Source organism: Dermacentor andersoni, chromosome 4, assembly GCF_023375885.2.
Source record: "Dermacentor andersoni chromosome 4, qqDerAnde1_hic_scaffold, whole genome shotgun sequence".
Taxonomy (NCBI): Eukaryota; Metazoa; Arthropoda; class Arachnida; order Ixodida; family Ixodidae; genus Dermacentor; species Dermacentor andersoni.
Genome location: NC_092817.1, coordinates 149143518 through 149265126, shown reverse-complemented (window position 1 = coordinate 149265126; position 121609 = coordinate 149143518). Strand labels below are relative to the sequence as shown.

General features: G+C 47.5%; 2 protein-coding genes across 3 annotated transcripts; both read left to right on the top strand.

Annotated features, from left to right (window-relative positions):
- The first annotated feature begins 1992 nt into the window (after positions 1-1992).
- On the top strand, positions 1993-21677 carry LOC126537908 (uncharacterized). The gene is made up of 4 exons (XM_050185016.2): positions 1993-2478; positions 18966-19040; positions 19120-19316; positions 21391-21677. Exons 1-4 carry the CDS (start codon positions 2239-2241, stop codon positions 21596-21598), a joined length of 720 nt encoding a protein of 239 aa, XP_050040973.1. The 5' UTR covers positions 1993-2238; the 3' UTR covers positions 21599-21677.
- Positions 21678-43069: 21392 nt separating this feature from the next.
- LOC126537905 (sodium-dependent noradrenaline transporter-like) lies at positions 43070-112452 on the top strand. 2 transcript variants are annotated; one of them, XM_050185009.3, is made up of 14 exons: positions 43072-44224; positions 49812-49943; positions 52318-52487; positions 57638-57828; positions 59499-59631; positions 61598-61732; positions 67655-67758; positions 67840-67964; positions 70720-70832; positions 73621-73749; positions 84266-84365; positions 107001-107101; positions 107611-107763; positions 111645-111940. In XM_050185009.3, the coding sequence occupies exons 1-14, from the start codon at positions 44101-44103 to the stop codon at positions 111855-111857; spliced, it is 1923 nt and encodes a 640-aa protein (XP_050040966.1). In that variant the 5' UTR covers positions 43072-44100; the 3' UTR covers positions 111858-111940. The 2 variants fall into 2 exon arrangements, with proteins under 2 accessions (XP_050040965.1, XP_050040966.1); XM_050185008.3 differs by lacking the exon at positions 107001-107101 and having other exon boundaries at positions 43070-44224; positions 111645-112452.
- Positions 112453-121609: the final 9157 nt, after the last annotated feature.

The following is a 121609-nucleotide window of genomic DNA, read 5'->3' as shown; positions in this document are numbered from 1 at the left end:
TGGTGATCTCCTTCAACGTGCCAGCAGGCTAAATGAGGTAGAAACACATAGCCTAATCGAATAGTATTTGCTATTCAGATCGTATTCCACTTCAGAATTCTCTATAAAAAATTATCGAATAGCCGTTTCCGTTCGAATGTAACGCATAACAGCACTGTTCAAGTTTCTAAGGTGAGGGGCCGATGCAAGTGAGGACTCCTATTCCGAATGATTGTGCTGCTGGAGAGGCGTATCAGTTCCTGAGAGAATTAAAGCACGGGTGCTAATCACTTCTGCTGAACAAGTTCGTAGCTGTCATTCAATATAAACGCCCCGTTTTGTGACAGCCTATAAATCTGCTAACTTGGTTCAGGCAAGGAAAACATTTTTTCGACAGTCTCACCATACCTGCAACCCAATAAAACTGGGTGCCCAATCTGGTACGTACCACACTTATCTTTTTCAACGAACACACCAGATCTACAAATATTTCTACGTGTATGTGAGGTGTGCCGTTCCTTTAATTGCTTCACTGTTGTGTTTATAATAGTGCATCGGATAACAGAAAGCAGCCGCTTTTAATGCAGAAGCTGCTTAGTTGCGCGGACGTATAGTTCGGAAAGGCATTACATTTAGGCATGAAATATAAGATAAGCGTAACATGTTTTTCTCAGAAATCAGGCTCCAGATTAATTGCATACACGTCATATGCAATTACAAACACCGTTTCAGTGGTCTGAACGCATACAGCAGCACGCGAAGTAGTACGAATGACCCTCCCGAGAAGTATCGCCAGCAGTTTCCAACGGCGCGACCTTGATGCGGCCCAATTCACTTCGATCGCAGCGCCGCCACAGTATTTTTCGTCATCGCACGCTTCACCGCACAGCATGCGCCAATCCAACCGCTCGTCCCACTCAACCGTATTCTAGTACAATATGGTGCGTGTGGCTACTGGTTTGTGCAACATAACCAAGGTGGCGCCACCGGCCCACCGACGCACGCGCGCGCGCTTTGGAAATCGGGGGCGCGAAAGCGTAAGTACCATTGCTCCGTAGCGAAAGCGTAACCAGTGGCGTCTGACACACGCCGTTTGCTAAAGCATGTGTGCACAGTGTGGAAATTGAGAAGAAAAACTTGTGCTGTAGTCGTGTGCAAGAACTATGATGGAGACATTAAGCAGTGGAACACGTCGGTGCGTGAAATGCACGCGCCGCTGCTGCATCAAGACTGCCCGTGCGCGAGGCCGTTTTCCATGCACCGACTTCCTCAAGGAGAGAAAAGCAAGCTCACCCGACAGCGCTGGATAGCGAATCTACAGAGAAATAACTTCAATCCAGGCACATTGGTAAGAGCAAGTTGCAGAACACAAACATTTACGATATCGTATTGCTGGCGCGAACAGTCATGTTCCTGCTATCAGTCATGTTTAGCGTCAAGCGAAAGTATACACGCACGTGCGTGATATAAGCTCCGGGTTCGATACTAAGTCGTACTAGTTGTCGCGGTGAGAAATCCTGCAGAGAAAATTTCAAAAGTGCTATCTGAATCGCATTTTTAAATCGTGAAGCTTGAATTCCTGCCGCAGCATGATTTATACATATGTTGGTTTCGCTATTGTATCGGAACCACGGTGTGATCAGAACGAAGGCCTGGTGTTGTGGCCTGCAACAAGTGCGCGAAAGCTGTGCTGACGTTGTAGGACAAAACTATAGTTTCAAACAAGAGAAGCGTTGGTTGTCTGTTATCGCTACACATATATTCCGCATGAGCTTTTGCGGAACCCTAAGTGACTCAAGGCAGAGGTATAAGCAGCTGATTTGTAGTTACGGCTACTTTAAAATGCAGCTAATGAAATAATGTCAAACTAGTGAGTTTGAAATTATTTACTTTTCTTTTTCATGGCCTCTTTTGTCACCATCCAAAATTTGACATTATTTTCGGGAACACTCCTTTACTGCTGCGTTCTCAGGTGGTCTAGTCAATCACCGCTGGAGGACGCCAGCGGTGATTGACTAGACCACCTGAGAACGCAGCAGGCCATAGAGAAAGAAATGAGCAAGCATTGGTCAGTGGGCTGTGTGCCGTAGGAGGGGCTACGGCTGCCTAGAAAAATGCGGGCAAAAGTCTGCGTGTACAGCTTGCACACGAAGTACACACCATTTGGTCCTCAGCTGCGTACATAAATGGAAACCGCGGCCACAGTCCACCCTTCTGTTTGTCATTTGTGGCTCCAGTAGGACGTGTTCCCACTGCGCGATGTCGACGTATGTAGGGAAAAGATGCGCTGTCGTCTGCTGCAGAAATTGTGACGGGGACATCAAGGTTTGGAAACAGTCTGTCTGCAAACTTCACCCGCCTCTGCTGCATGAGGATTGCCCGTGCTTGAGACCATTTTCTATGCACTCGTTCCCGCAAGGGGAACGCAACAAGTCGATCCGGAAGTGCTGGATTGAGAACCTTCAGAGAAAGAACTTCGATCCTCGCACATCGTCAAGGGTACGTTCTGGGGTAGCCTAACCAAGGGCGCGTGGCCAGAGCATGCCGTGCGCACATTTTCAGTACAGCAGTGGTTTATACGGACTTTCGATTTTGTGAGCGTGTCCTGTGGTGATTCGAGGCCATTGATAATTCATGTTTTTAACATAAAGCGATCGAGTGCTATTTCACATCAACTTTTATGGGTCAAGTATCTAACATCAAATACGTGGGGTATAGGAAAACTTAATGACTTCAGAAAAAGTAACGATCATTTAGACAGAATTACATATACCTGCTTCAAACTTGTATTGTTTATTTCACTGATGCTTTCAAATACTGTATGATAAAATCACTGAATAAAAGCCTCAGTATCTGACATAACGTGCCTTCGAAGATGTGTATACTCTGGCCAGGTAGTAGTTATTGATGCCGGTCATGCTTCCACAGTAGCTGCCTTTGGCGAGTCTAGTATTGTGCGGTTGTTTGCTAGTCTTCCTTTGAAAATGACGCTGCATGACCCTTCACAGTAGTTTCACACAGAGTTGCTTTGAAAACAGTATCATTGATTTCTCAGAGTCATCACTCACGAAGGCCTCCACCTGCTGGAGAAACTCAACCATCTCAATAACGTCTGATCACTATAAAAGCACTTTGCCTTATTTGACAAAGATGACACTTTCTCGTAAGGAGCCGTGAGTTCTCTTCTTACTGTGAAATCAGGAGGCTTCACGGCTGCATTCAGAAAGTCACTGTGGTTGGCACCTAAAGTGACCACAGTACTGCAAGCATTTCCATTTCCTCTGTGAGACTGTAAGCTGCTACCCTTGCATATATGTGACACAGGGGCTGACCAAGATGAATTGCATGCATAAGGAAATAGAATGAAAATGTTATCATCTGCAGCGATCCGAGCTGCGCTGTCAAATACCTTGCACACCCAGTATGTGTATGTATGTAATTCAATGTAAGAAATATATTTCAGAGACACCATGAAGCTATGAAAGCATACACAATGCAGCCTGTAGCATACACAAAAGCAAATTTTCTGAGATTACACTTTCATGGAAGATGTCATATGGAGGTGTCATCACTTACATTGCTGATCACTTTGATATGTTCATGTTAGCATGAAATGAGTGCTGTACATAAGAAAAACTAAAGAAAAATTTTGTTCCAAGTGGTGATACCAACACAACTTGAGCATTTCCACAGCTCCATCAAGCAGTAGACTTATGAATGAAGTGACTGTGATGTGGTGTATAACAATTTTATAGATACTTTTAATAAATTATATCAAAGTAATTTTCATTAAAAAAGGTATGGAAGCTGCACAAGGGCATGCAGCAAATCATGGGTGAATTGTGAAATGTTACAAATGATAATAAGGTGCAAGAATGAATTGTGTGCACATTTTGTGAAAACAAAAGATCTCAAGGTTCTTAGCAAATGGAAAGCATACCATAATAAACCGACATCTAAGCTGAAGGTGGCAAAACACAAATATATTTACATAAACATCTTGGGGTGAGGGTCTGCATAGGTCAGAGATGGTCTGGAAGAAAATCAAACAGCTCTTGAATTTCAAGTGTGCCAATTGCTCTGGTCCCCATGAAGCACCGCCAAAAGACTGCCCGAGACACAAGACAGAGCTGAAAGTCCTAAAACAAACGGTGAGGGACAACTCAACGCACAGAGAGGCCGCTGCCAAAGTGCGACGGTGTTGTGCCCACTACAGACGATCTTCGTCTACTAAATCTACTAGAATCTGCTAGATCTACTAGAACTGCTCCCAAGGTGCTCACCCACACTAACAACACGGTGTCTGGTGACGCAGTGAATACGTCTACTGCAAACGCCTGGCTTGCACTTCCTACATTAAGTCCTCCAGCAGAAAAAAGATCGATGGGGGACTACCGACGCACAATGGCGGCACAGATTGCGTGCGAGGTCAAAACAAGCAAGTAATCGCTACAATCAAGTTTCTAATGACAGTCATTTGCATGCTGATAAATGACATGCAAACACCATCTGTTCAGGGTGCACTGCATGTGCTGAACGGTCTGGATCCAGCTCTTGCAAGCCTCGAGTAACAAGCACAATGGCTCTACCGCGTCAGCCGTTCTTCAGACAAGTCAAGGAAGCGTCTATTATGCAATGGAATGCCCGTGTACTGAAATCCCGTATTGGTAATTTTTGCCATTAAGGTTTTGCCAATCGATTCCCCATTATTGTCGTCTGTGAACCGAACCTACAGAAACCCGTCCGGATCTCGGGCTATGAACCTTATGCGTCATTGACTTGTAATGACATTAGCAAGGTGATCATCTACATACGGTGTGAACTGACTTACGTTGTTTATCCTTTGCAGCCACATGACAGTGATCAGTATATCTGTTTGACCGTGAAAAACAAAAACTTGCATTTACTATAGTGAATGCTTACCTTTCTCCATCAAGTCGTTTCGACAGGCAGAGACTGAGTGGCATTGTAGATGCAACTCCTGGTCCATGAATTGTTGTTGGTGACTTTAATGTACATTATTCACTTTGGGGAAGCATCAAGGTAAATTCCAAAGGAAGAAACCTCATTCCCTGTGGCTGCAACCATGAACTTTGCTGTTGAAACGATGGCAGTCCCACATTTCTGTGCGGCCGGACGTACAGTAGTTGTTTAGACTTAGGTTTTGTTTCACCTACTCGCTGCATCCATTGGTTTGCAGATATAGAAACCCACGGAAGCGACCACATTCCTACCTACCTGAAGAAAAAAGGTCTAACCAAATCCGTTCTATCAAATTCTAAACAAACAATAGATCGGCCCGGGTTGAATCACTGATAGAAGACTCATGCCACGAAGGCTTTTTGTCCACACTAGAAATTCATATCGCCAAGGCTATGCAGCATGCTATGCATTCGTTTCGGCCATTGGAAAAATACACAGAATTTTATACAGGAATACAGAGCCTCCGTGCAATCTGCCGGCGAGCGGAGCGACGGTACATACGAACTAAATTGGTTTATGGCCTTAGAGAGGCCAGACGCATTCAAAAGAAAATTCAGCGTCACCTTGCTGTACTGCAACATCAGCGCTGGAAATCATTTTGTGAGTCTCTCGATCTATGTAAAGCTCTGTCAGTTGTCTGGAAAACAGTCCACAGACTTTGAACAGCTCCTCAACAGCGCCGTCCATTTAAATCTCTAGCCCTCCATCCAGGACGCCGAGAAGTCGACGTAGCCGAAGACTACTGCGCAAGGATCGCGTTTTCGGCGTTCACCTACTCACCTTGTGCACCTATTCCTATTGTCCCCCCTTGCTCCATCGAAGTACTGGAGGCCGCACTTGCTGGGTGCAGGTGATCTTCCTCACTAGCACTCGATGGCATCACATGCTCTGTGCTGTGCTTGTAAACCTTGATCAAGAGGCCGGAGATGCACTTCTTGACCTGTAAAACGCACCATGGTGTGGTGGCTTGGTCCCTACCACGTGGAAATCCAGTCACCTTGTTCCACTCCTCAAGCCTGGCAAATCTCCATTGGAATTGTCATCTTACCGTCCAATAGCACTGGCCAGCTGTGTCGGCAAAGTAATGGAGAGAATGATCCTTACACGGTTAGAATGGTGCTTGCAAGTTTATGTCTATCCAGAGGTAATGGCTGGTTTTCGACGCGGACGCTCATCAATAGATAGCGTTATTAACCTTGTAACATATGTACAGCACCAGAAACATCTGGAACGAATCACTGCAGCCTTATTCCTTGATGTTAAAGGTGCGTACGACAATGTAGACCACCATGGAATTCTGGACACCTTAGAAGCTGTAGGGATTGGTGGCCACACCTTTCACTGGATACGCAGCTATTTGAATGGAAGATCTTTCTTTATTTTGACTGAAGATGGACCAATGCCATCTAGCTATACCAGTCGTGGTCCACCACAAGGTGGAGTACTCAGCCCTACCCTGTTTAACTTGGTGCTCGTTGGTCTTGCCGATTCATTACCGCAAACCATTCAGCTCTCCATATTTGCAGACGACATCTGCATAAGGGCTTCAGGAGTGACACGTGTACAAGTCTGCACACAACTTCAGAAGTCTTCAACAGCCGTGTCAACATACCTAAGAAGGCAAGGCCTGGGGCTTTCACCCAAGAAATATGCACTCGTTGCTTTTACTTGCAAAGCGATGGCCCTGTATGCTTTGTGGATTGATGACCAAACTGTATGATACAGAAGAACGCACTGATTTCTTGGCATCGTCATTGATAGAGACTTGTCTTGGAGCCCTCACGTCTCGTACATGACAAAGCATTAGGCCGCCGTTGTGGACCTTCTTACGTTTCTCGGCAGGAAGTCCTGGGGCACAACAGTACATCAACATTGCAACTATATAAAGCACTGTTTTTGGGCTTCCTGCGGTACAGCTTACCTGTACTAGGAAATACTTGCACTGCAAATATACGCAAACTTCAGAGTGTGCAAGCACACGCACTCAGAACTTGTCTCGGTTTCCCCAAAACTACGTTATCAATTGCGACAGGGGCCATTGCCGGAGACACTCCTTTGACAGTCTATATAGATACAGATGTCCTGAGAGCACACACCCGACACCTGACTTGGATTCCCTCACACCATCTTGCTTGCTTGCCAGCAAAGAGGCCACATTCAACTTTTGCCAAAAGTGTTGTAAGACATCAGTCCTACTTGCCATCAAAATTTACGCCTGCTGCAAGATTATCGTACCCATTGCGATGTCTGCACCAGTCGCAAGTGCAATTGACAATTCCAGGAATCAGAAAGAAAGCTGGAGCGCCGCTGCAAGCTTTGAAACAAGCAACTGTGGAACAAATTCACAACGTACACAGATTCCGGCAACTTGTCTACACAGATAGTTCAGTAAAACTCAACAACTCTGCTGCTGCAGTCATCATCCCGGAAAAATATGAAGAAATTAGGGTAATGACTTCATTTACCAACTCGACAGGTGCAGAACTTGCGGCACTCTGTGCTGCACTTGATTTTATTAATCAGGAACCACTGCAACAATGGATAGTCTTTAGTGACTCCAAGGCCTTCAGTGACTTCAGTGTATACAGAGCCCAATGCACCACGGGCCCAATGAACAACCGGCCTCAGAAATTTGACACATATATCATTGCAGCCATGACAAGGAACAGAACCTAATCTTTCAATGGCTTCCAGGACATTGCAGCTTCAGCGGGAATGATCACGCCGACGAAGCTGCCCGATCTGCACATGAAAGTGGCCAACGTGTCTTGATTCCGGTTTCGGGAACAGACGCTGCGGCTTGGCTGCAATTGTTGCCCCATGAATGTACTTTGCCCCTGTGGCTCTCGAATGTTTTCACCATGTGTCGTTTGCATTCATTGTCTCCGGACATATGGATGCACCTACTGCTTGAGTTACGATGACATGAACAGACCATGCTGTACCGTCTGTGGCTAGGCATTGCATTTACAAACTCATATGCTTTCCTTATTGGAATGGCCAACATGCCCACGTGCGACACATACAAGAGCGATGAGACGCTTGCACATATTATCTGTGTCTGCCCGCAATATAGTGCCCAGAGACAAGTGATGTGCCTAGTACTGGACCAGTTGGACAATCATCCACTATCAGAACTCAAAGCTTTAGGTCAGTGCTCCCAAAGAACATCCGTGCTGAAGGCCTTACTCACGTTATTAAATTTCCTGCCGTCTATGATAGACCTTAAGAACGCCCCCCCCCCCCCACCGCTCTATAGTGTACGTGGTTTGTTCATGCTCGTCCCTCTATCTCCCCCTTCCACTCTCTTTCTCTTTTTATCCCCCTTTACCCTCCCCCGAGCTGGGTAGCCAACCAGAACTACCTCTGGTTAACCTCCCTGCCTTTTTATGCATCCTTTTCTCTCTCCCTCTCTTAGGCAAGCACTACTTATAAAAAATTGGCCAGCTAAAACAAAAAAAAAAAAACTAGAGAAAAACCAAGGCAGGGACAGCACGTAACAGAGATAGGCTGGCTGAAACAGACACAAGAAAGAGATACAATATGAACATAAATGGTAAATAAAAGTCCAAAAGCACTAATGCAAAGTTCACATAAACTTCAAATTGACGCATGGTATGTCACAGCATGGGATTTGCACAGCAGGTAATGTTGTTTAAGAATATAGAACAGTCACTTGTATATCATTTGTATTTCGAGAGAGCACACCCTACCACACAATGTATGGGGTGATCATATTTCAGTTTTACAGAAGTTTTAGAAATCGCCTGTGGCCGATACATAATTCTTGTCCTTGAGCTGGATTATTTGTTGAGGCAGACATAATTAGCACGAGAAATTGGAACACATATTCAGCTAAATAACTAAAATTAACTGATTAACTTATCAATTTGAGATTGCAAGATGTATCCACTTGAAATGAATCTCCAGGATGACACCAGTTTCGAGATATTGTTCCCCAAAGTGCGGAAGGAAATACATGGGAATTCCAGTTACTCTTGTACTACAGTGCATAAAAGTAAAAATGCAGAAAGTAAGTAGAACAACAGTGCATTTTTATGGCGAGCTTGATGGTGCATATCTCCAAAGTGGTGTCATTCTGGAAAATCATTCCAGGTGGATACACCTTGCAGACTCATTGGCTACAATTTATAAATTGGCATATGTGCTGTAAACAAATGAATTAAGTTGATTAGTGAATACTGTAATTAGATGAATATGTATTTTGATTTCTCATGCAGGTAATGTCTGCTTCTCTGAATAACCCACCTAGAGGGCTAGAATTTTATCTGCAGCAGGCAATTTTTAAAATTTTCGTAAAGCCTAAATATGATCAACCTCTACTATACGAGCTAATAAGGGGCACATTGCAAAAACATTAAACTGCAGGGCATAGCCACAGAACATAATTACTATGCTCTAGTAAATATCTATAATTCTTGTCACTTACGAAAAAATTGTTTAAGGTGCTAACTGCATGCTCTTGCAGTTCAATTGTTTGATATAGCCCCCAAATTTTTCCCTGTGAGAGTGGCAGCATTTCTTTCTATTCTGAGCATGAATACTGAAGTGCTACAAGAGGTGCCCGTTAGCTGCTTCTGAGTTTGAGCAAGCACACACTGCACTTTTGGTTCGTCTCATATTTTGTAAAAAACACTTTGTTTAGCTGCGTAATCTGCATATTACTGTTCCGAGAGAATGTGTAATTGTTACTCCAATAGTAGGTCAATCGGAAATAAAACGAAGTTTCGACCACAGTTTTCATACCAGCTAGACTGAAAATTCAAGTAAATTGTTGTGTGCATCGCTATGTGAGAGAGGTATCAGATGAGATGGGCTGCCACAGTGACTAGGAATCCACTTAAACAAAATTTCGTGTTGCACGTCTATTGCCTTTGTACATATCTTTCATACTTCATATACAAGAGCATGACCATTTTTGTTCATGCTTGTGGAATTAGTGCTCAGTCAAGACGCTTGAAAGTCGCTCAACATGACCCATTTGAGTGGGTGTTGTTGTGAGCATATGGAAGTCAGTGTGTTCATTGCTCTGACTGCTTCAGTGCAGTCACCTTTTTGGGGTAGAACGGGTATCCCTAATATGGCTTAGGTGCATCTGTTTCAAAAAAGGCCATGCAATGTATAGCTAATGTACATTGTAATGAACCCTCTAGTCAGTTGTTTATGCAGCATAATATTTATCCTGGCAACAGTTATATAATAACAGAATATTACTGTGCTGTGGATCATCTATCAAGCAGAATGACACAGCTAGTCATAACACAACTCCCCAAACTGCATATAAATGAAAGTATAACACTTACCAGGAATAAAGAGTTATGGAAAGTACCAACTCCGTGAGCTAACTACTTCAGTTTTTATTCTATACCTTTCTACAATTAATAAGTAGCTTGCATAAAGAATCATTTGACCTCTTTCATTTCTCTAACAGTGAAATTCAGTTGTATTTATCGCTTCTGTTTAAGTGATTTATATGTTTCCCCTGTATTTGTGCTATCTCATATGAGGCAATCTCTGAATTTATATAAGTATTTGCAATGTAATTGGAAAGTGCCAGTATTTTGGTTATGTTTATCACGGGTAGTCTATTACAACTAAATGTATAGAACATAAGTTGTGCACTATGCCATCTGCTATGCATGCCAAAACAAAAGGGGCAGGGACCTTTGTCAAGCCATTCTCATCACTTTTAGTCTCACCTTCTCCTATTGAAAAGGAAATAAAAATAATATAATCATTAATTCGTTCTTTAACCAAGCTGCTGCTCTTGCAGTGATGACTAAAACTTTAAATATGCTGTGTATTGATACGTTCTGGCAGAACAGCTGTGTGCTTTTCGTCACTGAGATAAGAACAATGCTATATAATCTATGCAATTTTCTGCCAAAATTTCAAATAGAGTTGTGTGAGTGTGATTCAAGCCATGTTGAATGAATGAATGAATGTTTATTTCATCTTGAGTAAAATTTCACGAAAGGCTGCAGCAGTGGCCGCATTTTCTGCATAGGCTCAGTGAAATTTTAATTTTCTGTGATTCATTCCCAAAGAATGCCAGGACTGTGTTGTTGGCAAGTAAACAAACTATTTTGCAACATTGCAATGATGTCTTTCGAAAAACAATGCAGTATTTCAGAGAAAATTTATATTTGCTCAAAATTGTGTGCTGTTTGTTTCATTGTTGTTAGTGTGTGTGTGTGTGAAAACATTTATTGTAATGAGGTCCGGAGGCTTGACGTCTTAAGCCAAGGCGGGCCACTCCCACGTTGGCACTGTCAGGCCAAGCCTTTCAGCGACATCATGGGCCCTCTGGACGGCCCTTAGTTGGTCCTGAAACAATGGGCTTTGAATCCTTTTCTCCCACTGTGTCCATTCTTCAACGAGGTTGGGGAGAGTGGCAGGACACCCCGCCAGCATATGTCTGATTCCAATGATGCCATTACAGTCGTTGTAGTCCATCTTAATCTCCCTCTCTGGATATATTTTATTAATGGTGTACGGTGTGGGATATGTACCTGTTTGCAATAAGCGCAGTGAGACTGCCTGAGCCCTGTTCAGTTTTGAATGTGGCAATGGGAATTGCCTGCGTCCTAAATAGTAGTGTTTGGTAATGTCATTGTATGTTATTAAATGATCTCTAGATTCCCTGGCTTGATGGTGAACGGCTCGGTTGTGCCTGTCACAGTTAGCAAGTCCTCGTGCCAAGTCATGAGCAACCTCATTGAGGTTTATCCGAGTCTCTTCCACTTTCCCCATATGTGCAGGAAACCATCGGATTTCAGTTTTCATAATCCCAATGTTTTCAAAAAGTTTAGCTGCAACACCAGCTACGTAGCCTTTATCAAAATACTTTATAGCGGATTTCGAATCACTGTAAGTGCAGGCCCACTTATTACTCCTGATGGCTAGAGCAATTGCCACTTGTTCCGCCACCATGGGGTCCTTGGTAAAAATAGTGATAGCATCTTGAACCTTCCCTTGATAATTTGAGACAATGGCCGTATATGCTTCTTTACCTTTCACCCAGGCTGCATCAACTATAGCTGCCAATTGGTTCTGCTGTTCTATTTCCTGCAAGAGGGCTTTAGCTCTTGCCTTTCTCCTTTCGACATCATATTCTGGATGCATGTTTCTGGGGAGAGGGTTGGTTCTGATCTTGTTCCTAACGTCAGTCCTTAATTCTACTTCAGCCTCTATAAGGCTCCTTGATGTATTCAGTTCTGCACCTATTGCCTGTAATATGTTCCTGCCAGCTCGTGATTTTGTCAATCTTTCGTGTTGCGCTAGCTGTTGGGCCTCTGTGATTTCTTCCATTGTGTTGTGCACCTCTAGACTAATGAGTTTGTCAGTTGCAGTGTTACTGGGTATCCCTAGGGCTACTTTAACGAGCTTCCTGAGCATCACATCAAGTTTGTTAAGTTCTGCCTGCTTCGATTTGAATAATCCAGCCACATAAGTGAAGTGAAGTCTATGTGATACCCAAGAACCTTGATTGTTTCAACTAGCCTGTCTGCGGATCCTTCATGAGTGTATAAGCGCACTCTTGGCTCATCTTCCGGAATGTAACCTCTTGGTTTGCGACCTTTTCTGCGATGTTTAATGACCAAGAGTTCTGATTTGGCTGCCGAGCATTTCAACCCCATGTCTTTCAGTGTGTTCTCTACAACATATAAACTTTCCTGTAATCTGGTCTCTGTCTGTCCTACATTACCCTTGGCACTCCATATGGTTATGCCGTCGGCATATACCACATAATGTATACCCTCAATTTTCTCGAGATTTCTTGCAACCTTGGACATTGCTAAATTAAACAGCATGGGTGAGAGCACAGCCCCTTGTAGAGTGCCTCTATTTCTAAGAAAGTCCTTAATCATGTTAAAAAGTCTTTTACCTAACCCCATCTCCGAGAGGATGCCAAGTATTGCCTTATGCTTTATACGATCAAAAGCTTTTTCCACATCCAATCCCAAAAGAGCTTTCGTATGCGCTGGGCTGGCCTGTATAAGTTGGTGTTTGATCAGCAGCATAGCATCCTGAGTTGACAGCCCGGGACGAAAGCCGATTAAGTTGAATGGGAGGATGTCGTTCTGCTCAACATATTTAGTGAGTCGATTTAGGATGACATGTTCCATAGCTTTGCCTAGACAAGACATTAAGGAAATGGGACGGAGGTTGTCCAGAGTGAGTTGTTTTCCTGGCTTTGGTATGAGGACAGTATTGGCCACCCTCCATTCCTCTGAGTATACCCCTTTTCTCCAACATTCATTGAAATGTTCAGTTAGATAAGAAATTGATTCATCATCCAGATTTCTTAATATCTTGTGAGTTATTCCGTCAGGTCCAGCCACCGATCTACTATTAAGACTGTGAAGAGCCGCCCTCACTTCACTCTCAGTGAAGTCCCAGTCAAGTTCTTCACATATGCCTCCCGTATATTCTGGGCTCTCGTCTTCTTCGTTTGGTTGTTTAAGTGGGAGATATTTGGCTGTGAGACTATCCATGATATCCTCCTGTGTTTTATGTTGGCTTTCCTGATGAACCAACTTAGATATAACTGTTCTCTTGCTTGTCGTTGTTTCATTCTCGTTGAGCAAGTGCTTGAGGAGGTTCCAGCTACCTCCATGTTTGAGTCTACCATCAGCCGAGTTACAGATCTCATCCCACTGTTGCTTCACGAGGGTCTTCGAGTGATCATCAATTTCTCTGTTTAATTGCGCTATTTTTTTCCTTAGCCTTCTGTTAAGTCTCTGCGTTTTCCATTTCTGTAATATAGACTGTTTGGCCTCATTCAGATGCGCCAGCCTGCTGTCCATAGCCTCAATATTTTCCTCTGTCCTGATTTCTTTAGTGGCCTCTTTGACGTCCTCTCTGAGCTGGATGACCCATGTCTGAAGGGGATCCTGCTCAGCATCTAAAGGCCCCACTTTCCTTCTGTTCGGCCTGATTTTTCTGAACTGATCCCAATCAGTGAATTTGAAGATTCTAGTTTCCTGTCTCGGTATGCGTATGGTTATGTGTATGATATAATGATCGCTCCCGAGATCCGTGTTTGAATTTTCCCAATTAGCTCCTCTTGAGTTGTTTACAAAAGTAAGATATGGTGCAGAATCCCTGCTTGTGGACGTGCCACAATTGGTGGGATACGCCGGATCAGTAATCAAGCATAACCCCAGATCCATGGCAAGACTCCATAGCTCCTCTCCCTTCTTTGTGTTCCAAGTGTATCCCCATGTGTGATAGGGAGCATTAAAGTCCCCTCCAATAATGAGCGGGGAGTTTTTGGCAACCGAAAGCACCTTGCGGAAGAGTGCTCTAAACCTCTGTCTCATGTCGTTAAGACTGCTGTAAATATTCAAACAGAAAATGCTTTGCGTCTTACCTCTGTTCCTTTTAAGTATTATCTCAACTAGAATAAATTCAAACCTGGAAAGTCTAAGATGAATATCATGCTCAATGTATGGCAACTTTTTGTCAATGAGGGTCGCCAACCCCCTGCCCGTTTTTTTGTCTCTACATATAACTTTGTACCCAGTAAGCCTAATTTCGTCCGCTAAGGTTTCCTGCAGCATAATTACTTTTGGCCTGGCCTCAGATGACCTGATCACCTGTTGCAGTGCTGCTTTTTTGTGTTGGAGCTCGCGACAATTCCATTGCCACACGTTAGATCCATGATTACTGTCCATTGTTATTAGATGAGGCTGCCTTTCTATTACCCACTACTTTCCTCTTTGTGATGGCCCCCGACAATCCAGGAATGGATTTTATACTATCCGCCTCCGATGGCAGATACTCATCGTCGTCATCTCCTCGCGTCTCAATTTTCCTAAGTCTTTTCTCCGCCGTTAGCCTCCATTTCCACAATTTGTCCACTTTAAAGTTGGTCGTTTCTACTGTCTCTCTTATCGCTTTAATTGCATCTTTTATTTCACTGAGGGCTGAGAAGACTGACTCATCCTCGGAACTCACCGCCCTACTTATTATTCATATTTATAAATATATATATATATATTGTAATATTTATAATTATAATTATTAATATTATTATTTAATACAGCGACCCTCAGCAATGCCTCCTTTACTAGATGCCTGCCGCGTCGCTAGTCTTCCCATTGGAGCGGAGGTTCCCGTAGTTCAGGGTAGTCGCGGAGACGACGACGCTCGCAGCCGACTCACTTCCTTTTGTGGAGGAAGTGACGAATCTATACTCCCAATCTTCTCAAAAGCTTTTGAGAAAGTTCTATATACTAGGTTGTTGAATTTTATAAGTAAGCATGACCTTCTGTCACCGAATCAATTTGGGTTTTGTAAAAATAAATCTGCCGAATTAGCGCTACTTGAACAAAAGGAATACATCTTAACACAGTTTGAAAAGAAAGCCTTCGTTATTGGTGTCTTCGTGGACTTCTCGAAGGCATTCGACTTAGTGAACCACACCATACTGCTAAATAACTTAGAGTGTTATGGTTTTCGGGGACAGGCTCAAACGCTTCTTAAATCAAATTTATCCCATAGAAAACAGGCTGTCTGCATAGACAATATGAAATCTGAATTAAAATCTGTTACTTCTGGCGTCCCATAGGGCAGTATATTGGGACCGTTACTATTTAATATGTACCTTAATGATATCTCCAACATTAACTCCACTGCTAAATTTGTTATCTACGCTGACGACACTAGCATCTTTCTTGCTGGAAATGATTTAGATCTTCTTGTTCGAGAATGCAATGACACTATGAACGAATTACAAAAATGGTCTGAATCCAAGTGCATGCGTATAAATGAAAAGAAGACGCAAGCTGTCATATTCCGCCCTAAAAATAAGCCATTTCCCTCGCCCCTCGAGATTAGGCTGAATTCACGACGTATAAATGTGGTTGAGCAATTTAAATGTCTCGGAGTAGTTTTCTCCTCCTGTATGTCTTGGGAAAATCACGTGGACCATATCACAACAAAACTGGCTCAAATAACTGGGATCGTAGGCCGGCTCAGATACGCTCTTCCAAGGCAAGTAAAATTACTCCTCTACAATTCACTTTTTTACTCCTATTTAAACTATTGCCATTTAGTATGGGGCACAGCCACAATTAGCTGTCTTCAGCACATCTACATTTTGCAGAAGAAGTTCCTTCGTCATGTTCACAATGTCCCCTGGGGCTCACCGAGCGCAGATCTCTTTCTGCAAAGTAGTGTGCTGAAGATCCACAACTTGTACAAATACCGCTTAAGTGTTCGGTTTAAACTGGAAACACGGAGAAATGTAAATCACATACGTTACCTTGCTGATTTACGTACCCGAGAAGTGACCTACAAGACAAGACATACGGAAAATTGGGTAGTGCCAACCCCTCGAATAAATTCCGGTAGAGAACGCCTACAATTCACTCTTCCTTCCCTCTTAAATACTTATGTACATAATAATTTTGATCTTTTTAGTGCGTCAAACAGTGCTTTGCGTACTATGTATGTTACCATGTAGCTTCTGTTCTTCTTTGTGGTGAATATTGTCTAAATATTGTATAATTTTGTTATGTTTTCTTTTGTATTTGTTCATTATGTATAAGTGTTATTAGACTGCAATTACCTTTGTTTTAAAAGCCTTGCTGTGAAGCCACTGCCAAGCGAAGGGGGGCTGCGGCTTTGTCAAGCTGTTTCTGACAGCTTTTTCTGCACCTCCGCTGTCTGTATTTGTACAAGGCAGAAATAAAGAATTTGAATTTGAATTTGAATTTACTAGGCTGGCGCGCGCTCGACCAATGGCTTGACGAGAGACCGTGGGTCCTGACTCCGGGATCGCAACATACGCCGCTAAAATCTCAGAAGCAGGGCTACGAGATTTAGGTTTGCAACGGCCACCGCAGCTAGCGCTCGTAGCCGACCCGGGTTAACTCGGGTGGGGAAGAGTACAGAGGAGAGGGGTAGGAACCAGCTTCTCGGCTCACGCTGCAGGCATATAGTAAAGGAGACATTGCCCTCAGCTTCAATCACCAACTCAGTGCGGCTTAAAAATTGCTGCATGCTGGGATTATATTGTCCTTGACGATGTTGGCCATTGCTTCCAAAATAGCATCCTTCAAAGAGACTTCAATATTTTGCTGTTGTTTGTCAATGGCCCTCTCAGTAATGCTGAGATGCCATAAGTCAGGGTAGTGACTTGTTTATAAGCAGCAGCCAGCAACTCTTGGGGGATTGAAGGGCAAGTGGACAGAAGCAAAGCCATCATGAACTTATACTTAACTTGTGCACAGCCTGACTATTGACTGTACCACCTGGAGCTTCTTGGTAGTGGCACTCAAAACTTTCTTGGTTGCAATAGGTAATGGTCTGCATGGTCTGCTGTGCAAATGCAGCCTTGCTATGTCAGATAAGTGGCAGTGCTTCCTTCTCTTTGCCAAGGATGACACATCATCGTTAGAAGCTGTGACATCTTTTCTTATTTCCAAAGCAAAGGACTGCAACTTGCCACATTTAGGGCAGTGGTGATCTGAAGTCACTGTGATGGATCAGTTTTACCATGACTACATTCTTTTTCACCTCCTCTCTCAGATTGAATGCTGCCATCTTGAAACATGTGAAAGAGGTGATATTTAAATCATTGGTGTTCATCAAGTTAACCTGCCATAGAAAGACATCAGAATATTTCTTATGTCTAAGGGTAACTATGCTGTCAAATTGCGCACCCAGCCTTTGATCATCACCTGTCTGTAGTGATGAGCACAGCTTTCGCTATGTTACATGATGTGCAAAGTTGATTCTTGTCGTCATCGAGAAATGCGTATCGCATCAGCTAGATGATGTGCGCCAAGCAATGAGGAGCTGTTGCACCGAATGCACTCTGGTATGCTGAAATTTGCCGCTCTGCCTGTGGTATCCTGTCCTCTTCATTGTCCGTGTTCCTTTGCGCTACAATGGCCAACATATTAACCAACTTGCCCAAGAAGTTTTATTAGTTTCTTCTCTTGGTAAACTGCAGAGCACCACCGCCATTGGAGTGACACTTGTGTGCGAATGTATTTTTACAGTGAAGCTGTGTATGTCTAGCCGATTCATCCGTCCATCTATCACCTGTACTCCGAAAACTCCTCTGCTGCAACCACATGCACATGCACGAAAAAATAAAAGAAAAAGAGCTGCAGGATTGGCTGCGCCAAGGGTGATGGTGCTCTCTGTCGCAGCTGAGCACGCACACAGCAGTTTCTTTCCCGCTCCAAAATGGGTAGGCCATGCATCATATGTACTTCTAAGGAGCAGGCAGCTTTCGATCAGCAACGCCGCAAGCAGAACTGGGAACGAGCTCGTCTACGCCGTGCCATCGCTGCAGCCCAGGCACAACAACAGGCTCATGCAGTCGAGCGCAAGCGGCAACTCTATACCAAGGATCTGGCAGCCTACCAAGCCGTTGTTTAATGAACCGTTGGGAATAACCCAGTGATAAACACCAGGGCCGCACATTTCAACTTCGCTAGTTAACCATCTGTACGGAGTGGTTGGGCGGTGATATTTTTTTAGAACGATGCTGGTTAGTGTAAATATTGGTCAAACAAGAAATGTTTCGGGCTTGAGCCATCGTTTCGACAGAGTCTTGTCTGTGTCAAAGCAGTAACTGCTCAACAACTGCCTTTAAGAACTTGTTGCTGGGAAAGTTGGTGTGGTTCCTATACATCTTTTTATCAGTGCAAAAACATACACCACACAGAGAAAACGACACATATATGCTCCATTACCTCCTGTTTAAAGAAAGGAAGGTTTCATAAGAATGAATATTCTTTTTTTATGCATACGCGATACATCCAAAGTCAATACATCACTGTGATTTGTTTTTCTTTGCTATGCTCATCAAGACAACATGCCATGATATTTGCACTTTAGGTTTATTATGTACAGTATATGCAGTCAAGTGCTTATTCATGCCTATTCCCTAGTTGTGTCTGTTTCTTTGTGCTGTTCTTTATGAAGTGTAGTTCATATGTACTGCTTTTCTTTTTCAGGTGTGCTCAATTCACTTCGTTGATGGACGTCCCACCGAAGACAACCCATACCCAACACTTCATCTCGGAACACCGGTAAGTTTTGTACAGCTTTGCCCTCTGCTGTTGCCAATGTGCATAATTCCTCTTTGGTGTCCTCTGATTTTTCTGCCAGTATGTCCGTCACAAGGGAAGACGAAAAATCAAGAAACATGTGACTGTGCCAGCAAAGCCAAAGACCAGCACAAACCAGACTAGCTCATCTTCTGCTGTCAACAACCCACAGAAGCCTGGGGAAAGCAAGCCGGATGAGGACCAATCTGAAGTTAGCAGCATGTTCCGTAATATTAGAACGTACCAGCGACCACACAGGTACAGTATTCATTGCCTCTGTTGATTAGTCTTGGCATGCAGTGCTTTTATGCAGAAAACAAAAACATGTAGGTGTTGCATGTGTAAGCACTCATATTCTTTGGAAGTGTGACCAGCACGCGACCTTGTTGATGTCATAATCACAGTACCAGGCATCTTGCATTACCTCACTGAAGCTTTCAGGCTAGAAATCCACTGTAAGCTTTGCAAGATGTGAGAAATAGCACCGATAGCCTATAGATATTGTGACTACTATCAGTGGAAGTGCTACTTCAATAGCCTTAATAATCATGACAGTGGATTATGTGATTACAGAATGGTGAACTTGTACTGAGAGCGACTCACTTTCAGCTGTCACAGGCATGTCTTCTTCAATGACTCCATTTTTGACAGCTTTTTTGCAGGTTTAACCTGACGTAATTGTCCAGATACTAAAGGGTTGGGCAACGAGCGAAAAGCTGAGCCAATTAGTTCTGGTGGAGGTTACGGTAAACAAACTTTGATGTAATTGCACTATTCAGCTATACTTCTGCAGAAATGCGCTGCCACAGTTGCACAGTTTACATTCAAAGCAATGCAGCTTTATTAAAATGCCCATCTCTACAGTGCATCTCTGCAGTGCACTGATCGTTCAGAAAAGTGAATGCTACAGTAGTGTGATTATGTTGGCTGGTTACTGTACTGTTTCGCTGTGCAACTTTTCTGTGGTACTTGTTTCTCTTCACTACAATATCTCATTTACTGAAGGTTAAAGCACTGGTTTTTAGCATTCATTTTATTACTTGCCTTGCTCATTGATATCATATAATGAGCACATTATCGTTTCTCACATCTCTTGTTCGCTGCTGTGATGTCAGCATCAACTGAAGGGCCTGGAAGCGTTAGCTTCTTTCTTTGGATCTGATGGCTTCAGTCATACTGCAGGTCTTTTGGGTTCTCTTCCTCAGTCTAAGAAGCTGCTTCATGTATTCATTTTTGACATAATGCATGTTAATGTTGTGTAATAGAATGTATAATTGGTACCTGGGGAAAGATGATTTGCCTTATTAATTTTACCCCTGACCACATAGTTACTTGCTGTATCTACATTAAGTTCTTTGTACTGTAATTGTTTGAACTGCTTAGTCTAAATGTGGGGAACTAGTATAACAAAGCAATAGCCACCTTGGCGCAAATGTTAAAAAAAATTTGTTAGACCGTTCGAAGACGGTTGTCGAAGTAAGCGAATAGCTTACGAGAACCGAAGAACTCAAATGGACACAGAGCAATACTTCAAATGTATACTGCTGCTGTTGATAATGGTGGCTGATGATGGCGGCACAAATTATCATCAACATGTTTTGGTAGATGGCATGACAGCATTACGACGTTGTGATGGGGATGGTGATGCTGACAGCGTGATGATAACAGCGGCATGACAACAGCATGACAATAGCTTGGCAAATGTGCTTACTTTTCTGCTCGTTTACCCCACAATGACCATTAGCAATAAATCATGCACATCCCTTGTGGAGTGGGAGTTGGTCTAAGCAAAGCTGTGGGGAGCCAGCAAACTGAAAAGGCACAGCTCAACAGACATGCAACAGACTTCAGCCTCGTTGGCGGCAAACATTCCCCACGACCATCAGCACAGGCAATAAAGAAATGCAACACAGCACCACCACTGACCACAGCTCCTAAGCCTTCAGATGCCACAAAGGTTCTCGCCTGTCTAAAGGAGCTGGTTGACTTTCGGTGACATAGGCCCCCGCAACTAGTTTAGATAGCTGTCGTGCGGGAGCACATGCTTTTTCCCTTAAGAAACATACCTGGCAGCACCCAGCCACAGAATGATAGCAAAAGAAAGATATTTGCTTTGAAGTAACTGCTGCTAATGATCCGCACATAGTATAGGGTTTTTATCAATGTCTTTGGTATTGATGTTCAGTTCACACATCTCAGAATAGTCTGCAGTGTCCAATTCAGAGATGTAAATACTGATGCGATGGTTGAGGTGCTCTAGATGTTACTATAAACAGTAGTCTTTCCCTGCTCTGTTCCCCCCCCCCCCCCCCCCCACTTTTTTTTTTCACAGGTCATATAATGAAGTCCTGCCAAACTGCCCAACATGTGGCTGTGAACGTCATGTCACCAAAAAAGTAGACAAGTGTATCCAGGTTCAGCTAGAACAAAACCAGTACCGGCCAGACATGCAAGGTCCTGAACATTCCTCGAATTTGCAGCTTACTGTCAACAATGTCAGCCAGATTGTAGTCAAAACTGAGCCTTTAATTGAAAACTGAGCCCTTGCAGTATGATAATACTACTGTTTGCTTTCTTTACCAGTGTATGTGAAAATGGGATAAACAATATTTTTTTTTTTCTTTGTGGTGAATGGCCAATTATTCACAATGGCAGTTGAAGATCAATGTTGACGAGACTGTAGTTGGGCACTTATGCTTCTTGATCTCAGAAGTGTAGGGGTGTCATTACAGCAACTGTCAGCATAGTCGTTTGCCTATGGTGTCGAAATTAGCACAGTTCGATTGGAAGTACCTCGAGTTCAAGTAAGAGAAAATGAGGGTAGCCGATATTCTAGCTGACATTAGCAGGAAGAAAGGCATGCATAGGTCACATAACCAGTGGTCTATCAGCGTTACAGAATGAGTGTCAAGAGAAGGGAAGTGCAGTCGAGGACAGCAGAAAACCAGGTGCTGTGGTAAAGAAATTTTCGGGCACTAGATAGGTCAGCTGGCACAAGACAAGAGTAATTGGAGATCACTGGGACAAACGGTCATGCTGCAGTAGACATTGACTGGTAATGATGACCTTCGGCATTTAGCTTTCAAAGGCACAACACAGCCAATCTTTCCTGCCACTTCCCAAGAATTTTCTTCGACCTGATGGTTTGAGCTGCTTATTGAAAGATCAGCTGCCTCTTGCTAGGTAATGGGGCACAAAGTCGATACACGCCTCACAACACTACAATGACGTGCATGTTGTAGGACCAAGTGTTTTTGTAGCAATGGTGCAGGCACAAGGGGATGGGGGTATTGGAGTAACATTTGCTGCCATATGTATGTTATCAGTTGCTCACTCTTTTTACATAATAGAAAGTGCACAATATATGTTTTGACTCAGGGCCAGTGGCTAGCTGGGGGTATAGATACGCAGAACTGGTATTGTAGGGCTAGTAAGAGCAGTGTATTTCACGTGAAGGCAAACTGACACAGAAACTCTATTTGAATGAATGGATAACTAACAAAGTCAGAGTGAACATATATTTTAGCAGTAAATAAAACTGCAAAAGAAAAATACATGTGAGCAAAATTTAGCCCACAAGAGGTGTAAAATGCATACATGCCAACCTGTGGATGTGGAAATTCAGGGGCTTCACCTAGCTAGGGGGTGAACAACAACAGAAGAAAAAGAATTTGCTCTTTTCTTTCTGGGCCACAGCAACGTAGCTCTAGTTGGCTGCCAGTACAGTTATTAAAAATTTTGGTGCCTGCACTGTGACCATACTGTGTGTATAATTACAGAACACGTACTGGGCCCCATCATAGTCTCATATATGGGGCACGCAAGGTGGGCGAAAGAAGGGCTCTAATTCTCACAGCCACGTCAGAAACAGCTGACTGGTTGCCAGTACAGATATAAGAAATCTCTGCATTCATACTGTAACTGGAAACGGCAGGTGTATTGACTTTTTTCATGGCGATCTCATGGGCGCTGCTATGATCACGTGACCCGTCCATTGCCTGCCTCAGCTGCCTCCGTTGCCTCTGTAATTACAATGGATGTACATGACGCCGGAGCTGCACTGAAACCCTCTGTTTCAGCAGATATCGTACACTGTGACTAGGTGGACGACATGCGAAGCTTTAGCTACAGCTTCAAAGGACATGTAAGTGCTTTCGGAGCTCATTACAGTTTTGTCCAAATGGGGCGAGCAGCATTTACAGTGCTTGTAATAAAAGCGGGGCTAAAAATGTATTCTAAGCTATACCATATCTTTCCGCTTATTAATTGAATCAGTGTCACTGTGTTTAGCTCTTGGTTACTTATTTAGCAAATACTTTTAAGCAGCGGCTTGTCACGTTTCTTACTCAGTAAGGTTCCCGGGGCGGTCACTGTCTGTTTGTTTATTTCATGCCTGATCGCTCGTGGGTGTGCTCAGTTGTGATAGATTTGTTCTTGCTGGGCACAAGGCTTGTAACATAATGTTCTGCACGTTGTAATAGCTTGTAGCAAATGCTTATTATCTCTAGTCACTCTCTTACTGTGTGGACCATTACGAAACATTCAGCTTCAAACATTAGTGTGCTGTCAGTGTAGTTACCATCAACCATGCTTCGGCGCATTGATTCAAGTGTGTGGCCATTCGCTTACTTGATACGTTGGCGATAGAATGTGCATAAGTTTGTGTCTGAGCTGGGGTGGATGTGTGTAGATAACGTGTGAGAAATTTGCTATATGGCAAGAAGCAGCGCTACTCCCTTTGTCACCATATTATGAGCGGTACTCACTCGCGCTGACGTTCCAGGGTTGAAGTCCTTTCCTGGGAGGTTAGCGCTACAGCGCTGGCATATGAGTGAATTTTTTAAACCTCTAGGGAAGCCGTGCATTACGAAGAGCTGACAGCACAGTCAGTCCTTATGTAGCAGCGGTCCCTGGACGTGGGCGTGCAGATTCATTCCGTTCCTTAATATGCCAGTCACAATTTTTCAGCAAACTGTTGCACACTTCCTCACTCCACCACTCCATATTTTGCAGCATGAATGGTGCACAGTGCGTCAGCAAAAATCCAGTTGTATCTTCAACAGCTGGTCACACAGGAGCAGGGCAAAAGAGGAAATGGTTTCGTATTCGTGTGCTTTCGCTGAGGCAACGTGCAGTGCATTGCCGAAAGCGCCAGCTTGTTTCTCTAGAGCAAACTGCTTCGCAAAAAGGGGTCAATAGTAAAGAAAAGCATACTCTGTCCTGTAACAATAGCCTTTTCTACTAGTAATACACTTCACCGCATAACATTGCTATGTTGCCAGAAAGCTGACTTTAGAGAACCGGCCATTATGCAATGCATATTAGACCTCTACCTCACGCGCATACCTCAACGCATGTTTTGATCTGAAGAGAACCGAGTTAGGGCTCCACTAACACAAAAATGGCTTGGGTTTAAATCTGACCTCTGCTAGCTACCTAGCGCCTAATGGCAATTACTATGCAGCTGTGCTGCTTGACGCTTTTTTTAAATGCGTTGGCATACTTTGGGTACTTCATGCATTTTACAGAGGATTTCATTGTATATATGATTGTATCAAATTGTTTTCCTGTGGTTAGTGCATAGAGCTGCTGTGCTGAGGTAGCAGGGTACGAAACCAATCATTGGAACAACTTGGATTACTGCAAGGAGGTCGTATACTTAGGGTCACTGAGTATGCAATGTGCACATATGTGCTGCTCTCCAACGAACCTCTGTCACACTGAGGTGCGGGACTAGGTAGATATCACAGTTCAAAGGAACTCTGACACTGACTTGGAGTACTTGGTAGGTGCCTTCTAACATTGGTCTTCTAACAAGCACAATGTGCTTAGATTGACCAGCAAACATGATCTGTCAAAATGTATTTGAAATAAACTCTGATTTGATTTGATTTGCCACTTGGCCTGTGCTGGTCTCCATTAACCTATCTTTTATGCCAACTTGTGTCACTGGGTATGTGCCAGTAGGTGTGTGCCACTCGTCACTGAATGTCATTGATGCCAACCTGGGTAATTAGTTACGTGCCACTGGGATTGTACCACTCTATAATGTGTACAGACGTGACACTCTTCAACAAACCTCTTTCAGGCCGACATGGGTCACTGATGCTGACTTGGAGCACTGGGTAGGTGCTACTCAGTTTGTGCTGAGTGAACTTAAGCCACTAGGTATTTGTAAGAAGGTGTGTGTCGCTTTTCAATGAACGTCTTTGACACCAACTTGAGTAACAGGCTGTATTACGCTCCACAATGACAAAAAAATATCCTTTAAATTCCCCTGATGCCGAGTGGAATCAAGCCCACATCTAAGGATTCGTCACGGACAGCAACGCGATCCATTAACAGGCTGCGCCACGAATACAGTGGGTGTGTGTCACCTTTCACTGAACGCTTTTCCACCTGCTTGATTCGGTATGAATGGTAATGAATGCTCCAGTAACCAGCAGCCCGAGGTCGTGTACCCTATGTACCAGATGTGTTGTGCCGCTGAATTGTCGGTTGCAGCTTTACCAACATCCTAATTAACACTTGCATGAATCTGTGGGCAAAAAAATTTAATTTGCTAAGTGGTCGTTAAATTACTTGTCTTAGCGGAAAATTTCATGTGCTCGTGTGGTGCGCTTATCTCCGATCATGGTTTGTGTTTTGTCAGTATATAAAGAGTGTCCCAGCTAACTTTAGCCAGAGTTTAAAAACGGACAAGGTAATGTTGGACAGAACCAAGGTAATGTTGTAACGTTCGTAACGGTAAGGTAATGTTGTAAGGTAACGCAAAGTGCATCAAGCGGCCAGTCACGCGGCAATTTTGTGTGTATTCATGGGCTTCTTTCATGCTCAGAAAGACACTTTTATGCAGCACGTATTGAGCAACAGAAAGCTATATCACTAGTTTTTCATGTTGCTCTACAATTTTCTCATTGACACTTTTAAACTAATAATATTTGAGAAGTTGATTAGTTAATCAAGACCAATTATCTGATTAGACAGAATGAAAAAAATTATTTGAGTATCTCCAAGCAATGGCAAATGTTACTTTGGTTCTGTCCAACTATGCGGCATTTGCATATTTTTAAACTCTGACTAAAGTTAGCCGGGACACCTTTTATACACTGTTCCATTTATCAGTTTTGTATCGTTTGACTTCATGTCAGAAATACAGTGTCTTGCTCTAGCTGCACAGAATTTTACAAAAAAGTGAATTTTGTGAGGATATTTCCCTATATTCTATTAGGTTATGCGTGTTTGTGACTACTAGGAACTCTGCATCGTGCAAAATATGGCAGGTAATTAGTTAGGGTATGGAGGGGGGAGGCGTATGTTCTACGGCAGCAGCTCAGTATTGCACGGCTGCGCGCGCCCCATCTTGAAAGCGATCTGCATCGGGGGCGACTGTAGGTGCGACGGGGGCTCATACGTTTGAGCGTGCTGCATTCTCGCCACTGAGTTTGCGTTCAAGCGATACACGGCACGAACGTCACTTCGCTCACTGCTGCTGCCGCACTTCCTCATGCCATCATTTTGACAGTGAGTGTCCGTGGTCATCAAGTGTGATGTGTTCATGTTTGCCTGTACACGCTGACACCATGCTTGGTAATTTAGATAGTAAGCGAATGTTTGCAAGTTTATACAGCGGCTATTACTACTATCCATACTTCATATAGCTTTTTACGCATCTGTTACTGCAATCGATGGTTCGCCTTCCGGGCCTTACTGCGACTTTCTTATATATATTAAATATGTTGCTCCCGTTTCAAATCGCGGAGTGTACTTTGTTTACGCAGGTGCTTTAATAAATTAGTTATGTACGCTTAAACTTTATTTGGTTACTTTAGTTTTCTGCCCCATCATTAGTGTTACTAATGCCTTGAGCAGCAGGAATATTCTCGCTAATGTACGTTTGTTCGCCGGCAACGGTAGCAGGAACGATGACAGCGCGGAAGGTCTGAAGTTGATCATCACACTTGTTATGCCGCGAGGCGACATGAGATGCTGTTTTCTCATTTACTGCAGTGAGTTATCAGTTTATTCGCCTGCAATAAATTTAGAAGCAACTGCAAAGAAGCACTCGTTCCAGCTCTGGTGTATTCGGCCTGGCCACATCGCCGCCAGCTTGCTTTCCGACACTGTGCACATAGCCAAATTCTATTACAACTAGTTCGATTCATTTCCAGGTTATTCGTTCACGCTAATACAAGGGGCATTGCTCAAAAGAAAACCCTTGATAAAGTTCGGAAACCTATGACAAGAAACGCAGCTTGGTCTGATTGGTTATTTACTTCCACGTTTCACCGGCGTTTGAGAATTTCCAAGGGCCGTAGCTGTCTACTGTGTTCCCAAGGCTGAACTCGAGCTCGAACACTGCCTACTGCGAGCACGAACAAGTGCCAGTTATCAGACGCAGACCACCTTATCGCACGTATCTGCTAACTATAAAGAGGAAGGTGCACCCCAACTCGCAAAGGGAACTCTCATTTGTTTTTATCACAACACACACTGCCCAGTCATTCTCAATGAATGACTTCCAGTTATTTAATAAGAATGGATCATTGCCTATACAGAAGTTAAATAACTTCTGTATTGATGACTCCATGCAACAACCATGACTTTCCTGTTGCAAAATCACTAGGAGCAGTCCTCACCTGTATATTGTCTCTCTCTGTGGGTAAATATTGAAATCTGTCCCGTGATAAGTGTTGTTATCACTCATATTCCAACAGAAATGAATATTCAACTACTTGGAATAGTGAATTCTCGAATCGAATGACAAGAGACTGTTCAATTCGTATTAGAAGTTTTAAATATTTGAATACCCCATGCTATAAAACTTTTCTAACTGCTCCGCAGTTTTTCTTCGTGCTTCCTTTTACTTGCATGGATGGATGAAAAACTTTATTAGGGTCCTTTAGGGCGCGCACTAGCGCGCAGCGGGCCGCTCCCACGTCGGGACAGAGAGGCCGAGTCTCTCCGCCGCGTCGCGGGCCCGTTGGACAGCCCATAACTGTTCTTCGAGGTTGGGGCTGTGTAGGACCGCATCCCAACGTGAAGAAGTGTTGTTTTCATCGCTGTGTAACGCGGGACATCGCCAGAGCATGTGAGGTAAATTCGCTAAATCATTGCATAGTGCACATGCATTTGTTGTCTGAATTTCGGGGTACACCTGGTGAAGAAGTAGGGGGTTTGGGTAAGCCCCCGTCTGTAGAAGCCTTAGTGTCAAAGCCTGAGGTCTATTGAGTTTGCAATGTGGGAGGGGGTAGATCCTCCGAGCCAAGTAAAAGTGCTTAGTAATTTCGGTGTACGTGGAAGGAGAGTCCCGATTGTCAGTACCCCCAGCGTCACGCTGCCCGGTAGCTACGCGGTTGATGATCCCTCGCGCAGCTCCGTGTGCCGACTCGTTGAGGTTGGGCGGGGCACTCTCGATCTGTCCCATGTGTGCTGGAAACCAGATCAATGTGTGTGGCTTGATCTCCTTGCTTCCTAGTATCCTTAGGGCCAGCTCGGATATGGTTCCTTTGGCAAATGCCCTAACAGCTGATATGGAGTCACTGTAGATTGATGTCCTCTTGTTGTCCAATAAGGCCATCGCTATTGCAGCCTGCTCTGCAATCTCAGAGGACGTCGTCCGAATCGAGATTGCGTTCGTTATCTGCCTTTCATGATCTACGCTAACTACAGCGAAGGCCTGTCCGTCGGCGTAGCGCGCTGCGTCTACGAAACTGTTCTCCGAAGCCCGTTCACGAGCCTTGTCCAGGAGAGCCTTCGCGCGCGCCCGACGTCTTCCCACGTTGTGCTCTGGATGGACGTTTCGTGGGATCGGGGCGACAATGATGCGGTCCCGCTGCTCTCGAGGGATGCTACAGAACTTTGTTTTGATTACTGTTGGGGGAACGCCCAGCTCCTGTAAAATGTGTCTTCCAGCTTGTGTGGTAGATAGCCTGACGAACTGGGCCCTCTCCTGTGCTTCCGCTATTTCCTCTAGCGTGTTATGCATGCCAAGCTGAAGTAAGCGTTCCGTGTGAGTGTATATGGGGAGGCCGAGAGCTCTCTTGATTGCCTTCCTGATTAATGCGTTGAGCTTATCCCGCTCCGATCTTTGCCAGTTGTGCATAGCCGCGACGTAAGTGAAATGACACATTACGAACGCATGTACCAATCTCACGAGGTTATCTTCTCTGAGGCCTTGCTGCCGGTTGGCCACTCTTCTGATTAGTCTGATGGCATTGTCCGTCTTCTTAGTGAGTCGCAGCACTGTCTGGTTGTTTGAACCATTCGACTCCACTATCATGCCGAGAATCCGGATAGCATCCACCCTCGGAATATATCCTCCGTCGTTTGTGCGCAGTTTTATGTCGCATTCGGCGAGTGGTTTCCACCCCTTTGGTTTCGGGCCTCTGCGCTTAGGTCGATAAAGTAGCAGTTCCGACTTGTGCGGTGAGCACCGAAGGCCCGTGGACGCAAGGTATCTCTCGGTAGCATCAATCGCCTCTTGCAGGGCCGTCTCTACCTGTCCGTCACTACCTCCCGTACACCAGATGGTAACGTCATCTGCGTATATGGTATGACTGATACCGTCGATGGCAGAGAGTGTCCTGGATAGTCCAATCATGACGAGGTTAAAGAGGGTTGGGGATATGACTGCCCCTTGTGGCGTGCCCTTAGACCCCAGCTTGATCATGTCTGAAGTCAGGTCCCCGATCTTAAGGGTGGCTTCTCTGTTTGACAGGAAAGATCTCGTGTATGAATGAAAGTGCTTCCCCAGGTTGAGACTCGAGATGGTGTTCAAAACGAACGAGTGAAGAACGTTATCGAAGGCCTTTTCCAGATCTAGACCTAGTATGGCTCTCGTATCCCGCGTATTACAGTCAATGATGTGATGCTTGATGAGCTTCATCGCGTCCTGCGTCGAGAGTCCGACCCTGAAGCCGATCATATTGTGTGGGTAAATGTCGTGGTCCTCCAGGTAGCGTGAAAGCCTGTTTAGGATTGCGTGCTCAGCAACCTTCCCCACGCACGATGTGAGCGAAATTGGGCGGAGGTTATCGAGGCTGGGCGGCTTGCCTGGCTTGGGGATGAGAATGGTGTTGGCCGATTTCCACATTTCCGGGACTTTACCGCTGCTCCATGTTTGGTTAACGATGTCCGTTAGGTATTCGATGGACTTCTCGTCCAGGTTCCGTAGAGCTTTGTTTGTGATCTTGTCCGGACCCGGAGCCGATCTGCCGTTGAGGGCATGGAGCGCCTGCCTGATCTCCTCAATCCCGAATTCTGCGTCGAGCTCAGGGTTGTCGGAGCCTTCGTAGTCAGGGGAAGGTGGTGTAGGGCCCGATGCGACTGATAGGTACTTCTTCACTAGTATGGATAACATTTCATTGCTCGAATATTCTCGCTTTGCTGTGTGTAGAGTGCGCGCCAGTGTGTTGCGTTGGTTGGTCTTAGTGTTCGTCTCGTCGAGGAGATGCTTTAGGAGGTTCCAGGTGCCCCCGTTGCGCAGCTGCCCGTCGATCGAGTTACACACCTCATCCCACTGTTGTTTAGAGAGGGCTCTGCAGTGTTCCTCTATAGTTCTGTTGATTTCCGATATCTTTTTTCTTAGCCTGCGGTTGAGCCGTTGTCCTTTCCACCTGGCGAGGAGCGACTGCTTGGCCTCCAACAGGTGAGCCAGACGGCTGTCCATCTTTTCCACTGGAAGATCGGTACAAACCTCTTTGGTGGTAGCTTTGATATCTTGTCTAACCTGCACAACCCATTGTTCGAGGCTAGGCTTCTCCACACTCTCCGTTCGCTCTTCCCTAATTTTGCGAAATTTGTCCCAGTCTGTGTACTGGAACATACGCTGTCTCTTCTGCTCGACTTGGAGGTGCGTGGCCAAGATATAATGGTCGCTACCAAAGTCTACCCCGAGGTTCGTCCACTTGACGGCTGCATTGCTCCTGACAAAGGTGAGATCCGGTGTCGTGTCACGGCTCGACGATGTTCCGCATCTGGTGGGGAACGCTGGGTCCGTGACTAGCATCAAGTTTAGGTTTATAGCCTCACGCCAGAGCTCCTCCCCCTTGTTAGTGTTATATGGGTAGCCCCAGGTGTGGTACGGCGCGTTGAAATCACCAGCTATGATCAAAGGGGAGTCGCGCGCTAGTTGCGTGGCCTTGGTGATTAGGGCTTTGAAGCGTTGTCTTGGAGCTTTGGGACTGCTGTAGACATTCAGGATGAATATACTTTCGCGGTTAGTTGGGCTAGGAATTATCTCTATCATCAAGTATTCGACTTTACTTGCGGTCATGTTAAGGTCGTGAGTGATGTGGGTCAGCTTGTTGCTAATCAGTACGGCGATCCCCCGTCCTTCTTCGTGTTTGGCTACGGGCTTGTAGCCAGACAGCGTGACGTTAGATGTTAATGTTTCTTGTAAAACGATAACATTTGGCTTTTCTGCGTGTGAGCGAATATATTGTTGCAGGGGAGCCCTCTTGGGAAGGAAACCCCTGCAATTCCATTGCCACATTCTGAATGAGCTAGTTTGAGTGGCCATCGTATTGCTCTTGAGGTGCTGTGCTAACCTTTGTAGGGCCGATCGCCCCCGAGCTCTTACTAGTCGATGCTGTTGCTGGGAGTGTAGGAGGTTTAGGTGCCAGCACAGGTGCTACGACGTTTTCTAAGAAGGATTCAATTTTGCTGATCCGCTGATTAGTGCGCTCCTCCATGGACGTCATGTTGCTGTGGAAGAGCGAGAACTTTTCATTTATCTGCTTTATGCTGTCACTTAGAGCGGAGAGCAACTCGCGAATCTCCGATTTGGCCCTGCCTGGTGCTCTTTCTTGCTCGTTAGCGATTGCCCTCTTCTTAGCGGGCCTCTCTGTATCGATCATCTCAACCATGGGGACTTCCATTGGCTGGGGAGATGCCGGTTGCTTATCCGTATCGCTCTTCTCAACCATGGGGACTTCCATTGGCTGGGGAGTGGCTGGCTGCTTGTCAGCCATCACGGGTTGACTGCCCTTCTTAATTTCGGCAATTTCTGTCATCAGTCGAGCTATCGTGTTCTTCATCATCTCGTTTTCGCGCTCAAGTTGTGCTAGTCTGTTGTTACCTCTATCATGCCCTGGCGGTGAGCCCCGCGTTACCTTTTCCGGCGTTCCGCGAACTCGGTCGGCCCAGGTTGGGGAGCACTCGGGTCGGCGATCCCTGGAGCAGGACCTCGAGCAGGACCTGAACCGGACTTGACTGCCTCCGCGCCGGGATCCGGAGCGACCCCTGGAGCGTGATCTGGCCCTGGTTCTGGAACAAGAGCGCCCTCTGGATTGAGAGCGACTCCGTGGGCTCCCTCTGGAGCCAGAGCGTCCCCTGGATCGGGAGCGCCCCCTAGGCTCTTGCGGTGGAAGTTGCTCGAAGTGATTCTTGATCTCGCTGCTATGTGGTGTTGACGAAGCCCCACTTGTTGAAGCTTCCACCGTCGCACTCTCCCATCGTCTCCTTCTGACGATGTACGGGACCTGGAATCTCTCCTTGCACGTTTTGTCCGCCGTAGGGTGTGGGCCCCCGCACAACCCACACTTTGGCGTGCACTGGTGTTGATCGTCCGGGTTGACTGCCCCACATCCTCTGCAGGTGGACTCTTCGGGAGTCGGGCAAACGTCGGCCCGATGGCCGAGTTTGCCGCACGCGTAGCAAATATCAACTTGTTTGCGATAAAGAAAGCATTTCACAAGGACTGGGCCATAGCGTACGAAGTTCGGAACCTTGAGTCCGTCGAAAGCAATGATGATTGTGCCTGTGTTCTTAATTCTCTTGACCGCCAAGGCCAGCGGGTTTCTCTCGTTGACGATGTTACGTTCCAGGTCCGATGGACTGTCGTTGAGGTCGATGTGTCTGATTACCCCTTTACACGTGGTGTGGGGGGCGGCCTCGTATGCACTGACTTCAAACATTCTTCCAGCCACATGAATTGCCCTGATTCTTGTGTATTTTGAAGCGTTGTCTCGGTTGGGCGTGCTGGCCACCAGAATGTTTTGTAGTATGTTAGGACAAATGATGTCCGAGCTTATCTGCGTAGGGGTAAGACCCGCCGCTTCCACGATCGCCTTGCCGATCACGGTCGGTCCTGTCTTGGCAATATTCAGCCCTCCGCGGGGTCGTATGATAATTTTGGCATGTTCCTTGGGCATGGGAGGCATCCGTGACGCCCTGATGATTTTGCTCTTGAGCTTATCTCCATTTTCCTGAGTTCTGAATGAGGCGCCGGCGTTACGCCTATTCCACCATATGCCGCCGCTAGGCCGGTTGGCAGAGTCCGCCTTGGCGGACATACGCTTCGAAACTGCCGACTGCCATCCAAATTCTGCTGAAAATTCTTCAGGGGGAAGATCCACCTACCAGCTATGCTTTGGCTGGGTTATGTAAAGTAAAACCCAACGGGACCGTTGTTAATATAGACTTGTAATATTCTGATTGCTGGAGAGTTGTATATGTGCCAGATCTACACATGTATTAATCCAAACTGTATAAACTATATAAAACAATTTATGGAATAAGAATTTACTGATAAATAAGGTCTGCCCTTGCCCTCTAGGTGCGGCAACACTGGCTGCAAGGTAATGTCAAATGCGGGCTGATAACCCGCTTGACAGTAGCAAGTCGAACAGCATTGTAGTCCCATCTGTGAGGCTATCCTGATAGTCTGGCCCAGGCGACTGGGTCTTGTTGTAGCTAAATTGTCAAGGGACGCACAGAGCGTTGACTTCCAACAAAACTTTGCAGCTAAAGACATAAGTAGGGCAAACAGTAAATTGAAACAGGTTAACAACAAATCGATGATTGCTAAAGAAAGTAAGTCTTACGGGTACTTGTAAAAGCAGTGATAATACCGGGTGCCTCACGCTTTATTGAATTTTATTGTTAACCTGTTTCGTTTTTTCAGTTCGTGTAGTCTAGTATACTTACGTATTCTGTTGAAAAATAAAGTTTATTTGGAATTCAGTGATTTTCATGTGGCCTTCGATTCCCATTCTTGTGTTGCACTTTGTACTGCAATCATTAAGTGATATCGACCGTATCGACTCGCCCAAAGCTACACCTTACTTAACCAGGTCTTGTGGTTTGGTTGGTGACTTCAGCAAGAACAGTGTAGTTTGGTTCTGTATGTTTTGTCTCGGGCAGGTCCACAGTGGATGGTGTCACCACAGGTCGACATGCTCACACTCATGCCTTGGAATTGAGTGCGAGTAGGTGGATGTGAGTGGGAATATGAGTGAGTGCTAGTGAATGCGAGTAGACCACGCGGGTGAGTGCAAGTGAATGCATCACTATAAAAATTCACCGGCGATTACGATACTTCCCAATACGAAATTTGAGCGCAGTTTTATGCGTGTTTTCATTTCGCGTGTTAATGCTTTTTGTATTATGATTATATAGGTACACGGTTTACACTAGGAAGAGAACGCCGTGAGTAGCGTGACTGGCACGGACACTGTCTCGTGAGGCACGTTGCAAGCGGAGTAAAGTGTGGCACGACTGCCTCGCTAATCGGGAGACCACGAGAGGCAGCACGTGGGTAACGTGTGGGCGCGATTCACAGTAGCCGCCGCAGGCTGACCTCTGCTCATGTAGCTCTTTGTTTCCTATGTCTAGCGTGCGCTACTCTAGAGCCATCTTGCAGCCATCATCGCCGCAGAGCCTGGCTTGCGCGGCACTGCGCTTTTCTCATGCTTTTGCCATACTCTCCGCTTTCCGCCTCATGGTTCCACTGTACTCTTCTTCCCCGCTTTCCTCCTTGCGCTCTCTTCGCTATCGCCTTCTTTCATCACCCGCTGCACTCCTCGTGCGCTCTTTCATCCTTCGCTGTGCTCGTTAGCTCGGTTATGAATGACGCCGAAGCACGCCGACGCTCAACGCAAGAACGGGTGCTACAATTGTCTACAAATGCATAAGCACTCCTTGGCTCGGCTGTTAGCTTTCGCTTTTCTTTCCCAAATTTCATTTGACCCACCCCTGCTATAGGCTTTCCCATGCATTTTCTGTGGAGCCATATGTATATGGGTAAGGTGTCACGCTTTTCACGTTATGGACACTATATTGCTAGCAAAATTCTCTCTGGTCAATATGATTGTTTTAAATGGTTTCTTATCGCTTTAAATGTGCAAATCATCTACATTTACGCTATTACAACATATAGATGTCTTAACTTCGCAAATTATGCATTTTTGTGCAGATGCAAGGCATTACACTCTTCGCGTGACGACAGATTTTGGTGGGGTAATCGCCAAAGAATGCTTGCGCGTTAAAATACTGAGTGAGTGAATGAATGAGTGCTTACATTGCTAACCTGCGAGCGTAGCTTTCACTAAACATATTCCTACCGGTAAGTGCATTGAGCTGTACTTGAGACCCAACAGCTTGCTGGAACAGAAGTACTTGCCCACTGCTGAGTGGACCAGGAAGCAATTGGTAGTATAGTTTGGAGGTGCAGTGTCTCGCAAGTGTTTCAATCACTGCTTCCTATAGAGGGAGATGGTAGGGTAAATGATCCACATTTGGGTTCAGTGTTTTATCTGAAACATTACTGCATACTAACATGAAATTTTTCGTGCTGAATGGGGATGTCTGTTGGATTAGGGTTAAGTAGATTTTCTATTGTAGTACCTCGAATGGTTCTGTATTCATGTGCTCAACTTTATATAAAGTTTCAGATTGCACTTTCATTGCAATAGAAATTGTATGGACACCAGGCGCATTTCTGCCGTCGGCGTCGCCGTGAGGTTCCGTATCAAGTCCAAGGGCGATAAAACCGTCTCCGCGCGCTGTATGCTGTATGTGCCAGTGAAAGCGTGTGAGAGTGAGTCGACGCGGTTCAAGCTCGCGTGCGCGAGTGAGGAACGCGGCCCGGATGCGTGCCCTCTCCTGTCGTGCGTGAGACTGGAGGGGTCAGGAGAGGAAGGAGGGGCGTTCTTCTCCGGCGGCTGCTAGGATGCCTCGATGTCCTTGCCCGCCGTTTGGTACAGGGTGGAGACAACTACGGCGTCTACTACGGCGCTGACCACGCTAATCGCGGGCGCCGTAGTAGGCGCCTTTGGCGAACGCCGTAGGGACGTGTTGCCGGCGCTCGTGTGTCTTACTGGTAAGAGATTTGCGACGTGGAGAAAATGCGCGCCCGCGCGGGCCTCATCTTCAAAGCGATCTGCGATGTTTGCAGAGCGCGCGTGGTGCCGGTAGCTTCGTATGCGCTGTGCTTTCGGCGTTTCGTTCGCGTTGAAGCGAGAGATGCATGAAGGTCAATTCGCTTGCTGCTGCCACGATTCCTCACTCCTGAATTTTGACAGCGAGTTTGCGCGCTCATCGAGCGAGATGTGTTCATGTTTACCTGTGCGCGCGTGACACCGTGCTGGTTAATTTAGTTAAAACACGTTGGCGGGCTACTTGGTTTAAGAGGAAGCTTTAGCTCGGGTGCTCCTATCTAAATACATGTAAAAGGAGAATTCGTTTTTCTCGACAATCACTGCACCAAATCTGACGAGGTTTGTTGCATTGAGCTAAAGCTTCCTCTTAAATCCATGATATAATGTGTAAGCGCGACTGAACAGGGACGTAGAAAGAAGCAGACACACAGAGACAGCGCTGTCTCTGTGTGTCTGTTTCTTCCTACGTCCTCGTTCAGTCACGCTTACACATTCTATCATTGTTAATTTAGTTAGTAAGCGAATGTTTGCAAGTTTATGCGGCCGCTTAAACTGCTATACTTACTTCGTACAGCTATCCACTAATTTGCTGTCGCAATCGGTGCTTCGCGTGTCGGGCGAAACTGCGAATTTTTCGTCAGAAACTTCACAGGATGACTAACTTTGCCGGTAAATTCCATATATTGGCATCTTCTAACAAAGCCTATACTCGGTTCGTACTAGCATGCTCCAAGGGAAAAAATAAATTGCTGTGGCTTAGCTAAGGTTAAGCCCAGGATGCGAAGCATACTAGCCTTTATTTTAGTTGTTGAACCACTGTTTAGCCTGGTGAACTGCTGTTGCTTGGCTATATTTGGTTCGGCTAGACGAAGAAACAACTCATGCGTTACTCTGCCTATTCCTTTATTTTCAAACCAATAAATACGCTGTGGTGATCAGTAAAGGCCGTTTCCGTGGCTCTTTGTAACTTGCGCTTTGCGGTCTGACGAGCGGCCCTTTCCTTTCCCGCCATCGCGCTATACAACTGGCCTTGACGAGAGCGCGCTGCTCTTTTATACAGCTGTTATGACCCCAGTGCCCTAGCGGGAGGAACGGGAGTTAGGCCGCAGCACCGGCTGTGCGACCGCAGGCGAGCGCAAGAGTTGAGCCCGGCTTGCAGCTGTTGTGACGTCAGTGCCCTAGCGGGAGGAGCGGGAGTTAGGCCGCAGTACCATCTCTGCGACCGCAGGCGAGCGCACGAGCTGAGACCCGGCTATGTAGCTACGCGGCCGCAAGCGAGCGCACGAGTTGAGCCTCCGCTTTTGCAACTCTTATGACGTGATATGGTAGCTACGCGGCCGCGCTCGGCGCAGCAAGGAAGAGCGTGGTTGTGCGGCTAGTATATATGCTTCGCATAAAAAACACTGTTAATTCCTGTCGTAACTGATGCGAGGACACTTTCCAGCGTTGCATGCCATTTGTTGGGCGTGTTGGTAAACCGATATAGGCAGTCAGGATCCTCCGTTGTTGTTTACCAACGTGAAAAGTAAGCAATACGGTCATCTGTCAACTCACTGTCAGTAATGATGTGACTGTGCGCCGGTGTATGTGTCCTGCCGTGTTCTTACGAAGCACAAAGATAAAGATGTCCGAGAGATTATTGAGGCTCAGGCTATCTGTCGGAATAGTGATACGTGTGTTAGTGCCCCTTCAGTCGACTTGTTAGATAAGGAGACGGCTTTAGTGGATGGTTAAAATTTGGATGATGTGGCGCCACTGTGTGGGGGTTAAATTGGTGGTGGTCTCCTGAAAATAAAGTTGTTGAAGTCAGCGCATTGTGGTGTCGTCTCCCTTCGGTCCTTATTCGCTGGCGCTAAATTTGCTCAGAGATTTAATTCTTTCTTCAACTGTGATGTTTCAATATTTTAGGTTCAGACTGTTAGTCATAGAATCTACCATGAGCTGTAAGCGTTGCAATATAATATGATAAGCAGTTTTCTACAAAAATGCATACATTATTTTTTAAATGCAATTGAGAATGTAATCTTAAGAAAACGTCGTAGTTTCGCCCGACATGTGGAACATTGAATGATAGTGATAGCAAAGTATTTGACAATTACACGAAGTAACGCTCGTATATTTCTTTAGGCCGTATAAAATGCAGTACGCAGTCGCACGCTAACCGAACAGTTGTGGTGTCATGAGTACACAGACAAACGCGAATCGATCTCGCTCGAGTGCTCGTTGTTGGCAACGCTGGCATGATAAGGAGTGCCGGCTGCAGGAAGCGCACGTGCTTGTCCTAAAGCGTGCGTGTTGTGCTGCCGCTCGCTTCACCGTTTCAAATCTCCTGCGTCTCCGAAACTCGGATTACCGACCTCCAACATTTGGCATTCGGGAGGAGAGAAGCCACCATCCATCTATAGGCTGCCCTTGCTTGGCCTGCGGCTGATGCGCTCGGCCAGAGAACATCCTACGGTCGGACTGGACAAGGCTAAAGCCCCTTAGTGAAGGCGACCTGCCCTCTCTTCCTCTGGGAGAATGTGCCAGAGAGGCACATTCTCCCAGTCGTGGAGCAGCGTGGGCTCGATCACGTGACCTCCACCATTGGGCGCGCTGGAAGACGGCGCGCATCGAGCCACCAGCTTTTCCGGCGCGCGGGACGCTCATTCTCCTCTAACTTCGACTTTATTCTGGAAGGACAACATGCGACGGCGATAGTGCGTCTCGGGTTTCCATATAATTGCTATCGCAATATAACTTAGCTTTATTCTTCCCCTTTTACCGCAAGGGCTGAGGGATCTCCAGCAGAATGCACGCGGTTGTTTTTTTTTTCTGCGTCAGTCCTTTCCCTCTGAAGAGAAGCAGAAGTCTGTTTAGCCCAGTGGCGAGGTTACAAGGGGTGGAGGCGGGGGTAGGGGTGGGTGTGCACGCCAAGCACATTGTCCTGCGTGGTGCACTAGAAGGCTTCAAATCGTCTAATTTACGAGGCGAAAAGTGGTTAGGCACCCAGATTCCACGAACCCCAAAAGAATCTGAACTCGCCCAACAAGACCTTGTCTTGGAAAGGTTGCCAGTTTCGCCCGAAGGGTGAAGCACCGACAACGAATAGCAAGGTTTGGTGTTTCGGTTGAACTCCTCGGACCGCGCTCTAAATTATTGCCTAAATACACGCGGGTGCGACATGTTCGCGCGCCGCAGCACGCAAGGAAACTCGTGCTCGGCGGAAGGAACAGCGCCCTGGGAGCCGTCGGCCGTCTCGCACCGCTGGCGTGACGAGAAACACCGGCAGTGGCATTGAAGGCTTCATCCCGATGGTGCGCGAGATGAAACCTACGGCAAACTGTCGGAGATAGACCACGCTATGCAATAGCGTTCACGGTGCGTTCACTCTTTGCCCAAGGTACGAACCTCACCACCGCTCGCGGTGGCCATCTCCACGTGACGTAGTGATGACTTCGCTGCAGAGCGCTCAGGCATTCTCTTGTCTAGGTGGTGTTGGTTCACTTCGCTTCGTTGTTTCTTGCAGCCAAACGCACCCAGCCCCGCCTCTTTGGAGACTGATTAAACCACAGTGCTTGTAGCCTTCTGAGCGCAAGCCGCGCACACGCCGTCAGCGTGACAGCACGACAACGGCGGCGCCGGCGCGGACGGTATGAATGCGACTCGAGCGTCCGTATAGGCGTAGTGCGCGCCGATGGACGCGCTACTGGTGGCGGCCTTGCACAGAACACACGGGAGAGGAGCCAGCGCGCCGTAGCTTGTTGTGTCGTTGATAGTGCTTCTCTGTCTTATTCACGTTTTCAGAGCAAAATAGGCAACACCCTTCGCATGTGTAAGGTAGCCAAAGCTTCAAGGAATGTCGAAGAATAATTGTTGCACGGTGGCGGTGGGGGTGGAGGGCTCAAATACTGGCGATAACTTGCCGGCGAAACGGTCCTAATCATTCCCCGCAAAGCCTCATCAGCGGGAGCAACGGTAGTAATGGATCGTCGCTTCGGTGGGAAATTTCTTGTTCTCATCCTCTCGTTTGTCGCTTCGGTGTTTTTTTTCCACTCGATCGTAGTTAGACGTGTAAGCGACGAAGTTCGTCTGCAGTGCAGCATGCGGTTTATGGACATTTCGCTAATGTTCGGAATGCGTTTGCCGTTTATATTGCTTTCCGCTTCTTTACCGTGCTGGGCTAGCTAGGCTGCACGACTGCACGAGCGCATTGTGTTGTATGCTAAAGCTACAGAAGTTTGCAAGAACTGAAATTGTTAGCTTTATGTGGCCCGGTAAATCCTCGCACCAGCTGTCGCGCACTTCATGTTCTTACATCTATTTTATGCGTGGCTTCGCAGATGTTTAACTGTTGCTAGTTGTTTCATGCATAACTCTTATTGATTCTTTTGAGCTGCGAGGTTTTCACCCTGCCTAGTTTGTAAAGGGTATAAATCACGCTGTGTCTTATCGGAATGATACCAAGCAAGTGCTTCTTTAACAGCTTTATTCTTTTCTCCCGAGGGCATCTTAGATATTGTGTTTTTTGTGGGAAATGTGTTTAGAAAATAGGTAGTTCAGGGCGAGAATTGCTATTAGTTGCTGCATATGGTATGTTTGTTCCATTTTTCGCTGAAAAGTTCGCGTCACGTTTGGGAAGTCATCACACCTCGATGTTAAGTCTGAGCAGACTTAACATGCCGCGTGATCAGTTTGTTTCACAACGTAGTCGCTTCTTGCATGTGAATTTCGTAATCAACTGAATCTTTTTCTATTATGCTTATATCGCAGAGGACTAAACCCGGCCTTGCCGCCAGCGCTCATCTGCTTTGACTGGCGCTGCTCGGCCTTTAAATATATCATGTGGCCCCTCTATCTAGTAACATTAAACAAAAAGTACTGAAAAGTTAGTCAGACTTCAGCTTTGTACGTTTCCAAGCAGCTCCCTTGGGGAACTCGAACGGGTTTCCTACGTAGCTTCGTGCTACAGTCGCGCGGATGGCAATTTTCCTCCTTCATAAGAATCCTTAAGTGTAGCCAGATATGTATCGTTATTCTCTGTGCATACACCTGGCATCGCTATTATCACCTCTACAAGCAGCATTCATCGCTTTCGTCCGCGTAATATCGATGAGTGGACGTCTGACACCGTGCATATATAGCCGCCTGATTTACTGTTTGCATTTCAGCATGACTTGGGAGTGGTGTGCGTAAACATTAAAGAAGAAATCTATCACATTAAAGGGGCACCAAAGAGAAACAACAATTCAGTTTATACCGATAAGGTATTCATTGAAAACACTGTCATATTATTTCATTTCTAGATAATAGGTTCAATATGAGAAAAGAAAATCAAGTCGAAGTCTAACTTTTTTCTAATTTCGCGCCAAAACCTTATTGCAGGGCACGTCAGTGTGGTACGTTGCAGATTTCAAAGTATCCTTTCTTTTGTTTTATTTGGGCCGCGTTGGCCCATTAAATGTTTCCGAAATTTGTCATGGTCAAACTTGGTCTTCTTTAGAACAAAATGTAGTCCATTTTTACCTGTAACAAGTTAACTAAGCCCTAGCACGTGCCGTCAAAACTCGTGACGTCACCGCAAGCTGCTGCCGAAACTTCGAGGTGGCGTCGCCGCCGGTCTTCCCCGTTTTGCGCCTTTTCTCTATTACCACGTCTTTTCTCGCGATATGAGTGGTATTCTTGGTATTGTTACGATCGGCCTGCGGGGGCTGGCGATCTTCGGAGAAGCGACCTCCGAACCCTTCCTAGCCCGCTGCGACGACTGGCTTTGTAAAGACAACAATGCGCCTCCTCGACAGCCCAACGGCGCCGGCATGTCTAGCCACGTCCGGCGGACTGAATATTGTTAGTCGGTTCGCTGTCGCCTTCACGGTTTGCTTGCAGCAAGAGAACTCCTGGAACAGGGTGTTTTGCGGTGCTTTCTTGCGAGCCCCAGAAGTCGTAACAGTCAATGGACAGACGCGGCGGCTAGCTGCGGGGTCAGCTCTGGGATCAAGAGGCGCCTGCTTGGGTTAGGACCCCCGTCTACGAGAACCCTCTTACATCGATGTGTTCAGTGAAACCAAAGTGAGGAAGTGAATGGGTGAACTCTCCCCCTCAAAGGCGGGTCGACTACGATGTCTTTGGACGCTCCCATTGGTCGGGGGTTGAATGGCAGTTTTCCCTCACCTAGGGATGTCGGGTAGACAAACTGTCCTAAAGCAGCCGTTGTCGGCTGTTCGGTGTGCTTTCTTTTTCAGTCATGCTAGACTGATGAACTGTAACGTTCTCCACCCTTCATGTAGATCTTGTAAATAAATACCATATTCCTCGTTCTCGATGAGAACAAGTCCCTCCCTTTAACAACGTCCTTAGCGTGGATGAGTCGGACGACGGCATGGGCCAGCTACCACTTAATTCATGCCCGAGCTCAACTCTTACAGTATTGTATAGGGGTTGTTTACTAATACAGGCAATATATTATTTTTCTTTACTGTCGTAGGTTGCGAATTTCTTTGCGGATATAAACTTAAACATTGCATGAGATTACACATTGCTTATGATAATCGTAAACCCAATTGTGCGCTTCGCCATAATTTGTTTAGCATTTAATTAAGCGCTTCACTTCGCATGGATTCAAGCATGGGCGTTGGACTGCATTTTTTTTTTCGAGCCCAGGTACGCGCTTAGGTGAGACGGAAGGTCTCGATGAATCTGACTGAGAGCGTGGAATTACCGAAGGATAAAAATAAGTGGCACTGCGGTGCTGTTTGGAATGCTGTAAAGGAAGAGGGGGCCTCGAATTGGCATCTTTCTCGGACTTCCAAGACACATCGAAGACACGTCCGAAGACCTGTGGACCATAAGTAACTCTATATTACTCTGAACTTGCGTGCACAATATTGCTCTGTCTATACCAAAATCTGTTTTTAAAGCGTAAGCACTCGCGCTAGGGTGTGCGGCTATGTAGAATACAACCAGCTCCGCCCCTCCGGTCGCTAAGTTTTGAGGAAAGATGAGACGGGGTCTACTTTCATAGTGCGCAGGCTTTAATCGTTCTTCATTTGTTTATTTCTTCGTTCGCTTTTCATATTCGACGAGTCAGCAAGCACAAATGCAAGGTGCTTTAGGAGAAACCATGCAAGGCCAGTTCAGAATGTTCAATTCCGAGGGGATTTATTTGCGCACTCGTGAGCACGTTTGAGGCCAAGCCGCAGTCGAGACAAGCCGAACTTTCCATATGCAGGCGTCCTCGTGGTGTCGCAGCGCCCTCAAAAAAAAAAAAAAAAAATGCGTGGACGGTTGTTGCCACATGTCCTTCTAGTTGGAGAGAGAGAGAGGCAGACTTTGTTTTCGGGAGAGTCGTAGAGGTCAGCGCCAGCTGGTGGGCTCTAGTCCGCTACTCTGCACGGGGGAGAGGGAATTCATGAAACAAAAGTGCAGGGATGAACCTCTGCGTCCAAAATAATGGACGCAGCGACGCTGAGGGTAACTGTGCCTATGTTTTGCCCATCTTTTAGAACACTCTATTGCTATTATTAAAACTAGTCGCAGTAGCAATAGTACCAACTACCAATACTACTACTACTACTTCTACTACTACTACTTCAGTAAAGAGCTTTATACTAACGCTGCGCGTCCACTCCCGTACTTTGCAATAATTCAAGCAACACTCTTGTCTTCCGCCCGCCAGATTTAGTGCAGTCTGGGTAGTAAGTAGTGTAAGAAACGCTATTAAACGCTGACCACTTGGCACCAGAGAAATCGTAAGCGCAGAACGAAACAAAACAAAGCACAGGGATGTTGCGACGCGCGTGCTTGTGAAGAAGACGAAGGAGAAAGGGCCCGCGGTACAGGCGCTTGAGATTGCACGTGTCGAGGAATAAGCAGAAGAAGAGTACCCGCGGCTGCAGGCCATCATGACGTCGCCCCCCAGGCAGCAGTGGAAGAGCCCGAACGAATTCCTGTTCGGCTCCGTCGGCATGTGCGTCGGCCTGTCCAACTTGCTCAGGTTCCCGTACGTCGTGTACCACAACGGAGGCTGTAAGTACACTGCACGGCGACTTGGATAGAGGAGGCGGGCGCGCCATACGCGTCACCGAACGATACCACCGACGCTCGCAACCTGTCATTTTCTAACCGGGTTTCAAAGCATACCGTAGTGTTGTAGTCCTCGGCATGGGCTGCGCGAACGGCTCAGTAGAACATGGCAAGGGTGTCGCAGCGTTCGACGACACGGAGCAAGAGAAGCACACGAGCGAAGCACCTACTTCGAACTCCCGTTAATTTCTCCTGTGCGGAACCAGGTGGCGCCATCGGCGCCTTGACATTGCCGCCTGGGGTGTCGCAATCGACCCATTAAGCCTAAAGTGAACGTAATCTATATATCGTATAATACACCACCCATATACGAGGCTAGAATCTTTCTCTTACTATCTTCTGATGCATTTGGAATTTATCAGAGAGCGTTTCATTTGATGCAACAGAAGTTGATTTTGCACGAGCAGTAAGTCAGAATTGGCATTTTGTCGCGACTTTAGTAATCGTCGGACTTATTCTTGAACTTCAATGAATGTTTGTCACCGCGCCTCTCCTGCGTTCATGAGAGAAGCGTTCTTTCTATGCATGTGCCTCGGTCACGGTATAAGATGTACATATACTTTTTAGGTGGGGGATACTTCTCGGCTTGCTTGCGAGACGCGATCGGCCAGATAAAGACCGACAGCGCGCGTTCATCGGTCCTGTGACGGAAGCAGCTACCTATCGGCGGTACGACGCAACTTCAAGACAGAAAAGGTTCGTGATTGTATTGCGCTAAGTGTTACACTGACGGCACTAATGGACGAAAATAAGGAACAAGACGCGGAGGTACGTGGCGCATTACGTCCGCGTCTTCTTCCTTCGTTTATTAGTGCCGTCAGGGTAACACTAAGCGTACTACAATCATGAACGTCCACCAAGTATCCCCGTTCATTGCGTTACTAAACAGAAAAGGTTCTATCTCCCGTTGGTGCAGCAACAGATGCTTTGCGGGAAATCCGAAATGATTGAGTGACGCGCGAAAGTAGGTAACCGTGGTGAGGGAAGAGCATAGGAGAGAGGGCATTGCCTCAAGGAGCAGATACGGTGACGCGACGCCGCGTCAGACGCTGTTGTCTGGTTGCTTGTGTCATCCGCGCGTTTCTTGTACACGCAAGCTCTCACCTGGGGCCGTATTCTGAAACACTTTCGGCGATACTATCGCTTTGACCACGCCTTCACGATCGGCACGCGCTGATTGGCTGTTTTAGCAAAATCGGATGAGCTGATTGGCTGGTCGAGCACTACGTCACTCGATTTCGCTCTACCGGCCAGCCAATCAGCGTGCGCCTGACGGCGATACTATCGCCGCTGGGGACGTATTCCCCAGCCAATCAGCTCATCCGTTCCGCTAAAACAGCCAATTAGTGCCCCGATGGCTAACGCGATAGTATCGCCGAAAGTGATCGTTTCATTATACGGCCCCTTGCGTTCTAACCACGGTGTAAGATATAATGTATACCGTGGTTCTGACTGACCCGCTTTACCATCTAGCCCACCAAGCCATTCTTGTGAACTTCTAACGGAAGTTGCGTCGTCTCGCCGATAGGTATCCGCTGTCACCACAGGACCGACGGACGCGCGCCGTCGCTACTTTATCTGGTCCAACGCCCCCCGCGAGAGTCCTCACCAGGCACGTACCCAGGGCGGGGGTGGGGGGTGGGGCTGCCGCCCCCCTGCCCCCACGCCCATGCCACCACTCCTCACACACATTCCTAAAGCACCGCCAAATCAATGTTGAGTCTTGACAGCTATTCGGCGGTCAACATTTTGCGGCCGTTTTCACTCCTTTGGATGGCGGTAGTTATTGGCGTCTACTGGGGTGTGAAGGCCAATTTTCTCATCGATTCGGTGCCCGCGCGATTAACTCAAGATGCGTTAAGTTGTCACCATCTATTCAACGGTCACGCGCATCGCTGTTGCTTCGCATCGTACGTACTATTCTTACCAAAAATCACTACACACACAGTTCAACCTTCTTTGTTTAGACTCATGCAAGGGACCAGGAAAGTGGTTCGGTTCGCGGACAGCTGGTCTGTATGCTCGTGGAATGAGTTGCGGCCTGAGAAAATGCCAGTTGCGTTTAACTTTTCCTTTCGCTTCATTATTTGCTCGAGTGACGGCTGGCCGCGACGCTGGCAGATCTTCCGAACCATATACCCGCGATATGGGTTAGATAAGGTGGAAAATAAAATCACGCGAAACAGCGTCCATCATCAAACCCTGCAATAACCCTTAATCCATAAGCAATATGAGTATAACCCGTTACGTACCTCGCCTGGTTTTTCCCTAATTGTACAGCACTTTTCGTGCAGAATTGGCAACTGGAAACAAGAGTCGCAAGGAGTTGAGAAATTATGCGATGTACTAAGGGAGAGAGTCAAGGCAACAGCCAAACAGGCAAGAAAAGCGAAAATTAAAACATTTAACTGTTGTTCATGAAAATATTTATGGATCGACATAATCTTATTTAAGAAGGAAGTAGAGAAAACGCCACCGGAAGCGGAGAACAATTCCGTGTGTTTTGAATGACGCGTCTACAGTTACCAGTCGAGCCACCTGACGTAGCCACTTCTCTGCTGTGCTTAAGTGGGTGTTTTTCTAACCTTCCGCGGTGGGCGCAGGACGTCTAAAACCGCAGCGTCCTGCGCTCTACGAGGTTATACGAGACTGGCGGTCACGCATCGTTACGCAACTTCCCAAATAACAATACCAGTCGGTTGTGGCACTTGGTAGAGCAGTAAACGAGGGGTGAAAAATAACTGTCATTGTTCCGCAAATATTTATTTCTCTATAATTCTTCCAGAGCTAAATGAAAAAACGCTACTATAGTCGGATACAACTTAAATCTGCAGTGAAGCCCCGCCTACGCCCTCATAACCACCAGCCACTCCGCGAGGCTGCAAATAATTCGTACTTCAAACTTTTCCTGGTACCTAAATAAGGCGGTAACCACAAAAATAAAGTTATTAGCGCATAATTTTGTACGTTTTCACTCGTCTATTGCAGTGGAACGGTGAAAGCCTAATTCTTTATTGAATTGAAATAAAATGCTTGCTTAGCTGCAACTATTTACTCTCAAGTTGCGCTTCAGTTGGCAGTGAAGTTTCATGAGTAAAACGGATTCAGCAGTGAAATGAACTGTACCGCAGACTTTTGAAGAGTGAAATGCCCAGGCCCCATACACGTTGTCCATGTCTGTTGCACACCTCATTGCTTCCGCTGATGAAAAGACTCTTCAAGAACAGCAGACGCTCTGGAGGTATCAAGTACGACGCCATTTTGAAAATGCCGCATGACGAGGATTTTGTTTGCTTCTGTGATTGGCTGGCGGAGTAACACAACCCCGCGCGGTCCGCGTGCCTTGGTTGCCAACTGCTGTTTTTTTTTTTTTAAGTTGTACTCCACCATAGTAATCTCTATTTTACGATTCCTTCCTGCGTGAATCCATTTGACGTAGTTCCTCGTTCGAAAAGTAAAGGAGAGGTGTATCTCAAAGGTGTACCTACGAGATACACCTTACGTCATTTCTCTTTTGCGGGTTTACGCGTCTTTATGGCGAATGGTGGGCGTTATTTACATTTGTACTAGTAAAGCTGCACGCCCTCCTCACTTGCATAGAAAAGTTACCTTGGGTAGCCCCCCCCCCCTCCCCCCCCCCGAAAGAAAATCTTGCGTACGTGCCTGTCAGTGACAATACCACGTTTTCTCTTTTCTTTTTCGGCTTTGTTTCTCATTTTTTTTCTGTATAGTTTCACTTAAACATCCTGTTAATAGCGTATTGCGTCATTTCGCACTTCCGTGTCCTACCTACAATTTTCAGGGATACGGGCATGTCATACTATGACATGCCCGTATCCTACTACTATGACATACTATGATATCCTACTACTATGACATATAGTATCCTACTACTATGACATATAGTATGATACATACGTATCATACTATGACATGCCCGCATCACCGCATGATGCGGTGATGCGGTTGTAGACAATGGGTCGTATAAATATTACAAAATCGCGCTACACAAAACATAAGAGAAGTGACAAGGCACCCAGCACTAAGCGATATATCGAACCGTCAACTCTACCAGTATATATGGCCATGCTTTGAGTGGCATGACCGGACCGTAGATCAGCTGTACCTTCTCCAAAAATTAAGGCCAATTGGCTCACGCGTATGATACCTGTCTGCCCATGCACTTACGTGGGTGGTGAAGCTGCGCACATATCTTAATCTAGGATACCAAGTAAACTAGCCAAACTGAACTCGCACAATGTAAGATTATCGCTTTTCACTGTAGAGACCAATTCTATTCGAAAATAAAGAAAAAGAAACCTCTTGTATTTCATTATCAACAAAAAAAAAAAGAATATTTTTAAATCAAGGTATTTGGGTAGTTACCGTACAAAGATTTGCAGAAAAAAAAATTCTGTCTTTTTTCTCTTTTCTTCATCTGAATTTTGCGTGCAAACAATGATTCATTTTCTTTCTCCGTCACTATTTTCCTGTCTTTCTTTTTCTCTGCGCACTAAGTGGCCATAAATCTTCCGTGGTCGCCACATAAGCTCCTAACAATAAATGTTTTTTTTTTTTAGTTCTCGTATTTTTTTTTATGCAACATTCGGAATCAAATGTATAAAGGACGGATTGCCGAGGCCTTCACGTGCGCCACGCGCTGTTTCCTGCCACGATCCAACTGTCGCGGAGTAAATGTGTTGCTGACGCTGCCAAATGTAGGAACTTGTAAGCAAGGATTCCAGGGAACGAGATTTCAAAGGCAACGTCGTTACACGGACGGGGTTCTTTTTTTTTCCTCTCTTTCTCAGAAGCAAGTTATTAATGCACTTGTTTTTCACGCGTGTACAGAGAAAAAAGCGAACAAGGGGCAGCGGAAACGAATGGGAACATGTTTATTTAACAGCTTATAACTATAAATTGGTTCATCGTTGCACCGCGTGCTTGCGTTTCCCAGGTGTTTCTATATGTGATTCAGTGGCTACATGGCGATTCGCTCCTGATCGCGTGGTCGCGGGTTCGATACCGCATTCCGAAAGGGGGCGCAATGGTAAAAAAGAATGCTCGCGTGTACCGTGTTTTAGGTGCACGTTAAGAGATAATCATGCAGGGTCAGAAATATTCCGGTAAGCCGCCACCACGACGTCCCTCATCGCGTCCAGATTCGGGAAGTTAAAACTCCACAATTTAGTTTCTGTTTTCATCAACAGTTTAGTTATTTGACTTAAGCGGGCATCGGTGAGTGCTACCAGCAGTGACACACAGCTGTTCATACGCCACCTAACAGAAGGAAACCGTCCGCGCGGATGGAAACGATCCGCAGCTGTTATTAATCGCGGTCCATGCGGCTGCATATACAATTTCCGTTTATCGCGCCTGCGCAGTGAGGCCTATCTGTAGGCTTGAACGTCTGACGAATCAGGTGACGCCAGGATTGATTCACTAGTGAATTACGAGCGGTCGAATGCGCGCGTCCTTCGTGCACGTGAAGAACGTGACGCACTTGCCGAGATCGTTTCCGTGCATGCAGTGGTCTTCATCATGGTGTACCTGCTCCTAATGGTCGTCGTCGCGTTTCCCATGGTGCACCTCGAAGTCTTCCTGGGCCAATTCAGCAGCCTCGCTGTACCGAGTGCCTTCGGCGGATTCCCCATGGCCAAAGGTGGGCTTACGTATATACGCCCTGGATTCCGCGCCAACCGCCAGGGGTACTCCGTCACGTTCGCTTCGCTGTTTGGGCTATAGCCCTTACAAGCATATCTTTATAGAAAGTCTACAGACAGTCTGTAGACCTTGTATCGACAAAAGACTAAATCTATAGAAAGGCAAGGTCGTCTGTAAAAAGTCTATACACTTTCTATAGACAGTCTAAACTAATTTTTGTAAGGGCGGCGACTTCGAGTTCGCTTACACTTGACACATACGAGACAGCGCCAAGACGGACGGAGCCATATAACCACAACTGTGCAGGACATCGCTTCTGCCGCAGCAGTGTTTACAAGAATGGAGCGAATGGGGCTGATTAAAGGTTCGAGAAAGCTTTTCGGGAAGTCGGCAAACGCCTATTTTTTTGGCAGAACGGAAGGAGGACGATCCACGCACATCGCTGAATTGTCCTGCCGAAATAAGTGTCCGCTCATTTGCCGTAAAGTACGAGCCAGCTAGCTCAGCTGATAACTGTTGCCAGGAAAGCGTCGCGTCGGTAGTACAGGTGAGAAGCACTTTTCAGACATGGTTGCCACCTCACTTGTTTCCTATACAGGCCCAGCCAGTTTTTTTTCTTTATTCTCGCGCTCCCGGCGGCCGGTTCCACTCCGATAAACCGGCACGTCATCTGCCGGTTTTCCAATTTTCCCTAAATTGGAGCATTGCAATCGGCATCACAAGCTCGTTCATTCCTAATTTCTTAAACTTTTCACCTTCGTATTGCGAGACTGAACAATTCATCTTCTCGCTTCCTTCCTTATTTTTTTCCTTCTTCTAAGCTTTCGGTGCCCCCCCCCCCCCCCCCCGTAACTTTCTTCTCTACATATAACACCTCTTCTCGGCGATCTCCCACTGTCGGCGCTTATGCACCATTCTGGCCACATGAGCTAAACGAACGCACACTTTTCGTTATCCTGCCCTCGCACAACCTGAGACCGCGTGATCGACGGGTGCGCCTTGCGATAAATTTCAGTCATGCAATGTTCGTGTATTCGGCGTCATCTTGTTTGCATGAACTTTTTTTTTTCTCTCGGCAAAGGTGACAACACTATTTTCGACGAGGTCGGAGAGCGCTCTCTCCTTGGTTTGTAATTTGTTTTCTGTCCGCGGCCTTGTATATATGCGGCGCGCATATCGACGATTGCATTGGTTCTGCATACATATGAAGCGATTGCATTGGTTCTGCTACGAAGCGTTGGCAGATTCCTTATGTTGATTGTTTTGAGGCAGAACAGACAGGCAGGCAGTTTAAACAGGCAGGACAGGCATACAGCCCGCAGGACAGGCAGGCTGGCACCTTGTCATAACCGTAATTTCGTCTGACCTATGCGTCCGTCTTACCGTGACAAATCTATATCCCTTCACAAAACCTTCAGCCTCCTTTTGATTATCTCTACCTTTGTCGTAATACGCTTACCTTGGCTGCTGTTAAATCCCAAGGCTTCTTGTATTTGCATGGCTGCCTCGTCTGTTTGGGGCTGGAGCGACGGCTGCTGCTGATGAGGATGATACGATCTGAAATCCCCTTAGAAAAGGGACGGTGACCACGAAACACCTAGCCTGTTTGGTTGATGCAGGTTTTACTAAATGTATGGCAGTCTGCCATTTTGCCCACCTCTCCTTATTTATTTTTTCTTTCTTCATTAAAACCTCTATCCATATATTCGTAGTAAAGACCCCGATTCTGTCAATTTCTTCCCCTTTTTATTCCACCAATACTCTAAATGTCTCTTGCTTATCTCAACTGCTGACCAGTTAATGCTTCCATTCGCTTTGAATCGAAGCGCTTTGTGAGCTGGACGTTGCATGCCTTCGGCACTTGCTAGGTGAATAGCTTGACATTCCGTTGCGATGTGCTAGTCGTCTCCAGACCTTTACTCTAGAAGACACATGCGTCATCCTGTTCCGAATACTTGCTCAGGTAGGTTTATTTCTTTCTTTTTCGTCTCAGGCAGCAAGCTCAGGCCGCGAAGAGCAATGCATTGATTGCCCTTTCTGATATCATACAAATCTTCTCTCCCGATTTCTTTCTTTCCGTATCAGTAAATCTCCACGGACATTTTCGTTTCCATACAGAGAAATAAACTTCGGCGCCACATAGCGCATGACTGTGGAATTAACATTTTAACATCCGTCAAGTGCTTGCTCGTAATTTTTCGTCTCAGAAAGAAGTTTGCACTGACTCGCCCCTCTGCGTGCCCATTGTTTCGCTCGTTGCTGTTTATTTTTTACATTTCTGATTTTTTTTTCTGTTCGTGAACCAGCTATACGGGTTATATTATAGCCTGTCAGTCTACCCTTCCTTGCCTCACTTATCCGCTGGCCTATAGGTATCGGCTGGACCATGCTGTACGTCAACCTGGCCTCGTGCTTGAACTACATAGCGAGCATCGCCCACGGCGCTTTCTACCTTTTCCATTCTTTCTCGTCAACGCTTCCATGGACCACCTGCAAGAACAACTGGAGCGACGCCAACTGCTTTGAAAAGGATTACAGGAACGTGAGTACTTTGGCTGCTCGATTGCTTCTCTGGAACGCCGCAGCTGCTGCTGATCTCACGTTGAACGAGGATGTGAGCATCCTGAAAATTTTCTGCCTCACACGGCGCCGAAAATACAAGGGTTAAAAAAATCATTCTTTAGTAAGAGCCTCTGGGCCTAGAAGTCAAACGTGCTGGAGAACAGAGTCGCTCTTTGTAAAACCGACACAGCTCGAAGAACAAAAAAAAACAAAAAAAAAACAAAACAAAAAAAACTCCTTCTCTACGTGCACCAGTCCTAGTAAGACTCTTTATACAAGTAAAGGGCAGATAGATATCGAGGGTTCCAGTAGCGTCTGAGGAAGCCTGGTGCTCTTACAAAGTGCATCCAAAGTTCGGCGTGGCTTGGAGATCGGAAGTTCACTTATCGCGTCACTTATGTGACACCTGCGAGGAGTGATTTTCACCAGGCTCGGAGTGCATGCGCGCTTGTACTGCCGTTGCCATGCTTTGACATATGTATGCAAGTGGCGATGTTTCCATCCCTAATGAATGTCGTAAATTATTAGAATAGTATCTTTCTTTTCATGAGTCGTTAACACCGCCGACTGCGGACAGAGAATCAGTACTGAGGCACACATCATTTGCTTGCATGTCACACGCCGTTAATAAAACACTCTGCAGGAGGGGTCACTGAAGTCTGCAGTTTTTTTTTTCAGGATAAAAAAAAATCACGCAAAGCAATTTGAAGCGAGGTGAACACACACACACACACACACACACACACACACACACACACACACACACACACACACACACACACACACACACATATATATATATATATATATATATATATATATATATATATATATATATATATATATATATATATATATATATATATAGTTGAATAAACGAAGGAGCACACTTACGAAAATTCCATTATTAATGTTGTAACGTTTCGGCCGTGGCACGGCCTGACGAAGGCCGTGCCACGGCCGAAACGTTACAACATTAATAATGGAATTTTCGTAAGTGTGCTCCTTCGTTTATTCAACTACCTATGCACCGGACCTACAGAACTTTTCCTTGAAATATATATATATATATATATATATACACATACACACACACCCTGGTAAATACCCTGTATATAGCCTCTTTCATCTGTTTTTCCACACGTAACAATATATATATATATATATATATATATATATATATATATATATATATATATATATATATATATATATATATATATATATATACATATAGCCAGATTCACTCGAAATCAAAATCAATAGCAATCATGCGCAACAGCGCTTATGCTCGGACTCACAGTAAAAGCGAGAGAGAGAGAGAGAGAGAGATACCGCAGTTTCGCCGGAAAGGCGATGCAGTGTTAGTGATAGCGAAGTACAAGACAATTACACGAAGGAAAATTTTTCCTGTGTAAATCCGTGTAAGGGCCGCACACTTGTAAGGGCCGCACCGCCAACTTGACAGCCAATATTAAAAAGAAATCCAATCGAGAAGCAATAGTAATCGCGTTCGGTGCGCTGGTTTCGATCACGCTCAACAAGGAATTTTTTTGCGCGCAGCGTACTTTAGCGCGTCGCTACTATATGGCGAGAGGAGGCGATCGCGAAGGTTTACTGCGGATTTCATACACGTAGCTGGATAAATTAGGTCAAATGACCCAGTCCCATGTAAGGCTCGTCAAAATCATGACGTGAAAGTACGGCCCTTACACGAGTCTATAAGTTAGTTATACCCGCGGCCATGTACATTGTAGTAAACATTCACTTACTAATTAAAATAACAAGCATAGTGTAATGCACGGACCAAGTAAACTGCAGCACTCTCTGTCACAACGCTGACACTGTGAAGAACGCCGGCAGCGGAGGCGACAAATATTAAATTATGGGGTTTTATGTGTCAAACCACGATCTGACGATGCACGCCGTAGTGGGGGACTCCGGAAATTTTGACCGCCTGGGGTTATTTATTGTGCACTTAATTTAAGTACACAGCCGTTTTCGCCACATGGAAATGTGGCTGTCGTGGCCGGGATTTGATCCCGCGACCTCGCCCAGCACCATAGCCACTAAGTAAGCAACCATGGCGGGTTGCGGGGGAGAATGGTCCGTACAACTGCGATATTCATCGCGACTCGGCAAATTAGATTCATCATCATCATCATCTGCCTATTGTTTATGTTTACTACAGGACGGCCTCTTTCAGCGATCTCCAATTACCACTCTCTCTGAACTCTCTCTCTGACTATACGCGATCTGCAATACTGTGGTCGCGGAAGGACAGCCCGGAAAGAAAGACGCATGAAGTTAGCACCCATCTCTGCTCGCCCTAATCATTGCACCCACCAATGTTTACTAGCAACTAGATACGGTTCGCGAGCCACCTAAACATCAGCCGCGCGCAGTAATTCCCAGATATACGGCAGGGATAGAAGAGAAGACGCGCACATCTCCTTCCCAAGCGCGCGTTTGATCACGTGACCTCCAACTAACCCGAATATTGAGCGCTTGGGAAGATAATTCCCATGAAACCTGCCGCCTTTTCGGCCCACTGTTACGTGCTTTTTCTCGCGCCCACGATGTATGGGTCGCTCATTAACATGGCTTTTGGACTTTATATAGGGAACATCACGGCGACGGCGACAAACAAAACGAGAAATAGAAAACCTGCGTCGAGCTCGCTTCGACTGCGCGCGCGGACTTCGCAATGTGCACCGGCTAGAAACGCGGCACGAGCACCAACGACAAAGCTAACAGTGGGCACGTCGCTTATATCGGTATTTCGCCAGAACCCGTCTGACGCTGAGAAGAAAGCGTATTTACCACCGTATAAGCACCAGCGGAAACACAACACTAGGCGCGCGGCGAGACAGCTCACGCGAAGGGACTAGCATCTCGGACTGCAAACTTAACTGAACCCGGCGCAGATCATTATCTCCAAAATAAAGTGCGCCACCCGCGTATGTAGTGCTCCTTAGGCGCAGGGACAGCCAAGCGCAGTCACTGCAGACTAAGAGAAAACGTGCGCCTGACTGATTCGACATAACTGACTGATTCGGAAAATTGGTCGCTCTCGTTCTAATGGAGGTGTGTGCCTTCATGAACTTTGCGTGGCGATAAGTCTTGATAGAAGTTGGGAGCTATCTCATATAGCTCTGACCCGTTCCGTACCAGGGCGCCAGTTTTACAGAACTAGTGTGCTCCTTCTACAGTAAGGCATACATGAGGTATTCAGTTGGCAAAAGTTAGCAGGTGCTAATATGAGGCGAGGAGGCAGTGAGGGAAGTTTCAGGTAACTGAGGCGAGCTTCAAGCAAACCACCTCGCTGATTAACAACTCGAAGAGTTATAGAAGGCAAAGAAAATGGGGTACATAACAGCGCAAGCAGGGTGAGGCCTTTTGGTTACGCAAGGGTGTAACTTATAAAACTCCCTAGTCAATGCTGTGCATTTTCCTTAATAATTTGGATTCTTCATATGCTTTCTCAGCTGCTCAAAAACGCAATCCACGCTCTTTCTACTTGCACTCGTGCCTTTTCACGCTTTTGAGGTATCGCTCTGTCTTATTATTTATTCACTTATTTGTTAATGTGGTTGTTTATTTTTGCACTTGATCATTTATTAGCCTGTGATCCCTTATTCCCCCGCCGGGAAATAAGTTAAACCAATGGCATGAGACACGCTTTGATAAGTAACTATATAAACTACTGTCTTTATAAAGTCATGAACACGTTGCTTTATGCTAGTAATTCTAGTCAGAGGTTGTGTTCAGAAATTGTATTATTGTGTACTTTATTTATATGTGATGTCTTATCTTCTCAAATGACCTTTCGTCAGGAAAAGATTTCTTGATTGTATCCATGAGTATTACAACTTTTAGAAGGCGTTACATGACTTTTATCGTTGATGTGTATTTGTGCCACCCAATACGCACCAAACACATGTATGTCCATAACGTGATTAACTGATCAAATCCGCTTGTCGTATGGCTCAACCAAGAGACGCCAGTCTCTTGGTGAGGCGAGGGGCTCAAGCCCTCGCACCTTGGACTGTCTCCTACAATTGAGGTCTTGTAATTACTCATATAAAGCCGTCACTTCAGTGAATTGTTCCAGGTCATATGTAGTTTCTCCAACTGCAGCTGTTATTAAAGGGTATATATATATATATATATATATATATATATATATATATTGGTCGGGCCCCAGCAGCCCCCTTCTCCGGAAAAATGAAAACTTTCCGCCGACCGTACAACTGATCGCAAGATAAATCTGTTATTGAAATGTTAGAAAAAATAAAGGCGTATGATTTTTTATTTTTTGGCACCACTCTTAACATGAAGTCATCCATGGACGGAGGGAAGCAGGGATTATATGGGGAAGGGCAACGCATTTGGATGGCGTCATTAAAGCCTCGCCTTGTCGATAAAGGCCAAGACGGTGTCCAGGACAATATCGGCCTCGCACGGTGGTCACTTAGGGCGACAACCAAAAAACGTTTCCTGTACATGTCCCGGTGGGCTATGGCGTTCTGGCTTGCATGAACACGGTGTCGTGGGATTGAATACCGGCCGCGGCGACCGCATTCCAATACGAGGGGCAGAATGTAAAAAAAAAAAAAAAAAAAGAAAACGCTAGCATACGGCGCATTAACGAATCCCGCCGTCAAAGTAAAGCCTAGGACCTTCCCTACGGTGTCCCTGCTGCTTCGGGAAGTCAAACCTTGCCGACCTTTCCGACGTGAACGTGGGGCAGCTTTCGGTGTGCCTGCAGCCTTCATGAAATATGATAGCCATTGTGGGTGTACGCCTGTTCCGAACACGGGATTAGTTCTGTCGGGGACACGAAAAAAACTCTTTTCGCGACCAGATGTCGCCACTAAAGGTACTAAGTTCTTGCCGTATTTCTAGACTCTTCGTCGTTTTATTTTTCAACTCGGTCTTTCCTTCCGTCTTCGCGTTCCTTCTTCCTCTATCTACGAGCCTGGCCCTCGTCACTTGACATAAACTTAACATGGGACACATCCTTCGCACGCCCGTCGCCAAGCTTTGTTTTCTCCGTGTAACACAGGGCGGTAGCCTTCGAATTAAGTAGGGCTCTCGCTGTCCTGGCGTCGTCTTTTGAACGCGCAGGTGCCTTGCTTCCGCGTCAACGTCACCTTGGCGCGCAAGTACTCCTCGCACAACTACACCGACAAGGACGCCCTGATGATCCACTCGGGCTCGGCTGGCGGGGGCACCGTAATGGTTCCCGGCGCCGAGTACGACGCCGTACACAGCACGTGCGTCAACGGCACGCAGACCTCCACCGAGCAGTTCCTGCTGTGAGTATGGACGGGCTGGGCAATGTGATTTTTATTTCTTCTACAGCGAAGCTAGTATGTGGCCAGCCGATTCGTCCGTCTGTCGCCTGTACACCGAAAGCTCCTCCGGCGCAACCACATGCGCATGCGCGTAAAAAAGATAGAAAGAGAAAGACAGGCGCGCTATTGGCTGCGCCAGTAGTCGTTGCTCTCCGTGACAGCTGAGCGCGCGCGCAGCAGTTTTTCTCCGGCTCCGAAATGGGTATACGCCACGCGGCGTAGGTACTCCTGAGGAGCAGGCAGCTTTCGATCAAGAATGCCGCGAGCAGAAACGAGAACGAGCTCGTCTACGCCGTGCCGATGCTGCAGCCCGGGCACCAGAACAGGCTCGTGCAGCCGAGCGCGAGCAGTATACCGAGGATCCGGCAGCCTACCAAGCCGTCGTTTAATAAGCCGTCGGGATGAACCCACTGATAAACACCGGGCAGCTGGTTAACCATGTGTACGGAGTACTTGGGCGGTGATTTTTCTACATGCCCTCACTAATTTATGTGAGTGTGGACGACGCTGACTATCTGGTGAGGAAGACTTCCTTGCGCTGTGCCAACGTGTTCATACGACAGAGCCTTCGCGTTTCTTTGTAGAACGTAACCTTTATTAAGCTGCACGTCGCTATTGCCAGGAAGCGAAGTGCTAGTGATCGTAATCACATCAAAGGCGAAACCAAAACATCTACCATATACGTCGCCTTTGTGATTTGACTCGGCAATATGTAATTTGGCATGCAGGCAAATATATTTCGCTTGAGAAAATGAAATCGGGTCGCGGGGTGCAAGAAAAGTATTTTTTTTTTCTCGAACGCATGTTATATGAGGAGTATGCGACAGTAGGTTTATCCTGCAGTGTCGGGATCCTTTCTATTAAATTATCATTAACGAGCCATTGGTTCCCTGTGAAAAGAAGTATTTTTCCTCACGCAATAACACTTCGGAACTATTTACTGGATAACAATGTCATGCGTTCCGACCGCGCAAATTTCTGACAAGCTAAACCACTATACCAACGAAATTTAATATTTATTCGGTATTTTATTTATGCTTAATTGTGCAGTATTTTTTTTTTTGTAATGCCTTTTCGAGCTTTTTGTTTTTGTCACATGTTTGAACTGGGGGGGTGGCACTGTTATTATAAAGCTTGTGAAGGAGTGATAAGCGCGACAGTTTGCGCCGAAGTGATAAATCTTCCCAGTCTGCATGCATTTTAGCGCTCAACAAGATGTAAAACAAAAGCCAAATATTAACGTTTCGCCACCTTTGCAGTGAAACGTGTTTGTTTTGCTTTTTCTTTCTTTTTCCCTTTTTTACATTTTGTTGAATAAAACCAGTAGAAGGACGTTCACAACTTGGCAATCAGGGGCCGAATTCACAAAGCTTTTCGTTCGTAAGTGCTGCTTTTCATTGGCTGATTGCCTGCGCTAATAATAGGTCCTACATCGCGACTAGCTGGCACGACTGCTTTAAGCGGAAGAACGCCTCGTGATTACGGACCCAGATTCCCGAATGGCTCATCTTCCACTGAGTTCCCGAATAGATCTGGGCTCATCTTTCCACTGAGTTCTTTGGAGCTCGATTATAGCTATGGACACCTCGTTAGTAGTCGCTGCCACATCGTTTGCATTGCATCGTTTCCAGGAAGAAAGTATTGCGCCTCAGCTCCGGCATCGAAGAGATCGGCGACCTGCACCAGGACATGCTGCTGCTGATCAGCCTGTGCTGGCTTGCGGAGTTTCTCAGCATCGTCAAAGGCATTCGAAGCTACGCAAAGGTGCGCCTTTGGCGATACGTAATGATGAGTAACATTTTATTTATTTATTTATTTATTTATTTATTTATTTATTTATTTATTTATTTATTTATTTATTTATTTATTTATTTATTCGAAGAAGCACGAAATGAATGTCGCGAACTGATTAGTGGCATGTGACGAAAAAAAGACGGAGCACGTCACTAACTACTCGAAACTCGACCATAGAAAAGCACTCGAGCTTGCTGGGATAGGCGGTGCAATGTTGTGGCAGAACAATATCCCTGTACTTAAAAAGTTGCCCTCTCCATTACAGTAATTCTGCACATTGCTTGCACTGCCCAGTTCACTTTTCTCAGTTCATATCTACTCAGCCCAGTCAGTATTGATTATGTGCTGAACGTGAAAAAGCGATGCAGTCGACGAAAAGTTTTCTGAGACAGGTCAGTGACCCACGCAGTGCGCGTTAATGTCTACTTGTTTCTCTTTTTTTTCATGTTATTTACTTCGTTACTGCATACAACTTAGCCATCCGTTATTAGAATGGGGCGGTTGCATTGCTATAGCATCGAAGTGATGGGCGTTTGCAGTTCGTGATTTTGCAATAAATGAATTGGCTGAGCAGGGAATGTATACTAAGCCAAGAAGGAAAGCGAGAGTGCACATGCAAAGAAAGGGAGCGTCAAAAACATTGTGCGATAGGTTCATGCTGTAACATTCGTCTCTGTTGCTCTGTTTCAACCTGTTACAAACACGGTCACAAAAATTACGCGTGGCTCTGCTATCGCAAACACCAGAAACCGGAGGAACTGGGGGAAGTTAAGGCTTCAGAAAAGTCCATGCCATCTTCCTCTGTGGACGGTTTCGGTTGGGACGGCGCGACATTTGAGGCGCCCACCGCCATATTATTGTAGGAAACTCTATGCCCGCCGCAACAGAAGCGATTTGTTGAGACGCCATATGCGTCCGTGTCGTGTGCCAGACGCTGCACCGACGCCGTGTACCTGGTAGCTTCGTGAAATCCGCCGAAGCGAGCATGCGGGTTTTTATCGGACAGCAATGACGTCACACCGCCTGTGTTCCCGCCGCGCCGCTCCTTCTCCCCCGCTAGGCTCCACTCACCCTGCTATTTTTATACTCCGCTTTCGCTCTCTCTCGGCTCTCTCTCTCCCAGCTCGGCGAAGCTGTGGACGTCAAGAGAAACTCAGCGAGGTTCTAACAGCTCCACCTTAAACATACCAAGAAATCCCTCACAGACGCACAACACGTAAAAGAGCAGGTATTTTGCGAGCACTTCATTATCCTTTTGAGCAGTCTGTTATCTGACGGGTGACAGCGCCCGGCGATCTGCGTACGGTGATACGAAATACTTTAATTCGAGCACGATGCCCCGTGAGGTAAGCAAATTTACGACGCCAGCATGAGGTGACGCAGCACAGTACCAGACGACACGCCGCGCCTTTGGCTCTCTAGGCTCACCTGCAATAAGTTGGTCCAGAAGGCCGCGCGCTCCCGTGTTACCCCTATAGGAGTAGACGACTCTGCCCGTACATCTAATTAGGACCTGCGACAGTCATTTGTTAGCTCGCCTACAAACTGAAACTCGTGTGGCAATCGGCTGCGCCTTCGCAAGCGATGTCTGGCACGTCACCATAAGATGTTCCCGCGATTCACCGAGGAGCGACATGCGTGACGCAAAGAAGAGTGATCTGGGGTGGTCTGGACCACAGTCGTACAGCGTCATATCTTCAAATCCTCTAATGGCGACATTCTGAGCCTATCACGAGAAGCCGCGGCAGCTCTCTGGGCCAATCACAGCAGACAAGATGGCGAATTGGCGGACGATACGGCCAAATTGCACGACGTCTATAGAAAAGTTATAGCACCCCTGACTTGGCGTTTGCATGTTTGCGAAACAGTGTTCGTGTCGTTGTTCCGGCGTAACGTGCATGATATCTCGCCGCCTGTCCGCCGGCGGCGGCCGCAGGTGGCGATGGGCATGACGTGGATGTCGTTCGCCCTGCTGTTCACACTGCTCCTCTCGAGCGTGGTGCAGCGCGGCTCCATGCGAGGAATGGGCGCCTACTTGTACCCGGACTGGCCCAAGCTCGTAGACATCGTGGTACGTGGGCACAGCTGTCGCGAAATATGCCCTGTTGCTTCGGTATGCGCTTTAACTATACGGTGGTAATCGCTATTTTTCCTTAAATTTACAGAATTTTTGAAAAAAAAAAGCCCGTATCAGCTAGATAGCGTAATTCTAGTCCTTCAGTTTCAGCTTATTATTCTTTAGATACAATGAATGGGTAAAAGACAATATACAGACGAGGGTCCCAAAGTCAAAGGCTGCAACGGAACCCTAGAGCTAGATTATTCAAATAGGCGGACATTGCTTGTACGCGTATATACAGGGTGATCATTTTTAAGTTCTACGTCAATTTTAGCGATCGACCTGTATATACCGCTAGGTGCTAAGAAGAAATTACTTGGGAACTATTAGGGATCAAACGGTACACGACGAGCCAAGGAGAGCGCACCATTCCGGCGGGCACTTATGGATTAGATATACGAAGTGGAGGTGCGCATGCGCGAGAAAACCTATGCGCGCCGCTAGGAGGCCCGTGTTCGCAAAACCTGTCTTGTACGTAAGTGCCGTGCGCGACTCGCAGTCACCATGACCATTGAGTCGTTATCAAACCAATAGCTATCGCGGGTGGCGGGTGTCTGAACCACCAACCAATCACCAATTTCCGTTACAACCCGAAGATTTACGAATACAGGCCAAGCAAATCAGTGATAACGTACAAAGCGCTAATACGAGCCCAAAGTTCACGTGGCAAGCGACTCTGTCCGAGTAGGTAGCCTCTCTGTCGCGATTAAATTGTGCGCTAACGCTTCCCTCTGTAGTAAACTCGCAAGCTCGGCTTTCCACCCTACTGAGCCTGTCTATACACTGCAGAAGCTCATGCCGAAGAACACAAGCGTTGTCGTTGCCACCACCTACAAGCGTCACTTAATTGGCAGTGAACTTGGGCAGTACGGACGCATGCAGACCTCAGGTGGTGTAACGGCGACGCTGCGCTAAGACATCTATCGCCCTTCCAAGTGGCAAAGTGACTCTGACATTACTGGAAGGGCCAGATGAATACCCGCATACAGTGGTAGCGCTGATCGCAATAGAGTTTTAGAATAGGGGCCCCAATTGTTTGGGGCCCCAAAGAGCTTTGCGGGTGTTAGCGTTGGGGCACGCAGGAGTGAAGAGCTTAGAATAGGGCTTCGCGTTTGCGGATATCGTCTTGCGCTGACAGCGCCACTACGGCGTCAAAGAAAAGCTATTACGAATAATTAAATAAGATATAACATTTTATGATAGGAATAGTAATTTTGACTTGCGTTTATTCGCGTTAAATTACAATTTAGAGGTTATTCTGTAAGCAGCAAACAATTACACTTAGTTCTGAGCAAACCAACTTTACGTGCCTTCACCAGCCAAGCTTAGCCGTGTTAGGCCTACGAGGCATAAAATCCACAATCGAATTCGGAATTAGCGGCGTCTGATGAATCAATCTTCATAACACACGCGAGTTGAGAGAAAGCGATAACCGTAGTCACTTCTCCTAGATCGCTAAATTCACGCGTTACCACGAATCGAACCCAGTCTGGTGCTAGGCCAGAGCCGTCGCTTCGATGGGTGCCGCCATGTTTGCGGACGCAAAGCTAGGCTTTTGGGGCCGCTATTTGGGCTCCCGCTAAATCGGTGAAATAGCGTCCCCAACGCAAAACCCAAACGCAGTTTGCGTCTCGCGCATGCGCAGTGGCATCGACGCTATTTCTTTGGGGCCCCTATTCTAAAACTCTCTAATAACTCTTGCAGACGGTGTTCTCCTTGTGATGTTGCTATTCTTTTTCATACATACATACATACATACATACATACATACATACATACATACATACATACATACATACATACATACATACATACATACATACATACATACATACATACATACACACATACATACATACATACATACATACATACATACATACATACATACACACATGCATGCATACATACATACATACATACATACATACATACATACATACATACATACATACATACATACATACATACATACATACATACATACATACATACATACGTACATACATACATACGAGCTGATCATGTACGCGTTGGAGTCCCTTCTTCGCGTGAAGGGAGACTGTAAGCCCCGGTATTACCTCGCTTAATGAATTTCTGATGACGTGTGAGGACTTTTGCTGCCGACTTGTTTTCCCTAAAACTGTATTTTACGCTTTCCATCCGACAGAAATCGTCTCGACGTAGGAGAATTTCTAACAAACTCTGACTGAACACGTCGCAAGGTCATTCGCCACCGTTACGGCGCATTACCGAAAGAACAGCCTCTCGGTATTGCGGTAATGATGCTATGAGTGGCGCCAGGGAAAACCACCTGTTGTGTTGCCAGAAAAAAAAAGGAACAAAAATAGACGCGCATAAAAAACTGTATTTATTCGAATATATTCCTTACTCTTTCGTTAAAGTCTTACCCGAAATGAGCTATCGACCTATATTCGTGACCAGACTCTCGGCCTACGTATGTTCGTCAACAAAGCTGGCATAAGTACCGAGCTAGCGATGTTCCTCCGTCATCATCATCATCATCATCAGCCTGGTTACGCCCACTGCACGGTAAAGGCCTTTCCCATACTTCTCCAAATACCCCGGTCATGTACTAATTGTGGCCATGTTGTCCCTGCAAACTTCTTAATCTCATCCGCTCACCTAACTTTCTCCCGCCCCCTGCTACGCTTCCCTTTCCTTGGAAACCAGTCCGTAACCCTTAATGACCATTGGTTATCTTCCCTCCTCATTACATGTCCTGCCCATGCCCATTTCTTTTTCTCGATTTCAACTACGATGTCATTAGGCCGCGTTTGTTCCCTCAACCAATCTGCTCTTTTCTTATCCCTTAACGTTACACCCATCATTCTTCTTTCCATAGCTCGTTGCGTCGTCCTTAATTTAGGCAGAACCCTTTTCGTCAGCCTCCAGGTTTCTGCCCCATACGTGAGTACGTACTGGTAAGACGCAGCTGTTATACACTGTTCTCTTGAGGGATAGTGGCAACCTGCTGTTCATGATTTCAGAATGCCTACCAAACGCACCCCAGCCCATTCTTATTCTTCTGGTTATTTCAGACTCATGATCCGGATCCGTGGTCACTACCTGCCCAAAGTAGATGTATTCCCTTACTACTTCCAGTACCTCGCTACCTATCGTAAACTGCTGTTCTCTTCCGAGACTGTTAAACATTACTTTAGTTTTCTGCAGATTAATTTTCAGACCCACCCTTCTGCTCTGCCTCTCCAGGTCAGTGAGCATGCATTGCAATTGGTCTCCTGACTTACTAAGCAAGGCAATATCATCAGCTAATCTCAAGTTGCTAAGGTATTCTCCATCAACTTTTATCCCCAATTCTTCCCACTCCAAGTCTCTGAATACCTCCTGTAAACACGCTGTGAATAGCATTGAAGAGATCGTATCTCCCTGTCTGACGCCTTTCTTTATCGGGATTTGGTTGCTTTCTTTATGGAGGACTACGGTGGCTGTGGAGCCGCTATAGATATCTTTCAGTATTTTTACATATGGCTCATCTACACCCTGATTCCGTAATGCATCCATGACTGCTGAGGTTTCGACTGAGTCAAACGATTTTTCGTAATCAATGAAAGCTATATATAAGGGTTGGTTATATTCCGCACATTTCCCTATCACCGGATTGATAGCGTGAATATGGTCTATTGTTGACTAGCGTTTACGGAATCCTGCCTGGTCCTTTGGTTGACAGATGTCTAAGGTGTTCCTGATTCTATTTGCGATTACCTTAGTAAATACTTTGTAGGCAACGGACAGTAAGCTGATCGGTCTATAATTTTTCAAGTCTTTGGCGTCCCCTTTCTTATGGATTAGGATTATGTTAGCGTTCTTCCAAGATTCCGGCACGCTCGAGGTCATGAGGCATTGTGTATATAGGGTCTTTGTGTATATAGTCTTTCAAGAACAATGTTCCTACCATCCTTCAACAAATCGGCTGTTACCTGATCCTCCCCAGCTACCTTCCCCCTGTGCATAGCTCCCAAGGCGTTCTTTACTTCTTCCGGCGTTACTTGTGGGATTTCAAATTCCTCTAGACTATTCTCTCTCACATTATCGTCGTGGGTGCTACTGGTACTGTATAAATCTCTATAGAACTCCTCAGCCACTTGAACTATCTCATCCATATTAGTAACGATATTGCCGGCTTTGTCTCTTAACGCATACATCTGATTCTTGCCTATTCCTAGTTTCTTCTTCACTGCTTTTAGGCTTCCTCCGTTCCTAAGAGCATGTTCAATTCTATCCATATTATACTTCCTTGTGTCAGCTGTCTTACGTTTGTTGATTAACTTAGAAAGTTCTGCCAGCTCTATTCTAGCTCTAGGGTTAGAGGCTTTCATACATTGGCGTTTCTTGATCAGATCTTTCGTCTCCTGCGATAGCTTACTGGTATCGGTCTAACGGAGTTACCACCGACTTCTATTGCACACTCCTTAATGATGCCCATAAGATTGTCGTTCATTGCTTCAACACTAAGGTCCTCTTCCTGCGTTAAAGCCGAATACCTGTTCTGCAGCTTGATCCGGAATTCCTCTATTTTCCCTCTTACCGCTAACTCATTGATTAGCTTCTGATGTACCAGTTTCTTCCGTTCCCTCCTCAAGTCTAGGCTAATTCGAGTTCTTACCATCCTATGGTCACTGCAGCGCACCTTGCCGAGCACGTCTACATCTTGTATGATGCCAGGGTTAGCGCAGAGTATGAAGTCTATTTCATTTTAAGTCTCGCCATTTGGGCTCCTCCACGTCCACTTTCGGCTAACCCGCTTGCGGAAGAAGGTATTCATTATCCGCGTATTATTCTGTTTTGCAAATTCTAATAACTCTCCCCTGCTATTCCTAGAGCCTATGCCATATTCCCCCACTGACTTGTCTCAAGCCTGCTTCTTGCCTACCTTGGCATTGAAGTCGCCTATCAGTATAGTGTATTTTGTTTTGACTTTACCCATCGCCGATTCCACGTCTTCATAATATCTTTCGACTTAATCCTGGTCATCATGACTGGATGTAGGGGCGTAGACCTGTACTACCTTCAATTTGTACCTCTTATTCAGTTTCACAACAAGACCTGCCACCCTCTCGTTAGTGCTATAGAATTCCTGCATGTTACCAGCTATATCCTTATTAATCAGGAATCCTACTCCTAGTTCTCGTCTCTCCGCTAAGCCCCGGTAGCACAGTACGTGCCCGCTTTTTACCACTGTATATGCTTCTTTTGTCCTCCTAACCTCACTGAGCCCTATTATATCCCATTTACTACCCTCTAATTCCTCTAATAACACTGCTAGACTCGCCTCACTAGATAACGTTCTAACGTTAAACGTTGCCAGGTTCAAATTCCGATGGCGGCCTGTCCAGACAGGCCGCCATTCCTCCGTCACTCCCGCCGTAAAGCAAGTCATCGGATTATCCAGACTGGCTTCTTGAAACGCCGCATATCCAACGCACTTGATGGCACCGGCGGACGACGTCGTTTGGAGTGCAGGGGACGCCTGCGACGCAGCCGATGAGGACAACTTCCCTGATATTTTCGACGTGGATTCAGCTTGTAGCATCGACAGCCGAGGTTTAGTAGCCGTGATTACGGTAAATAAGGGCATGTCATGTTCAGAATTTCTTCTCGTTTTTTCCCACAAGATATGGGTCGACCTATATTTGAATTATATTTCATTTCTCAGCGAGTTCAGTATATAGGGAGTTGACTTATCTTCGAGTGAATACGGTAGTTAACAATCGCATTTCGTGCATTCCTGTCCCACAAGGTGGCGAACAGAGGGGGCGCGGTGGCACTGGCGGAGGCTGCGTCATTCGCGGCAGTGAAGACGCTCTATCGTACTTTCCCTCGCAAACGCAGACGTGGCGGGCTGCTTCGCAGCAGCTTCTCTTCAGCTTGGGACTGTCTCTGGGCGTGCTCACCGGCCACGGCAGCTACAAGCCCTTCGAGTGGCCGCTCTCACTGTGAGTACAGCAGACGGCACCCGGTTGGACGTGGAATGGCGCGTGACATTTACTGCCTCACTCTGCTGGTCACGCGCGCAGGAACATCGCGCAGCTGATCGGGGCCGACTTCTGCTTCAGCTTCTTCGCCGGCTGCATGGTGTTCGCGCTGCACGGACACGCCACCGTGCTGTACGGCCTGGACATCGACGACCTGGTCACTTCGGGTGCGTTGTTCTGCGGAGGAAAAGCGATCCTTACGGTATATACGTGCCACATATGGGACCGCTCCGCGCATGCTCCGCCCACCCAGCTATGTAGGTGTCGCCTAGCCACGGAAACGCGCCCCTTCTGTAAACCTGTATACAATTTTTCACCCTTTGACTTCTGCAGCACATGTGCTTTTTGATGCGTTCGCATTGATATAATCTCGACCGGGTGAGGTGTGTCTTCACCCCAAGAATCGGGAAATGACGACGAAGCCGGGTAGAGTGAGGATGAAAAAAAAGTAGAAAAGATTGTATTCACTTCATTGGTACATGGATGTGACTCTCATCCGTGTCTCGAGCGGTCCTTAACGCGGGGGCCAGCATGGCCTTAAATAAGCCCTCACTGTCCGGTGGTCGTCGCCGTCTTCTTCCGGAGCCTGTGGAAGTAGTAGTGCTTTCGCCGTCCATCCTTTGTGTCAGCTTGTGAAGAGCGGGGGGGGGGGGGGGGGCGCCTTCCTGCCCTTTGGTTTGTTTTGCTTGTCTACCCTTTCGTGTCAGCTCGTGTGAAAAAGGGTGACACCGTTTCGGAGAAGAGGGCAATTATGTTGACATTGGGGATGCCCGTTTGAATGCTTCTTACACCTGACAGGTCGATCATAACAGTGTCAAAGTGGGGAAAAAAGTGCATGTGTTGAAATGTGAGAAGCCGGTCACGTGGTATACAGGTAGATGCAGAGGGGATAGGAGAGCTTATAAGAGTGATTGAGTGTATGTATGTACGTATGTATGTATGTATGTATGTACGTATGTATGTATGTATGTATATATGTGTGTGTGTGTATGTATGTATGTGTGTATGTATGTATGTATGTATGTATGTATGTATGTATGTATGTATGTATGTATGTATGTATGTAATGTATGTATGTATGTAATGTATGTATGTATGTATGTATGTAGCCGCATTACCACATTGCAAAGCGTCGTTCACTAGCTCGCTCGACATACATCCTGCCTCTTCGAAGAGCGAAGTGCCACGGACGGTAGTCCGGAGCATGTTTAGAGGCTTCATGTATCTATCGCACATTCCATCGCGCAGCCTTCTGTTGACCTTGCTCTCGGCGGTACCCTGGTATACTCTTGCTTCTCTCGTAAATCTTTCGTTAAGTAGACGTTTTGTTTAATTTTAACAGCGGACTTTTATTCTAGAGATGGGAGGAAAGTTACCTAGAATGCTATAGTCATTGTTGGGAAAACAGGGGGAAGTTGGGAGATGGAAATTCAAGACTATGAGCAAAACGAGAACAAGGTGAAAGCAGGAGCCAACGTTTCGACTATTGGACTTGAAAAAGACAAGTCCACTTGTCGAAATGTTGGCTCCTGCTTTCAGCTTGTTCTCGTTTTGCTTGTAGTAATTGTTGTATAGAAGTTTATTTCAGTGCATAGCGTTCCAATATTCTTTGGTTGTAATCGGAATTGAGGAATGCTTCAAGAAAAAGAAAATTGAGGAACAGCAGCATTGCACTGAAAGAAGTTTTCTTAATATTCGAAAATTATTCGGATAATATTCTATTCGTATTCGATTCGCTATCATAACTATTCGATTCGTATCCTATTACGTTTCAAGATTACTATTTGCACACCACTAAAGAGTAGCGTTCCTGTCTTAGCATCTCACGCAACCCACAAAATGAACATGTCGTAGATTCTTTATTTCGAGAAGGTGAGTCGCCATATATCTATGCATAGCGTTATTTTCAAAGAAGTCCAGCAGGAGATCTGTGGTGTGAACCATACCTTCACAGATAGTAATCAAGTGGACGGCTTCACCAGTGACAACACCGCACTTGTATTTGATGCGTGCCGGGCCGGTTCTCCGGCAGGTGGCGTTCGTGGAGATGAGAACCTTCATAAATCTTCATGCATACCGTGGCAAATATTCGCAACAGGATGTGTCTGCAGCAGGAAAAGTCTGCAGAAAAACTCGACACAACCTAATGCAATGCGAAGGTATCCATCCCACGAGACCCGTGGGTAACGTCCAACTGCCAGAAGCGCTGGGATTCAAAGCGGATGGGAAACATTTACCGGTCAGCAGCCGAGATAAGCTACAGACGTTTGTAGTATTGGTGAACAAAAAGAAAAATCGGGGAAGAGATTGCTAGGACCGAATCCGTTACAGGCATAAGTAACTATACAAGGTAGATATAGAGGTTTTAAGGAATACAGAGATGATGAATCATATTTATTTCCTTTGAAAAGGAGGAGAAAGGTACTAAAAGCTCGAACAGCTTGACGAGGTCCCGACTCCTTACAAGTCCGCAGAACAGTAAGACGACGGCGAGTGGTGCATAAGAATTGCAGAGTGGACAATCCTTATAGTGTGACAATACAGACTGAAAGTAGCCAAAACGCCAAACGATCACACACGCAAAACTTGCAATCCAATTAATCAACAACGGGAACAGCAGCGGTTAACAAGAACAGGGGAAAAAAAAGGAGAGATTGGCAAAATGTGGACTGATAAGCATGTATCGCATACCCGATTAGCTCGAGCAGGCGAAGTGACCATTCGTCACCGCCCAGTTTCAAAGATGCCAATAAATCAACCTCACCATCATCTCTATACGTTTATGTGAGCCGCGTACCATCTTCTGCGTGGTTCAAGCCGTACCGTCTGCTGTGCACCAAGACCGCATTGCCGTAGTTAAAAACGGAAGACCGGCAAGCCACCCAGTCTGACCTGAAGCTTTCGCTCCTGCTGGCGCCGCAGAGTACCACTACGCCTTCGTCACGTACCCGGAGAGCGTCAAGCACTTCCGCCACCCGGAGCTGTGGTGCATCGCCTTCTACCTTCTCATCTGCGTGCTATCCTTCGACGGCGTGGTAAGGTCACGCGACCGCTGGTCCAATATGACAACGTGTGGCCATTTATTTGCCTTTGGATTCGTCTACGCTCTCGTTCGCCCTGCTAGCGCGTTTATTTTGCTTTCTCGAAATCCTTTGCGGTGATTTGTGTCCGTGTGTTGGATCCTGCCACTGAAGATGATCGAAGACAACCACGATATATATATATATATACATGAGAAGCCAACAAACACTGACAGCAAGGACGACATAGGGGAAATTATTTGTGCTTAATAAATGAAATAAAGAAACGAGAATTCGTGGAAATTAAAGTGGATGAAAAAGCAACTTGCCGCAGGTGGGAACCGAGCCCACAACCTTCGCATTTCGCGTGCGATGCTCTACCAATTGAGCTACCGCGGCGCTGTTTCCCCATCCACTTTCTTGGGTATTTATGTGCCCTAGTAGAACCCTGGGAGTGTTAGCCAGCGCCACCACTCGCATACCTTGGCGGCGTACGTGGAACGTCCTTTTTGCCGCAGGCTTCACGGGAACGTGATCTTTTCGGGTGAAGGCAGCTGGTCAATAAACCCACACATGCTACCATGTGTGGGTTTGTTTAGTAGCATGTGTGGGTTTATTGACCAGCTGCCTTCACCCGAAAAGATCACGTTCCCGTGACGCCTGCGGCAAAAAAGGACGTTCCACGTACGCCGCCAAGGTATGCGAGTGGTGGCGCTGGCTAACACTCCCAGGGTTCTCCTAGGGCACATAAATACCCAAGAAAGTGGATGGGGAAACAGCGCCGCGGTAGCTCAATTGGTAGAGCAACGCACGCGAAATGCGAAGGTTGTGGGTTCGGTTCCCACCTGCGGCAAGTTGTTTTTTCATCCACTTTAATTTCCATGGATTTTCGTTTCTTTATTTCATTTATTAAGCACAAATAATTTCCCCTATGTTGTCCTTGCTGTCAGTGTTTGTTGGCTTCTCATGGTATGACTAGTAAAAAATCGGGACCCTCGGTTAACCCCCTCTTCTCGTTTATATATATATGTTCGCACCCGGCGAAGTTTCAATATAGAAACTATATGTGCGCGAATATTCGAAACTTTGAATAGCGAATCCGAGTACAGTCGGACCTGGTTATATTGAACAGGCTTATGCGCGAAATATAGTTTGATATATCAGGTAACTTGACGTACCCAGACTCGTTCATTACCAATTAAAAAAAAAAACAATTCATGTCGTGATGTCTAGTGGAGAAAAGACGGACGAAAAAAATAAAAATATTGAGGACGTTTGCGCGTAGTAGACACTAATTTCTTTTTGTCGCTGACTTGAATTGTTTCTCAGCGTCACTACGAATGGCTTTCTCGATGCGCGGATTGTGTGGACCTGCACCAGTCCGCTACACGTCCCTTTATACAATGCCTGGTGCTGGCCGTGGACGCTTTAAGTTCAACAGAGCTAATGCTCAGTTCGTTACGAGGGCATTATTTCACATGAGTATCGGTCAATAAATTTAGGGTGTTGACTTTAGGGTGAATTTAGGGTGTGACGTCGTTGACTTAACGCGATCAAACAAAGCAGTAACAAAAGTTTCGATAATCTTGGCTGCCATAGCGAACATAAAAGGAAAAGTTACGTGGCAGAGCGCGCTATACGTAACCCAGAGAGCCAAGCCTTTCCGGCTTAAGAGCGATTTTCGCGCTCTTATTCGACATTCGCTTTTTTTTTTTAAATATATCTACTTGATGGACGGTGCACCTGTCTTTTTCTTCTGTTTAACTGTAAATTTGCTTCGGCGCAACATCAAGTATTAGATATAATAGTGGCGCAATCGTGACCGTTCCAATTAGCGAAAAAGTAGTTTTCTTATTTACTTTTTTTTTTCACTTTGCGACTGCCACAGATGACACCGGCCTTTCACTTGGTCTCGATCGAACCAGTGCGGCAACTATTTTTGGACAATGGTGACGGGTCGCGCCTTAAAATACTCTATCTTTATTGAAAAGTCACTAAGTGATAATGATGATGATCTATTCCCGGAATTTTGTCATTTTAAATAAATAAATAAATAATCAACTTGGACGTCTTTCTTATTATTTTTGAAACATTAGACTTCACTTAACTCCTGCGTTGGCGAGTCAACGGTGGAAATGTCAAAAGAACCGGCCGATTTCTTAACGAGGCTGCTTTTTTGCACACTAAAATTCCGCGATGTAGTCGCATTTGATCACCATCTTGTCAACTCTTGTTGGCCCACAGGGCTGCTACGGCCTATCTGATTGTCTCAAAACGCCAGTATACCGGAATTTTTTCACCGTCGAGAGTCGCACACCGGTATCAGGCGTAAACAAAAAGCAGCTTCGACGCACAGATAAGCTCTTTCGTATCTCTTTTGAAGCAGCGACAAGTGAAGGTCCACATAATCTCCTCGAGATAAAATGCGAGCGAGACACGTCACTTAGCCCTAGCCACTTGAGGAATTTTACATAGGCAATTCGCTGGTTATTTACGTCACTGGAAAAAAAAAAAGTTGCGAAGACTCTGTAAAAGCGAAGTTGTCGTTAAGGTAACGAAACATTTGCTAAGTTTGTCGAATTTCGCGCTAAGTTACCGACGCTATATAGTCTCGAACCTATCCACAGCTAGATGCTACCTAGGCCCGCAACACGGCATTTCTAAGCTGCATTAGATAAATGCATGTCCGCGTGCGTTCCTATGTAGGAGTCCCGAGATTCTTAGGTTTAACAGTTGCTAAGCCTATTGCTTCGCCCGACGCGATGGCTCGTCCTTGATGCGTGCCCCGTCGGTCCTCCACCAGGCGGCGTTCCTGGAGGTCGGAGTGTCGACCTTCATGGACATCTACCCGGGGCTCAGGCCACACCGACTGCGGTGCACCCTGGTCACATGCATCGTCATGTTTATTCTGTCCCTACCCGCGGCCACGGGCGTAAGTTGAACGACGGGGCGTGCATGCCGATTCGTACAGTCTGCGCATATATATATATATATATCGCTTATAACGATAAGTCACATTAGCGACGTCATCGTCAGCTTATTATGGTCCCCTCAGTCACGAATGGTGGGCTGCTGAATATGGATGCCTGAAATATGCATGCACTGAAAATTGCAGTACGTACTTTGGGACAGACCGCGTGTCATTCTTCCGGGACGACTCTCTCGCTTCGGTGAACGAGCGGCTGTAAACAGTGCTGGGTGACAAGTCAAAAGACCACGCTATAAAGTAGGGCGAACTTGCGCCTATATGCTAGCGAACTGGATGCTTCTATAGTGAAATACCGAGGCACACGCGGCACGCTACGTGCTTATAGCTAAAAATGCGTCAGAGGTTCCTTATTTTATTAATGCGAGGAGCAGTAAATGGCTCATGAGGCGGAAAATCCAGCGTTCACGGCGTGACCACGCCACGAAGCAGAAAGGCTACCAACCCGCGACCTTTGGTGAGAGTCGAACCCAAGACCTTGGTGTTAGTAAAGATGAAGGTTCTTAAGACAAAGTTATTAAGATATATTTAATTAAGGCGTTCGAACCCACCACCTTTGGTGGGAGTCGAACCCACAACATATTGTGTTAAGGCACAGTTAATTAAAGCACAGTTTATTAAGATGGAGTTAATTAAGGCACTCGAACTCACCACCTTTGGTGGGAGTGGAAGCCACATCCTTGCGTTCTGGCGTAATGTCTAAGCATCGAGCGGTGGTGGCAATACCAAGTGCTCCTTGAAATTTTCCATAGCGCTGCAGATTCCGTTGAGATGAAATTCTAATGTGGTAGGATCATGCTTTTTTTTTTATAGACGAGAACTCGCTAGAATGCGCACAGAGTAATTTAAATACAGGTTTATTGCACAGCCAACACGTCACGTTCCTTCGTAAAGAGAATTGAATTACCGCCTCAAAGCGCGTGCACAAGGTAATTGCTGGCTGCAGGCATCACGAGGAAGAAAAACTGTTCTTCGCCACTGCTGACGGTAACGCGCGACACATCGACCATGTATACCGTCAAACACAGTAGTGTCTACAGCGAAGCGGTCACGTGTAGTGTGCAGCAATACTCGGAGCTTTAACCGTGAAATGGTGTCCCACTCAGTGCGCCAGGCTTCGTTTTACCCGCAGCTTAACGTCTGCCCTTTTTTGCCCTGGCCACCATCGCGTACGCGAATGTGCACACTGTGACCGGACATGCACTGCACGATGAAAGCATTGTTGATTTTCTATGGAACTAACTAGAAAATACTTTATTCAGAAAACAAGTTGCACGTTCGGAAAATAGTGTAAAATGCAGCTGAATTCCTAGATCAAGGCTAATTGGGACCCAACACGAACTAATATATATTTAATGGAGGCATGTCGACGCCCACAAGCCTCCGCAATAGAACACTCGCTGGGGGCACCTAAATGAGCGCAGTCTTCTTGAGAGAAAAGAAGAAAAAAGTAACAGCTTCACCTGAAGGCGAAGCATTGAGAGCGACATCAATGTTCAGTGTAGTGCTCGAGCTCCTCAGACAGTGTTCGGACAATTCGCGGAGGCGACACGTTGGCGCGGCGTAGTGCACGAGACAACTGCTCCAGCGCAGAGGGAACAGCGCCCCCAACGATACCAGGCGTCTCACGACGCTGGCGTAATGAGGAACGCCGGCAACGGCGCTACAGACGTCGCACCTCGAAAGTGCGCAAGAGGAGATCAAGGAGGTTTTGACGAGACCGACGGACAAATGTCGGCGCTTGTCGGCGCCCAATAAGAGAACTAGATCTACACCTTGACGTTTACTGTACGTTCCATTCAGACCAGTTTATGCACCGCGGTGTTGTGTGCCCGCAGTTGCGCGGCAGGAACTCGAATGTGCGTGCGCACAAAGCTCGTGCCAGCAGCGGAAGCCCGAACGCTGACCAAGCTTCGGCAGAGGAGCAGAGCGTGACGGTGCTTCCTCTTGGCTTCGTAGTTATTGGTAGTTATCGGTACTTATTATGGGGGCGGGGGGGCTGTTTTAATTCTATAAGCTCGGGCCGCGCATGCGCCGTCAATACCGTGACAGCACGGCGGCGGCGACGGCGCGAAGGCGCCTTCAGTGTCCGTGTATTGCTATCGGAATGAAATAAAGTTCTGTTGATCTTTTTGTCGACTTCCAAGTTTAAACCATTTGAATCGTGAATTATGATGGACCGCCAATAAATTTTGCCAAGGTTAAGTTACCTTATACCGAGCTGCTGCAAACTGCAATGAAAGCAAGTCACAGTGGTCGAATGATCTGTTGTGCGTTTTCTAGTGCGTCCTTGCAATCACAGAATAGTTCTCTTTTTTTATATATATATAGTCAGCAATGTAGCATTTTTTTTTCGTAAGAAGAGCTCAACTATCAGCGTAAGCTAGGCGCATGCATAAGTTAATTATTGGCTGCTGACATCACGAGAAAACAAAAATTATTCCTTCAACATTGTTGACACAACGCGGAACGCAGAGCTTGCCGTGAAACGTGGTGGTGCTTTACGCGTAAAGCGATCACATGTAGGAATGCTCCGAACACTGAAGCTGAACACTGAATTAAGCCTAATTTGGTAAAAAAGGAAAGAGATAAAAGGAAAGGAAAGACAGGGAAGTTAACCAGAGGATATCTCCGATTGGCTACCCTGAACTAGGGAAGAGCGTACTGAAGATATAGAGAAATTAAGTACAGAAGTCACGGATGTGCAACAAAAGACAGTGTAGGCACTGTCACACAGGCTGTCAAGGTGCCATGCACTCGCACATAGTGTGAGATACACAAACAACGTCACACAATGAGTACACAGAGAGCTCAGTTTGCTGCTGATGAACAGGGCACGACATAAACAAGTTCAGTACACAAGAAATGTGTACAGCGTGACTGAAAGAAATATAGGCTGTGCGGAAATCCTTAAGGAGGAAGTATCCCGCGTAGCTCTTTGCTGGCTTTCAGGATGGACGAAAGCCTTGCACTCTGTCTGCCAAACTTGGCGCTCTATGCTAAAGCCCGCTCTTGGACACAGTTTGGCATCGTCGTACAAATAAAATGTCCAAAGGAGAGCGCTATAGCGAAGCAACATTCAGGTTCTGCTGCAATCTCCACAACGATAGCACATGGCGTTGCGCATTTGCAATTCATTTAAAACCGAACTTTCACTTGAGCGAACAGTTTTCGTATATCCGCTCAAATTCAAGTTGTCAATTAAGGAAAGTAGTTTTTTTTTTTTTTTTTTATGGAGGAGGAAGCGACGCATTGGCGCTTGTGTCAGTCATAGCCATAGACGTAGTCTCGCACGTTCCACATTAATTATCGTTCCGACTCCGACTGCAACGCTCACACTCCACGTGATCTGATCGGAACTACCAACTGCCTCTTGGTCGCATTCGCCTGAATTTCGCCTACGCGATACACTTTTTACTTGAAAATTCATTTGCCCAGCGCGCGCAATTGTGTCCCATCCGCGGTGTTGACCATGAGTTAGACCATTTAATTCGTATTTGCAGACGCTTTAGGACCCCGACGGCTCTATTGGAGGAGTTCCTCAAGCACGCGACACAACACGTGACTTGAGCTGCGGGACGTCCTCTGACCGTTGTTGGAATCTCAGCGCTGACACCCGTTGTTGCAAATGGGTTGCAAGCCCCAAGGGTAGCGTTGGCCTGGCGGCCTGGGGCACAACTGGAAGCATCCGAAGGTCCCGGCAAAGCATGAGTCGACTGGTAACAGAACAACTTGTTTATTCTAGCATCGCAAAAGAGCGGGCGGTCAGGTCGACCGAAGTGGAGAGACGGGAGAGTACGTAACTCAACAGAAGAAATCGGAGCCTCTCTCTTGGCGTCCGGGGGCAGCTGCTCTTATACTCTCGGAGTTGAGGGCAAGAGGAAGGCCTCGTGACGAGACCACGTGACGGCGGGCACGGACAGGCTGAGAGACACGTTGAGACGAGTGTAGTGACGCATCCGCCAAGCCGGCGCCGGTCAGACCTCCTCACTTCACGCTTGGGGAGCTCCTCTCCCCGGCTGCCGCGCTTTGACAAGCGTGGGCACACACACACACACGCACACACGAAGACACGTGGCACTGAAACACGCCTGGACGCGCTTGGCGGGGAGGCTTTGCGGCAGCTCCGAACGGGCCAAAATGTCCGCCGCTTTGAACGAAGCCCCGGCGTCCGTTGCATCCGCGCGGGCTATACCGCGCGTCGTAGGCGAAACGTAACAGACCGCCCCGCCGGGGGAAGGAGATCCCGATGGTCAGGGGACTGCATCCGCTGTCCGGAGGGATGTCGCTTGATGATGCTCATAACCGAAGTCGGTCGTCCTTCGGCGTTTCTTGAGCGCAGCGCACAGAGAAGGCCTCGTTCTCTCGTTCAGGTTCACACAGGACACTGCAAAGTGACTTCGGGAGAGTTGACATTTTTGTTCTCGTTCCCGGCAAGCGTTAGAACTACGCCGAAACTCAACCGCTCAGTCAGCAAGCACGAAACAACCCTCACTAAGTCCTGCCAGGCTCTTTCCCCTTTTATACTACTGCCTAGTTCCTTACAGTAGTCTAGCAGCACTCAGAACGCGTCCACAAATTGGAAAATTGCACTAGAAAACACGTCATCACTTTGAAACACTACACAAAAGCAATATGTTAAAAATCCTGCCTCAGGAAGAAAAACATCAGTAACAAATAACTTTGAGGCTGATTCTTACGTTAGGGGCTTCGACTTAAGCCATCGGCGTTACCGTTGAGACTCCCCTTTTTGTAACGCACCTCAAAGGAATATTGTTGTAAAGCGAGGCTCCAGCGCAGGAGGCGGCCATTTTTGGGAGAGATGGTCTGCAGCCATTGGAGAGGGCAGTGATCCGTCTCAGTGATAAACCTCGAGCCGGCTAGGTAGCATGACAATTTCTGAACGGCCCACACGATACACGCACACTCTTTCTCGGTGGCGCTGTACGCCTGCTCACGACTGGTCAGCTTACGACTAGCATACAGGACGGGGTGTTCTACTTCTCCATTTTCCCGTTGGCACAGTACAACGCCCATGCCTCGCTCACTAGCATCGCACTGAACAACGAACCCTTTTGTGTAGTCGGGCGATCGTAGCACAGGCTGGCTTGTTAGGGCGCTCTTTAGGGCGCTAAAAGCTCTTTCCTTTGTCTCGTCCCAGACGACTGTTTGGGGCTCTGTTTTTCTTAGAGCATCCGTCAGGGGAGCCGCGATATCAGAGTACCTGGGGATGTACCTCTGATAGTAGCCGGCGACACCTAAGAACGACCGAATATCGGTCTTCGTGCGCGGTTGCGGGAAGAATCGCACAGCGGCCACCTTTATTTCAGAGGGGCGACGACGACCCCGACCAATCACGTGACCGAGGTAGACAACCTCGGCCTGTGCTAACTGGCACTTGGGAGCCTTGACTGTCAAGCCCGCTTCGCGCAGGCGGGTTAGCACTGCCCGCAAGTGTGCCATATGCTCAGGCCAGGATGCGGAGAATATCGCTACGTCGTCTAGATACGGTAAAGCGAATTCTTGCTGTCCCCGCAACACTTTATCCATGAGGCTTGAAAAGCAGTATGGCGCGTTCTTCAAACCAAAACTGAACACTTTAGGACGGAATGTTCCCATTGGTGAAATGAACGCCGCATACCTACTAGCCTCTTCTGTAAGTGGAACCTGCCAATAACCCCTGACAAGATCTAGGGTGGAAATAAACTGAGCGCTACTAACTTTCTCAAGGCGCTCCTCGATGTTAGGGATCGGATAAATTTGATCCTTAGTGATGGAATTAAGCCTGCGGTAGTCGACGCAAGGACGAGGTTCCTTGCCCGGTACCTCAACTAAAATCAAAGGGGAGGTATAATCACTCTCACCCGCCTCAATAACACCGAGCTGTAGCATTTTCTTTACCTCAGCCTCCATAATATCGCTCTGGCGGGGTGACACCCGGTACGCCTTGGATCGTACTGGCTCTGGGGAGGTAAGTTCTATGTCATGAGTAAGGACAGAAGTCCTACCAGGCCTCTCAGAGAACAGACCTTGAAACTCTTGTAAGAGCTGGTGTAGTTCGGTTTTCTGCTCAGGCGACAGCGGTGCTTTACTGATTAAGTCACTAATGACCTGATCGGTGTCTTTCCTGTTCGTCACTGAGCCTAGTCCCGGAAGCTCTTCGGGAACGTTTACCATCATGCACACCACAACTTCCCGTTGTTTATAGGGTTTGAGCAGATTACATTGATAAACTTGCTGTGCTTTCCGCTTTCCTGGCAGACTCACCACGTAGTTAACGTCCGACAGTTTTTGAACAATCCGTGCTGGGCCCTCCCACTGCACGTCGAGTTTGTTCTTTAGCGACGTGCGCAATATCATGACCTCATCGCCCACCTCAAAACGACGGGCCCTGGCTGTCCGATCATAATAAACCTTGGCCCTCTGCTGGGCCTTTGCCATTGCTTCACCTGACAACTCCTGTGCCCTTCTTAAGCGTTCGAGGAGCCTAAGCACGTACTCCACCACGACTGGGTCGTCGCCCCTGCCTTCCCACGATTCTCGAAGCATGCGAAGCGGAGATCGCAGCGAGCGACCGTACACCAGCTCAGCTGGCGAAAACCCCGTAGTCGCATGCGGCGCGGTCCTTAATGCAAACATCACCCCAGGCAGACACAACTCCCAGTCAGTTTGATGTTCAAAACACAATGCTCTCAACACGCGCTTCATGACGGAGTGGAGCTTCTCAACGGAATTCGACTGGGGGTGGTGCACTGAGCTGTGTAACAGCTTTACCCCGCACCTTTCGAGAAAGGCTGTCGTCAAAGCGCTAGTAAACACTGTGCCCTGATCTGATTGGATTTCCGCAGGAAAACCAACTCGCGCAAATATGGACAGTAGTGCATTGACTATCTCAACTGAGCTGAGTTCTTTAAGCGGCACTGCTTCAGGGAACTTTGTCGCTGGGCAGATCACAGTCAAAATGTGTCTGTACCCCGTGGCTGTTACCGGCAGAGGTCCCACTGTATCAATAACGAGCCGTCTAAAAGGCTCCGTAATGATAGGTACCAACTTCAACGGCGCCCTCGATTTGTCCCCTGGTTTGCCCACCCGCTGACAGGTGTCACATGTCTTCACAAAGTGGTCTGCGTCCCGAAAACACCCTGGCCAATAGTACTCTTGCAAGAGACGGTCCTTAGTTTTCTTAGCTCCCAGGTGTCCGGACCACGAACCCCCATGCGACAAGCGCAACAGATCCTGACGGTAGCACTGAGGCACGATCAGCTGATCGAACTCCACTCCCCTGCGGTCTAGATACTTCCGGTACAGGACCCCACCTCTTTCCACAAAGCGAGCATTTTTCTTGGCGATACCTTCCTTGACAATGCAGCGTATGTTTTCTAGGCTGCCAATCCTTCTTTTGCTCGGCTATCAAAGCCGACCGGCTGACTTTTAGCAACCTATTAAGTCCGTCTGACGTAGGCGCGATGAGCAAATCTGCAGATAGCTCTTCTAACTTTCCCGCATCGGGAATTTCCTCTCCAGTATCTGGTGCCTTTAACGCTACAGGCTCAATTTTATTCAGTTCGGGCGTGCTCTGAATATCAGCTTGCTGCGCCTCTGACCCTTTCTCATCGTTCGACAACGTCGGCCCCGCAACTACCGCCTTTGCAGCGAGCTCCCGAACCTTCGATCTGGTTAAGGCCTGAACGCTAGCCTCACCAAACAAAAGCCCCTTCTCGCGCAGGAGGTGATCGGACCTGTTCGAAAATAGGTACGGGTACTGGGGGGGCAGCATAGATGACACTGCGGCCTCCGTCTCAAGCGCTCCGAAAGGTCCTTCAATAAGCACTTTTGCTACGGGCAGACACACGCTTTGAGCTTCCACGGCTTGCTTGATCCATGCGCACTCGCCCGTGAACATATCGGGTTCTACGTAAGAGGGATGAACTACATCCATCGTAGCTGCGGAATCGCGAAGCACTCGGCACTCTTTCCCGTTCACGAGGAGGTCTCGCATGTAAGGCTCGAGAAGCTTCATGTTCTCGTCAGTGCTGCATAATGACAAAAACACGACTTTTGTTTTTGTTTCTGGACACTGCGCCGAAAAGTGACCCGGCTTCTGACACGTATAACACACGCGCACTTGCCTCGTCTCGAACCGCTTTCTGCGTTCGGCTTCGGCTGCCGCCGTCTCCTTACGTTCGGTCGGACTGCTTTCACTCGCATCCGCACTACGTGTGTCCCCCTTTGCTCTCATGGGCGTGAACTTCGGTCTCTCAAACTTGGAGCCAAATTCACCCTTTTGACCGTCCTTAGCTCCACGAGCCCGACGCGTCACAAAGTCTTCGGCTAGCTCAGCGGCTCTAGCCACCGTACTAACGTCTGGCCTATCCAAGACCCAGTACCGCACGTTCTCAGGTAACCGACTATAAAACTGTTCCAGCCCGAAACACTGCAGAACTTTCTCGTGATCACCCAACGCTTTCTCTTCTTTGAGCCACTCCTGCATGTTTGACATAAGCCTGTAGGCAAACTCTGTATATGACTCACTTTTACCTTTCTCAATTTCCCGAAACTTCCGACGGAACGCCTCCGCTGACAGCCTGTACTTTTTTAGCAGACTCGATTTCACTTTGTCGAAATCCTCTGCCTCCTCCTCTATTCAAGCGAGCGACTACGTCGGCCGCCTCGCCGGGTAACAAAGTGAGCAAGCGCTGTGGCCACGTTTCCCGAGAGAACCCCTGCTTCTCGCACGTTCGCTCAAAGTTAACCAGGAACAAACCAATGTCCTCTCCAAGCTTAAACGGCCGCATCAGGTCAGTCATTTTGAACGATACTCGTTCTCCTGCACCGTGTGCCTGACTTCCATTACGAGCGCGTTCCATCTCTATCTCGAGACGCTTCATTTCCAAAGCGTGTTGACGGTCGCGCTCTTTTTCTTGTTGCTCTCGCTCTTTCTGTTCTTTAAGTTCGCGCTCTTCTTTTTCTTTCTGTTCTTTTCGTTCACGCTCATCTTTCTCTTTCTGTTCTTTAAGTTCACGCTCCTGTCTCTCTTTCTGTTCTTTAAGTTCGCGCTCCTGTCTTTTTGCCCGCTCCTCAATGGTCTCAAGGCATTCCGCCAGCTCGTCATCCTCAGCTTCTAACTCAAGAATAGCCCTCAGCAATTCTGGTTTTCTGAGTTTGTCTGAGACATCCAGACCCAACTCTCTTGCAAGCTCCAGCAATTTCGGTTTGCGCAACGACTTCAAATCCATGGCTGCTCTGAATGCTGCTTTCTCTACTGCCTACTATTGTCTTGCCGCAAACTAACCCGGCAGCAACGACAACCACAATTACCAGCTCTGTTTCTGACACTAACAAAAGCCTGGCAAAACTCAGAAGAAAGTCCCGCACTCACCAAACCTCGCAGTCAAGAATTCAACGCAGTCGTTCCGCTGCAGGCAACCAGTCATCACACAGGGCTCGTTGCACTGCTCCCGGATGGTCGTTGTGCTGCTCAGCATATAGTCAACCGCATATCTTCGCTGCTGGCCTCCGTTGTCGCGATCTCACCGCTGGCAGACAGTTGTTGGAATCTCAGCGCTGACACCCGTTGTTGCAAATGGGTTGCAAGCCCCAAGGGTAGCGTTGGCCTGGCGGCCTGGGGCACAACTGGAAGCATCCGAAGGTCCCGGCAAAGCATGAGTCGACTGGTAACAGAACAACTTGTTTATTCTAGCATCGCAAAAGAGCGGGCGGTCAGGTCGACCGAAGTGGAGAGACGGGAGAGCACGTAACTCAACAGAAGAAATCGGAGCCTCTCTCTTGGCGTCCGGGGGCAGCTGCTCTTATACTCTCGGAGTTGAGGGCAAGAGGAAGGCCTCGTGACGAGACCACGTGACGGCGGGCACGGACAGGCTGAGAGACACGTTGAGACGAGTGTAGTGACGCATCCGCCAAGCCGGCGCCGGTGACACCTCCTCGCTTCACGCTTGGGGAGCTCCTCTCGCCGGCTGCCGCGCTTTGACAAGCGTGGGCACACACACACACACGCACACACGAAGACACGTGGCACTGAAACACGCCTGGACGCGCTTGGCGGGGAGGCTTTGCGGCAGCTCCGAACGGGCCAAAATGTCCGCCGCTTTGAACGAAGCCCCGGCGTCCGTTGCATCCGCGCCGGCTATACCGCGCGTCGTAGGCGAAACGTAACACCGTGCAGCGTCTTTGAACTTCGCACCACTAAGGCGCTTGCAACCTTCCCGCTAGATACAGACCTCAATGTGATAGTGCAAATGACGTTTTGTGATATCGCATTCGCGCATTTCTTTCCATCTCACCTGGAGCAGCATGCCACGCCTGTCGCTATAGCTAACCTTTCAACATGCGTATATAAATAATGTGTATCTCTCTCTCTCGGCACCGACGACTGCCACGTCACCGAGTCTGAACTTGTTCCCGCAATGCTGAGGACTGTTGACCGACTTTCGTTGTTCCCCAGGGAGGCCTGTACGTTCTCCACCTGATCGATTCCGTCACCTACCTGGACCTGGTGCCGTGGATCGCGTTGGCCGAAGTCCTTCTGCTAGTCAACGGATACGGTAAGCCATCGGCAATTTCGTGACCACTTTTAACCGCGCACCAAAGTGAATTGTGGGATTAGCGGGTGCGCATCTAGTATATTTATATGTGACGATAATGAGCGCACAGGTGCAGACATATATGACAAGGATGACAGAGCTTTCATATTGTTGCGTGTGGAAAGACACAGACAGAATAGGCTACTTACAGGCTATTTACACTGGAGCCAGGCAGCCAGGCCGACACTCGCTCGCGCCAAGCGCACCGACCAACTTCATCGTCGTTCTCGCGGCGGCTCGTTTCTTGAGCATCGCTCGATGATATCGTCATAATACTTATTTTGTTTATTTATTTCCTCGTTTACTTTCCACCGTGGGGACATCACATCAGATGCGCGCTTATATGAACGGCATTCGAAAATATTGATTAGTTGATAAATATGTCGTAATCTGCGACTTGAAACGGACGAAGTCAATTGGCGGCGACGAGGCAACGTGATAGGGTAACTGCCGCATATTCTTGCAGAAACGACCAATGGTTTTTCGCTTTTTTACGACGGATACATTTCTTTTGTTCTTTCGGGCTTTCTCCGCTTCCGTAACAATGTACTTAATACGGTTATTCGCTACTTTGGATACGATCATTGGTATTGCCCTCACGGTGTGCACGTGCCCTCGCTCAGTCGAGTTGCAACCGTGTTGCTCTTGCGCAGTCGAATTCGTCGCCTAACACTAACTATATATAATATAGCTGGGACGTAGTATAAGTGCTGTTCGAGCCGCCCATCGCCGCAAGCCGCACCGCACGAAAGATTGCACGTATCAAACACTTGTGCACAAATTTCGGTTTACAGTGTGTAAGGTATACACTGTGCACACAGTGTAAATGGTAATTTGTGCACAAGTGCTGGATACGTGCAATTTTTCGCGTTACCGCAAGCGTGCGGTGCGGCTTGCGGCGATGGGCGGCTCGAGCGTAAATCGGCCCTTAAGGCCGATCCACACGACGGACAAAATTGCTCTCTTAGACCGCGGTCCGCGCATCACGTGATAAGACGTCACCAGTTCGTGCGTACCGCCGTTGGCCCGCGCAAGACAGCGGCCCTCGCGGTCCAACAAATCGCCGAGGCTTTTCCGGCTTAAGTTTTGGCGGCGGACCGCATGCAAACCGCCGCAATTTCGGCGTAGCCAACGAATGTTGTCCGGCAACACAGTGTCTTCAGCCAAATCCGATCTAGTTTTCGGCTCAGCAAAAGCCAGTCAAGCCAGTCGTTTCATGTCCGCCGTTTCGCCTACACATGCGTGCAGCAGATATATTTTTTAAACACCATGTCCTCTTGGAGTGACAAGGAGGTTTTTTTATTTGGTATCCCTCGTTGAGCAGTTCCCGGCTTTGTGGGACTCGAGCCGGAATGGTAACAATGATAACACTCTAGTCGATAGTGTAGCTGGTTGGTCTGCTCTGCCGTCTGCTATGGGGGTCCGCCGTGTGGATGTGCTCTGCGCCGGACCGGACCGCGGCGGGCCGTGACGTCACATCACGTGACCAATCGGCCCGAAGACTTGGTCCGTCGTGGGGATCGGCCTTTACTTTCACAATAATCTTCAATTGTGTATGAAAAAGAATTTAGTGATTCCAGGTTCGCTGCCAGCGAGACACCGTCATAGTTGGTCGAATAGAGACACAGGTTTATTGACGACGCCTACGACGACGACGACGACGATGATGATGATGATGATGATTTATTGGCGTTCCTCTTGAAACAGGGCGGTGACAAATAGTCACCTAGCCTGCTTGGTTTAACGAGGTATACTGTGCATGTCTTTCTTTCATTCAAGCGTTTTTGTATACACCTCTACACCTCTATAAATGTTTTCCCTCAAAATTTATCGATGTATACCTTTTATCGCTACCTATGCTTGTAACGGATTCGTTTGTGTCACTTTCTTCCTCGCTTTTTTTTTTCACCAATACTCTAAACGTGTCTTGCTTAAGTCGACTGTTGACCGGTTCATCCTTCCGTCCGCTTTAAATCCAAGCGCTTCTGGAAGGTGTACGCGGCCTCCGGGTCTCACCGGGTGAATCCCTTCGCATTATTAGGATGTGCTGAGCGGTGTTAGGATCGGCCTGCAGGGGTAGTGCTCTGCAAAACTATCTCAGCCCGCTGCAGGTACTTCGATCGATCCGCGGTGGTGACGCCCTTCAGAGAACCAGCGAGGACGGCAGCGCTAACCGACCATGAACTTCCTTCGAAGAACTGGAGACTACGGCAGCAGGGCTGGCCACGTTCGGCGCTCCGCGTATTGTTGGTTGATTTGTCGGGTCTTAATAATCTCTCTGTAGCAAGAAGAGCGTCCCTAACAAAAGGGTGCTTTGCGGTACGTGGGCCCCAGGGTTCGTCACAGTCTGCTGACACTCGCGGCGACTACAGGAGAAAGGCAGCTCTGGAATTTAGAGGCGCCGGCTGGGGTCAGGCGTGACCACCTGGCTACGAGGACGCGCTCAACTCGGGTTCTGGGAATCCAAAGTGCGTACGTGTGTGTGTGAGCCCTCCTCCTCCAAAAAGGCGGGTCAACTTCGATGGCGTGGGACGCTACGAATTGGCAGTGAACTGCCGTTTCCCTACCTAGGGATCTAGGGAACACGAAGTGTTTATAAGCAGCTGTTTATCGCTGCTAGTGTGTGCCGTCGTCGTGCTCTGTGCTCGTCATCATGCTCGTAAGCTGTGTGCTGTATGCTCGTCTTGCGTGCTCCATTTGGGAGCCACGCTAGACTGTCGAATGTATCTCTTGTTTAAAATGTAAATACTGTAAATAAACCGTGTACGCCTAGTTCCTGTCAAGTTCCTCTCTACGACATTCAACCCTTGCGGCGAGATCGTCCGACAACTCTAATAGCGGTCTCCGAATGTTTACGCAGCATACACATGCCTCTTTCAAATATTTGCTCCGGTATATTTTTGTCCTTAGGCAACCAGTTCTAGCCTCAAATGGCAAGGCACTTCCCTTCGTGTTATCGTACAGATTTCCTTTCTAATGTCTTTCTTCACGTTATCACAAATATCCATAATATTTTTCGTTTTCTTTTCTTGCATCTGACTCAGGGTATTTGCTCTTCTCAATTTCTTTCTGATGACTCCTGGTTGTCTATTTACACCTTCACTTACCCTGTACCTGGTCGCCAATTTTCTTGACCTCTTTCTCCACTCTGTGTCCGCGCTTTTCAGGTACAGATACTTGTGCACTTTAGCCGCCCACTCATTTTGATCCATGTTCCTGAGTCTTTCTTCAAAACTAATCTTGCTCTGCGCTTTTCCGACTTCAAACGAGACCCAACCTATGGTTTTGCCATGGGCTCCAAAAGCCAATCGTGGCCTACCGATCATTGGTTAACTTCCAGCCAAGACGATCCGATTTTAAGCACGGAATGGCATTTGCGAACGTTAGCTCTGACACCGTTACTCCTTTCCAGATTCCACGCACCACCTCATACTTGTCGCCCACAGTGTTCTGTGTTTCATTATTGCTGCATTACGTTTCCCCTTTATTTTCAGGTTCTCTGGGTTCTCTGCTTGAGTAAGTCTTTCCTTCGTTTATGTATACGGTGATGCATTTATATTGCTTGACCATGGGTATGACTCGCTGTTGAATTGACACCACGTAATTAGTCGTCTCTTCATTAAAGATCATAGTTCCCGATTTCTTAGTGCTAAACTTAAGGCCTAGATTTGTCGTTGCGTTGCCGCACATATTGGGCACCATCTGTAAATCTCTTGCATTTTCTATTGGTAGCGCTATGTCGTCCGCATACATAAGTCTTGGGTCCTTCTGTTGCACAGTTTGTCCATTATGCATGTCTGATAAATCAAACCCTAATTCCCTGTTTTCCAGTCGTCTCTCTCTATGCCCTTTACATAAAGCGTGAACAACAATGGAGACAGAAGACATCCTTACTTCGGTCCTTGGTGAATGTCCACCATTTCGCTGCATTTTCGGCCTTCCCGTACAATTTGTAATCGGTTGTCTCTATGTATCTCCATCAGCAGCTACACGAAATCATCATTCATGCCTTCGTGCTTGAGAATATCGCATAAGAACTCCGAGTCTACATTGTCGTAGGCTTCCTTAATATATAGAAATGCTATCTATCAAGGCCTATTCTGAGCTACTGAAATCGCTATGCACTGAGTTAGCATAAACGTATCCTATAAGCGTCTGCCTGGTCTGAACCCCCATTCTGTAGTTCCTCCAGTACATCATTCTTTCTCCACCCACTTTGACAGTTCTAATGTTATGGCTTGCATCGCCATTCTATATATTACCGACGTTACTTTAACTTGTAGATGATGTCCGTCTTCCTTTCACGCCATGCAACCGGAATTTACTTCCTTTTAGTCACTTGCTCAATGGCATTATTCAGCAGTACCTTGCTCTTTAGACCGAGGTTTTTGATTAGCTGTATTGGGATTTCATCGGGTCCATGCAGCCCTGTTATTGAGGACATTTTCTTCTGCTTTTTCTCCGGTAAAATTTTTCTATGCTAAATTTTGATCTCTCGGACTTCGGTGTTGTTGCTGGATGTGTTAGGGTCTGAACTACGTCAAGTTATCCCTACTTGCGTCTCTGACGTACCGCAGCGCATCGTCTCCTTCGTTGTTACCGTCTTCATCTCTTATATAGCCGTTTACGAATTTCTAGTTCGAGCTCCGAGTGTTTTTTACATGCTTCCAGAGTCTTTTTGGCGCGCCTTTGTCTTTTTCGCGAATGTTGTGCTCCCGAATCTCACATATGCATTTCATTTCTCTAGCACAAGCTCACTCGCCGTCTTTTTCTCGGTATTTGTTCCATCTGGGGGAGCACGTTTCCTTGTAATACTAACTTTTTGGCTTCTCAATGATCCCTAGACGCCTGCTTACGCTCTTCTACAGCTTGATATAGAAGCTTGCCCTATATAGCTTGTTCCACCATTTTCGTGGTTTGCTTTTTCCGATCGAACACTTTTTTTTCCGCGTCTCATCGCCTTCTGCATAACGTCTACCAGTTCCATATATTCCCGGACTGTTGATAGGAAACGCGTGCATTTTCTTCTCCGCGTTTTTTGCGATCTTTCTTATCTGCTCTTCATTTAATTTTAGGATTTTAGGAGGTCTGATGCTATTGGTTCGTGTTTTGCGTTAGTATCTCTGCCAAATTTTTAAGTTAAACGTTTATGATCACCACAAAGGCTTATCTTTTCCACGTTCATCTATCATCATTTCATCTAGTCATTCGTAGACCGTTTATGAGGCTAAGGCGTAGTCGATACATGACTCTCTGTTTGCATATTGCCACGTTACCTGTCCGTGACACTTATTCCTCTTGTCAGCTACTATAAGGTTCCGTTCATCGCACAGATCCAGCACTCGAGAACCGTTGTAACCCGTATAAGCGTCTAAAGCATCCATGTGCGCACTTACATCTGCTAAAACCACATTTCTTTAACTCATTCATATCGCTTCTAATGCAATCGATAAATTATTTATTTTTATCTATCCTATCGCTACCTGTCCATAGGTAAGCCACTCCAAGCCACGTCTTCTTGGCTTCCCATGTGCCGCTAATTCATAAATACTCCTTACATGTGTCTTTTACCCTTTGCCACTTCATACCTCGCCTAATGAGCATGCTTACGTCTTTCCTTGATCCTGTCATTTTGTTGCACCACTCCCATACAAAAGTGTCAATAACAGGCGGCTGCTCCAAATCCCGTACATGCGTTTTGGTCAAGGCGTACACGCTAATAGCTTCGTCATTCAGCTGCGTTTCAATTTCCAGCCATTTGTCCTGCTTGCGACCACTCTGCACGTCTATGTAAAAAAATTTACCGTCTCTATATTGATTCTTTGTGCTTCTTTTCTTAACTCTTTGGGGTCTAATCGTGCTCCTCGCTGGCGTGTCGCTACATTCAATACTTACTCTTCCTCCTCTATTGTCTGGGGCCCGTCTAAAGAGCTACTGCCCGTGCCGCGAATCCACGTACGTCCGACCGGTGTTGCTACACCGTAGGTAAATATGTATGACGTCACGCACAAAGGTACCTATACGCGGCCTGCTTGATGCAACTCTCCGTTGATGTGAATGACCGTAAAATTCACTGCCTTAGCTAGCGTCCAAATTTTCCTGTTTACTGCAAGCTCGGCCCTTTCAATTGCGTACCGCTGCCTTTCAACCTCTGGCACGTGCACGCTGCAATTTGCACTTTCTTTGAAACATTCCACAGATCGGTAACTCCTTTAGCTATTGCTTCGCGATCCCTGTCCCTCGTCCTTGTAGTACGTCAATCACTCCGCCCATTATCACCACTACGTGCCTATTCTCCATCGTGTCCCACTTGTGTTCCAATTGGCTTTCGATATAACTTCCCTAATCGGTTTTCCCGGAAGCGCGCTCATCTGGGCTCACCCGCCTGCATCGACCCTCTCTATTATCACCGGTTCTACTTTACGCATGCTTGAACGTCTCAGCTAGCTTATCCTTATCCTGCTCTAGACGGCCTAGTCGCGACCCCAGCACACACACCCTACAGGTAAAATGTGCCCTGTTTGCATCGCATACTGACTTAAACCTCGTTTCTTCCAACGCGTACGAACGCTCGCACTCAGAACAGCGAACTGCTGGTTTCCTCCTAGTACCGGCCATTATCTTGTGCTAACAAGGCCTCGTACCAAAGTGACCCTAATTGTAGAAAAAAATTACACGCCGAATACCCTGTAGGATTTATTTAAATGAAGCGCAAATACCTGCTACTAATCACCTACTATTTCGTCGTCGTATGCTGCTGTGTTTGGTGTAATTGCGAGAAACACCGCGAAATAATCCAGCATGAGACGACGATGACTTCGTACGTAGGCATAGTCGATGACGCTGCTTCCTCTCGATGTGAACCATTATCAACCGTGATCAACTACACGCCGCCGGCGGCTACGTATGGCGCGGCCGCGCGGGCCCTATCTTGAAAGCGTTCTGCGATGGGAACAGAGTTCGCCGAGTGCTGATAGCTTCGTGTGCGCTACGTTCTCGCCGCTTAGTTCGAGTTGAAGCGAGAGGCAGCACGAAGGTCAATTCGCTCGCTGCTGCGGGTCCTATCTTGAAAGCGATCGTCTTGACGGACGGGCGTGTTTCAGGCACAAAAATGCTTACGCATTACGAAACTTATCGCTTTGGCGCGCTGCTCCTCCTGCGCTGAGAAGGCACTTGCAAACGGCGCGGCTGTTTGCTTTGGCGTAACTCGAGAGAGTGACGCCGAAGTGACATTTTGCCATTACAGCGCCGTCCAGCGCCATGCTGGTAAGTGGGCTATAGGGTCTACAGCGAACGTGATGTAATTGCCGACGAGTGGCAAGTTTTCGCGTTTTCCTGAGAGGTCTCAACAAGCGTTTTGCGTTTGGAAAACTTCTTAGCGTGCCGTCACTAAGCTTTGAGCTTTGATATAGCCGCAGTATCGAACGACGATGGGCTTAGAGGCGCTGCCACAGCTGTGCCCGCGATCGGAATAGGAAGCGAGTCAAGTCTGAGCATTACATTGTCGACACGTAGCATATGTGAAACGTGTTATTATTGTATGACTAGCCCTGAACTCTATTAAGGTATCACTTAGGTGACAACAATCACAGGTGTATCCGTGTGCCATGCGGTGTGCCGCACCTGTACATCGCCATCGGGGTTACTTGCGAAGCTCCGAGGAAACATGTTTTCCTAGCTTTCGTGCTGCTGAATGTTTCGCGGTACAATTCTTTAAGCATTGTTTACCTGGCACACGGGCATCAATCTTTACAAAATAAAACTGTAATATAACTCCATCGGAAGGGTCTTTAACGTGGGGCACGCGATAAAATGACCAGGTGACAGTGGCCGCGAATACGTCGCGCGATCAACCAGACCCACGTGACGAGTTGAAAGGATATGCGCACTTTTAGCTCGTAGGTTGTGTCTGAGCAAGGGTACCTCGCCGACTCAAGAATGCTGAAAAACGCATAACTACTTTCTGCAACAGCAACTTTGTTCATGCGAAAGCATTGTATGTCCCATGAGGCAGAAAAGTCTGCGCTGCCCGCAACGAGTGGTAGCAAAGATTACCATCATCAGTGGCGTCATCAGCGTCTTGTGTGATGTCAGTAGCAATACAGAATTTAAGTTAGAAAAAGTTAGAGTAAGGTGACTTGAGGTGGAGTAAACTGAATGAATGGGAATTAAAGTGGATTTAAGTAGATTAAGGCTGGCACAAATTAGAGCAAGGTGGATTATGGTGGCTTAAAATTGATTGAAGTGGATTAAGGTTGGTACAAATTAGAGCAAGGTGGATTAATGTTGGTACAAACTAGAGCAGGGTGGATTAAGGCAGAGATTTGAAGGACGTATTATGGACGTGCCCAATTAATTAGGGAAGTCATAATTATTTCGCACTCAAATCATGTAACGATACCGAAGTGACTCAATTTTACAGTGAAGCTGTGTACCTCTAACGTCGAAGGAAATTATCGTGTCGTTGGCGTGCTAAGCAAAAAACTCCTCATAGGTGGGTCGATCCCGGAGAAAGTGCAATGCCGGGACGACCCGCGGCGGAGGTGAAGCAGACGTTAAGCACTCCCCATATGTGGGCCGATCCCGAAGATAGTGCAATGCTGGCCCTACCCGCGGCGAGGCGGCGGAGGTGAAGCAAAGCACTCTCCATATGTGGACCGATCCCGAAGGTAGTGCAATGCCGGGCCGACCCGAGGCGGAGGTGAAGCAGACGTTAAGCACTCCCCATATGTGGACCGATCCCGAAGATAGTGCAATGCTGGCCCTACCCGCGGCGGAGGTGAAGCAGGCGTTTAGCACTCCCCATACGTGGGCCGATCCCGAAAATTGTGCAATGCCGGGCTGACCCGTGGCGGAGGTGAAGCAGGCGTTAAGCACTCCCCATATGTGGGCCGATAACGAAGGTAGTGCAATGCTGGCCCTACCCGCGGCGAGGCGGCGGAGGTGAAGCAGGCGTTAAGCACTCCCCATATGTGGGCCGATCCCGAAGGTAGTGCAATGCCGGGCCGACCCGAGGCGGAGGTGAAGCAGACGTTAAGCACTCCCCATATGTGGGCCGATCCCGAAGATAGTGCAATGCTGGCCCTACCCGCGGCGAGGCGGCGGAGGTGAAGCAGGCGTTAAGCACTCCCCATATGTGGCCCGATCCCGAAGGTAGTGCAATGCCGGGCCGACCCGAGGCAGAGGTGAAGCAGACGTTAAGCACTCCCCATATGTAGGCCGATCCCGAAGATAGTGCAATGCCGGGCCGACCCGTGGCGGAGGTGAAGCAGGCGTTAAGCACTCCCCATATGTGGGCCGATCCCGAAGATAGTGCAATGCTGGCCCTACCCGCGGCGAGGCGGCGGAGGTGAAACAGGCGTTAAGCACTCCCCATATGTGGCCCGATCCCGAAGGTAGTGCAATGCCGGGCCGACCCGAGGCGGAAGTGAAGCAGACGTTAAGCACTCCCCATATGTAGGCCGATCCCGAAGATAGTGCAATGCCGGGCCGACCCGTGGCGGAGGTGAAGCAGGCGTTAAGCACTCCCCATATGTGGGCCGATCCCGAAGGTAGTGCAATGCCGGGCCGACCCGAGGCGGAGGTGAAGCAGACGTTAAGCACTCCCCATATGTGGGCCGATCCCGAAGATACTGCAATGCTGGCCCTACCCGCGGCGGAGGTGAAGCAGGCGTTAAGCACTCTCCATATGCGGGCCGATCCCGAAGGTAGTGCAATGCCGGGCCGACCCGCGGCGGAGGTGAAGCAGGCGTTAAGCACTCCCCATATGTGGGCCGATACCGAAGATAGTGCAATGCCGGGCCGACCCGCGGCGGAGGTGAAGCAGGCGTTAAGAGGAAGCTTTAACTCGGGCCCAACTCCGATGCGGCCTAGTCAAATACACGTAAAACGCAAAAACGCTTTTCAGAGATAACCCCTGCACCGATTTAATGAAATCTGTTGCATTTGAGAGAGAAAGATTCTAGTGACAGTTGGAAGCGGAAATTCGATTTAAGGCTTGAATGTTGTTAAACAGATTTTAAGACATTCGACACTTGGAAAAAAATAAGTACACGAAGTTTACGAATTCATAGTTCTGCATCAAGAACAGATATCGCGTATCTGTAAATGGCATCCATTAGATCATTCAAAGCGGACAAATTCTATGCGTCATTTTACATATTACGTGAATTTGCTACGTTGGTTACAAGAGTTCTGCAAAAGATGTATTTCCATATTACTAAATTTATTTATATTCATATGTAACATATCAATTTTGTCCGCTTTAGATGTACTATTAGATGCAATTCACAGAATTGTATATCATTTTCGTTGTTGAGTTACTGAGTTGTAAATTTGATAGTTTCGTTTTCTGAAAATTTTTGATATTTGCCAATCTTTAATAAAAAATGGGCGACCTAACTCAAGAATTCGAAACCAGCAGTCACTAGATTTAAAATTTTTCTTTTAAATGCAACAAACCTCGTCAAATTTGATGCAATGGTTGCCGAGAAAAACGAATTCTCGCCAAGGGAACTGTTGTTGATCGTGCATACATCATGTTACGCTGCTGCGCGTGCCGACAGCTTATTGCTGACGGCTGTCCGTCGATACGCTCTTCTGAGTGTGCTTTTGTCTTTCATCTTGGACCCTGTAGTGGCGTTTCGGAGGATACACACAAATCGAAACGAGGAAACGCATATAAATCCTGGAAGTGTGAGTCATGCGAGGGTGGCAGTAAATCCCATATTGCACGTGAAGAACAGCCGTCCGATCGAGAGCTAATCACTCGGCTTCTTGCAATGGAAAGTAAGCTTGACTCTCTCCTGGCCCTGTCTGCCAAGCTTGAGCCTCTTGAATCATCCGTCCAACTACTCTCTGATAAGTTTGACGACTTTCAAACACGTCTTCTTGCCCAAGAAAAGTTAACCAAGGATGTTACGAAGCGAGTCGAACAGTTCGAGAAGAGGGAAGGGGCCAGGGAAATTGCACAGCTCAGTCTGGACGTACGTAATCTAGAGTGGCGCAGCCGTCGTCCGAGCATTGAATTTCACGGCATCGTGGAGTCTGATGACGAAGATTTGATGAAGAAAGTTAACGATATAGGCGCGACACTGGAGCTTAAGCCACTGTGCTCGAGCGACATAACTGCCTTACACAGGCTTCCTGTTAAGCCGGGTAAAACACGAGGCGTAATTGTTAGCTTCGAAGAGTCAGAAATTCGCGACGCTTGGCTGGAAAAAAGGGAAGGCGTTACGAGACGCTAATACCGACATGTTTATCTGCGAAAATCTGACTCGGTTCTCTCGTGCTCTTCTGGCAAGTGCAAAATGCTGGGCGAAGGAATCTGGCTACGCGTTCGTTTGGCACGCGAATGGAAAAGTGCTTGTAAGAAAACAGACCGGCGCACGTGCATTTGTTGTCCGTGATAAGGATGATCTTGCAAACCTGAAATGATAGCATAGTCCTCTTTTACACTTCCAAGAAAGCGCCACTCCATTCATGTCAAATATCGCTTATCATACTATGCAGCTGGAGGATGAGCAAACGCTTTCTTTATTTCATTTGAACTGCCAAAGCTTGCGTAATAAATTTGATGAGGTTAATTATTTTTATCGAGCCTAAACCATGAATTCAATTTTATTTGCTTTAGTGAGACATGGTTCACACCGGATGATTGTTTTTTACTACCGGGATATGACTGTGCGTCATGTCAGCCTGTCGTTCATTGAAGCGCGGAGGTGGCGTTGCCCTGTATGTCCGTTCGGATATGCCGTACCAAATTCCACCAAATTATAATATTGTGAACGAAAATTTTGAGTGTGTTTTTATTCACGGCTGTAACATAGTTCTTGCTGTCGTGTACCGACCGCCATCTGGGTGTATAAGTGAATTTATGCAGTTTGCAGGAGGAGTATTTGTGCGTAGTATTGAAATCAACCGCGAATGTGGCGGTTTTGTCGGTGACTTTAACATATATGCTTCTGAAAATAATGCTACCTTCTTGCATATCAGAGAACGTTTCGAATCATATGGTTGTTCAAATGTAATTAACGAGCCTACCCGTGTCACCTCAAGTACTGAAACGATATTGGACCTGTGTATTGCAAGCTTTTGCCCTGATGAAGTTAAGTCAGGTGCAATCACTTGTGATCTTACCGGTCATTTACCAATTTATTGTCTAATATCATCGAAACAAAAGCGTACATTAGAAAAAGAAACTCTGGTTAGAGACTACTCGGAGCAAAACATATTAAGGTTTAAAGAACTCATGGAACAACAGAAATGGGATAGTGTCATAAAAGAAAACGATCCAAATGTTGCTTATAATGTATTTCTGAAGTGTTTTACTTCTGCCTACAATGCCTCCTTTCCGCTAAAAGCTCCTAAAGTACACAAAAGAACTAGAAAACCTTGGATATCGCATGAATTATATACCAGAATTAAACACAGGCAGAGACTTTTCCAGAAGTTCTTAGACAGAAGATGTGAAGGTGATATTCAAATATTTAAGAAAGTGAGGACCAAATTAAGTGCTGATATCAGAAAAGCAAAACGAGAATTCTACATGAAAAAATTTTCTGAAATTGTGGAAAATTCTCGTCTTCTATGGAAAGAGATCCGGGACATTATAGGCAAGACAAGTTCGCCAAAACGTGTTTTGTATGAAAGTGAGTCCATGAGTGACATCGACGTCGCAAACTTGTTTAACGAACGCTTTATTAATGTGGGTGCTTCCGCAGATGACCGCGCTAAAATACCTTGCGAATATTTTGTGAAAACACACTGTGAAAATACTATATTTATGTCACCCACTGATCAATATGAGATAACTGATGTCATATTGGCTACGATGTCATATTGGCTTTAAAAAACGGTTGCGCCGCTGGAGCTGACGATATTAAAGCTAGACCACTGAAAGCTGTCGCGCAGATGGTAAGCATCCCCCTTGTGCACATTCTCAACCTTATTCTTTCAACCGCAGTGTTCCCAAACGCAATGAAGCAAGCCCGTGAGGCCGTAATACATAAAGGTGGTTCCGTTAAAGACAAGAACAATTACAGTCCAATATCAGTGCTTCCTATCTTTGCAAAGATAGCGGAGAACATAATACATAAAATACTTTCTGGCTTTCTGACGGCAAACAATATAATAGTGTCACGTGGTGGTGACGCTAAGAACACAGTGGCAATACTGTGAAAGGCAAAACTAGATTTTATTGGGCGAACCTGTGCCCACAAAACAGGCTACACTTATAGCACAACGAAAGCGGCGAACACAGTCGGCGATCGTCGAAAATCTGATCAGCGGGTCAAGCGCGTCGGCTTTTATAGAGCAGTCGTCGAATGTTCCAGACTAATCGTTCGGACCCGCGTGCCTTCCACAAAGTTCTACACCATTCGCGTCAGGTGATGAAATCAGATAACATAAGGTTCGGCGACAACAGACAACGGATAGAAGCATCGATAACTTTCCAGAAACGTCGGATACATGCAGGCACGTCCGTCGCTGTGCGATTACAGTTGTTAAGCGGCGAAACGTGGTCGCCCGATAACGATAAGTACACGTGTCAATAGTAAGCGAACAATTCGGGTTTAGGAAAAACAAGTCGTCTGAAAGTGCACTTCTTGAAATAAAGGAGCACATACTAGACAACATTGAAAGAAAAATAGTTACCCTGGGAATATTTTTGGATTTTAGGAAGGCTTTTGACTGCATGTGTCCAACACGATGTGCTCTTAAAGAAATTGTCATCGTATGCAATACGCGGCAAAGCTTGGTCTTTGATAAAAAGCTACTTAACTTCGAGAGCTCAATTTACATGCATAAATGGCGTAAACTCGGACTTAAAACGTAAAATTTGGCCTACCGCAGGGATCATTACTAGGACCAACGTCATTTTTATTATACATTAACGATATTGTAAACATTAACAAAAATACAGTTATATTTTATATGCAGACGATACGAATGCATTCTTCTCAGGTGCTCATGTAAGAGAGGTATTTCATCGAGCTAACGAACGGCTAACAGGTCTGGATTTGTGGCTTCAACCTAATTGACTTTAATTAAACATCAGTAAAACGAAATATTTACTCTTCCGGCCGCGAGGATACCACCCGACTGTAAACTTAGATTTAAAATTTCAGAACGTTACCATCGAACAATCTGTATCAGTTAGATTTTTGGGGGTGACATTTCAAGAAAACCTCTCATGGACGCCTCACGTTGACAAGCTCCAAAGTGAGCTAGGGCGAGCTGTTGGAATCTTAAATAAAGTAAGGTATTATATCCCGTCTGGGGTGGAAAGGCAGATATACTACGCGCTTATTCATTCCCGGTTATGTTACTGTTTCTTAGTATGGTCAACAACGACTAAAACCAACCTAGACGGTCTTTTTTTCTTGCAAAAGCGAGCGGTGCGTGCAATCGGAAATTTAGAAGTTTCTGAAGACACTATACACCCTTTCTTAAATCAAATAAAATACTGCCTATTCATAAATTGTATAAATATAAACTGGCCCTAGAAATATTGCATCAGCACCAAACAACACCTTTCCAAACCGAATATCAAGTGAAACCTGGTCCGTACTGCCTACAAAATAATTTAATACCCAGGCCACGTTCTCGCACACAATATGGCGATCAAAAACTAAGTTTTATGATACGAATATCCGGAAATAGCTGAAGCACTCGCTACAGCTACCTCAGTGCACATTTTCAGAAAAATGCTCAGAAATCTTTTCCTTAACACAGACTCAAAATTGTGCCCGACTGATCCCAGTTGGTTTCCGCTTACTCTGTGTCTTGACTTTTTATTGTGAAAGTCCGATATATTTTCTGTACCCGGACGACTGTTGTTTCGACATACCTGTACAATGTATCTGATTGCATCTGTATTTATGTTATTGATGTAACAAAAAAAAAAGGGAGAACATCACTTATTGAAGTTTGTTTTACCGTGTTTCACATTGCGGCTATTGTATTCTATACTTTTTGTTATTAATTTATGTGCTTGTGTGACCGCAGCTGCCAAGCGTGGCGAGGCCCAATCAGGCACGTTCAGTGCCTTTTGTCGCGTCCCCCAAGGCATTTCTGTAAAGAAAGTCTTGAATGAATGAATAAAGAACATGTATTTAGATAGGAGCACCCGAGCTAAAGGTTCCCTTTTAGCACTCCCCATATGTGGGCCGATCCCGAAGATAATGCAATGCCGGGCCGACCCGCGGCGGAGGTGAAGCAGGCGTTAAGCACTCCCCATATGCGGGCCGATCCCGAAGATAGTGCAATACCGGCCCTACCCGCGGCGGAGGTGAAGCAGGCGTTAAGCACTCCCCATACGTGGGCCGATCCCGAAGCTAATGCAATGCCGGGCCGACCCGCGGCGGAGGTGAAGCAGGCGTTAAGCACTCCCCATATGCGGGCCGATCCCGAAGATGATGCATTACCGGGCCGACCCGCGGCGGAGGTGAAGCAGGCGTTAAGCACTCCCCATATGCGGGCCGATCCCGAAGATACTGCAATACCGGCCCTACCCGCGGCGGAGGTGAAGCAGGCGTTAAGCACTCCCCATACGTGGGCCGATTCCGAAGATAATGCAATGCCGGGCCGACCCGCGGCGGAGGTGAAGCAGGCGTTAAGCACTCCCCATATGCGGGCCGATACCGAAGATAATGCAATACCGGCCCTACCCGCGGCGGAGGTAAAGCAGGCGTTAAGCACTCCCCATACGTGGGCCGATTCCGAAGATAATGCAATGCCGGGCCGACCCGCGGCGGAGGTGAAGCAGGCGTTAAGCACTCCCCATATGCGGGCCGATACCGAAGATAGTGCAATACCGGCCCTACCCGCGGCGGAGGTGAAGCAGGCGTTAGGCACTCCCCATACGTGGGCCGATTCCGAAGATAATGCAATGCCGGGCCGACCCGCGGCGGAGGTGGAGCAGGCGTTAAGCACTCCCCATATGTGGGCCGATCCCGAAGATGGTGCAATACCGGCCCTACCTGCGGCGGAGTTGAAGCAGGAGTTAAGCACTCCCCATACGTGGGCCGATTCCGAAGATAATGCAATGCCGGGCCGAGCCGCGGCGGAGGTGAAGCAGGCGTTAAGCACTCCCTATATGCGGGCCGATCCCGAAGATGATGCAATACCGGCCCTACCCGCGGCGGAGGTGAAGCAGGCGTTAAGCACTCCCCATACGTGGGCCGATTCCGAAGATAATGCAATGCCGGGCCGACCCGCGGCGGAGGTGAAGCAGGCGTTAAGCACTCCCTATATGCGGGCCGATCCCGAAGATGATGCAATACCGGCCCTACCCGCGGCGGAGGTGAAGCAGGAGTTAAGCACTCCCCATATGCGGGCCGATCCCGAAGATGATGCATTACCGGGCCGACCCGCGGCGGAGGTGAAGCAGGCGTTAAGCACTCCCCATATGCGGGCCGATCCCGAAGATGATGCATTACCGGGCCGACCCGCGGCGGAGGTGAAGCAGGCGTTAAGCACTCCCCATACGTGGGCCGATTCCGAAGATAATGCAATGCCGGGCCGACCCGCGGCGGAGGTGAAGCAGGCGTTAAGCACTCCCCATATGCGGGCCGATCCCGAAGATGATGCAATACCGGCCCTACCCGCGGCGGAGGTGAAGCAGGCGTTAAGCACTCCCCATACGTGGGCCGATTCCGAAGATAATGCAATGCCGGGCCGACCCGCGGCGGAGGTGAAGCAGGCGTTAAGCACTCCCCATATGCGGGCCGATCCCGAAGATGATGCAATACCCGCCCTACCCGCGGCGGAGGTGAAGCAGGCGTTAAGCACTCCCCATACGTGGGCCGATTCCGAAGTTAATGCAATGCCGGGCCGACCCGCGGCGGATGTGAAGCAGGCGTTAAGCACTCCCCATATGCGGGCCGATCCCGAAGATGATGCAATACCGGCCCTACCCGCGGCGGAGGTGAAGCAGGCGTTAAGCACTCCCCATACGTGGGCCGATTCCGAAGATAATGCAATGCCGGGCCGACCCGCGCTGGAGGTGAAGCAGGCGTTAAGCACTCCCCATATGCGGGCCGGTTCCGAAGATGATGCAATACCGGCCCTACCCGCGGCGGAGGTGAAGCAGGAGTTAAGCACTCCCCATACGTGGGCCGATTCCGAAGATAATGCAATGCCGGGCCGACCCGCGGCGGAGGTGAAGCAGGCGTTAAGCACTCCCCATATGCGGGCCGATCCCGAAGATGATGCAATACCGGCCCTACCCGCGGCGGAGGTGAAGCAGGCGTTAAGCACTCCCCATACGTGGGCCGATTCCGAAGATAATGCAATGCCGGGCCGACCCGCGGCGGAGGTGAAGCAGGTGTTAAGCACTCCCCATATGCGGGCCGATCCCGAAGATGATGCAATACCGGCCCTACCCGCGGCGGAGGTGAAGCAGGCGTTAAGCACTCCCCATACGTGGGCCGATTCCGAAGTTAACGCAATGCCGGGCCGACCCGCGGCGGAGGTGAAGCAGGCGTTAAGCACTCCCCATATGCGGGCCGATCCCGAAGTTGATGCAATACCGGCCCTACCCGCGGCGGAGGTGAAGCAGGCGTTAAGCACTCCCCATACGTGGGCCGATTCCAAAGCTAATGCAATGCCGGGCCGACCCGCGGCGGAGGTGAAGCAGGCGTTAAGCACTCCCCATACGTGAGCCGATCCCGTAGATAGTGCAATACCGGCCCTACCCGCGGCGGAGGTGAAGCAGGCGTTAAGCACTCCCCATACGTGGGCCGATTCCGAAGATAATGCAATGCCGGGCCGACCCGCGGCGGAGGTGAAGCAGGCGTTAAGCACTCCCCATATGCGGGCCGATCCCGAAGATGATGCAATACCGGCCCTACCCGCGGCGGCGGTGAAGCAGGCGTTAAGCACTCCCCATACGTGGGCCGATTCCGAAGATAATGCAATGCCGGGCCGACCCGCGGCGGAGGTGAAGCAGGCGTTAAGCACTCCCCATACGTGAGCCGATCCCGAAGATAGTGCAATACCGGCCCTACCCGCGGCGGAGGTGAAGCAGGCGTTAAGCACTCCCCATACGTGGGCCGATTCCGAAGATAATGCAATACCGGCCCTACCTGCGGCGGAGGTGAAGCAGGAGTTAAGCACTCCCCATACGTGGGCCGATTCCGAAGATAATGCAATGCCGGGCCGAGCCGCGGCGGAGGTGAAGCAGGCGTTAAGCACTCCCTATATGCGGGCCGATCCCGAAGATGATGCAATACCGGCCCTACCCGCGGCGGAGGTGAAGCAGGCGTTAAGCACTCCCCATACGTGGGCCGATTCCGAAGATAATGCAATGCCGGGCCGACCCGCGGCGGAGGTGAAGCAGGCGTTAAGCACTCCCTATATGCGGGCCGATCCCGAAGATGATGCAATACCGGCCCTACCCGCGGCGGAGGTGAAGCAGGAGTTAAGCACTCCCCATATGCGGGCCGATCCCGAAGATGATGCATTACCGGGCCGACCCGCGGCGGAGGTGAAGCAGGCGTTAAGCACTCCCCATATGCGGGCCGATCCCGAAGATGATGCATTACCGGGCCGACCCGCGGCGGAGGTGAAGCAGGCGTTAAGCACTCCCCATACGTGGGCCGATTCCGAAGATAATGCAATGCCGGGCCGACCCGCGGCGGAGGTGAAGCAGGCGTTAAGCACTCCCCATATGCGGGCCGGTTCCGAAGATGATGCAATACCGGCCCTACCCGCGGCGGAGGTGAAGCAGGCGTTAAGCACTCCCCATACGTGGGCCGATTCCGAAGATAATGCAATGCCGGGCCGACCCGCGGCGGAGGTGAAGCAGGCGTTAAGCACTCCCCATATGCGGGCCGATCCCGAAGATGATGCAATACCGGCCCTACCCGTGGCGGAGGTGAAGCAGGCGTTAAGCACTCCCCATACGTGGGCCGATTCCGAAGATAATGCAATGCCGGGCCGACCCGCGGCGGAGGTGAAGCAGGCGTTAAGCACTCCCCATGTGCGGGCCGATCCCGAAGATGGTGCAATACCGGCCCTACCTGCGGCGGAGGTGAAGCAGGAGTTAAGCACTCCCCATACGTGGGCCGATTCCGAAGATAATGCAATGCCGGGCCGACCCGCGGCGGAGGTGAAGCAGGCGTTAAGCACTCCCCATATGCGGGCCGATCCCGAAGATGATGCAATACCGGCCCTACCCGCGGCGGAGGTGAAGCAGGCGTTAAGCACTCCCCATACGTGGGCCGATTCCGAAGATAATGCAATGCCGGGCCGACCCGCGGCGGAGGTGAAGCAGGTGTTAAGCACTCCCCATATGCGGGCCGATCCCGAAGATGATGCAATACCGGCCCTACCCGCGGCGGAGGTGAAGCAGGCGTTAAGCACTCCCCATACGTGGGCCGATTCCGAAGTTAACGCAATGCCGGGCCGACCCGCGGCGGAGGTGAAGCAGGCGTTAAGCACTCCCCATATGCGGGCCGATCCCGAAGTTGATGCAATACCGGCCCTACCCGCGGCGGAGGTGAAGCAGGCGTTAAGCACTCCCCATACGTGGGCCGATTCCAAAGCTAATGCAATGCCGGGCCGACCCGCGGCGGAGGTGAAGCAGGCGTTAAGCACTCCCCATACGTGAGCCGATCCCGTAGATAGTGCAATACCGGCCCTACCCGCGGCGGAGGTGAAGCAGGCGTTAAGCACTCCCCATACGTGGGCCGATTCCGAAGATAATGCAATGCCGGGCCGACCCGCGGCGGAGGTGAAGCAGGCGTTAAGCACTCCCCATATGCGGGCCGATCCCGAAGATGATGCAATACCGGCCCTACCCGCGGCGGCGGTGAAGCAGGCGTTAAGCACTCCCCATACGTGGGCCGATTCCGAAGATAATGCAATGCCGGGCCGACCCGCGGCGGAGGTGAAGCAGGCGTTAAGCACTCCCCATACGTGAGCCGATCCCGAAGATAGTGCAATACCGGCCCTACCCGCGGCGGAGGTGAAGCAGGCGTTAAGCACTCCCCATACGTGGGCCGATTCCGAAGATAATGCAATGCCGGGCCGACCCGCGGCGGAGGTGAAGCAGGCGTTAAGCACTCCCCATACGTGGGCCGATTCCGAAGATAATGCAATACCGGCCCTACCTGCGGCGGAGGTGAAGCAGGAGTTAAGCACTCCCCATACGTGGGCCGATTCCGAAGATAATGCAATGCCGGGCCGACCCGCGGCGGAGGTGAAGCAGGCGTTAAGCACTCCCCATATGCGGGCCGATCCCGAAGATGATGCAATACCGGCCCTACCCGCGGCGGAGGTGAAGCAGGCGTTAAGCACTCCCCATACGTGGGCCGATTCCGAAGATAATGCAATGCCGGGCCGACCCGCGGCGGAGGTGAAGCAGGCGTTAAGCACTCCCCATACGTGGGCCGATTCCGAAGATAATGCAATACCGGCCCTACCTGCGGCGGAGGTGAAGCAGGAGTTAAGCACTCCCCATACGTGGGCCGATTCCGAAGATAATGCAATGCCGGGCCGACCCGCGGCGGAGGTGAAGCAGGCGTTAAGCACTCCCCATATGCGGGCCGATCCCGAAGATGATGCAATACCGGCCCTACCCGCGGCGGAGGTGAAGCAGGCGTTAAGCACTCCCCATACGTGGGCCGATTCCGAAGATAATGCAATGCCGGGCCGACCCGCGGCGGAGGTGAAGCAGGCGTTAAGCACTCCCCATATGCGGGCCGATCCCGAAGATAATGCAATACCGGCCCTACCCGCGGCGGAGGTAAAGCAGGCGTTAAGCACTCCCCATACACGGGCCGATTCCGAAGATAATGCAATGCCGGGCCGACCCGCGGCAGTGAAGCAGGCGTTAAGCACTCCCCATACGTGGGCCAGGTGCGGTTCGCCATTAAGGGGGCCCACATACACAGCTTCGCTGGTCATCCTTCTTCACAGAGTGGAAGGGCACTGAGATGTTTTTTTTTTATTGCAATACAGGCAATACAGCGCGCGATGCACGGCGTTGGCCAGACAGCTTGCCGGCGAGACTAGGAAGCGCGGGAGAGCCCGTAGGAACTTAGGGTGACCGGCACACGGCAGGCATGGCTTTGGTTACAGAATAAAGGTATCCCGCGGTTGAACATGACTAAACCAAGTTTGTCGAGCAATAGCATGGTTTTGCTTGATTTTGGAAAGGACACAGACGCTGCTCAGCGCATTCGGAAAGCGTGGAAAGCACAGCGCATACGAAGCTATCAGCACTCGACGCACTTTGTGCACATCGCAGGTCGCTTTCAAGGTATGGGCGCCCACGTGGCGTACGGAGAAGCCGCCGGTAGTGGCAGGCTAAATCCCAGTTTGACCTTAGCTGAGCTTGAAGGTCAGATTTACAGAACCAGGAGTTTTCTGGGTTTGTACCTGGAGTAGTAGAGCTACCGCTCTATAATGTTCGAGGACACTTAAAAGATACCTGACTGCTTCACACGCTTCGCGGAAAATGCAGCTTATGTAACCCGTAACGTTTTGCGGGAAACGCTGGCGGCGAACGCTATGCACGAAGGCGAGCTTTCTGGTAGAAACGCGGCCTGTTGCGTGGACCGATCCCGGAGGTAGTGCGCAGCCGTGCCAAAAAAATCACTTTCGGTTTTCTGTTATTGTTTGGCACTTTTAATATTTCAGATTTAACATGAAAGGCGTGCGCTGTCGATGTTTTGTTTCATGACATTTGTTTGTGGGCTGTCATTCTCAAAATTCCAAGGAATAACTGAGAATGTAAGACACGGTGTACGAGCAACTTTAGTGATATAATGATGTGGCAATATAACCCGCACATACCGCATGTGATATAGCAAGGCGTGTCATATACATATACCTAAATTTTCGCACCCGGAGACGCCGGCGCCGGACCCCGACAAGCGATTTTCTGCGACGCGGAGCCCTTAACGCTATCGCGTTTAAAAGAATACGCCTTCATTTTCTTCGTCGGCGCGTACTGTTTTCATAAAACTTCCCCGCTCAACCGCCACCAGAAAGGTGGTTGCCAAGCATAATATTCTTAGCACACTAAACCTTTATGTGGGTGCCCGAAGAAGTAGTTGACTTCGTCCTTTCACACTAGCTGACCGACTCGGATACGCACCTTTCGTTCATATCCCGGTTTGATCACGGATGCCTACTTTGTCGTTGTGCGCTCAACGGAAACAAAATCTTAGGAACACACACGCGACAAGAACTGATGCCGTCAAGTACTTTCGCGGCTGAAGATGCACTTTACGTTCGCTTCCGAAAGTTATTTTTGCAGCCGAATACAGCACAGTGGTATATATATATATATATATATATATATATATATATATACTGCAGATCTGGCGTTAACGCTGAACACGCCTGTCTGAGAGGAATGGCAGCTCGTATGCGTTACATTTCTATCGGCCTTCAACTTCACTGTTTCTGCATTTCCCCTGCCTGTTGATCACAACGAGCACTGCTGCGCGAATGTTCACGTTACCGTTTGATTGCACGTTTTAACGGTCGCAAGCAATACCGCATTTCAGAAAACCTTGTTCTCAAAAACCTCCGCCCCCTTACCTTCCTCTTCTTTTTTCTTCTTATTTTTTTTTTTCCCAGGCGTTGTCCGGCTGAATGACGACATACACTTCATGTCGGGGCAGACGCCTTCAGCCTATCTCCTTGTATGCTGGCGATACTTCTGCCCCGTGGCTCTTTTGGTGAGAATTAACGCGGACGGAGTACTGGCGACTCCGGGCGCTTTCACTACGAAATTCCTCGTTTCATCCGTGCTACGAAGATTGATAGTCTGCGTCAGAAGTTTGTACGAACCATAGAAACTTAGAAAGGCGTTGAACTTGCGAGCACTTTGTCAGAGTGCAGCCAGTAAAAGCGTACGCGATGTTCCGCATACGTGGCGCGCCGCACCGCCTGACGAAAGCGTGACGTCGTAGTCACGTGCGTGCTGGCTGCGCTCCCCCTTGCAGCAGGCAAAAGTATCTCTTCGTCGTGTACGAATACACCCATTATCTACCAAAATAGACCTGACGGGTGTCAGACTATGTTATTCTGAACACTGCCCAATTGCGCCATGTTTGCGTTTTGAGTCAATCAGTAATGTTCTATCGGCCCTGTGAGCCAATCAAAGCGGCCAAGATGGCCTGAATTCTACAATATGGCTGAATTTGGCAATGTCCAGAACAAAATGCGCCGGCGTCATCACTCGCAGACCATCTGTCTCGGCTCGGTCAACGCCCAGGGGCAGCACCTGCTGGACTACTCTTACCCGGCCTGGACCGGCGTCATCCAGCTGGCCATCATCCTCTGCTGCATAGTGGCCGTCATCACGCAGGTCATGCGCACGTTTGCCGAGAACCGCAACGTGAGTGATGCGAACCCAGCGGCATGTCTCTTTTATACAGGCCACTTCACCAAAAAAAATGAGTCACTTTAGCGTACGCCAAAGAGGGTACATTCATTTAATCACTTGACATTCTCATTCGAATGCGTTGTTACTTCTCATTACTTGTTTTCTCCCACCAAAGGCCGCGGGTTAGAGTAGCTTAATTGACACTACCTTAATTTACTAGGTCGTGGCTTCGACTCCCATCAAAGGTCGAGGGTGCGACTCTTACCAAAGGTCGTGGGTTCAACTGCCTCCACTCGATAATTAACAGTACCCTAATTAACTTCGCCTTAACACCAAACGCCGTGCGTTCGACATCCGCATAAGCTCGAGGGTTCGACTCCCACCGAAGGTCGCGGGTTTGAGTGCCTGACTTAACGCTATCTTAATTAACCTTGCCTTTTTGGCATGATGAGCTGCATCGGAGCCAGCTGTGGAAGATGACGACAAACGTACGAGCAGTGGCGCGAGCGCGGTTGTGCGCGAGGCGAGCTCGGATGACGTTCTGTACCGCAAGCCACGTTTTTCAGACCATCGGAAGTATGAGCCACATAAGAGGAAGCTTTAGCTCGGGCCCAACTCCGACGCGGCCTATTCAAATACATGTAAAACGCAAAAACGTTTTTATGAGATAACCCCTGGACCGATTTTGATGAAATTTGTTGCATTTGAAAGAGAATGTTAAATTCTAGTGACTGTTGGAAGCGGAATTTCGATTTAGGGCTTGAAATTTTCTTAAAACGATTTTCAAATATTTGACCGTTTGAAAAAAATAGAAGCACGAAGTTTACAAATTCATAGCTCTGCATCAAGAACTGATATCGCGGTTCTGTAAACGGCATCCATTAGATCATTCAAAGCGGACATATTCAATGTCATTTTACATCTTGCGTGAATTTGTTACGTTGGTTACAACGGTTTTGCAAAAGTTGTATTTCCCTGCGATTAAATTTTTTTATATTCATGTGTAACATATCAATTTCTTTCGCTTGAGATGTGCTATTTGACGCAACTCACAGAATTGTATTATAATTTTTGGTTGTTGAGTTACAGAGTTGTAAACTTGATAGTGTCGTTTCTCGAAAATTTTCGATTTTCGCCAATTTTTAATAAAAAATTGACAACCTAACTCAATAATTCGAACCCAACAGTCACTAGATTTTAAGTTTTTCTTTTAAATGCAACAAATCTCGTCAAATTTGGTGCAGTGGTTGCTAAGAAAAACGAATTCTCTTTTTACATGTATTTAGATAGGAGCACCCGAGCTAAAGCTTCCTCTTAAGGCTTTCGCCTTAATTCATAAGCCTATTTTATGTCCACTGCAGGACGAAGGCCTCTCCCATCGCTTACCAATTATACTCCTGTTTTGGACCAGCTGACACCATCCGATGCCTGCAGATTGATTAATTTCATCACAGCACCTCATTCTCTGCCGTCCTCTACTGTGCTTCCCTTCCCTTGGCACCTGTCCTGTAACTATAACAGACCACCGGTTACCCTCCCTATGCATTACATGGCCTGCCCAACTCAATTTCGCTTTAGTATGCACTATAATATCGGCTACCTCGTTTTCTCTGTATCCACACCGCCGTCTCCATGTAGCTTAATGCCACGCCTAACATGTTTTGTTTAATCACTTGTTGCACAGTCTTCAACTTCTTAAGCTCCTTTGTTAGCCGCCAAGTTACTGCCTCATGTTAGTGTAGGCAGAATGAATTAATTGTGCCCTTTCCTCTTCAATGTGGGAACGCGCCCGGTTGCCCATCATGACTTGGTAACGGCTGCCGTAAGCGCTGGCCCATTTTAGAGCGCAGCTCATAGGCGCACATTCGTGCGTTGAGTGTCGGCATGCCTCAGCGTCCCTCGTAAACGAGCGAACGAGCAAAGAGAAAGATGAAAGGGCGAATGCGGAGCGGAGCGGGGGATGAAGAGCGGCAACAGCGAAGAGGAAAGCGGAGTATATAAGGCTACAGTGAAAGCGCGAGGCGGCAGGCGGAGGACGAGAATGTGGCTAACGAATGAGGAGGAAAGCAGGGTGCCACACGAGACTACAAGATGGCGCCATGGTATTAGTGCGCAACTCTGCGGTAGCCCGTTTCTGTGTGTGTGTGTGTGTGTGTTGTCGATAAAGTTATCTGTTGATAGTCACCGCTTGTCAGTGTGTCTTTCTTGTGTAGTTCGTGCCGTTTCGCGCTGTCAATAGTTTCATGCCTGGGTCGCCGTCTCGCCGTCCCTCGGCGTAACCGCGAGGAACGCGCTTGTGCCACTGTTCGCGCGTTCGTCGTCGCCTTCTTCCACAGCTGCTGTGGCGGAGTGAGATGCACCTGTGCTCTGAATGGCTGCGATTATTATGCATGTGCTTTCTCTATCTGTCTATCTATGTATCTATCTATCTATCTATCTATCTATTGATACGTGCGCTTGTTTATCTTTCTGTGGTGACCGCCTTTCGCCGCCCAGCAAATGTTAACCTCTATCGCTCGGCGCCGGACCACTCCTGTATGTATCATCACATTCTCGATTCTTGTAGCCGATTCTATCTGTTGTTCGTGTTGTCGCCGAAGCCTTTGTAACAAAATCAGATTGTAATCAGGGCTCGAGGCCGTCATCCAGGTAGAGAGGCCTAGGTCTCCTAAATCTTCTGTACTAAAATGAAGTTTATTCCTCCTCCTCCTCGTTCGCGCACAAGCGATCACACTGGAACCTTCTACGAGTCAAGCATAGATAGCCGACGCGCCTCATACAGTTTCATACAGTAATTGCTAGAGTGAACCCTGGCGCTAGTGTCTACGGGAGCTGCAGTGGGAGCGGTTGAGCCGGCACGGGAATTATGGGAAGTACAGAGATTTGCGTAAACTTCGTCTTTCCGGCTTCAAATGGCTCAGCGACTTTGTAAAATCGTCATTTTCAACGACGTACTCTGTAATCAACAATCAAATAATCATTATTAAAATTGTCCGACGACAGGATTCGAGCACAGGACCTCTAGCACAGAAGGCCGATATTGATACCATTCCGCCACCGGCGCTTTCTTTTTCATTTGTTGCCATGCGCCACGGACGCATGCATCGACTAGCGGCATGGAACGCCCTCCCGAATTTCTTGCTGGCCAGTCCACCGCTGCTAGTAACGTTGGGCCAGCCAGCGTGTTGAGACGCTTGGTGTGTTTCAATTTGGCCACCTCGACAGGTTGAGCCGCTGCATTTAGCAGCCATTGCGCGTGTTGGCAGAATATTCTGCACTTAGAATAGTATAGATCGCCTTGAAATTTACAACAGTGAAGACATATAAAGCGTATAATAAAGAAAGCCACAAGAGCGTCTCAATCCACAAGCACGGAGATCAGACAAATCCATCTACTTTCCTTGATTCCCATGGTGGCTGAACGATCGCAGCACCAGGGTTCCCTCTAGTAGTTATTGTGTGAAACTGTATGACCCGTCTGACCGGCAGATCAAATTTCGACGATCGACGTCTGCACTCTCCGCTATCGTAGTGCTTTGAGTGTCATTTGGTTTTCCTGAGCACGAGTTCGCTCAATAAAGTTTCTCGACTCACAGTTTAGCTGCTAGGTTCTTCGCCGTCACTACAACGTGGCAGTCTGTCTGTCTGTCTGTCTGTCTGTCTGTCTGTCTGTCTGTCTTTTTATCTCCACCTCCTCCAGTGTAGGGTAGCAAACCGGATTTTTCGCTCTGGTTAACCTCCCCGCCTTCCTGCTTTCTTTCGTATATCTGTCTTTTCTAAGAGTGCGCTCACTAAACCGCGATAGCACCTGTTCTCTCAACTTTCACTAGCACGTGAGGAATCGAGTCCTCTATTGCTTCACCTCGCTTGTTTCCTTTTTTCTTTTTTTCCAGGATATATACGCAGCGATGGAGCCCGAGGACGGTTACGGTCCCTCGAACCCAGAAACCTATGCTCGCTACCAAGAGGCACTGCCGGGGCGCAACGCGCTCCGGTCGACAATCACCGACGGCAGAGGGGGCAAGAAGAGCTTGCCGCGCGCGTCGCTGTCCGTCAACCAGAACGGCGGCAGCTGGGCGGCGAGCGCTCCCAGCGTATCCCGCTGAGCCCCGGATACCCCGGATGCGCGGGCGCTTGGCCCTTCAATGCGCCCGTGCCAACATTTCTCACTAAGCCATGCCATATTCGGCAGTCATACGACTGCAGCTTGTAGAAAGGCCACCGCGTTGTCAAGCTGCGTCTGCGATGCGCCTGAGGCAAATATAGAGCCTCGTTAAGCCTGCTTCATGACCTTCGTTATTGATTCGAAAGCGTCAAATGGCTCGTTGAGTGAGTGAGCTGGCGTCTGCCATCTGTAGCAGCGGATGAGCAGAAAAAACACGAAAGCGATGATTTCACGGAGACGGCTAGCGAATCCCGTACGCGTGACGTAATGCTGCCTCCTAGCTTGTTTCGTTATTCTATATTTTCTACTATGACGCTGAGTATCGCGTTTTCAAATGTAGAGTTTCGTAGAACAGCTCAACGGCGGCAGTGTACGGGCAAAAAAAACAAATGTGCGACCTGTGAGGCGACATCTTTCCGCGAAATTCGTGAAAGTACAGATTAGGACACATTTTGTCAACGTAAACTGAGTTTCCCTATGAAGAAGCGCGTATGTCATATTTTACACTTAAAACTTCCCACGTACCTAACGTCCATCTTTTGTTTCACACTCTCATTGCCTTTCGTGAAAGGGTGCCGCGTATAAGCAATGTTGCTGCAATATACAGGGGCGTACCACATAGCCTGAGCCAAGAATTTAAAATGAAAGGCGCGTGGGAAGCGAATTGAACCGAACGCATACTATTCGCAATAGCCTATTGTAACACGGAGAATTCTTTGTTTTCCCCATAATTCACTAATTAAGTTTAATTACCCAACTTTTTTATTGGCTGAGGACCCCAAGTTTGATACGCATATTTGCAGAGCACTTTCAGAAACCATCGATCGGGTTGATTCCTTGACGGTACGTCTCACGTAGTGCTTTTTTCCGGGTTGCAAAGAAAGCCCGCGAAATATGAAAAAACGCCGCGTGACGGAGCGTTTGCGCAGTGGTATTGTTGCGCTGCTGTCAAGCGTGCGTTCTGTGAACAAGGCTGGCTGTATCGTGACTGGCGACGAGGAGGCAGCAGGGCGTTCTTTATCTCATCGGCAGCGTTCGGCCAGTAGCATGCATTTTCGCCGTCATCCGACGGCGAAACCACAGCTGATATCCCGGCTGATAACTCCAGCAGGCCTTTTGCGGGGAAAAGTACAATCGCAAGTCTAAAAACCTTATGAAATTGTCTATGGGGACTTAATGCGTCAACGACAAAGGGGATAACACTTCAGTGAACGAGGTTTGGGATTGTACTTTTCCCCACAAAAGGCCTGCTGGAGTTATCAGCCGAGAGGCAATAAGTCAGTCCTACCATTTCGCTCCGCTCATTCAAAACTCGTAAAACGCGCAGTAGTAACATCGTGTTTCAATAATTTGTGGATGAACTCATGTGACCACAAAGTGGAATCCAGTTTCAGAGATCAGGCCAAGCGCCTGGCAGATTCTGGTTACCCGATGCGTATGCTCACCTCTGTAGCTGAGGGCTTAAGCAGGAAGTGTAAAAACTCATTGAAGGGAAGCAGTGCCACTGCTGGGGCAAAGAAAGTTGCTGTGGTACCATACATTGATTGCATTTCACACAATCTCAGAAGAATAGCGGCAGAGTCGGGGGTTGGAGAGAGAGAGAGAGAGAGAAACAACTTTACTGGTCCATTATGAAATGAAACGCGTTAAGCGTCTGATGGGGTGGCTCCCTCTTCGCGGGCTCCATATACTTCCAGGGCCGCCTGGCCCCTGTGGATCAGTCGGAGCTGGTCTTCCAGGGCGGGGCTGGACAGCATGATCTCCCATCGCTCGTAAAGGGTGGAGATAGCAGGGGGGTTAATTATGCGTATAGATGGGGGGTGGTCTATGGAAAAATTGCACTCTTCTATGACGTGCCGAAGGGTGTCTTATGCATTGTAGTGAGGACATCTGTTCTTGTATCTCTCTGGGTATGTTTTGTTCTGGAGGCAGGGGTGGGGAAGGATCCTGCCTGGATTTGCCTGTATATTGTTTGTTCGGCTCTGATCAAGGAGTGGTGGGGGTGCGGGAATGTCTTCCTGCCGTCCCTGTAATATTTGACTATATCTCTGTAATTTGTGATGGGTTGCCATCCCCTTGCCTCCTCCTCGTTGGCCCGGGAGTTTAGCGCTCGGGCCTGTTGATGAGAATATTCATTGCCCTCAACTGAGGAGTGAGCCGGAACCCAAACTAATTCGATTGCTTGTTTAGGAGGCGTAACTTTACCAATGATTTTTAGTGCCGCAAGGGACACCCAGCCAGATATGTAGTTCTTGTATGCAGCTTGTGAGACCGTGACGATCTTGGTGACGTTAGGTTGCAGGAGTGCGAGAGCCATCGCTGCTGCTTCTGCTTCCTCCGAAGACTGAGTGTATATAGATTGATGCGCAGGTGACCAGCTTTTCTAGCCCGGTGACCACGACTGTTGCCCTTGTGGAGCGCTTGGATAGAGAGGCGTCTGTATATAGAAGTGTCGTCTTCCTCCAGGGTCCTGGAGATGGCTCTTGCCCGGGCGTTGCGTCGTCCGGCATGCCTTGTGGGGTTCATGTTGCGTGGTAGTGGTTTGCATTCCAGCTTCTCACTCAACTTTTCGGGTAATTGGTCGTGGCGGGTGTAGTGCGATTCTTGGCATCCTAGCTTGCGGAGGACGCTTCTGCCCGCCTTGGTCTGGCTAAGGCGTACCCTTTGATTGGATAGGTGGGTTTCTACGAGCTCGGCTACTGTGTTGTGGACTCCCATTTGAAGGAATTTTGTCGTGGATGAATTTATGGGAATACCCAGGGCCTGCTTCGTGGCTTTCCTGATTATTGTGTCAAGTTGCAAGACGTCCTTCTTGAGGAGCTGCAGGTTGGAGCTGCAGGGGGTTGGACGTGGTTTTCTCTACCCCTGAGCGTCTACAGAAGCTATGCAAACAAGGTTAATTCAGAGAATAACAAAAGGCACGCATGTTCTTTTCAACATCGCAAACAATTTGTAACCTGCACTCATAACGTTGTCTACGCCATTCCGCTTTCATGCCGAAGAACGTATGTTGGTCAAACCGGCAGATGCATCAATGAGAGACTAAAAGAGCATAGATATAACATCACTAGGGTAATCTCGGGTCATTTGGTTATTCATTGCCGAGATTGTTCCTGCAAACCCATGTTTGAAAGTACTTCCATATTGTATAGGGCTCATAGCAGAAATTACGAGGGAGATTGTGGAGGCCTATGAAATTGCAAAATTAGAGGAAAGGTGCGTGAGCAAGCCATCATTGTGTCGCTATCTGAAAAGTAGATACAATTCCTCGGTTTATCGTTGTAATTAACCATTGCAGTATATGTGTGCAGTAACCATGCCTTGCACACGTGTGCAGTTCATTGACATTCACCACTTAATTTTTTTTTGCTGTCACATTTGTTTCCTCTCGTACGTGTGATGACGTAACGTCAAGTGCATGCCGTGCCACTTCGTCATCACGTGCACTGATATCAGCAACGGATAAGCAACCGCTGCCTATAAGAAGCGCGTCAAAAGAATAAACGCGGATTCCTTGTTCTGCACCGGCCACTGTTGTTTCTGGAGTACGACTTCTCGGTTGTCTCACGCTACTACGGTATATATTTATCGATACGTGCGAAAATAAAATCTATAGTTGAAAGTAGTGCGGTCTCTGTGTATCTGTTTCTTTTCTTCGTCCTCGTACAGTCGGGCTCGCACACTCTTATCATGGATTCAAACTAACTAGCCCGCCAACGTGTTTTAAACAAGAGCAGGCTCGTGCAGCCGAGCGCAAGCAGCAACTCCGTACCGAGGATCCGGTAGCCTACCAAGCCGTCGTTTATTGAACCGTCGGGATTAACCCAGTGATAAACACCGAGGCTGCACCTTTCAGCTTTGCTGGTTAACCATCTGTACGGAGTGTTTGGGCGGCGTTTTTTCTTTATTTCTTCATACGGTATGCCTCAATGGTCCGCGGTGCATGCCTACTATTAATACGGTACGAAATATTAGTCTCTTTTCTCAAAACCCTGCCCTCACAGTGTGTAGGCAGAAACGCAAAGGAGGGTTTTTTGCTGAGCGACCTTTGATGCACGCTTAATCTAGTATTAACGCAACGCTTCTTTTGACCAAGTGATCTTCGCCTCTCTGAATACCTAGCTCATTGACCAATTCAATGAAGGGATTTTTTTTAAAGTACGTTAGCCAATAACGTTAGCCAAGCTCTTCAACGAAAAGAAGAATAGAAATGCAGCAGATCCAACGTTTTGAAATGTACATACAACAAAGCTTTCTGTGATTGCGCGAGTAGAAACATGAATGCACACACGCACACACACACAAGCGCGGGCATAAGCAAAATAGACCGAGCCTTTTTTAAGAGAAGTTGCCGACTTCTAACGACTACGACGGCCGCCTTGAACGCATCATTAGACAGTTTTAGTCGGACGTCCGCAACAGCTCTGTGTACGCAGGCAACCGACGGAGGCGACAGTGCGCATGCGCAGTACGTACGAGAATGCACGATCTCTTGCGTGCACCGCAGCTTTTCAAAACGCTGCGTAGGGTCTGCTGCGGGCTGTGCTGCCTTTGCGGGAGGTTCTCGCGTGTCCACGAGGGCGCACACAGCTCCGACCATGGAGGACGGACCATGGAGGAAGTTCCTCCATGGCTCCGACCGAAGATATGACTCCGGCTTGTGGTTTGACTTTTTAGGAGCTAGCATATGGCGGCGCTCAGTAGCACACTACCGGCTCCTGCGCGTGCAAGACATCAATTCCCTTCTCAACTTTTGCGTCGAGCCAACTATTGCCGTTTCATGCACGCGCGCTTTGCTATACGCACGCACGAACTCGCGCGCTGCGTACGTGGGTGGTTGCGGACGCATTGTTTCAGAGGCAGTGTGCGCGTACGTACGTAGCGCAATTCGAATCCATTCTATCTGCAAGAAGTGTTTACGTCCTCATTACCGTGCATCCGCGGATGCGCGAAAGCGAGCTTTCTGGGTCGTCTTTTTCTTTCCTCGCACGACCGGCGCCGCCGTTGGTAAATGGCTGGATGGTTGTTATGAGCGTCCCCTTTGGAACTGGGCGCGCTGGGTTGCGCCACCAAGCTCTTGCTATTATACTGCCTAATTTTCTGACCCCCTATTGCGAGCTTTGCTTTTGTACGTCTCCGTTTTTTGTCGTTTCCCTACTTATACCAATCTTCCGATCGCCTCTTACCGATCTCTATTGCGGACATGTTAACTTTTCCCCTGCTCTCGCTGAACCCAAGGGCTTCAAGGAGGCCAGTGGTGCCTAAAGCGACCGCTGGGCAAATGTCTTCACATTCTAATAAAACATGCTCCATCGTTTCCCTAGGTTTACCGCAGCAAGCACATGCTTCTTTTTCATTCTTATATCTCGCTTTATAGGTGCGTGTTCTAAGGCATCCTGATCTCGCTTCGAAAAGTAATGAGCTTCCCTTTGAGTTATAATAAATTGTTTCTTTCCTGATTTCATTTTTTCCGCTTAAGTAGTTACTCATGGCAGGTTTCTTCTCCATTGCCGCCACCCGCGACATTATTTCAGCCTCTGTGACTTTCCGCTTGACGTTTGCTCACCCTACAAGTCGGATACTTGCTGGTAAGCTTCCTAGTTCTTTTCCTCCACTGTGAATAAATGTTTTTTTCTGTACAAATACCTCAACACTCTCCCAGTCCATTTACTTTCTTCCATATTCCTCAGTCATTCTTCATAATCCATTTTACTGTGAGCTTCCCTCACTTTAAAACATTCCCAGCCCATATATCACCCTGCACAGCTTCATTTGTAGTCTTCCCGTGAGCGCTCAATGCGAGGCGTCCCATTGACCTTTGGTTGCCATCGAGTCCTGATTGTACCCCCGATTTCAAGCAAACAACCGCATTTCCAAAAGTAAGTCCTGGAACCATTACACCTTTCCACATACCCCAGAGCACCTTGTACCTATTGTACCTATTGTACCTATTGTAAAGCGCTCTGCGTTGCCGCGGAGGTGACCACCATCTGGTGGTGTTGCAAGGAACCCAGCGGTACGCTTGCTCCCATGTGATTGGTTGGCCTATTCGGCAAAAAAAAAAAACAGCCAAAGAAAAAACAGCCGCAGCTCCCACAGTCATGAAAACCCGACGATGTTCGCAAAGCTTCGCTTTTTAAAAACCATGGTGCAAGAAGCTTTAGCTCGGGTGCTCCTATCTAAATACATGTAAAAAGAGAATTCGTTTTTCTCAGCAACCTCTGCACCGAATTTGACGAGATTTGTTGCATTTAAAAGAAAAACTTAAAATCTAGTGACTGTTGGTTTCGAATTATTGAGTTAGGTCGTCAATTTTTTATTGAAAATTGGCAAAAATCGAAACCTTTCAAAAACAAAACTATCAAGTTTACAACTCTGTAACTCAACAACGAAAAATGATAATACGATTCTGTGAGTTGCATCAAATAGCCCATCTCAAGCGGAAAAAATTGATGTGTTACGCATGAATATAAAAAGATTTAATAATAGGGAAATACGACTTTTGCAAAACCCTTGTAAACAACGTAACAAATTCACGTAAGATGTAAAATGACATACTGAATTTGTCCGCTTTGAATGATCTAATGGATGCCGTTTACAGAACCGCGATATCAATTCTTGATGCAGAGCTATGAATTTGTAAACTTCGTGCTTCTATTTTTTTCAAACGGTCAAGTATTTGAAAATTGTTTTAAGCAAATTCAAGCCCTAAATCGAAATTCTGCTTGCAACAGTCACTAGAATTTAACTTTTTCTTTCAAATGCAACAAATTTCATTAAAATCGGTCCAGGGGTTATCTCATAAAAAGGTTTTTGCGTTTTACATGTCTTTGAATAGGCCGCGTAGGAGTTGGGCCCGAGCTAAAGCTTCCTCTTAAGACCTATATTGTTTGGTCTTCAGAACTCTGACGACCGAGCACGGTAGGTTGTGCAATTGCATCTTGCACCGTGTTTTATAAATATCTTGTTTTATTTCTCAAACAGCTTAAGGCTGTCGAATTTCATCATGTAATCACCACTTGTCCTATATATGTTGGTGAAAACGATCTTCAGGAATGTCAACAGTTGCGCGAGTTGGTGACCAATCATTATGGCAGTGGTTGTCCTGTGCGGTCTTTCTGCTTTTTTAATGCGCAAGCATTCTTTGGCGAGCTCCCCACCCCAGATGCATGAAAGGTGTAATGCCTTGCATCTGCACAAAAATGTGTAATTTGCAAAATTAATACATTTACTTGTTATGCTAGTGTAAATGTAGATGATAGGTAGCTTTTAAGCAATGAGGAAAAATATAAAGCAAAAAATAAAGAATACCCATAGAGATCGATACATACGGCTCCTTAGAATATGCACGGGGGAAATTATAGCGAGGATGGGCCAACTTGAAATGTGGGGGTGGGTCAACATGACTTTGGGTGGGTGTGGGCCAACTTAAATTTGGGGGTGGCCCAACTTGAAATGAACATCGTACAACTGAAATTTGGGGGCAGGCTAACTTGAGATTTCGGGGTGGCCCAACGCTTCCGAGCGTCCTTCGAGTTATGAACGTCTCGCAGGTAAGCATGTGCATTGAAACGTTTGGTGCGTTTCATTAGGCCTCAGCAAGGTGCAGTCAGAATGCAGGCAAGAACTTACGTGGGCAAGGAACGTGTGCATAACACAGGCATGCGAGAGCGACAGCGGGGGTGACATGGCATCGCGGCGATGCGCTCTCCCCTCACGCAACACCCCATTCGGTACTATGGCAGCTGGTGTTTCCTTTCGACTGCTGTGTTCCGTCGAGGCGTGCTCGTGTCCGACGTTCCAGAGAAAATCTGGCAGTTGCCTCTTAAAGCCTAAGCATTCTTTGCCACCGGAAATGCCATGGGTATACACGTGCATAATCTAAGAAAAGCAAGTAAGCAAAACTAAGCAACAACGAAGTCACAGCCAACCCAAACAAAGCTTGCACATTAGTAGACAATTCTCATAATTTCTCTAGTTTTGTGTCGTGTTCTTGTTTTGTGTTTCATGTGGTAAAAAGAAAATTACACTGTCGAATGTACAGAGCCATTACAATACCATTACAGGACTGCCTTGCATTTTTTTCTATTGGCATGTGTTACTTCTGACATTGTCTGTCCATTTTATTTTTGGCCTTCTTCAACATAAGGGTTACACTGGCACACATTCCCTGGCAGAAGCAAAGAAAAGTAGAGATTTCATATTTTGAGAAACTGGGGGGGGGGGGGCACCTTTTTGGTGATATGTATACCAAAAGTTTGAACTTCATAAATTAATTATGTGCTTTCAATATATTTGCTAAATACCTGCTTTCTCTCATATTTTATGTGTTATACAATTCATTTAGTTACTTCTTCTGGATTCCTTGGTAAACTATGCGAGGCACGGCATTTATTTTTCGTTGAAATAAGAATTGTGTTTTGAGTGAATCTATGTGGTTTCATTCCAGCCTTTGTGGAAAGTTACTTTTTCAATCGTTCCAAGATGTTATACTGCCGTTATTCCAAACGTTTGGCACACTCCTAGAACAACTGCATGAGGCACGAACTTCAATTTCCGTAAAACTATGGATAATCTTTAGTGTAATGGCTCTGTGAAACTTTCACATACTTGCTTAAATGTAACATTGTAAATAATTACTGAACACTCGTTTTTTTTCCCCTATTTTTGTTCATCATATGAGGCTCGCAGTTTGTTTCTCCACTGACTTCGGTGAACTAAACAAGGTGCTTTGTTTATATTTAGGAAACATTAGAGGCATGTTATGTGTAATGTGTAAGCAACGTTCGAAGTAGGTGGGTTAAATGCACCTTTCCACAATAGATTACGCATGCAAATGAACCGGAGCGCTATTAGCGTGTTTTAGGAGCTGTGTAATACTTATACCGTTGCCCAGGCACAACTACAACCGAGGTCAAATATTGCGAACATAGGAGGAACGCCACGCCAAGTTCATGTGTGATGTCGACTGTGTGTTGATCAAATACAGCTGTTCAAAAAAAAATTTATATTTAAGAAATCTTAAGCAAGTGTTTGAAAGTGTCAAGCTGCCATTATGTGCTACATTTCCCAAATTTTCAAGAGAACTCTGCATTTCCCAAGCTATTTGTTTAGAAGGAATGGGTGCAGCTTAAGTGTGATGTGGTGCAAATATTTAACATTTCTGGCTTACTAGAAGCATTACGAACAATTATTGAACCCTAGTTTTGGAAGAGGGGGGAAGGGGAGGGGGCTTATTGCGTGATAAGTATATTAGGTTCACCTGGTATACTCACTGAACTAAACGAGGCAGCTTCTTTGTTTGGTGACAGTAAGGATGAGGTAATGGATGACGTGTCGGCAAAGTGGGTGGGTGATTGAGGCTGTCATAATAAATTATGTATGTGTGTGCTTTAGAGCATTATGAGTGTGCTTAACGAATAATGAATGAGGCAGAATTTAAACCATTTGTCCTGGCAGAACTACAAAGGCCACCAAGTTCAAGTTTAGCGAAAATAGGTGAAACACTATGAAAATGCCAGTGTTAAGTTCAGTGAGCTGGATCAAACACAGTTCAAGCAAAAAAAATTTTCTTAGTCAGTTTTTAGAACATGATATCGCCGCTACCAGCTATGTCTTCCCATTGTCCCAACTTAGCTGTAGGTTACAACATGTTTATATTTCATGTAAATGTGAGGGTTGGTCATGGTAAGT

What these genes read in the sequence shown, in the direction of transcription:
- LOC126537905 (XM_050185008.3), top strand. Translation starts at nt 44,101, where the DNA reads ATGACGTCGCCCCCCAGGCAGCAGTGGAAGAGCCCGAACGAATTCCTG. An exon ending in TCCACCGAGCAGTTCCTGCT is followed by an intron (nt 57,829 to 59,498) that starts GTGAGTATGGAC and finishes CATCGTTTCCAG; the next exon opens with GAAGAAAGTATTGCGCCTCA. An exon ending in CGACGACCTGGTCACTTCGG is followed by an intron (nt 67,965 to 70,719) that starts GTGCGTTGTTCT and finishes CTGGCGCCGCAG; the next exon opens with AGTACCACTACGCCTTCGTC.
- LOC126537908 (XM_050185016.2), top strand. Translation starts at nt 2,239, where the DNA reads ATGTCGACGTATGTAGGGAAAAGATGCGCTGTCGTCTGCTGCAGAAAT. An exon ending in ATCCTCGCACATCGTCAAGG is followed by an intron (nt 2,479 to 18,965) that starts GTACGTTCTGGG and finishes TTTCTTTTTCAG; the next exon opens with GTGTGCTCAATTCACTTCGT. An exon ending in ACGTACCAGCGACCACACAG is followed by an intron (nt 19,317 to 21,390) that starts GTACAGTATTCA and finishes TTTTTTTCACAG; the next exon opens with GTCATATAATGAAGTCCTGC.